The 144,179-nt window shown below is 39.3% G+C and overlaps 3 protein-coding genes across 3 annotated transcripts; 1 reads left to right on the top strand and 2 right to left on the bottom strand.

Moving 5' to 3' along the window:
* Positions 1-6,533: 6,533 nt before the first annotated feature.
* On the bottom strand, positions 6,534-70,502 carry ARSB (arylsulfatase B). Its single transcript, XM_064438653.1, has 8 exons — positions 70,190-70,502; positions 67,140-67,326; positions 65,501-65,691; positions 64,734-64,941; positions 42,121-42,364; positions 33,909-33,979; positions 7,503-7,631; positions 6,534-6,914 (listed from the first exon to the last, which is right to left on the bottom strand). Exons 1-8 carry the CDS (start codon positions 70,460-70,462, stop codon positions 6,649-6,651), a joined length of 1,569 nt encoding a protein of 522 aa, XP_064294723.1. The 5' UTR covers positions 70,463-70,502; the 3' UTR covers positions 6,534-6,648.
* Positions 70,503-74,739: 4,237 nt separating this feature from the next.
* On the bottom strand, positions 74,740-124,338 carry DMGDH (dimethylglycine dehydrogenase). Its single transcript, XM_064438658.1, has 16 exons — positions 124,079-124,338; positions 122,183-122,348; positions 115,056-115,154; positions 113,645-113,809; positions 112,993-113,197; positions 105,470-105,718; positions 104,078-104,276; positions 99,310-99,479; positions 98,988-99,141; positions 97,925-98,090; positions 95,240-95,370; positions 93,585-93,802; positions 92,682-92,839; positions 90,333-90,392; positions 76,972-77,106; positions 74,740-76,247 (listed from the first exon to the last, which is right to left on the bottom strand). The coding sequence occupies exons 1-16, from the start codon at positions 124,168-124,170 to the stop codon at positions 76,032-76,034; spliced, it is 2,583 nt and encodes an 860-aa protein (XP_064294728.1). The 5' UTR covers positions 124,171-124,338; the 3' UTR covers positions 74,740-76,031.
* Positions 124,339-124,473: 135 nt separating this feature from the next.
* LOC104052704 (betaine--homocysteine S-methyltransferase 1) lies at positions 124,474-143,506 on the top strand. Its single transcript, XM_064438664.1, has 8 exons — positions 124,474-124,584; positions 128,538-128,670; positions 132,773-132,891; positions 134,875-135,066; positions 135,667-135,814; positions 136,755-136,937; positions 141,850-142,078; positions 142,589-143,506. Exons 1-8 carry the CDS (start codon positions 124,546-124,548, stop codon positions 142,761-142,763), a joined length of 1,218 nt encoding a protein of 405 aa, XP_064294734.1. The 5' UTR covers positions 124,474-124,545; the 3' UTR covers positions 142,764-143,506.
* The last annotated feature ends 673 nt before the right edge of the window (positions 143,507-144,179 follow it).

Here is a 144,179-nt window from a genome sequence, read left to right as displayed (position 1 = left end):
ATGCTTGCATTTTTGAATGTTACTCAAGTAACCACAAAACATGTAAAGAATTCTTTATTTCCCAATTTGAAACAACTGAACAGTATACAACTCCTTGCAGATGCCAACCTAAACGTGTCAGCCAGATGTTTTTTTTTCCCGAACCCAGTTCAATTATAATATTTTATGAAGGACCACCCATGGAAAATAATTAGGAAATAAAATAAATAATGATGTGTACTGTAGCTGAGAAAATTAATCCTTGGATTTTAAAATATACCAAGAGGAAAAAGAGTTAATTTGATATCTACAAAAGACAGTGACATGCCACAGTCTCTTCCTAGTAGATGAATTGTATGAACTAGAATATCAGCAAGATATTAAAATGCAGATTGTAAGGCATGGAGAAAAGAGAACACATAAGAGCTCTGCTTACCTCTGAAATGAAACTGAGACATTCTTTAATCTTTTCTAACTTTAGCCAAAGAGCTGACATTGATGGGAGACTCAAATACAATCATTTGTATTTGAGCTTTTAAAATTGAGCTTTTACATGTTAGCTGATGTTTCTTTCTTTTCCATATCAGCATAAGAAGAACAGTACCTGTATTAAAAATATAATTAACAAAAGTTCCCACTTTTGTGGGTAAGCCAACGTCTTTCCTCATATAATACGAGTGCCAAATGCTAAGTGACGCACAGGAATGTAGGGCAGAAATACCCCCGCCCCTGAGACCAGTCCCTTGTTATTATGGCAACCACATCCTGTAATTGCAACTATAAACTAAAATGTTATATGTGGGTATTGACTGAGAACAGTTAGCTTTCTAGTCTTACATGTCTGCTTGTGTAGCCAGAATGCTAACTAAATATGCACTACGAAAAAAACAGCCAACTCTTTCCTGAGTGAGAATAATGTAAATTCATTGGATCTACTTGCCTCATATACTGGGGAATGGCTGTCAACTTCTCCATCTGCATTTTGATTGCAAGAATAAATTAACCAACACATTCTGAACAAATGAGGAATGGAGTACTAAACAGATGGAACTCTGATATCTGGAAGATTTATTTCAAAAAAAGCATTTGAAGGCCAGCCTCTATCATCAATGCATGACATACAGAAGCAGTAACTAAAAATTGCACAAGGTGATTTAACACCTTATTCTTTCAGAATCCCATATTCCAAACCATCTTACTAACTACATGCTACAGAAAATGATGAGACTTAGAGTTGCAGTACTAAATAGGTATGTTATAAACTAGCATAAATCATTGTATTGTTATAAAATAAACAAACTGCAATAGCTAGGAAAAGGAAATGCCAATGAAGGTTTTTCTAGACCTACTGAAGGAAGATGTGAGCTTTTTCAAGGTGATGCAATAGCTTATAAAAAGGTTTTGTTGCTTACATTTTCCATCCCTTGCTGTGGTCAGCAAACAACAGAGCCTGAGCCTCAGTTATCATAAAGAATCTCCAAAAGCTCAGAAGTGAAATGCTGCTGTGCTCTGAAGGCAAGATTATCACTGTCCATTTGGCTCTCTCAAATTTACAGGACAACATACTCTCTAAAATATTTTATGAGCTCATTAGGAAAGAAAACAAATACACATATCAAACAAGGGCTCAATCCCCTTCGTACAGACTAGTCTAACATGTTGTCGTGGTTTAGCCCTAGTCAGCAACCAAGCACCACGCAGCTGCTTGCTCACTCCCTCCTGGTGAGACGGGGGAGAGAATCAGGTGAGTAAAAGTGAGGTAACTCATGGTTTGAGATAAAGACAGCTTAATAGGTAAAGCAGAAACTGTGCGCAGAAGCACAGCAAAACAAGGAATTCTTTCAGTACTTCCCATGGGCAGGCAGGTGTTCAGAAATCTCCAGGAAAGCAGGGCTCCATCACACATAACAATTACTTGGGAAGACAAACACCATTCCTCCAAATGCCCCCCCTTCCTTCTTCTTCCCCCAGCTTTATATGCTGAGCATGATGTAATAGGGTATGGAACGTCCCGTTGGTCAGTTTAGGTCAGCTGTCCCAGCTGTGTCCCGTCGCAGCTTCTTGTGCACCTGGCAGAGCACGGGGAGCTGAAAAAGTCCTTGACCAGTGTAAGTGCTACTTAGCAACAACTAAAACATCTCCACGTTATCACCACTGTTTCCAGCAAAACTCCAAAACATAGTCACATACTAGCTACTACAAAGAAATTTAACTCTATCCCAGCTGAAACCAGGAAACATGTGAATTCACTAATTTAATTCTCACAAGTTGTCTGATCATAACTCACAACTTATGCACCTATAAGCAAAATACTTACCTAGCTGATGATGATAGTGCTCATCTTTCCTCCTCCATCATAGTGCAGGCTTCCCTTGTATCACACTGGGAAACACAAAAAGTTCAGCAGTCTGGCTGCTGTTGAATATGCTTCAAAAGCCTTTTGGGTATACTGATGTATTTATACCTTCCAGCTTGGAAGTTTGATCTATTCCATTTCCATAACTTAGTGGATTCTGAAGGAACTGCCAGACCATCAATAGGAAGGATTATGGCTTCAGGAGACTGCAAGCTGCAGGTGATAATGGTTGCATAATAACCTGTATCCCTGCCTGTGGGCTGCCTAAGTGTTGCTCTCACTTTGACTTAATGGTGCTGCTCCCAACACACATCAGGCCTTTACATGAGCTGTGTGTTAGCTGAAATCTGAGCAGGAGTTCAGTGAACAGTCCCAAATGATAGAAAGAAAAGCTTAAATGTGTTTCCTGAAATGGAAGGGGATATGATCAGGTATCAGTTTGGAGACTGCCTTTGCAGAACATATAAATTCTTTTTGATATTTTAAAGATATTGCTTAATAGAAAAGTTGATAAATATAGTACAGTAAGAGCTTCTGTCACAGCATATGTATTTTACCAGTGAAAATTCAAATTACCTGGAAGCAGGTCACAAACAAACAGATGATTCTTCACACAGTGTCTAGTTAAGCTGTGGAAATGTGTGATTGTGTGAATACCAACAGTTTACAGAGTATTGTAAGGCTGTGCACTATGCCCTAGGACCCCAGTGGAAAGGTTGCGCAACCTCACGGGAAAGAAAAAAATCACTGAACGCAACTAAATACATAGAAGTTAAATTTCTCAGGCTCTGAGCAATTGTTTAGAAGGTGAGGGACAATCTGAAGAGCTTATATATACTTGCCCTGGTCATATTCTACTGCAATTATTTTCTCCCAAACTATTTTTCCTCTTTCCCCGTCTTCAAGGCTAAAGAGACTAAATGAAATAGAATGGAAAAAATACTGAAATAAAGGAGCAGAGGTGACAAACAAGAGGAAGAAACATGAGGCTCATTGAGAAAAAGACAAACAGCTGAACAGGCTTCTGTAGAGCTTTGGCTTCACTTCTACTTGTAGACAAACATGAAAGGTGGAAAAGGCAAACTAGACTTAAGAGTAATAAAGAACCAGCTGTATCAGAAAGCAGGAACTTCTGTTCATTTTCAGTTGTCTTAAGTTTCAGCTTCTCCATGCTTTATCTTTCTATTTAAAAGAATCCACAAATTCTCTCAAGTCTGTGTCTTCATGAATCTGTTTGCTAACAATTAGCACAGGTCTCCTGAGGGAAAATTGGGAAAAGGTGTGCAAAATTTTAGTGCAATTTACAGGAGTTGGTCCTGGAGGCAGAAAATAGGCAATGAGATCCCTACTTTCTGGAGAGGGTGACAGCTAGAACTCTGCAGCCTGGGAACTTGGCTAAGGATACTGAGAAACAGTACCAGAATTCTGGCCAAACTCCAGAGGTCTGAGACATTAAGAGAGCTAGTGGGTTGATCTTGCATCAATTTGATGAGTGACCCAGAAATGTTGCTTGGCCTGGTTTCTTCATGGCTCAGAGCCCTCTTCAGGATGAAAACAGTCTCTACTATGGTAATAAAAAAACCCCAAAATCTGAAAAGAAAGGGTACTCACCAGGCAGGCAGTAAAAGTAAGGTTTTGTTCATCATAGACTCATTGATTCTATGTGATGGCGTGACTGGCTGGGTCGACAAAGGGCGAGCAGTGGACGTTGTCTTTATCAAGCTCAGTAAGGCATTCATTCAACACCGTCTCCCATAGCCTCCTCACAGGCAAGCTAAGGAAGTGTGGCTTGGATGAGAGAACAGTGAGGTGGACAGAGAACTGGCTGAACAACAGAACTCAGAGGGTCGTGATCAATGGGGCAGAGTCTGGGTGGAGCGCTGTCACTAGTGGTGTTCCCCAGGGGTCTGTGCTGGGCCCAGTCCTGTTCAACATATTCATCAACTACCTGGACAAAGGGACAGAGTGTACCCTCAGCAAGTTTGCAGGTGATACCAAGCTGGGAGGCGTGGCTGATACACCAGAAGGCTGTGCTGCCATCCAACGAGACCTGGACAGGCTGGAAAGCTGGGTCAAGGGTAACCTGATGAAATTCAACAGAAGTGAGTGTAAGGTCCTGCACCTGGGGAGGAACAATCCCATGCACCAATACAGGTAGGGGTCTGAACTGCTGGAAAGTGGCTCTGTGGATAAGGACCTGGGAGTGCTGGTGGACAACAAGCTGACCATGAGCCAGCACTGTGCCCTTGTGGCCAAGAAGGCCAATGGTATCCTGGGATGCATTAAAAGGAGTATGGCCAGCATGTCGAGGGAGGTTATCCTCCCCCTCTACTCTACCCTAGTGAGACCACATTTGGAGTCCTGTGTCCAGTTTTGGGTCCCCCAGTTTAAGGAGGACAGGGAACAGCTTGAGCAAGTCCAGCGGAGAGCTGCGAAGATGATCAGGGGGGCTGGAGCATCTCCCTTATGAGGAAAGGCTGAGAGACGTGGGTTTGTTTAGCCTGGAGAAGGCTGAGGGGGGATCTTATCAATGCTTATAAATATCTAAAGGGTGGGTGATCAGGACGATGGGACTAGACTTTTTTCAGTGGTGCCCAATGACAGGACAAGGGGGAATGGGCACAAGTTGGAACACAGGAAGTTCCACTTAAATATGAGAAAAAACTTCTTTCCTGTGAGGGTGACAGAGCAGTGGCACAGGCTGCCCAGGGAGGTTGTGGAGTCTCCTTCCCTGGAGACATTCAAGACCTGCCTGGATGCGTTCCTGTGCCCCCTGCTCTAGGTGTGCCTGCTCAAGCAGGGGGTTTGGACAAGGTGATCTCCAGAGATCCCTTCCAACCCCTACCATTCTGTGATTCTGTGATGGAATAATTAATGCAGAAAGGGCCCTTTGGAGGTCACCTGGTTGTTCCTTACCACTACCAACAAAGGGGGGCCAACTTCAAATTCAATCCAACTTCAGGGACAGATCACATTGCGCTGGGTCTTCTCCAACCAAGGACTGAAATTCTGCAAGGATAGGGATGCCATAGCCTCACAGTCCCCATATTTGACTAACCTCATGGTGTGATTTTTTCTTCTTTTCTTACATTGAATTGAAACTCTGTGTGTTCCTTGTCTGCTTCTCATCTTTGTGCACCTCTGAGAAGACTCTGGCTTCATCTTCTCTATGGCCTCTCAATAGATAGCTGAAGATAGCATTTTCTTCTTTCTCTTTCTTCTTCAGCATAACTAACTCATTTTTTTATCCCCTCCCCTCATTTTCCCTCCTCTCTGTGATCATCTTCATGGTGATCCACTGGACTCACTCCAATTTGTCAACACTTTTCTTGTATAGGGAAGACCAAAACATGGTGCTATGGTCCACTGCTGAATAGAGGGGAATAAATGCTCCCCCTAATGTGTGGGCCACATTCTTCCTTATGTGGACCAACATGTGGTTGGTCTTCTTCACCAAGAGAGCACATGGCAACTCTTGTTCTATTTACTGTCCAACAGGATGCCTAGATTTTTTCCCCACAAAAATGCTTTCTACCTGGTCATAGGCCAGCGTGTAGTCCTGCATGAGGTTACTCCACCCCAAGTGCAGGGCTCTGCCTTTGTTGAACTTCATTAAGTCTTTGATCACTCATTTCTTCAGCCTATCAAGATCACTCTGCCTGAGAGCCCTGCACTCCAGCTGACCACCACTCTCTACTCCAGTTTGATACATTAACGGTGAACAAGGATTAAAGATTTTGCTGTATTCTGGGAGGTTTTGGGTTTTGTTTTTTTTTACCATGGGATATTTCAGTCTGTTCCCTTTTCTGGACAGAGGTGCATGTTAAAGGCAAAAATTATGTCAACTGTTTTATTTTTCCTCTGTTTTTTACAGGTGTCTAACAGCTTTGAATAGAATTTGTCTTCTGGACAAACATGAAACCAAAAATCAGTTTATTCCACAAGATGAATGCATTCTGGATGTCCCTGCTGCCATGATTCACTGCAGCTTTTTAAGAAAAGTAGTCTCTTTCAATGAGGAAGGCAACGTTTTACCTTCTGCATCAAAAGCATATTCTGGACAAAGAATATTTGAACAACAGATTTATCACTTTATCAACATTTCACGCACAGTTGCTGGGATGGAGAGAGTGGAAAAAGACTGAAATAAGATTCCCAATGTATTTTAAGAGTAAGAAATACTGAATTACTCATGGAATGAGTTCACAATTAGTAATAGTTTAATGAACAAGGTAAGAAATATGTGACTAGGACCCTGAGTCCATAAACCAGACTCTGCTACAGGGTTGTTTTGCAGGATGCAGTGCTGTGCTCTATGCCCAAGGACCCCAAGCCCCAGTTTCTGCTGGATCACAGTGGGGATCCTCATCAGGGTAGAACACGGGCACTGAACGTTTATAATAATATTGAAGCCGTGAGAGCAGTTTTTCCACCACATGAGGATATTTTTCAGACAAATCATTTTTCTCTTCAGGATCACGAACAATATCAAATAGCCAAAGTCTCTTTGTTGGTGGATCAGATGATTGAATCTGTGACTCATTGAACAAAGATGGCGGAGGGAACCAATGACTGCAGCCTGCAGAAACAGGAACAAACCAAGGATTAATTCAGATACAGAGCAGGAATGTGGAGATGTAGAGTTATACTGTAATCGATGAATTCACTAGGTCCCTTGGCAAGCCACTGGTCAGTGACCGTTGCTGCGTTCCTTAACTCTAGCCCAGCACCAGAGTCTCTCTAGTCCAGAGCTACCTATACAGGAGTCCTATTTATACAAAAAAGCAGCACCACTGGGATTCAAACTACCATGTCACTTAATTTCACATCAATGAAATTCATGGACCTTCTTCTTGGATTTGATGATCCTTATGGGTCCCTTCCAACTTGATACATTCTATGATTCTATGATAATTTTTCCGCTACTTTTCCACTTCTTTTGGAAAATGAATTTTTCTAAAGTAATCTGTATACAAAATATTTGCAAAATGAAAGAATATATTGTTTGGATTTTAGAAGTGTCCCTTCTAGATTTTTCCATGTGATGAAAAACCTGAGAAATTAGCAGAATAACTAAAAGAAATGAAAATACATTAAACAGAATTAAACTGTGTTTGGGGCGGGTAGGAGATATGACACACTGTACAAAAAGGAGTTACTTTGTTACCTGGATATCCAGTTAGTAACTTCCATTTTCCATGTCGGATTGCTGCGTGCATGGATATATTGAAAAGGGTATCATCCCATGGAGAAGAATTGCTCTGTGGTAAAGATGTCCTGTTGTTAATGCCAAGACCTTAATGAAACAGTAAAATAAGTTAGATATGTTGCATGTGCATGAAATCATTATTAGAGTTCTGTTGGAAAACAAAGTTGTATCATCCACTTATTTTTACATATTAGATAAAAAATTTGTTATATATACATGCAAAGATCTGTGCTATGATTCACTGGATGTATTTAACTCAGAACTTGGACTGAAACCCAAAAAGTTACTGGTGGAAAATGTCATACCTCAGTCCAGATAACCGGACTCATTTCATATACAGATATTTTATGTGTTATCTCATATACCTATATTAAGAATGCTCATGACTGGAATTGCTAAATTTGCTCATACAAGGGCCTGTATCTTTTGATATCTCCTGAAACAATGCTACTTCTGTTAATTCTCTTAGATCGCTCCAGGCACCAAGTCCTAGGTCCTGACTGGTATTCATGCACAGACAGCTGTCTCTCTGGACCAAGCTGGCTCCATTCACACAGACCAGGAGCGCGGTGTCCAGGATGGGCAAACAGGGCGTGGTGCGGCAGAAGGGCGTGGCATGGCAGAAGGGCATGGCAGTTCGCACGGGCAGGGCGAGCAGGAGGGAAGCCACAGCCCGCTTGTACCGCTCAGGCAAGTGCTTTGGTCGCTGGTGAAATGGTGAGCACTCGCCTCAGAGCTAAAACCACTGTTCGTGCAGCAAAAGCCCCGGAGATGTCAGACGCATACACCCAGACAGATCTGGTGAGAAAGGAAACATCAGTACAGGCGGTGGGTTGCGGCAAATGCCCAAACCCCTCTCCTGACGGAAAGGTAAGTACCTGCATGAGGTGTGCACAGGTCGACAACCTGTTACAACCTGAACTGCAGGAAATGGTTAAGAGGCTGCGCAGCATTAGAGGAGCTGAGGCAGAGATAGACAGGTGGCTTCAGAATCATGCTCCTGTGGCAAACGCCACCGAGAATGAGGCACCGTGGACCCTGGTGACTCACAGAAGCAGGATTCCACATCAGCCTGCGCCCTCCACCATCACAATCAGAAACAGATATGAAGCCTTAACAACTGAGGATACCCAACAGCAAGGTCTGCAAAGACCCCCACAAGGGGAAACTGTACCAGCAACATACAGTGGACATCGTAAAAAGAAACAATGAGTGCTTGTGGTGGGTGACTCTCTGTTGAAGGGTACTGAGGCACCCATCTGCCAACCCGACAGGGAGTCATGAGAGGTATGCTGCCTTCCAGGAGCCAAGGTCTGAGACTTTGCCAACAGGGTGCCACAGCTCATCAGGAAAACAGACTACTATCCAATACTACTATTTCATGTAGGCATGAACGACACAGAGAGCCGTAACCTGGGCAAAATCAAGGAAGACTTCTGAGCCTTGGGGGAGCAAGTGAAAAACACTGGCACCCAGGTGATCTTCTCTTCCATTTTGCCAGTTTGAGGGAAGGGAGCAGGCAGAAACAGACGCATAATATATATCAACTCCTGGCTACATGGCTGGTACTACCGTGAAGGGTTTGGCTTTTATGACAATGGGGTGTTCTTCAACGATGACAACATGCTAGGGAGGGATGGAATCCATCTGTATAAAAGGGGTAAGGGAATCTTCAGCAGTAGGCTGGCTAATCTGGTGAGGTGGGCTTTAAACTGAAGGTCTTGGGGCGTGGGATCTGTTGCGAAAATGCTCACACGAGCACATCCAACAGGGGAGTAAGTCAGGCCAAGCAGTGTGGTGATAAAGGTTCCTTAGCTGTCTCCCAAGAGGTGAAACAGAAGAGTAAACACTTCAAGTGTATCTATACAAATGCACGCAGTCTAGGTAACAAACAGGAGGAACTGGAGCTCTGTGCCCACTCAGAAGGGTATGACATCATAGGAGTAACTGAAACATGGTGGGACAACTCAAATGACTGGGGGATCACAATGGACGGTTACAGGCTTTTTTGTAAGGACAAGCAGGGTAGAAGAGGTGGAGGAGTTGCACTCTAAGGAACCCCTTAAATGTATTGAAGTCAACTATGGTGATTGCAACTGCTCTATCGAATGCCTCTGGGTTAAAGTCAAAGGGGTTGTCTCCAAACAGGACCTCACAGTGGGCATCTGCTACCGACCTCCTAACCATGATGACGATGCCGACGAAGCAATATTTGGGGCACTAAAGCAAACATCTGGCCAACAGAACCTAGTCCTTATGGGTGACTTCAACTACCCAGACATCTGCTGGAAGAACAATACAGCAGCTCGCATGTCATCCACCATGTTCCTGGAATGTATCGAGGACTGTTTCCTGATACAAATGTTAGATGTGCCAACCAGGGACGAGGCACTGCTGGACTTGCTATTCACAAACTGAGAAAACCTGCTTTGTAATATCTCGGTTAGTGGTAGCCTTGGCTGCAGTGACCACAATATTGTGGAGTTTGGGATCCTGCTGACCGTGCTGAAGGTCAGCTCTAAAACAAGGGTTCTGGATTCTAGAAGAGCAAACTTCAGCTCACTCAGGGCTCAGCTGTGAGGGATTCAATGGGAAGATTCCATGGAAGACAAAAGAGCTGTTGAGTGTGGGGAGTTCTTCAAGAACTCTCTGTTAGAAGCACAAAGCCAATTTATCCTCTACAAAGGAAAGGGAAGTAAGCAGAGAAAGAGGCTCCCATGGCTCAACCATGACCTCCTGGGTCTACTCAAACCCAAAAGGGAAGCACACCAGAGATGGAGAAGTAGAGGATTATCTGCTGAGAACTACAAGGGCATTGCCAGAGTGTGCAGAGATGCAGTTAGAAAAGCAAAAGCCCAATTCGAATTGAAACTGGCTGTAGACGTGAAAAATAACAAGAAAGGTTTCTTCAGGTGTGTCAACCACAAGCAGAAAAAGAAGGAAAACATAGGCCCACTGTTAAACGGAAAAGGAGAGTCAGTCACCAACGATGCTGAAAAGGCAGAGGTCCTCAACACCTTCTTCACCTCTGTCTTTATGAACACTGTTGTGTCCCAGGCTTTGGGAATGAAATTGCCGATTGATCCGAACACCGACCCACCATCAGTGAAGGAAGAGTTAGTATATGACTTACTACAGGAGCTTGACCCCTACAAATCAATGGGCCCTGACGCCATCCACCCAAGGGTGTTGAAAGAGCTGGCTGACATCATCGGAAGGCCACTCTCCATAATCTTCAAGAAGTCATGGAGAACGGGGGATGTCCCAGAGGACTGGAGGAAGGCAAATGTTACCCCACCTACAAGAAGGGCTCGAGGGAGGATCCAGGTAACTATAGGCCCATCAGCCTTACTTCAATCCCTGGGAAAGTTATGGAACAAATCCTCCTGGGGGCCGTCACAAGTCAAATGAAGCACGTGATTGGGAAAAGCCAACATGGCTTCACTAAAGGCAGATCGTGCTTGACAAACCTGGTGGCCTTAAATGACAAAGTGACTTGCCTGGCTGATGTGGGGCGGGCAGTGGACATTGCCTACCTGGACTTCTCCAAGCCCTTTGATACGGTCCCCCACAGTCTCCTCCTGGAGAAATTGATGCGTTATGGCCTAGACAAGTGGTCTGTGCAGTGGGTGGGGAACTGGCTGACAGGCTGCACCCAAAGGGTGGTGGTAAATAGCTCCTTTTCAAACGGGCAACCTGTCACAAGTGGAGTCCCCCAGGGATCAATATCGGGCCCAATGTTATTCAACGTCTTCATAAGTGATCTGGATAATGGGATCAAGTGTAGCCTGATGAAGTTTGCTGATGACACCAAATTGAATGGGAAGTAGACGCTCCAGAAGGGAGAGCTGCTCTGCAGGAAGATCTGGATAGGCTGGAAGGGTGGGCCAGCAAGAACCTTATGAAGTTCAACAAGGACAAGTGTAAGGTCATACACCTGGGAAAAGATAACCCGGGAGTGCAGCACAGACTGGGATCCACCTGGCTGGAGAGCAGCTCTGTGGAAAGGCACCTGGGGGTCCTGGTGGACAGGAGGCTCAACATGAGCGGACAGTGTGCTGCTGCACCCCCTATAAAATGAAGCAAAACTTCATAAATACCCCCAGAAGAATCTGTTCTGGAAGATAAATCCCCACACAGCCATGTGTTGTCTGTAGCAGATACAAAACAGTTTAAAGATTAATACTGCTTACTTTTCAACATCATTATGTTATGTATTATTCTGTCATACTATTTGCTACTGGGAACACTCATCTTTGCCATCTATTTCTTAAAGAGCACAATTAAAGACATTCAGCAGATCAAAAAACACAACCATGTTTTGTAAATGTTATGTCTCAAAATTAAAATATTAACGCTTGATCTAAAGGAAAAAGGAAAAATTTTGTGAGTTTGCATTTCTGATTTTAAGGTTTAGCATGGAGAATATGCTTCTGATTGCTGAGCTACGGTATGTGAAACCATAGGATTACACAAGATAAATTATTTAAAATACTTCAAATAAACAGTATGAAAGATAGACTTCTTAGATATGCATTGCAAAATATTCTTAGAATGCCGTGCATGAAACTTAAAATCAGATTCAAGAAGATAAAGTAATTTTTAAAAACCCTTATTTGGTCCAGGTATCAAAACCAAACTCCTAAACTAAGAAATGCTTTTACCAGAGCTTGTAGTTGAAGTTGTTCAGTGGAATATTATCTTTCACCAAAATTTCTTGAAGAGAAAAAGATAAATTCTGTCATGTTGAGCTATTTTAAACAGAACTCTGTCACTCATGTTAACTCACCCATTGTAAGCACTTATCTTGTGACAAAGAAATGTACTGTCTATTATTCTGACAAGTGCATTGCTTCCCAGGCAGTACAGGTCAACTTTTATCAGACATATCAGCCACGGAAAAAAGACTGATGCTTGTTTGAATGCTCTCTACATAGGGTATTTATAGGACTGCCAGTTTATTACATTATATAAGCACCAGATACAGAGCTAAGATAAAAATATTGCTTAAGTTCTCTTCTTCCATCTTATGACTTTCACCTTAAGCTTGGGTATTCCTCCCCCAGCATTTACCTTACTTTCTCCTTCTCTTCAGCCCAGCTGTTAAGTTTCTACATCTGTCTTCATTCTTCAGCTTCTGCTAGTGCAGGTGAAATACAAAATACCTGGGCACTCTTCTCCCTTGCTGTATGAATTTTACAGGGGTTCCTTTTCCAATTTGGCAGACTAAAGGAGCCACATTCCTTTTGTTTCCTTCACAGGATAAAACTTTCATCCCCATAGCATCTAAGCAGTTTTCCTCTGCATCTGTTCTAGACTGTTGTGGCTTGTTTTCTTCTTTTTTTTCTATTATGGTTGACTAGGCAGTAACAACAGCCTTGTGGGCTAATTCAGCAGTCAGAGGGCAGATGCCTTTTATTGATCTGTGTAATCAAGTTTGCCTTCACATGCCCGCATACTCTCCTTATAGACTGATGTATAAAGAAAGTGATGCTTTTGCTTGTGCAAAGAAGCTAGACATTCTACTTTTCTGCCATTTGATCACCAGTGGATAATGAAGTACTAAAGCTTTTTTTTACCTTAATGAAATACTTTAGTAATGAAATACTAAAGCTTTTTTTGTTTTTTTAACCTTAAAATAAAATCAGCACTGGTGAGACTGCACCTTAAATACTGTGTTCAGTTTTGGGCCCCTCATACAAGAAGGACACTGAGTTGCTGGAGCATGTCCAGAGAAGGGCAACGAAGCCGGTGAATGGTCTGGAAAACAAGTCTTATGAGGAGTGTCCGAGAGAACTGGGGTTGCTTAGCCTGAAGAAAAGGAGCCTGAGGGGAGACCTTGTCGCTCTCTACAACTACCTGAAAGGAGGTTGTAGTGAGGTGGGGGTTGGTCTCTTCTTCCAAGTAGCAAGCAATAAGACAAGAGGAAAGAGCCTCAAGCTGTGCCCAGGCGAGGTTTAGATTGGTTATTGGGAAAATTTCCTTCACTGAAAGAGTGGTCAGGCATTGGAACAGGCTGCCCAGGGAGGTGGTGGAGTCACCATCCCTGGAGGTGTTCAGAAAACTTGTAGACATGGCACTTAAGGGCATGGTTTAGGAGACGTGCTAGTGTTGGGTTGATGGTTGGACTTGATGATCCTAGAGGTCTTTTCCAACCTTAATGATTCTATGATTCTAAAAAATTCTACAGCCTTTGCCATGAATTTTCTTATTTTCAAAGAGAAGCCACAGTTTCCTGAAGCCCAACTTCAAAGCCTCACCAGCTGCTGTAGTTGTCTCTTGGGAAATGATACAACTTTTATTAGTTAAGGAAGCAGTGAAATTTCATTCAGATATTTATTTTCAAATATTTAATACTACAACTAATTGATCTAAATATTTGAGTGTTTTGTTTGGATCGTAGATCACCAAAAAGTATTCAAATAGCTTTTATATCTCTACAGAAAAAACAGGCATGACAAGCTAAGTAAGGAACAACTGGTATTTCCTAATAGGGGCATCAAATAAATTATGAAGTCGCATATTCAAAATAAATGATAGTATATACTTCATAAATCCAACTCAAATGTGGAACTCCTTTCCATGGGATGCTGTGGATGCCAGAAATTTATGCAGGTTGAGTGATAAAAAGGGTTCCAAAAGCAGAAGAAAAACCCATTAAGGATTCTTATATCCAAAATCACAACCTAATGATCAGGAGCTCCATCAGCTGCAGGTTGTGGGGGCATGCAAGAAAAGTATGTTTATGTGCTTGCCCTCATACATTCTTTCCTACACAACTGCTACTCTCAGAAACAGAATGAGCTAGTCAGATTTTTGGCCTGATAATACACAAGATATGTTACCAAATTACTTTCAGTTCAGGACATGCCAAATATTTTGTTTACAAAAGAAAGCACTATGTCAAAGCAGATTCATGCAACCCTTTTTATAACATTAATCTCTGTATGTACTGAACCAAAAGGGTCAAAACTTTCACAAAAGGTAAGTATAGAATCATAGAATCATAGAATATCTTAAATTGGAAGGCACCCATAAGGATCATCAAGTCCAACTCCATGCTCCTCACAGGACTACCTAAAACTAAACCATATGACTAAGAGTTTCATCCAGATGCTCCTTGAACTCTGACAGGCTTGGTGCCGTGACCATATCCTGGGGAGCCTGTTCCAGTGACCAACCACCCTCTCAGTGAAGAACCTTTTCCTAATGCCCAATCTGAACTTCCTCTGACACAGCTTCATTCCATCTCCTTGTGTCCTATTGCTGGTCAATAGAGAGAGGAGATCAGCATGTCCCCTTCCACTGTCCCTTGTGAGGAAGTTGAAGGCTATGATGAGGTCACCTCTCAGCCTTCTCTTCTCCAAGCTGAGCAAACCAAGTGACCTCAGCCAATCCTTCCAAGTCTTGCCCTCGAGGCCCTTCACCATCTTGGTTGCCCTCCCCTATGAATATACATGTTTCAGATTCAGGTTTAACTGTAGTTTTACACATACATGAACACCATGAGTAATTTGTAGCATACCGTCTATTTTACTTTCAGTGCTACTCTTAAAAGGAGGGATAGCATACAGAAATGAGAAAATTAATTTGTATTAGCAATGGCTTCTAATGTACAGATTGGTCCGTATCAGTGCAGACAAGTCAGTTATTTGCTTAAGGCTTGTTTTTCACTTATACCAGAACATAAACCAAGAGTAAAGTCATTGAAATAATGAATTCACACCAGATTTATACAACTGGGATTGAGATCAGAATTTGATACCTACATTATTTCCTGCTTTAGTCATAAAATTTTAAATTTTAAAAAAGCCTCTACAATTTACAGATATGTTATGACAGTTTCGCCATACTGAAGAAGTTATTTGGTATGTTCTATCCAGCAGTGTGTCCCAAGAAGTAATTACTAGCTGATGATTCAAAGTAAAACAGAAAAGATAGATGAAAACTGCTTATTTTGCCCAGTAATCTGTTCTTTCACTTTGTAAGCATAGGGAAGATCATTAAAAATGTGCTTTAAACATTAAAAGATGTGCTTAGCCCTGTTTTTTTCCACCTAGCCTTTCAAAAAAGCTCTTCTGACCTCACTCAGTATCCCATATGTACTCCTGATTTAATGCATCATTTAGGTTAGGTGTGTAACTCTTCCAGAGAAAAAAAGCTGTCTTCCAATGTATTTCTGCATACACTTACAATAGACTTCTGCTTAGCTCATTAGTTCACCCATCCAACTGGGCAATGATTTCTGGGGGTGGAAAATAGGAGGAAACATTTCTTCACATTTCTTCCCTGGAGATCGACATATGCTTGACAATCAATCATCTATTCCTTAGCTCATACAATCCTAGTTACCTACCAGAAATATATCGAAAATAAAAAAATATTAATTTATCTGAGCACCATGAAAAAGACTAAACTGTCTGAAAATCCAGTTTTTGTCCGTGTAACTCAAAACCTTTTAAATTCTTCCACTACTGCTGTATACCAAATAACTTTGTGACCCTTTGATGCCTGCAATGCTACATGGTATTAAAAAAAAGAAGGGTTGATCCAGTTTTACTACATTTTATAGCTTTAGATGTCCTATCAGAAGCTCTCTACTCCTCTTCCTGTATGGGACCTATAAATCCAGCTTGGTTTTTTTCTAAGACTTGTGATGTTCCTGACAGGTTTCACTGATATTCTGTGAAATATTTAACATTCAGGCAACAGCAAATACTAAAAAGACCCCCCAACATTTTCCTTATGCAAACAGACTCAAAAAACAGCACAGACCACAACAAAAGGGCACTGCAACACAGTACTTGGTAGGTAGGCTGGAAAATTCAGATCTGTCAGCATCTTAGTAAAGATTTCCTATTATTTGTTTCAAGTACCATGTAACCATAATCTTTAAAAAAACACCCATATTGTGTAAATTTGCAAGGTTAAAAAGAAAAGGTACAATCTGAACTTTTTTTTAAAGAAAGGCTGATTTTTTAGATCAGTCTAAAAGATAAATTTGCGGGAACATTTTATTAAATGTAATAAATTTCTTAAAAGTATATTCTTTTAACCTTTGCTATCTAATTTTTAAGCATAAGAAGGAGGAAGATAAACTGTGCATTTTCAGCTGAGATTTAAAAATGGGAATATATATGAGAATACATATCCTATATCTCTATATATGATATTTGCACAGATCTAATAATCATAGATCAGTTACTCTTCTCATTCCTCTAGCGCTCTTTTCTTTCAATGAGACCAACTCAAGTAATTGGTAGAAACCTAAAATGTGGAGCTATAAATAGACAGTACATCTAAAATAAAATATTCTGCCTTCAGTCTATGTTTAGATGATCAAAATGATCCATGCTGAGAAGAAGTCTTCTTGGTTGGTAAGAGATCAAAGAGCACACAGTTCTCTCTAACATGTCATTTAGTGAGGTCCTGACCACAAAATTTAAAGGGTCCAAAACAATATTGCTTGAAGCATGCTATATTTCTGTACACTATGGTCTACAATACTAGTGTGCAGGGAGGCAATGTTCGGTACTGGAGAGCAATTTTGGAGAAAGACAAAAGAATGTTTATTTATTATTTATTTGGGAGACAGAGCCCTGCCCAAAGAGTAAATCTAAAAAGCCTAAGTCAGCGTCACATCTACAAATTTCCAATATTCTACACAGTAACAAAAACATTCTTTTATAAGCAGCTACATATAATCAGCACTGTTTAGGGACAACAGAAGCAAATGAAGCTTCTACCTCTGTTTCTTCATATGCAAAACAAGGATGTTAGAAGTTATCTACCTTTTGTAGTATATTCTCCAAAGGAAAAAGTGAAAAATATCACCATTCTCTATAGTTAAACTTCTATTTACGATAACATAACATAGCAGCAAATTCAGCTATATGACAGGGGCAAATATAATCACAAAAAACTCCAAGCTTAATTGCAACCTGTCTGATGGAAAAGACTGAAAAGCATGCATTAAGAAAAGCCACAAAACCCAGGGTGAATTAGGATTTTAGACGGCTCACTCTCTTTCCAGTGCAAATTAGAAACACATCTGAAACAAGTAATAAACAGGTGCCACTGCTTTGCAGGTGTAAAGTACATTTAAGAGCATTCAGGCAAAGAAGGAACATCCTGTAATGCAATTGTGTGTGCATATTACAGTACCTGATGTCTAAGTAGTTTGATACATGGTAGTTTACAATGTATGCCACACAAAAGGATTCCCTAGATATCCTCTTAATGACTAAAAATTATCTCTGTAGTTCTCAAGACTTCTATTTCGGTATAAATTTTGCCTGGTGATGCAACACACCCTATAATTTATTTGGTTACTCCACTCCAATATTCAAATAATACAGAGAGGATCCATATAGAACAAAAGTTTACTTCTTGTACCACATGGCCATCTAGGCCAAGAAAGTAAGCAACCATGGGACAAGAGGAAAGTTCCTCACATGGACAGAAAAGCATGTAATAAAATGAGAAACAAAAAAAGTTTTGATTTCACACTGGAGAGCCCGTCATTAGATTCCTAAAGGAATTTGTGCTGGGACCCATACCGTTGAACATATTCCAAATGATCTGGAAAAGGGACTGAACAATGAGATTACAAAGTCTGTGGATAATGATAAATTATTTAAAACTGACTATACAGAACGACAGAAAGCCCTTATGAGACTGGGTGAGTAGACATTAAAATAGGCCATGATATTTAACATAGATACAGGTAAGGTGATGCACCTGTGAAATAACAATCCTATATTCACACATAAAATGATGGCCTGAGTGTCACCCATAATTATCCAAGAGTGGAACCTTGGGATCATGACAGATTGAGCTGACACTTTCCCAGTATTATGTCAGCACTGGTCCAAAAAAAAAAACAACTGAGTGCAAGGAATTATTAGAAAAGAACTTGTGCTTTTGCCCTATGCAACTGGAAAGCTGTAGCACTTGTCCTCCTATCTCAAAAAGAATATACTGTGACTGAAAAGGTTCAGAAACCAGTTACAAAGTTGGGTGATATGTGCAATCCCTCATGAATTAAAATCCACTGCTAGATGTACATTCTGCTTAATTAAATTTGTATGTTCTATGGAACTCCAGGGACCAGGCTGCTTCCATCCCCTGCATGACCAAAAAAAGGTTCTTCCCATCTTGTGTGATGTTGACCCAAATGCAATCAAATAATCAAAACCTTATTGTTTTAATTGACAGGGGACATATCAATGTAACACACAGGCCAAATAATTTGAGTGCTTACTACTTGAACCTTATGAAGTAAGGTCTTGAATTAAACCACAATATCTTGGTAGTTGTTAGTATATTCAGTGCGACTACAGTCTCTACCTGTCCTGACTAGAGATCATCTACAATGTGGAACAGCACTACTACACAGCATGTACCCACAGTGAGACAAACTCAAACATTCTGAAGCACTGGATGAGACATAAATTCTTTACTCAGGAAATTAATTGTCTGCTTTTGCCAGTAAGTCACGTTCCAACTCAGCTAGGCTACATTCTCCGAACTAATATGATCTTGGCTACATCCTCAAGTTCAATTACGTGCCATTTTTTGTCAACCACTGAGAAAGCCTCCATGTTACTCTACTGCTTTGTAAAAGCTTCTTTTATAGCTTCTCAGCTTGTTGCTATCAGTATGGCCAGAACACCTCTCTGAGCTGCTGGTCCCCTGCCATCCTTACCCCTGTGTGATAAAAGAAATTTAATTTTGTCAGTAGGCACCACATAAGCCGCAACTGTCACTAAGACAGTGTTGCAATAAAATCCGGCTTATTTGCAAAGACTTTTTGGAGGATCACTAGGAATGCTCATGTTTTCAGACATATCTTTCCTAATGGAGGCTGGAGAGACACATACAGAGCTATAGTTGTGACAAGAGGCACCCATCACGGTATTCTGTAGTTATGCCCTCAGAGCAAGGAACACAGCCATAACAAGGTGCCATCCCATAGCCAGAAGGGAAGAACTACTGAACTGTGGACACTAGTGCTTGCAGTAAGGCAACTTTATGGAATGAAGTGGCACTTATGTGTATGTCAAAAAAAAGATACGGTGGTTAAAATAATTAAATCTTGTGCATACAGAGTGTCAACTCACTGAAGACTGTCAATCCAGGAAGACAAGTTTTCAAAAGGTAGTGTCACCTGGCAATGACAAGTCTCAAGGGGATAAATCAGATGTGGTTTTTTTTTTAACTCTGCTGAGATTGTACTCTAAAACATTATGAGTGATTCAAAAAAGTTTATTTGCTTTGTAAAAATGTAGGAGAGAATGATCATTAGAGAGGAATGAACAACTCTGTATGTTGCAGAGTAGAATTCTGCTTAATAGTTGAACCAACTGGGAAAAAACCACTCAGGCTACTTCCACTAGAACTTAAAAGCAAAAAACAATAATCAGTATTATTTTCGTAGTAGGGCAACGCATATGCCTCCCTGTCTCTTGTGATCTGATTAGTAGCCTCTAAAAACCACAGAGGAGATCCCTAGACAGAAGTCTGGGACTGGTGCACCAAAAACCACTTATATATGAAATCCAAACAGAAAGAGAGTATTTTCTAGTATGTTCATTATCATCTTTAAAATCAACATACTATTTTAATCATCCAAGAAATCCATATTGTATTCACCAGCTTCTATAAATTGTCAGAAAAATGACAATGGCATCATTCTCCTACTGCTTCCATTAAAATAAATTAAAGGTTTTGCACATCACAGCTTCTGTTCTAATGTAACTCATTTGACTCTATTATCAAGATTTAAACCATTTACTTACATGATGCCCACTAAATAGAAAAAAAGGGAACCCCAACCAGTTCAAAAATCACAGGTGATTATTCTTCTATCAGTAGACACTGCAGACTCCTTTGAAACACCTTAGCCTCTTCTTGTGCTACAACAGCAGAAGTGGTAGGTAAAAAAATCAGAGTTTCTTAAATGTTATGGAACACCACATAAAAATTACCCTCATGAAAGCAGTCTTCAACCTCCTAGAAATTTCACCACACACGTACACACAAAACCTGCATGACTGGCAGACTCACTGTCCCTTACTAATGCTCAACTGTGGAACAGTGGGAGGTCTTTTAGGGCTTGAAAAAGCCCACACTGAAATGAACGGGAACCCTTCCATTAATTCCAGTGGGCTCTGGTTCATGCTGGTTAAGCATCAGTAGTAACAAAGAAGGAATTTACACCCTACCAACTCCTCTTAATCACACAAATGAAGGTAAATTCCCCTTTATCCATACAGTTCAGTAGACACAGTGTATTTTCCATGAAACCTTTATATGAAAGGATTCCCCATTTGTATTCACAACAACCATTTCTGACAATAACACATATATGTTTTAACCACCCCCACAAATTATCCCCAAATGAAAGTGGTTCTGAAATCAAAACAAAAGTACCAATACACGGTTTACCAATTCTCAGAAGAAAAAGCTTAAGAAAATTAAAAAAAAAAAAAAATAATCAGTAACAGCACACAATCCTGTGGATGTTACCAAAAATTGAGGCTTATGGATGAGCAGAGAAAACTAAATTCCAGAGTAATTCTTCCTGCTGCAAAATCCACATCACTAAGCTCAGAAGTTAAGATCTAGGAACTGTTTACTTTAACATATTGCATGATCTTCCCTGCAGGACTGAAACAGCAGAATAAAGGCAGACTTCAGGTAACAGGCACCCAAACACTTGATTATAGCAGCATGCAGCTGGAAAGGGAAACACAAAGTCAAGAAATGAACCGTAACTTCACTGCACAAAACTCAGGAAGCCACCCTGTAACTTTTCTTTGTGGTCAGCACTGCTTCCTACAACCACAACTTCTGAACTTTCCTCCAACAGCATTTTTCCAACTGTCCAATAGTTTCCTCCCTAAAGGAGGAAATTCTCAGGTCACACCGAAAGCTCTAGCCAACTGCATGCTACATAAATTATTGTTTGTCCACTAAAGCAGTTAAAAACAGATGCCAATTAGATGCTGAACTTATTTAATTTTCAGTAAACTGAAAGTAAAGAAAAAGCTCAGGCCAATTAAATGTTTAACTTCCATACATTTTTAATAAAGAGAAAATTAAACTGAAAACTAAGGGTTAAATTCACATGAGGATTTACCTGACGAAACAAGAGGTTTTCTCCCCCTTCAAAAAAATCTAGCCCCACATGGGGGATATGTTTCTGGACTTCAGGGACCCAAATTCATGCCCTGAGTTACCCTGATTGTTACAAAGGGTTTTGAACTGCCACGCCCCATTTTTCAGGAGAGATTTCTTCCCAACAGACTGTCTGAAACTCTAGGATGGAGGTTTTCTCCATATTTTCCATTTCACATCATAGAATACACACAAATATTTTGAATGACAATGAAAGAAATAAGCCTTTAATTTGGTGATGCAAGATCTGGATGGGTTTGGGTAATTTCAATTTCTACTCACACCAAATTTGTACATAAAGCTTTGAATTTATATAAGAAAGTAAGCAAATTTAGTGAGTACACCATTTGGAACAGATTCTTTTTACTGTCTTCTAAATTTTAATTCAGTGATCTATGTGTTTTTCTAGCATCTATAGATGTGAAATATTCTGTAGGCACAGGGTAGTCTTCATTTGCAAGCTGTCTGGTCTATAGTTTGATTTGCAGGCAGTCTACAAATACATACAAATTAAGGACTGTACATTACACCATAAAAAGCCAGAATGGTACATGAAAAAAATATCCAGATTTGCTTCAGTATTTGCCAGTTTGGAAGTACCTGGATCTTGGGAGAACAGACAGAAGGTGGCAGAAAGGTTTAATGTGGGAACATAAGAACATATAAAAACCTTTCAGCATACAACATTTCTAGTGATGTCATTTTAGCAACTGGAAATCTGTACTCCTCACACTGTTCAACTGCACGCGTAATAAAAGTAGTACAAATCTATGGACTGGGTCAGAAACGACACTGGATTTCCATTCTGTTTTAATTTCTTAGCTTCATGTTTTTGGATTAAGCACCAACACGCTTTATCTTAACAAGAGATTTTTTTTTTTTCCGCCTAAATATCAGGAAATAATATATTTAACAAGGTTCAAGTTTTTAATATATACATTAGACCAAAGCGGTTATAGCATTGAGAGCAGTGAAAGTACTATATTTTTAATTTCCACTGACGAATATTAAATCAAGTCTCTTCCAAACACTCTGAAAATCACGACTGTCTAATGTAGTAATGTAATTTATACAGTCCCTAAAATCTTAAACCAGACAGATGAAACAACTACTCACCTGCAAAGTAAGAGCAAGACTACATTTTCAAAGAACAATTTTTATATAATGAGGTATTTTTAAATACTTCATTTGTTTGTAAACAGTATGGATACACATGGCTGTTCTCCATAAAATTATAAATTTCTCTCCCCTATAGCTACAGAAGCATAAAAACTCTTTGATACTAGTAGATGAGGATCCCCCAGGCAAAACTATCACTTGCCCATAAATAGAAAATTTTGCAGTGTTTCACATAGATGCATTAGAAACTTTGTAGATGGTGCTGTACTGGGAATTTATTTTTAGCATCTTTTACAATGGAAACTTCACGACAAAAATTATCTTTTGCTAGACTCAATTCTGTGAAGCAGCTTGTTGCTTAGTTTTGATTGAGAAATGCACAAGACAAAGCAAGCTCTAGAAGGAGTTTTAAGAATTTCTCTCTGTTGCTCTGGCAAAATGCGTATCTTGACATGAATGCAACTCATGTTCTTCCTGTTCTTTCTTCAGCTCTGGGATCCAGTGCATACCAGTCAGCTGGGGTATAATCAGTTCTGGCTAAGAGTGCCAATCTCACCAGGATCGGTTCAATCCTCTGTAAATTGTCTTAAAGTCTTTATTGATAACTGCTGAACTTCAGCAAACCTCAGTCAATGAATTGTCAAAATGAAATTAGAGGTATCTTCCACAAAATGCAGGAAATTTTTAAGGCTTCCTGGTTATAATGGATAATGCTATAAATGTCTAGTCTGTTTTTTCTTGGGATATATGGTTTGAAGTAACTTCATTGTGTTTTCTCTGAATAACTCCTACTTCCATGACTAGAATTTTGGGAAGAGATGGAGAAATGGGAAGAGATGAAGAAACAGGCAGGAGAAAATATTATGGATACTTGTTGTAACACTTAGTCACCATCATCCAGAATAAAGCCAAAATTTAGAGCTTACTGCATGTCTCAGAAAATACATATATTTGAAAGTCTTGATCAACACTTGCTTTATTAAATTTGTAGCTGGTTTACATCCACTGCAAATTTAGTCTTTCTGAGAGAAAATCTACAGGGAAATATAGAAAAAAATATTCTTCAAGTACAGGAAAAGTTAAATATCAAAGTTTTGGTGTCTGACTTCAACAAATGAACAACACTCTGAGCCAAACAGATTATTCGTACTGTTTTAAGGAAAGTCTATATAATTATCTTGTTTGTGAACAGACTGTTTTTGCATAGACATTGCTTGTTGCACATTAACAAACCTATAATCAGTAGGTTATTTAGTGCTTCTTAGTCTTATGCCTTCTTATGAAGCACCAAAGGGAAAAAATCTCATCCAAAGCTAAAAGTTAAAAGGCAGCTTTGAATAGCACTGTCTAATTAAGGAGCATTTTTCCCCTTCACAATAACAAACACCTTCAGTATGAGAGTCGAGCAAGTTCTTCATGGCTATTTCTAGGCCTATTGCAGTGCTATGGACTGCTGTTGTTACTGATGGTCAGTACTACAGAAGACAGACAACTCCTCTCCCCACTGAAGAGAAAATGTTGCTTATTTTTGAAAAGCCTCAAAGTCACATGATGCACCTTCCTCCACCTACACTTTTACCTCCTCACACAGATGAAGCCAATTAATTTTTGCTTTTCTTCTCAGTCTTTTAAAGCCAACAGTTTTTGCTTCATGTTTATAACGAATAAAATAAAATATCTACAGTGTTTCTAAATGATAGCTCAATAGTAGTGATGATTTTTCTACTTCATTTATGTCTGCATGACTCTGTCTTTGCTCATCCTCACTCATAAGGTATATTTTTGAAGGTGCCTATGCGTTTGTAGGTCTGATGCCTTAATTAATGTGAGGGTCCATTAAAATGGGACAGAAGGAAGAACAAACTTGCCATAACCACTTGGAAATGTGGATGACTCTGTGGGCTAACAAGGCCTTTGCATATATGTACTTTTAGCTGATTTCTCCTTTTTTGAACTGTGACATACAGTGCAATTATTTCACCTCAACAAGGAAACTCTGGAAATGTCAAGGGCTCTTCCTGCCTCTACTGTGACAATGAATTAGTGAAGAAATAAGGGGTTTTGCTACTTCACTGAGGGAAGACATTTTGTGACCTTTTGCTGCTTTATGGCAATAATGAGTTTTCTACAAAACTCTGAGTCTTTCTGTTACTTTATTAAAATAAAAATGTTTGAGGAATAGCCATGACCTTAACCTTGGAAGAATGAATAGAATACCAATCTTGAAGAAACAGATGAGTCCTGAGACACTATAACTTCCTACCATCGTGTTGACAAGGCATAGGGCTGTGCCGTAGAAAAACTCACCCAGCGAAGCTCACCTATCTTAATTCACTTAGTTGAACGCTCTTAACATATAGATCCAATATTATCCCTTCTAATTTCAGTTTTCTCATAGTAATGTTTGATTCCAAAGGAAATATTCATACTAGAATATCATGCTCAGTCTCTTACCTTTCAAAATGCATACTCTTCTTAACTTAATTTCAACAACAGTAAGCATATGAAAATACTCTTGTTCTTTTTTCAAAGTATTCACCTTGATTTTTACAACAGATTATATCTTTACATAAAAAGACACCACACAAACAATTTTGTGCAATCCAGAATTACTCATGGTAGCAAAACATCCCTGTGAACATCAACAGGGCAAAGCATTTATCCAGATTATTACATTCTTATACAATTACAGAATAAAACAAGTAAAGATATTCTGAATAAGAGCAAACTTATTAATACAGCCTACAAGGCCAAACACATCACAAAATGAGAGATTTTGTTAGCTAGGCTTTCACTTTTGACAGAAAAATAAGAAAAAAATAAAAATCTTATTTTTTCCTGGAAACAGATTTGAACTGAATGGAATAGTATTTACGAATTATTGAAGACATCAAAGGTCATGTTGAGATGGCCTTATATGTGGAACTCCCACACCCCACCAGCACCACTGTAAGGTGGCAGTGTTCAAAGTAAAGAGAACTGAGCAGTGTATAACCTGACTTTAACATCCTGGGCACAATTAAAATTTTACAGGTTTCTAGCTCAGAGATACTTTAGTTGAAAAAATGTAATCTAACATTTATGTCAAGACCTGCGTAAAAGTAGAAAATGTTAGTGTCACGTTCCAATAGGTATAGAATATAATGAAGCATAAAAAAGAAGCCGTGCTGAGGGATTTCCGAATTCTAGTCAGGATACTGGCATTAGACACTTTATCAAGTGACTTATATTTCTAAACTCTAAAGGAGATTATCTACATCCCAAAGGAAACATGGGTATTAGTATTTATGAGGCTCACCAAATGTGCAATCCCCACACACTTAGTATTGAATACTGCAGTGATGGATGGTTCGTTCACAATGAGATGCAGGTGGGCTAAGAAGCAAGGCAACATATAACCACAGGCCAAACTTGCCGACAGCAAGAGCTACACCCCAGAAACTTCATACAGCCAACAGCCAAAAGAAGACCACCACTTACCTCTGATGTTAGTGGCAGCAGAGCTGGCTGGAATGGCAGCCTCCCATTAGGGAGCGGGGCAGAGCTCTGCCCAAAACTGCCAGACTAACATGAAAGGCACCACGTGAAGTAACTGAGGGCCATGTACTACTCCAGGGTCACATGTTGGCAGCTCCTGCCTTATAAACTTACGGGGCATCATTGCAATTTATGATTTTTTTGTAATGAAAAGATAAGAGTCACTATAGTTAGCATGAATGCGTACAATTTTGCAGGGAAATGGAAGTTTGGAGAAGCAAAGGAAGTGTCTGCCTTCTTCCCCATTCTTGACCATTCTCCCTTTCCAGCTGTCATGATGTAAGCTCAGTCAGCAAACCATACTGGTCACTTTTCTGCACTTTTTGACTCTGAGAGTGGATTCTGGGTCTTAGCCTGGCACAGATCTGGAGACATGGAGTATATTTATCCCATCTGAAGCCCACAAAGCACACTCATCCGTGCATACCTACATCTTCTGTTGCTACTGAATTACTCCATTATCAGGGATTGTTTTCTCACTTTTTCACTTTTTTTTTTTTAATAATTCTAAACCAGCTAGATCATCAGTAATAAAACAGTAATAACAATTCTGGCCTGCAAAGTCTCAGGAATCATCTTTCACCTGTGCAAAACAAGTAATAAATGGGGCCTAAAGGAGCCTACAATGTCTATTCCTTATTCAAGATGACTAATTTTGGTATATGTATGGATATAATATATAATGCTACAGCCATTTTAATGCAATTTTAATGCCCATGAATGATACATCAGTCCCAGAACTGAAATGGTTTCTCTATTGTAATTTATCATATGTTCATTCTGAATAGAGCAGATCTAGTCCCTTATACGCAATCATTTATTTTGGCAATTAATAGCACAATATATGAGGTAATGCCTTTTTTCAAATGTCAAGAAAAGCCATCTAGAGTTTGATTAATTTTGCTCAAGGCAAATATAAGTTTGGAGAAAAATGTTTTTACAAGCTCTCTGTCTTGGATGTCTGCCTCTACGAATAGATATCTTCAAAATAAATTTACTACAATTACTAGCCTACAATTTTATTATGCCTTTGAAGTTTTAGTTTATGGTTAAGTCTGGAATTTTAAATGAAGGTAAAAGTTTTTTCAGCCTAAAACAGCCCCACCCACATATTTACTTTGAATACATCTTTCTAATTTAAAGAAATTCAAACTTTTTTTGAAGAGAAAATGATGTAGTAGTCTACAATGTATGTAGTCTACAAGATTTTGTGAAACTCACTGAATTCATTAATAAATTCAGCAAGTCAGATTAAAATATAATACCGTGTGTACCAACAGATTCTGATTAACAACTCTGAATTAAAAGGTGCATTTCCTTTCACCATGTCATTTAGTCCTTATTCTCAAAATAAAATTGCCTCTTGTGGGATATAAAGTTTCAATACTGCTTCAAGACAGGCCATCAAGCAATGTGTGGTCAGAAATACATTTGGTTTAGCAGTTAGGGGAATTTAGACTTAAATCCAGTTGGTTTTTAATTCAGCTGCATCACCAAAACTTGATGAAATGCCATAAGGCTGTCTAAAAGAAAGCAGATCTTTCACAGTGGAAGAGCTGATGTCACCCACACAGCTGCCAAACCACCAACTTGGCTTTTTTGTTTTTTAAAGACAAAGTTGCAAAAATTGGGCAAAACAATTTTGGGTTTTTTTCCTTCCAACACATGTAAATCAGATTTTTGATTTATGCAACTTTTAATTGCTTTATGCATTTTATTTGTGCTTTCTTAACCTATACATTACAGAGAAAATTATACTCTGTTTCAAATTATTTTAGCTTTCTGTTTTTAATTCTCTTATTTTTACTACCAAACTCTTAAAACTAACAGAAAATGTGAATGTTTCAGACCCAAACCTGGAAGACAGTGGATTTTTCATACCAATGTCCTGCTTTTACGCAATTGCAAACTCTCTAATAAATTACAAATCTGCACTGAGACCCAGTGATTGAGATATATATTCATCACCTTTGAAAATAATCAACAGGGTGATGAAGAAACAACCAGAAAGACAGGAGGGAAAGGAGCAACCACCTCTGAGGAGCCTGGGTCCAGATCCATCTGCAAAGCTCACCAGACTGGTTTAGTGCAGCAAGGAACCAGCAAGCGTAGTTCCCCACTCCTTTGCTCTGGGGCCCTGGCTGGCAGCCAGACAGCCCTAGGAGGGTTGACTCTCCCTCTGCCTCCACATTTCCAACTGCACAGCCCTCCTCACCCCCGCCTTGTGCTGCCTCTGGGATCCAGCAGACCCTTCAATGAGCAGATTCAACCTATCTGACAGACGAAAGCCAGGCTAGCAAGTTGGATCAGTCCATGGAAGTATCCATGGAGTGCCAGAATGGATGCAAAATAAGCATCAAGAGCATGCAGCTGGGAATGGGGAGGAAGGGAAGCACATCCCCATCAGAAACCTGCTGGATCACTTCATCACGTTTTATGAAACAGAAACCTCACAGTTTAATTTCAGAGCAAACAGAATCAGTCTCACCTGTCCCCCAAACTTCCTTCTAATCCTATCCTTTGTGCCAAAATGAATGCTTAGCTATATATCCAAGACACATCCAAAAAAACAAAAAAAAAGGGTGATTATTAACATCTGAACCAATATCCTGACCTGGTTCATAGCCTGGCTCTGTGAGAAGTTTTGGTGACCTGCAAGAGAGATGATCTGTGGTGAGGTGCTGTGGGAGGCAGGATTTCCTCTTTGGTAGCAGTAGTGACCCGCACTAGCTTAAACACCATGAAACTACTGCCTGCGGCTGAGGTTCCCTGGTGGCCTGAACTGATCTAGCTGCCGGCCCTGTGGCCAGTCCCTCCATCTGCCACGAACCACACATTCTGCCCCGCTCCCAGTCAAACAGCTACATGGCAAGTTGATTCAGCTGGCTGATGTGGTAGAAGCCTTTCCTCCTCTTTCCCCCTGACACCCAGAATAGTCTTAAGGCTGATCTGGCAGAAAACTCATCTTGTCGCCATGTGATTTCCAGATCCAAGTCAAGGGAAGGAAGAAAGGATGGGAGAAAAGGAGAGGACAGGCTGGCCATCTTGGCAATAGTTCACCATCAGACAGGCTTCAGTACGAAGACCGTAGCCCGCTCTCCTCCTCATCCTAGCTTTTGGACATCCCACCCTAGTTTTTCACTCCACCATCTCCTCCATTACACCACCACAATTGTAGGTCTGCCTTGCAAACCAGATCAGTTCATGGAGAGATAAGATTGTTTTTAACCCTGACCACTCCACTTGACTGCCACAGGTCAGAGGGAGCCTGCAGGCAAAGTCTGCAGTCAGGGACAGATCTCCCTTTATTAGCACTGAAGACAACAAGTGAGGAATTACAGACTAAAACACTGCAGTATGTTTCAGACTACTGGAAAGGTTTACACTTGAATGAAGAAAGTCTGCCCTCTGAGAGAGAGGACAATTACTTGAAAAGAGTCAGTGAAATAAGACTTATCATTCTTCTGTAAAATGGAACTGCAGACAAACGAGTTTATAGTGTTTTCCCTCTCATGCTATTTAGTATTAATAGGAGAGAAGTACAGTACTTTGATACAAGACTACTGTAGGGCTATAGTAATTACCATTGGATACAAGCTCCTCGAAAAAGGTAAGCAGATGCTGATCAGTAGACTCATCAGATCTGCTGGAGTAACTGTGGCTGATTCCCAGAGATTAGAAACCAGTGCTCAGTCTGAGAACCTGAAAAGTTGTATGATGTTACCCCAGGACTGGTAAACATGCAGGTCAGGGTCAGTTCTAACAGACCAGAGCAGCAAAGATGTAGTTAGCTCTGTAATCAAGATAGCATGTCCTACCTTTAACTTAGCATTCTGTTGATTACTTGGCTGTAACAGTTGAGTTGACACTGAATTAATTACATCTTTTGCACAAATTCTTCCCTGAAGGGATGCTTATTTTGGTGTAAAAATCTGAACAGAACAAAGCTCATTTTTCCTATTTCAAGTAAAAAAAAAATTAATCAATGAATTACATGAGACATCCCATCATTCTTGCTACTAAAAATATATAGTATCAGTTTATTCAGACATAGGTAAAGATAAATGCAACCATTAAATAAAAATATTATGCTGAAAGAATATATACGTTATATGCAAAAGCATTCAAAAGTTCAGGAGAACTGAACCTGCACTGAGTGCAGGTACAACAGTAACTTAATGCCCTACGTGTGCACAACTACAATAGTCCAGTGTCTTTCTTAATAGCATTATCATGAGAACTCGCCTGATTATCCACAACATCCTGAAAATTTTTTTTTGTTGTGTTTAACAGTATCTTGAGATTTAATTTCCTCTTTGCTCTTCTGCAGGACTCTGCAAACCTAAAGATCTGGTTAATCTGTATCTTCCAGCCATTATTTTACTTTCTAATTAAATTTCAACAAAAAATAAAGTATAATATGAATACTTCATCTGACACAAGATGACCTACGTGGTGTGATTTTTCAGCAGGACCAAACCAAGGGCAAGATGGGCATAAAGAAGGCCAAAGACTACACAGGAGGTGACAAAGAACCCAGCAAAACATACATGCATATATTTTAGCATCAGAGACAAAAAAGTACTCTGATCTTGAAACAGTAAGGACAAGGAAACAACAAACAGTGAAGGAAAGAGCAAGACTCCAGAGTGACACACAGTTCATCACCTTGGTGATAGAAAGATTATATGGGCTGTTTATTTTAAGGTGTGCTTTCTTTTTAAACACAAAGACAGCCATGATTGCTGAAAATATGAAAGTACTTATATATTCCAAGCTTCGTGTCTCTCTAATCTATCCATTATAGAGACACCAATATAGTTTACCTGGATCTTAACTGGATCTTAATTCTAAACTTATTCCTCAGTTTGCACAAATGAAAAGCAGACACTAAGCAGAAATTGGCAGAGTTACACATGTATATAGTTGCTCTTAATAATTCAGATTGTTAAATAGAAATTTTAATCCTTGTATGACTAACCATAATTTCACTAGCTGGGTCAAAACAGAATAAAAAATAATACAATGACTCATTCTGCAAAGAACAAAACCATTCCAACATCCAATTTATAAGAAATTGAGCACATTATAACAATAGATAAAGCACAAAGAAAACTGGATTTCTTGTCCCCAACAGTGGACTATAAATTAGCATGCTCTGTTGCATTAGAAACTGTACAACAATTGAAAGAACAGTGATCTGAAAAGGTATAGTTTAATGTATATTTTGTCATGTATAACAGTGATACATCTTGTCAAAACTACCAGAAATACAATTACTCTCAAACACTTTAAGAACAGTATCATAAAATCAAAACTAGGAAAAGTGTATGGTATACTAATTTGGAGGTGAACTCTACCTGTTCCTGACCAAAAGTGCTATTAAGGGAGAAAATATAAAACAGGTGGCACAAAGTAACTTGCCAAAATTATAGGCCTTTGCTGAGAAGAGACAGGGAAACCCTATATGGTGCAGAAAGACATGTGGGTGAAGAGTTATATTTTTGTTTTTAATGACTCCAGTTTTGAAAGGTACATAAAAACATTGTAAATTTACAAGCAAGCATACCCCTTCCTCTGTTCATGATGCTTAGAAGTCCAATCTCATCCAGCACAGAAGTTCCACTTACTACATCTTCTGCCCACAGACACAGAATCATATAGGTTGGAAAAGACCTCTAGGATCATCAAGTCCAATTGTAAACCTAACACTGCCATTTCATCACTAAACCATGTCCCTAAGCACCACATCCAAATGTCTTTTAAATACCTCCAGGGATGGTGACTCAACCACCTCCCTGGGCAGCCCGTTCCAGTGTTTGACAACCCCTTCAGTGAAGGAAATTTTCCCAATAACCAATCTAAACCTCCCCTGGCATGGCTTGAGGCCATTTCCTCTCATCCTATCGCTTGCTGCTTGGGAGAAGAGACTGACCCCCACCTCACTACAACCTCCTTTCAGGTAGTTGTAAAGAGCAATAAGGTCTCCCCTCAGCCTCCTTTTCTTCAGGCTAAGCAACCCCAGTTCCTTCAGATGCTCCTTATAAGACTTGCTTTCCAGACCATTCACCGGCTTCGTTGCCCTTCTCTGGACATGCTCCAGCAACTCAGTGTCCTTCTTGTAGTGAGGGGCCCAAAACTGAACACGGTATTCAAGGTGGGGCCTCACAGTGCCGAGTACAGGGGATGATCACTTTACTGCTCCCACTAGCCACACCATTTCTGATCCTGATGGCCTTCTTGGCCACCTGGGCACACCGCTGGCTCATATTCCGCCCGCCTGCCCCACTCCCTCCCCACATCTCACTCATTGCAAACAAAAAGCAAGGACACACTATATGTAGCAAACAGTGAAGGATCATTAGAGCATGACATCATGGAAACAATACAGGGAAGTGTTTCCTGAGCTTAGGCTCCTGAAAACCTCATTTGCTCACCCCCCTTCTATTTATACCAGGAATTTGTCTACTCAGACACCTCTGCTGAGCTCAGTCATGGCAGTTTCCACAAGGAAAAGATGGTTTCTGAAGTATGCCTGAGAATACCACATCAGGGCATAACATTGTACAGGAATGCTATGACTCACTGAGCATCCTTTGAAGGGAAATTGGAGTAGCTGCACCTTAATTCCATCAGCATGTAGAAATTATCTGCAGGCAATGCTGTCCAGCCAGCACTAGATAGGCACAGTGTTGTTCCTTCCAAGAAAAGCATCAAGAAAACAGATGTGCATTGCAGAAGGCTACCTTACCCCTTTCCATCCAATTACTACAGCACAACATGTATCTATTTTGTAGGCCACAGATTACTGTCCCCACTGCACTACTTTTCCTCTGCCTGATTTACTACTTTATTTAATTAAATACAGAAATGCTATAAAAACACTAGGGAAAGGACCTGTTCCAATGTTCTGCATGAAAAAAATCACTGCTTGAAATGTTTGTAGTCCTTAGCAAACTAATAATGTTGAATCATAAAAACAGATGGTACTTAAAGAGCTATAGAATTGGCAAACTCAAGCTCCAGTGCATGTGATTATGGCATTAAAGGTCCAACCCATGTGATTATGGAACAAAAGCAATCACAAGGCTTGGAAATTCTCAGCTTCCCACACTCAAGTTTCCCATTTGCAAGGTCATATTATATAGATATATCAAGATGTGCTAGGGCAAGCACTTCATTGGGAGCTACCTGCCAACCCGAAGCACTGAAGATCAGGTTTCATAGGGTTTTTTTGGCAGTGTGCCTCCCTGTGCACCTCAGGTACATGGCTACCCCTCAACATTTCCATGTCCCACAGTATTTTATTCATTACTCAGCAATGCTACAGAGCCCTCTGAAATAAGAACCAGGAATTGATCATGATTCAGTAAGTACTTACAGCACCTGGGGGATGACATCTCTGTATATTAATGCTATTTACTTAAAAGCAGAAGGCAGCCTAGTCTGTTTCGTTTCACCTAGCAGGAAATACTTAAGAATGATTCTTCAGAAGATATACTATATTTCAATCAGTAGCGTACTCACATGGGAAGTCATCCACAAACATGGGGTCTATGTTATGCAGCAGTTCCACTCTGGGGGAAGGTCTTCCTTCACTAGGAGATATTTCAAAAGGAAACGTTAATTTCCTTCTACAGCTCATTAGGATTCTGTATGTTTTATTATATATATATTATATATAGTCATGCTAATACAGAATGAGCTTATAACCATAAATTAATTGCTATCAACTTTAATCTGAATGCTCTCTTCCAGCCTAGTAGCAACAGCTTTTTCCCCTATCATTCTTCCCTGGCTTCACTGGTGTTTACTGGGATTATTCACAAGTTATAGAGTACAGAATTGGCCATACCAAATCAGGGTTTTACAATAATCAGCTTCAAAAATAATATTTTGGGGCATAAGATGGCATGGCACTTTCTATGCTCTCTGCAAACCTGAATGAGTGCTGAAAGCATTTTGGCTGGCTGTCTCAAGAAACATAGAGGCATTGGATACCCCTCAAAAAACCCACCTTCCATTTGTAACTGAGGTCACAGGATTATTTAAATACTCTGAATCTTTCTATGGGGGAAAAAAAACCAAACCTTTTTTTCTAGCCATTGACTACACAAGGATAGTGTGGAATGAGCCTCCAAATTTATCTGTAAATTTTCTGAGTTAAGAAAATCCCAGTCCTAAAAAACTGAGTAAAAGAAATTTACTCTTTATAAAGGGCAGCAGGAGTAGGAGGACATAAAGAACTTTGGCTACGTCACGACACAACCATATTTTATTATTTGACAGTGAACTTAAACACATATTTTAATAAACTTCCAAATAACTTAAATTGTTTTCTTCTTCATTGAAATTTTCATTGTAAAACTCAAAAATTCAACCAGGGCCCCTAAAACACTTGACATTAAGAATAAAAAAATCAGGTAATATAAAACTTAGTGGAAACCTCAAAAATGGCTGTTATTTTAATACATAAAATCCATAATTAAACAGTATTTACCTGTAATTTAAAATTTTCAGTAACAACTACCTAAAATTAATATTATTCTATTCCATTTCTAAAACCATTTCTGAATGCCACACATTTTGAATAAATACTAAATTAACAAGGATGATTGGATAGAAGATTAAATGTATGCAGATAATACAGCCTTGGAATTAATCCAGAGGAAGTAAATAATTAACCTACAGTGTTAGTAATTCAGTGTATAAAAACTGCCACAAAAACGTTTTTCCCAAAATGTGTGTGAAAGGTTGTACTCCCCTTCACTGCACTCCAGTATCTATAGTAGTCACACACCACTATAGTATAAAGTCAGGAATGCCTGACCTTATTTTACCAAATTTTATGTTAGATTTAATGGACTCTTACTCTCTCTAGGTGCTCCATCTACAGCTGTGGTCAAGTGTGCCTTTCACCATCTGTTTATAGGTAACAGTTACATGAACCAGTTAGCACGAGTTAAACTAGGATGTGAATTTATATGCATATGGATGACTCTGCAGTAACTGCTTGGGGATATACTCTTATTTTGCAGTTTCTGAGTGTATCTATGTTTTTTCAGTGTCCTTTTAAAAGAAAGCAGACACCCAAACTATGCAAAGTAATCTAGCATCTTCCACCAGGGTCAAATACAGAAGAAAGAAGTAACTGACTCCTATGTGCTTCTCCTGTTTATACATCTAATATTCGTACATGACCATGTTAAGTAGGAAGTCAGAACCGTGGATATTCATGCTGTTCAAGCAGACTAGTATTACTCTCATATCATTAAAGGTAATTTTCTTTATGGCTTTTAATCTGGAGGGTGGATACTGTACACTAAACATGGCTATGAATGTTATTGTACAGCACGTAGAACACAAAATCTAAATATTACACCTGCATTTATTTAAGTTTTTCATGCTGCAGTTGTCATTTTTGCTGAATCCATTTTTTCCTGGGATAGAATATTGGCATCAGTAACCTGGAAATGTGATTTGTGTATAATCATGAAATATATATACTCCCTGAAGCTTATGGCATTAATGTATTAAGCTCTTTAACGCTATCAACTGGTACTGAACTGCTTGTTCATTTTGGGTGTTACTCTGGTAATTCTGTTGCAAAAAAAAAAATATGGAGGTTTATAATCAGCCTATATTATTTGCAAAACAATAGCCAGAGAAAAGAAGATGGCATTGCACACTGAAGAAAGTGGCTGGATGACAGAAAAGGACATCAGGAATACAGAAGTGACATCCTGGGGACAAGTAGAGAATTTACACTTGTGGCAGAGTTTGCTTTCTCAGAGCCTAAACTCTGTTCTCCTTCCCATTTATGGAGCTCCAGGCTGACCTTAGCTCCCTCAAAACCACAACCTCAACAACAGATTCACCTTGGCAGATGTTCTGCATCAAGAATATAGCCAACAGAGCTAGAATAAGAAAGTAATAAGATTCTCTAGGGAATCCTTCCTTTGTATTTTAGTAGCTTCCAGTGTAACCATATCTTACAATACTCTAATTTTAGAATATTTATTTTTAGACTCCAATATTCTAATATGTTGCTCCTCTCCCTAAAAATAAGGAATTTTTCTTATGTCAGGTATTATTCTACCATGTCTGAATGACTATTTAATTAAGCAGTTAAAAGGTATCGTTTTCCAAAAAAAGCCATCCATGTAGGAAGATCTTCATGAAAACATGAACTAACTTCACAGTTGGTATGAGAATCACCTAGTTTATGCTGAGAACATTGCTCTGTCTTCTGCTTTGCCAATTTTCTAAAACACACAAAAAGATCTATTACTCCTTAGTGAATGTGAACAAACACGTACATGCGACCTTTCACTTTTGTTGTTGTTAAATAGGCAGAAGGTGTCCTCAGGAAGGAATCCAAGGTTTTCAGGGTAAATATGTTTATCTTGCACAAAAACATCCTCAGGGTCACTCAGCAAAATCTGAGCCTTTATAACCTTGCCATATATTGTACTTCTTTGGGTCATATCTGTACACGCTTTCCTGAAATAATTATATTTCATATATGCTTGAAATAAACATTACTGTCAGCTTTACTTTGCTCTTTCTTCAGCATTAATTTATACCGCAAAAATGAAAATTGGTGTTTAATTCCTAAAATGAATGTAACCATTTGGTACAAAAGAATTCAAACTGGTCTTGCTCCATTTACTTCATCTGGTCAATTCTGATATTACCAACATTACAAAAATATAAAACTGAAAATTGCCCTGCAAAATGTGTGAGTAAAACTTAAAAACCTATGCTTGCTAACAAGATTTGAAGAAACATTAGTATTTTGACTGCATTTTATCCTGAATCTCCCAGAGCTTATCACACTGCTTCATGTGCTCTGCCATTTGGTTTTCCATTTTCCTGCTAATGCAAAATAAAATGTTTTTCCTGAGAGTAGACATACTAGATATTCAGTTCTGAAAACCAAAGTATATAAAAAAAAAATGTATCAACCAGGACAAATTTCTACATAAGTAAAATTATTTTGTCTCATGTCTCTGTTTCAACAGAGTAGCAAGCATCTGGAGAACAGATGTTTCTTAGAAATGGAAGTGCCTTTTGAGATACTTGCTTGGAAACATGCAGTAGATTCCTTGACTAGTTGCATTTTAGTGTTGTTTTCCATTAATTTTTCTTGCTGTTCTCAGTTACTATTTTTGTAAAATATATTAGTGAAATTATCCTGTATTTCAAATTTCAAATACCTACAAGGTTTTAGAGGTGCCAGCTGTATTGTAATCTAAGGTAATCCATGGTAACCTAAGGTATTAGGAAAGTGTAATCTACTATGATTTATGTAGAAGGTTTATACCTGAGATTGGAATGGTCTGATAGATGTCCAAAAACGGGTTCATACAGTGACACTATCCTAAGTTATTCTCAAAAAGCAGTTGGGGGCATTAAAGGGAAAGTTACATCTAAATCCAAAGGTACTTGGAGGAAAACAAAGTTTAGGAACTACTGGTCTAAAGGTATGCTGCAACAAAATTTTGGATGGAAAAGTTTTTTTGGTGGCCTACTATCTTTTACAGTACGAAATTGTACTAGAAAGGCCAAGATTGGTATGAATGGACAAAGACTGGCAAGATCTGCATGCAGAGACAAGGCACGAACACCCAGCAGGGAAAGGACTCTCATAATGGCCTGCATTAACAACCCCCATATTAGCAGATCAGCAAGACCCCAACACATCTAAGCCAGTTTCACATGACAGGGAAATGGGGAGACAACACTGATGGCACCTGGTGACTCACAGAAGTGGAACAGGACAGAGAAGAAGCACCAAAAGGGTACAAAAAGGCATAACCAGAACGTGTGCATGGTCACCAACCTAAGAACACAGATTTTAGAAGGACTTCATAGCTGGAGTCCCTGGACCTCTGCATCATCGCGACAGACCCTGGGCCTAACATCTGGTCACAAGCATCTTGGTGCCTGGCTGCCAGATAGGTAGTCTGAAAACCCCTGCCCTCATGCCTGGCTGCTGGGCAGACTTCTTAGACACACACCTTTTGGTGAATGAGAGTGTCAGACTGTGAGAGTGTAAAACCTCCTTTATTTCAGTTTCTATTTTAAATAAAAGCATATTCCTCTTTTTTTAGGTCTCTCATTGACACAGTGTTGCAACAGTATTTCCTACAGTACTAAGGCAGCAGATCTATTTGGGAAGACAAGACAGGCTTTTGAGTTCAAAGTCCCTGTCAAAGATTAAGTAGCATGCAAATTTTCACCTAAGAAAAGAAGTTCAAACAATGGGAACAAGAACATTGTATTTCCTTAGTTTCATGCATTGTAGGAAAGAATCATAAATATAGCTAGCTAAAAAGAATGCAAAAGATAATTTTGTCTGCGAGAAAAATGTGCTCCTGAACTTTACCTTTTCATGACATTTGTTCCTAACCATTAACTTTCTTCTGGTTCTTCAAGTTAAAATTAAGTAGAGGAGGCATGAAATGAACAGTTGTATGCACGTGCGGTTTTTGGCACTTCTATTTACTATAAGAACTTACTATCAGTCAGTGTCATGTTAATGCAATTCCTAATTTGGACTGGACTACCAATCAGCTTCAAATCATTACAGAAAGTTCACTTTGGTCTAGGATTTTGGAATTTATATTTAGGATTTCAAAATTTATATATCTTTTCTACATTATTTATATAATGATCTATATTAAAAATTATATATATATATGTAGTTATTTTCAGAATTATATTATTTCTATTTATTACATAAATATCATTAAGAACACATCCTTTGAAAACTTACCATCTTTAGACAGAGATCAGGCACATACTGAAACAGATCCAATATTTTTTGGCTTCTGAGAGTATCTGCATTGTCTTATATATTCTTTTGAATCAAGATTCCAAATTTATAACTTTTTTCCCCTCTGATTACACACATATGAAACAGTAGGCTTAGGATTAAAGCCCACCAAGAAAAAAAACCCCAACCCACAAGAAGTATATGCAGCTACTTGTATTAAACTGGGCTGAAAAAAAACCCCAGGTGTAACACAGTGATTGGCTATTAATTTGCTTTTTTCAAATGAAGTAGAATCTTAGCAAAATTTAACTTCACTCATTATGAGCAACACATTTGAACTTTCCATCAGATGTCACCAAAAGGGCACTCTGCCTTCTTTGTTTGCCATCCAATATTCAAGTGACCTTTTGAGTTATGATCATGAAATTTAATACACTCATTTCTCTTGATTACATGGGAAAATCATGTGAAGTTTGACATTTCGGCTGCAAGGTCAGCCAAAGAGCTGCCTAACAGTTCACAAAAACGGACTTTTTTCTCCCCTCTGGACAGAGACCCTCCGGTTGGCACTACTGAAAGAACTGGAGGTCACCTACTCCCTAGCGTTGCCAGTAAACACTGCATTCAGTTCCTCCACAAAGAGGTAAGATCCAAGTGCCAGGAGCATGCAGGGGATGCACAGCTGTACCTATCCTTCCCCATGTATTATCTTCCTGCTGAAGTAGCCTGATCTGAGAAGATCAGTCCGTGACAAAGAATACCTGGTAGAAACTGAACCTGAATTAGGCAGGAATTCTGCTGGTAGCTGGAAGAGAAGTCTATGGTTTAGGAGTACCCCACAGTCTTGCTGAATCTAAGTTTTCCCACAGTAACATCAGCATATAAAACATTTTACTGTCTCTGGCTGGACAGGAGTCTCCATTCGTTCCTGGCAGTTAATGGTCCCTGGCCTCAATTATACATATCCTTATCTTCTTCCACTTGGAAAAGAGCCATTCAGTACACCTGGGCACAAGGCCATGAGCTCTCTGCAAACTCCAGCTAGTACAGACAACCACCCCACAGCTCCTCAGAAACTAGGCAGCACTAAGAAAGAAATCAAGCTTAGCAGTTTAAAAACTGGGGGTGGGTTTTGGGTTGGTGTTTTGTTCTTTTTTTAACTTCAAGGTCTGTAGACAGCTAACCAGGGACAGGTAGACGGGCTCAACTCTGCCTGCTCTAACTCTCAATTTCTCGTCTCAATCCCTAACTCAAACACTTGCTGCTCACACTTGTTTAGAAGCTAACTCCTGTAATCCACACTCTAGGACGCTAAGACACATAAAAATCAGTGTTTATCATAATGCGCTATGTAGAAAGCTGCAGAAAATAGCTACATTTCTCCTGCAAACTGGGGTGAGAACCCTGAGAAGGGGATAAAAGGATATAAAACACATAATATAATATTGTCCGACTGTTATAAAAACAGGACAAAGAGTATCAAAAGAAACAAAACACTAATTTTCAGATGAATGGCATGTAGGAAACAGATTTGCCAGTCCTTTTATTCTGCATTAGCAGTATTTAACTTTCCATCCTAAATGATTCTTATGTGAATTAAAACTATATTAAAAGACTGACTAAAATACATATAACTTCTCAGAACATAGACAATAGGATTTAGCTCCATTAATGAATACATTTCACACACCACAGATGAGGGAGAAACAAAGGAATTTAAACCAATGTCATCGTGCAATTTCTGCAAAACTAAGGGTTGGTCACAGAAGTCTAAAATTCTGCAGAATCTCAGGTTTTAGGGACTTTGTGATCCTTTTTAGTAGAATAAAAGAACATTAGAATAAAATAAAAGCTTTCAAAGATTAAGGACTGACTATGTCTCAACTGAAGATATTAAAAAGGGACAACACCAGAGTTTCTTCTGATAGTTTGTTCTAGTGAAAAAATAACCTTTCCCAGTTAATGCCTATTTAATTTATTCTTTTATATTCTGTTCTACTTACTCTGCTGAGCCCAATGCACCAGTAATAAGCACATACTCAGATGTGCCCAGAGCACCCTGTATCCAGCATTTGTGATACCATTTTTATTATTCTTTTCCAGATTTAACTAGTTTTCTCTTTTAATGTAGAGAAGACTCCGTTATCTGAACTAATGGGGTTTGGGATATCCCAGTTAATTCAGACAGCATGAGAAGTGCACAGTGTCAGAGAGAGCCCAGTAAAAATCACTAGCTTAGTCTCAGTGACAACCCAACGGAGCTAAGTTACCTCTTTTACCAGCCATCTAATCATGTCTGCACTGCACTCCTGAGTGCTCCAGCTTGCTTAAATCAGGCACAACATCATGACCTCTCAGGAACCAAGTCAGGCCTACTTTTGTACTCAACCTCATAGGCTTTCTGAGACAGTGGACTGCATCATACAGACCTATTCAAATGGTTACATTTGGAGCCAGCCTGTACTGGTGCTGTACTGAAGCTAACAAACCATCAAAGTGGAATCCATGCTCAGTAAGTCTAATGTCTGCATAGATTTCCCACATGTTCAATTCCAGATGCATACTGTAGAGACAGCCAACTGGGCTCTGTAGAGAGCAGGGCTGGGTCCATAAAATTTACTAACTTGTACTCCATGCTGTGCAGAAACAGTTAACGTACTTCAGGATCACAGAGCGTTCTTGAAAAACTGTTCCATGTTTGTGCATTGCTGTGTCCACACTGATAAATTCAACATACCATGTTAAGGCTCTGTGGAGGTTTTGCATCTGTGACCACGATTGATTTGCAACCTGGGTAATTCTCTCATGGATAGCAAAGTTAACTGCACTTACACCTTCCCTTTTTTAGGGAAAGGAACATGAAATATTCCCCCCTGACCAGTTCCAGTTCTGTTCTCTGTGCTGATAAAATTCTTGTCATACCAGAATGCTCAGTTGGCGATTTGACATGCACATTACCTGATAGCTTTCCAAACATCAAAGCCATCCAAAGGCTTAGTGCCTTTGGTATGTCCTCCAGCAAGGTGCACCAGCGTTGGCAGCCAGTCAGAGATATGGATGAGTTCATGACTTTCTACACCTTTTTGTTTCAGTAAAGGACTTGCAACAAAGCCTACTCCTCTCACTCCTCCTTCCCAGAGGGTCCATTTTCTTCCTCTCAGTGGCCAGTTATTCCCACCTGCCATAGTCTGTCCTCCATTATCTGAAAAAAAAGTAATTAAAGTGAATTATTGGTAAGAAAAAAACAGAACAATCCTCTCCACAACATTTATTCATCCATCTGAAAAAATATTTTCACAATATAGGTATGTCATGCAAGTACTTGCATGATGCTGTTAGTGCTCATACAATATGTTGCATGTTCAGAGCATGTCAAAAACATAAGTTAATTCTTGCCAGAGACTTACAAATTACTACAATGAAAAGTTATTGCTAGGCAGAAATTATACTGTACTACAAGCCAATGATTTAGAAAGACTTTAAGAGCAACCTCTGATGTTGATTCTAAATAGCAATAGACACCCAAAGCTTCCAGAATAAAAGACTTTTAAAATTTAGTCCCAGCTCCTTTACAGACCACAAGAAAAGCTGCTATCAATGACATCATTAGTACTCAGAATACACTGTTTTCCAAAGCAGTGAATTATACTTAAAATGGAAAACTGTTATTCCAGTGTCAGGATAATACCTGTACTCCTAGCTTTGAACCATTTTTTCCCTAGATTTTTAGGCAGCCACATTGATGTGTAATGTCACATAAAACAGGCATTTCCTCAGGCAGAAGATGAAAGCCCTAACAAAATGAGCTGAAACTAGTTAAAATAGTTGAAGCGATTCAGAAATATACTGAATTTATTGTGTGTGCTGAGAACAACATACAAGAAGGTTACAGATGAACTTGAGCTGTGACTACAGTAACTCATAAATATCTACAAAAATTAGAGATAGTTAATGTAATTCTTTTTTAACTCTCTCTGACCAAGCTTCCACACTTAAGATTAAAATCTGGATTCCTGAAGTTAACAGTACTAATGATTATTTGAGGTTACTTTTAGTACTGTTGGAGATGTTCTTGTTCAAACTTATTGTGATGATCTCAGAAGAGTCATTGATGGCAATTCTTTTAAGCATAGCTTTTCTGTATTTTAATAAAGTTAAAATTATTTGAAATAGTAGTTGTTGAACTGACATTCAGTGTAATTTGACATGTTTATAATGTATTTTCTGATTAAAAAGCAGGAATTTGAGGGAAGAAACAAGAAGTACATGTCCAACACCTTACAGAATAACTTTATTGTAATGACAACACAACAAAATTATCTCCCTTCTGTTTCCTTAATTAGGGATCAGTGTAACTGTGAACTTCTTTCTACTGCACACAGAAAACCATTTTTGTTCTACTAAGGAATAAACTAGTGCATTTCTCTGTGAAGACTTTAAAAGGTGGAAGCCTAGGCTAAATGAAGCACTTGGAAAAAACAGCATGGTTTGAGAAGTGTAAAGTGTTCCATGGCCCAATTAGCTTGCAGTAGGGCTGCTTGTGTGTCCAGCACTCTTGGGTTAAAAGTAAATAAATAAAGAGCTTTATTGTCTTCAATGTGAAATTCAGGCAACCACATACTTGCTACCAATATTTCCCACACAACAATGTTGAGCACTGAGATCTGAGAATTTAAGCAGTTGCCAGTTTAAAAAAAGAACAAACAAAAGAGTTTCAATGATTCCTACTACTCTTAGTGTAAACAGGAATTCCTGTCAGTGATACTTATGGGACAGAGCCTTCAGTAGTTTTTAAGCTTTGGTGGCCTTAGAATAAAAAGTATCTTATCTACACTGTATTAGAGCACAGTTCAGACATACAGTGGGATCAAATCTTAAGTATATAAAACACCTTCTTTGTATCACAAGCTACTTACTGTCCATATCAGTTTAATACTAGCACATGAGATTTTTTTAGTCCTAAATATCAGCAACAAAGTAGCAAGGAAATTACAGGAGTAGACTGTCTTTTTGAAGAACAGAAAGAGAAAAGTGCATTTCCTGGGTTACAGTCAAATCTTTATTATATTTTCTTTACTTTCGGTAGTTGAGTTGAAGACTCACATTGTGCCAGTTGTACTATACAATAAATTCCCTTAGAGAAGAAGTCTATCTAGCATATATCCTGTAAAAACTCATGAGTGATATCAGCATTCAGACATAGCACCCCATGTTAAAAAAGGGGAAAAAATCGTTTTGATAGCTTATCTGACATGTAAATGAAAAAACCCAACATAGGAAACAAGCTTCATCCCGCTCATTTTGGCTTCTCACTTTCACATGGCTAGAACTTTACAGTTGCCTTGTCCCTCAGGAATTAATGTTCAAGAGACCATGACTGCTTCATTTCTTGACTGAGTTATCAAGAATGTGTTGAAGAAGGGAAAAGAATGGTTTCTAGTTTGATTTCTGGAGCTTGTTTCCTTTCTAGGTAGGCAGAACAGGGCTGATGTTTCACTGGCATTTTATACGTAAGTGATACCATTGTTCAAAGGTACAGACAACTACTCCCATATGGTCTGAAATATTATCTAGGACTTCAATTATCAACAATTTATTACAGAAGAGCAACTTACATAATAATGAAAGATCATGACAGAGCTTGTAGTGATGAAATATTAAGCTAACCACTAAATAACAGAAGTGGGGGAGGGAATAAACAAGAAGCCACTGATTGCATGAGGTATAAACGTGACAGAAAGAAAGGCATGAACAACCACTACAGGACTGTAACTGGAGTTCTAGTTGGTCTTACCTATAAGGGTATATCTAGACAACAGGAGACAAAATGGGTACCTGCTGTGTGCGTGTTCAGATACCTTTCCCCTAAGACACCACTGTGGATGTATACAATTGATGCTAAAAGCTTGTGTGGGTTCAGCAAGCCACTGGAGAAGTTAAAGATGAAAAAATAACTGAAAGTTCTTACATGAAAAGACATCACTTCAGTCTCAGGAATTTCTTCAGCCACAAACTGCTGAAGATTTGAAAGTTTTCACAGAATTTTTGGTGAAAAGAACAAACAGTGAGTCCCAATACTCTTTCCTAGACGCATGCTACCAGGCATTGCTGTAGTGAGGGGATGCTTGGCTAGATAGATCATTTATCTGTGGATGTACAGCAATTCTCATGTTCTCCCAAATAAGCTATTCCTTACTCACTCCTCATGCTACTTTAGCGAAGTATCTTGAATATCGAACAAACTCCAAAGTCCACATGGAAACTCCCAGCAGTTTAAAATGCACACTTAATATCTACTTAGGTAAGCGACAAGTAGGATCATTGTTGCTTCATGTTCTACAATGGCTTCATATCCAATTCTAAATACACTTCAAAACAATATCTTCTGAATGATTTATCATCCATTTTTGAAACTGTTTCTCTCCATGACTCATCCTAATATCTAATCTCAGCAGACAGTCTCCAGAGCAAAGCTTTTGGAAGCAAGGTACTTACAGCTAGAGGCCCTGATTTATAGCATTTCGTATTATTAAAGCTTCAGCCTTGCTACTTCAGCTGAAAACACAAGCCTCCCCCAAGCATGATACTTCAATTATCTCTTTCCTGGAGACAAACATCAAATATGATTTTCATTAAAAATAATAGTGAAACAGTCTGGAAAATGTAGTGAGCATATTTTTCCTATCTGTAAGAATCATTTTTGTAATTACATCTGTATAATTTAGACTTCAGTAGTACCCACAACTTATTATGTGCATTAGAAAAATCATAAAACAAACCAGCTCTTGTCCCTGAAGAAAGGATGAAAGGGGAGAGAATAAGGCTATAGTTAGAAATTATGGTATTTGGCGTAAGGGTTACCTAGCTAATTTATTCTGTTTTGTTTGTTTTCTTAAATGGAAGCATCATACATTTTTAAACAGCTTTGTAGTTTGCTTGGATTGGCTTGCCTTGATAGGTGTTTAGCTACCTTTATTTTCTCACAGTATTTTATCACTCCCATCATTCTGTATTATTTTAAGGAGGGGGGTACTGACACACTTCTTTTCCATTCTGACAGAATTTTCTTCTACAAGCTGAAATTTGTGACAATGAAAGAGAACACTGGGGACAGACATTCTTGCTGATACAAGAATGGGCTAAAACAGTGTTCATAGAAGGCATCACCAACAACAGTGAAAAAACGCACAGAAGACACATGCAGGGTAAATGGCAAAACGACAGAATAAAGGAGAGAAACAGAAGTATCCTGGCTATCTTAAAAAATAGTTTCGATCAAAGTTGTACACCCTTGAATTAACATCAGCCTTGTTGGCTGTGGAGAAATCTGTATATTGTAGAAACTGTATCATAAACACTAATGATATGCTGCACTGCTTTGTGAAGAGGTGTCATTCCTGCTATGGAAAAGAAAGTAAAAATCCTAATGAGCAAAGGAAGAACACTGACAGTTGTAAGCATTGGGGAGGGAGCCTGCAAATGTTGTATCTGAAGGAACCACATGGTCATAGGCAGAACAGTTCTTAAGGCAATAAATATTTCTGGGGGTCAGGAATTGGTGAAAAGAGCGCCTATGTATAAAAGCCAGGCTCACCTCTAAAATTACCGTTCCCTGCCAATTTACATGACTCATGTGAGTAGCAAAATTCTCTTTTAAGTTTGTGTTGTCCTTCAGGGTCCAAGGAGTAGGAAACGTATAGGATCTGAATGTATCTTAAAAAAAATTGCCACACTGAATAATTTCATTGGGACTGATACTAACAAAATTAGTAGGTCTAACCACCCTCCCCCAACGCAGGCAGTGCTTCCAAACCCAAAACACCACCACATTTTGTGTTAGTTTCTCCACATGAATGTATCTGTGGGTCATGCATCCTGATTATATGAATCTATTTTAAGCTCTCCAGATGAAATAACTCTTGCCTTTAAAATAGTCATACACAGTACCCTACTGTCCTGGTTTCAGCTGGGATAGAGTTAAATTTCTTTGTAGTAGCTAGTATGGGGCTATGTTTTGGAGTTTTGCTGGAAACAGCGGTGATAACGTGGAGATGTTTTAGTTGTTGCTAAGTAGCACTTACACTGGTCAAGGACTTTTTCAGCTCCCCGTGCTCTGCCGGGTGCACAGGAAGCTGGGAGGGGGCACAGCCGGGACAGCTGACATCAACTGACCAACAGGACATTCCATACCATATGATGTCATGCTCAGCATATAAAGCTGGGGGAAGAAGAAGGAAGGGGGGACGTTTGGAGGGATGGTGTTTGTCTTCCCAAGCAACCGTTATGTGTGATGGAGCCCTGCTTTCCTGGAGATTTCTGAACACCTGCCTGCCCATGGGAAGTGGTGAATGAATTCCTTGTTTTGCTTTGCTTCCACGCCCAGCTTTTGCTTTACCTGTTAAACTGTCTTCATCTCAGCCCATGAGTTGCCTCACTTTTACTCTTCCAATTCTCTCCCCCGTCCCACCAGGGGGGAGTGAGCGAGCAGCTGCGTGGTGCTTGGTTGCTGACTGGGGCTAAACCCCTAGAATACTTTTCAAAGTACTGGCAAAGCTGATCCTCAGTAAATACCACGCATTGCTATAGCAAAAATAAATTATTGAAGTGAGAACTTGTCTTCTGTTTTGACTAAAACATCTGAAAAAAAAAATCAAATATTTTTCTTCTAACTCTGGCAACTACCCAAATATGTCTTCAAGAAATAAATAATTTCTTATCAGACTATTTCTACATTCTTTCACTCTCATATACCTGTTTACATCTCATCACTTTCACACCCATTTTAAAGTCCATACAATGCTGTTCACATAAAGATACTTTCATGAAGTCATCTGAAACAACAAAAATCTATAATATCTCCATGCCAAAATATTTTGCATTAAAATAGGACACATTTCCCACACAGAAAATCAGAGCATATAATCTATTTTCAAAAAAATCTTGGTACAACAGAACATTACTGTCTTTCAAACTACTGTGGGTTTTTTGTTAAAGGTAATGAAGAGGAATTTAATCTAATAAAAACATTTCAACACAAGCAAAATAAAAGCAAAGCTTGTGCATCTTGAATATACCTTTAAAAATGAAGGCCAATGTCTTCTTCTCACAAACATCTGCTTTTGTAATTAATATTCGTTGTCATATACATGAGAGTTTAATTTGTTAAATCTGTAATTTGTAAACTGTCAAAGATGTTTTGCAGGAGTTCTTAAAGGAATCAATAAACAAAACTAAACAGAGAGGCCCTTCTGTTTCTCCCAAACACTCCTCTGAAGAGTTGCCAGCTGCCAAACATTTTGACTAGGGCAGTATATATATGCAGTGGTGTAGGATGTATGTAACTAGTAAACTGTTTAATGACTAAAACCTCTTTGAAGAGCAACTGGAAAATAAAACACAGCAATAAAACAATTTTGAGAGCAATAACTAATGAAGCATGTATGGATTCAAGCCTTCAGATGGACTCATTTTTTTATTGAATTACCCTGGAACTGAAGCAACAACCTGTTTCATACTATGAAGATAACCCATGTCGGCAATAGATACTCACAACTATGGGAAAAGCTTCATTTGGGATTTATACTTCATTTGACAACAGAAACCCAAAAATGGCAGAAGTGTAGACTTAAGAATGAATCCTGACAAATATCCTTCCCAGGATCATAAATATCTCTCACCTGTGCACATTCCTTGCTAAGACAAATCCACAGTGGTTACTGAACTCAGGGGCAATATTAATAGCACTAACAGATTTGTCAAAACTTCATGTGTCAGAGCTCACGCCTCTGAAAAATTCAGTTTAAATTCATCAATGGGCTCAAAAGTTACTGTTGGGAGAAAAAATTAAATGGAAACAAGTCCTGCAATACTGTATAATGTCAGTTTTCTAAGAAAGTAAGCTTAATCTCCCAGTTGTGCCCACAAAAGTCATGTAGTGGAATTAAAAACTTATTTTAAAAGCTATAAAAAGACCTTTGTGTTTTATTTTTTGGATGGTGGGAAAAAAGAAGAGTTTCCAAAGAAGACTTAAGTATAGAATGACCAACGTGCTAACTTTCTTCACCATGTGGACAAGTGGCCCAAGCGACTTCCTTTCTGCAACTTCTAATACCTGCACACACCACCTTAGCAGCTTCTGCTCATGGTGTTGCCTGACAATAATGCTCTAGCATCAAAAATTGTGAATACAGAAAATAATTTTGCATTTTTAATATTATTCAAAAGCAACAGTGTGCCTTGTTGTATAGCTACTTATTTTCTTCTAATAGACTAGATCTTGTTTCAAGCATAACATAGCAAGTAAGTTTTTCTAAAAAAAAAACAACGCAGTATCGTTTCTTTGTCTCCCTTGTGACCACTCAGGTTGCTGAATTCTTCTTATGACCTCAGTTGAGCTACATCCCCTAGTCCTGTTGACGTGCCTCACAAATTGTTCTAGGCAAGCTCCCTGGACAGGGCTTCCTGGAATTTCTCCACAGATTCATCCAGGACTGTATTTGGTGCTGTTATTAAGCAGTTTTAACTCCACTACTTCTTTTCTGTCTGTCTTTTCATAGTCCAAATAAGGAACTACACATAAGTCTCCTTGGAAAAAACAAAACAAAACAAAACCATCACCCTCACTGACTACATTTAGTGTGCAAATTGTTTTAGACAGTGAGAATACCTCATTAAAATATGCAGGGTTTACATAAACTGTCCTTAACTTCTATTTATTCTAAAACTTCTGTTCTCGCTCTTCGGAGGTCTAGGTTTGTGATACATATTACACAACCTCAATTACAATGGCAGAACTGTAAACCTAAGTATGTGTCCTAGTAATCCTAATTATCACAGTAAGTTTAACAATTGTTTTTGGTATTTGTAGAACAAATTGTAATCCAAGAGTATGGAAAAATATTTTCAGCAATAACTCTGGAAAATACAGCAGTAATTAATTATTTCCTGTAAGAAAAATAACAGCCTTAACAGAAAATTCAAAAGATCTCTTTCAGCACAACAATCCAATAGGATAAGTATTTCTGGACTATTTTGCATTGTATATCTACAGCACAATGAATTCTGCATAAATACATTCTATCAATAAGTAACGAAAGACCAAAACTGCCTGATATGACAAAAAAAATCAACTTGCAAAATATTTTATGATAATGTTAATAAATTTAAATACATAACTTCTTTTGAATACCTAGGTTCATTTTTTAACACAGCCATCGAAAAGTTTAACAGATCTGTATACATATAACTTGTATATCCACAGAGCAAGAAATAACCAACCAACCCTTAAAGGAAGTATACAGTAAAAAAAAAAAAAAAAATAAAAAAAATCAAGTGCGTTGTGCCAAGAAAGTCTTTGACTATGCACCCACTTTTTTATCCTATTCAGAACACAGCACAAAGAAAGCATTAGAAGTCATAAATCTGCAAGGGCAAAGTAAGAACAAACTTAATTTAAGCATCTAGGAGCACATAAACACAGTTAGATATCACAACTCAATTCACTAATCATTTATCATGTACTGGTGCTTAATAACTTTAACCAACCACTAGAGTCCTTAAAGATCTAGCCTAACACTTCTGGCTCCTGGCTCCAAACACTTAGATCTCTTAGATTTTTTCCTGAACACTTAGATTTTTTCCTGAAAATAGTTACAAAATACTTGCCAAATACTCTTACTGTATCTACAGTACTTTTCAAATCCAACATTGGCATGCCCCAGCCTTTTTCTTCTGTTTTCCACCTGTGCTAAAGCTCTTACTTTTTTGAATTGATAATTTTTCTGAAGCTGCAAGAGAAAACTCCCATACCCTGTAATTTCTCCTCTTGGGCCCCTGCAGTAAGCTGATCTAGTGCACATCTGTCTCACACATAAACCATGCCAAGCTCTGTTTGAAAGGCTTCTCTAAAGCCACACGGTATTTTAAAAGTGAGTACAGACCAGAAAAAAAAATATCTCTGTTTTATTTTATAATGCAGATTGGGCATTTCAATGTATTATCAAACTAAAGCATCTTCAAAATAATGAGAAAAATTAACCTTTTAAGTTCCTGATACCCCTGAAACTAAAGGCTACTGCCATACTAAAGCAATCAACAGCATGTAATCTAGCATGAAATATGTGCAAAAATGTTTGAAGGGGAAAAATGGTCCATAATAATTCCCGGTACTTTTTCCAGTTTCTTGCTTCTGAATAATAAATTAATTCCTTTGTGAAGATGAGAGTGGAAGTAAGGTACCTTCTCTTTGCTAAAAGGAACAATTGAGTCACTCCCACATGCTCCCTCTTTCCTTTTAAAATAAATAAGTGTTGTAACTCTGAGAAATGTTTAGTTTCCAAGTGCATCCCCCCTCTCTCCCTACCACACAGAAAGGGACATGTCCATATGGTAGACAGACTCTCAATAAAAGGCGGACTGGATAGGACTGACAAATGATCGCAAGTATGCTGGGAAGCACTGAATTTCAAGCATTACATTTTCTAAGTGCAGAGACTGTCCAATAGCTGGAAACATCTAGGTGTTTTTATTCAGTAAAAGCATTCGGAAGTTTATTTTTAATACATTTGGGCTTCTTCCTCTGCTTCTGGAATCAGCGTGACTCTCTTAGAACAAATCTAGTGCTGTTATCCAAACAAGGTTATGGATCTAATTAGGAGGCATATTTATAGCAGGTTTTGGAGGAAAAAAAGCAGGAAGTCGCGCCACTGTTACTGTGCTTATGGACACCCTGTATAAGCAGCAATCAGCCAAAACTAATGCACCCATACTTCCAGATGTATGGAAAATACCTGACCTCAGGCCTGATGGTTTTGTGCTTTAGGCTGCAGCTGTAAGGTAAGAAAATAGGATCCAATTCCAACACATGAGGACAGAAGCTGGCAGAAAACTAGTTTTAGATCTATTGCTGATCAGAGTTGTGTACAAGAAAAGATGTCCCTGACTTCAGATACAGCAGAAGCGTTAAAGTGTGCGTGGCCTGCGGGGAAGGCTGCCAGCCTTAGGGGACCATTATTTCACTTTTCTCCAGTTTCGTATTCTGAAGGGGAGGGAAGAAATTACTTTGACCCAACGCTTTTTTTTTTTTCCTTTTAAAAGAAAAAAAAAAAACTCAAAACATTTCCAGGGATATGAAGCTGCCAAAACTTAGAATTACATGCAAACAGCAGAAACAAATAAAGTAATATACAGGCATTAAAGCCTCAGGGTTGTGCCCAGAACCTACATTTTCCATCTAATATCCTGTACCCCCTCTTTCTTGGTGTTTACTTGAGGGGGGGCTGTTCCGATTGCCTTCTGTCACTTCTCTGGCACACAATAAACAGAGCAATGCGGAGCTAATTTAAGTGGTTTAGCACATCAGGATACAGCTGTGAAAGGTTTTGGGAGAAAAGCTGGGGAGGAAGAAGAGGGCTGTGTGCGGTCCAGTCAAGCCTGCACACAAGAAGGTGGTTCAGTTGGGCACCTTCCAACACCACTGCCTGAAGCCAGGGAAGACTGCCCTGTGTTTAATGCTCCAACCAGCCCAGGAACAGCAGCAACCTCAACACAGGGAATTAAAAAGTCCACTCCTAGCAGCAGGAGAGACAGGGCCACTCTTCAGTGTCAGGAACTTTTCAGCTGATCCTTGCTCATCCATCAGTAGACCACCTCCTCCTGTGTGCCTACAACTTTTATATTTAATCGCTATAAGACAGAGGTCTTTTCTTCTCCTTAATATTAAGTTTAGGCACATGCATTGGCTTTACACAGCGCAAACTATGACTTGATTCCGGCAACTGGACAGATTGACATCTGTTTTTCACATCACTTTTGTTTGAGAGGAGTGGTTCAAGTTTTTAATCATTTGGGGCCCCAGCTATACCCAGAATATATTGGCTCAATTCACTAGCAGAAAGAAACACACGTCCACTGGCATCAAGACATAAAAATGAAACAAAACGCTTTAGTTATTACTTACTACACCGGACATTTGAAAAAACAGCAGCATGCACCTTAGTAAGAAGTATCTGCCCCTAAGCTAACTCTCTCACCAAGCATATAAACCACAAAAATTGAAATTCCATCCAACAATTCCCTAAACCAAATACACCAATAAAAGAGTAAAGAAAATAATACTCTTTATAACAGTAGTCTTAAAATTCTGGGGGAGCAAGAGGGGAGGTTGATTACTTTGTGATATGCTGCAACTATTCAGTCTCCTGTACACCTAGGTTTATTCAGCATGCATGGACAAGACAAAAAATGCATGTCTTGTATAGGTACATTCAGCAATGTCCAAGCCTCTCACAACAGGTACCTCAGCTTTTGCTAAACACAATCAAGCTTACAGGGAAGGAAAGGGATTATTTGATAAGGTAACATAGTGACATAGAAACACAGGTAATTAAGAGAAATGGATGTTTAGATTAAAAATTTTCTTTCCCTTTAATCATCTAAGCAGCATTTTTAACCGGTTGCTATGAATGCCTTTTTCAGCAATGGACTGTGAAATCTCTTTTCTTGGTAACTACTTAGCTTTGCAGACCACATTCAGTGCTCAGATATATAACTGTCAGCCATTTTTAAGGGGATCTGTTCATATGCACAACAGAAATAACTATAAACTTCAAAACAATAGTCAAACTGTGCATTCTGTTTTGGTGGGAATTTTGGTTTTTATGTTTATATGCTTAATGATCATTCCTGAGAAAGTTTATCGTGGAAACTCAGTCCTTAAAGGATTAACTTTTTTCCTGTTCCATTCCTGATACTAGAATGAAGCAGAAAAACAAAAAAAAATCATAGAACAATTAAGGTTGGAAAAGACCTCTAAGATCATCAAGTCCAACCATCAACCCAACACCCCCAGGCCTCCTAAACACACATATACATGCCACATCTACATGTTTTGTGAACACCTCCAGGGATGGTGACTCAACCACTTCCCTGGGCAGCCCGTTCCAATGTTTGACAACGTTTTCTGTGAAGAAATTTTTCCTAATATCCAATATAAACCTCCCCGGGCACAGCTTGAGGCCATTTCCTCTCATCCTACTGCTTGCTACTTGGAAGAAGAGACCAACACCCGCCTCACTACAACCTCCTTTCAGGTAGCTGTAGAGAGCGATAAGGTCTCCCCTCAGCCTCCTTTTCTCCAGGCTAAACAACCCCAGTTCCCTCAGCTGCTCCTCATAACACTTGTGCTCTTGACCCTTCACCAGCTTCACTGTTCTTTGGACACAATCCAGGACCTCAATGGCTGCCTTCTTCTGATGGGTCCAAAACTGAACACAGTATTTGAGGTGCAGCCTCACCAGTGCCAAGGGGCACAATCACTTCCCTACTCCTGCTGGCCACACCATTCCTGATACAAGCCAGGATGCTGTTGGCCTTCTTGGCCACCTGGGCATGCTGACGGCTCATGTTCAGCCGGCTGTCGACCAGTACCCCCAGGTCCTTTTCCGCTGGACAGCTTTCCAGACACTCTTCCCCAGGTCTGTAATGTTGCACGGGCTGTTGTGACCCAAGTGCAGGACCAGACACTCACCTTTTTTGAACCTCATACAGCTGGCCTTAGCCCATCGATCCACCCTGTCCAGGTCCCTCTGCAGAGCCTTCCTACCCTCAGGCAGATCAACACTCCAACCCAATTTGGTGTTGTCTGCAAACTTACTGTGAGGGTGCACTTAATTTCCTCATCCAGATCATTAAGAAAAAGATATTAAATAAGACTGGCCCCAAAAATGAGCCCTGGGGAACACCACTTGTGACAAGCTGCCAACTGGATTTAGCTCCATTCACCACAACTCTCTGGGCTTGGCCATCCAGCCAGTTTTATACCCAGCAAAGAGTACACCTCTCTAGGCCATGGGCCTCCAGCTTGTCTAGGAGAATGCTGTGGGAGACAGTGTCAAAGGTTTTACGGAAGTCCAGGCACACAGCATTTACACCCTTACCCTCACCCATTACGTGGGTCAACTCATCACATATCAACTTAGTTAAGCAGGACCTGCCTTTCATAAACTCATGCTGACTGTGCCTGACACCTGGTTGTCCCGTACATGCTGCGTGATGGTACTCAAGATGATCAGCTCCATAACCCTTCCTGGCACTGAGGCCAGATTGACAGGCCTGTAGTTCCCCAGATCCCCCTTCCGCCCTTTCTGTAGGTGGGTGTCACACTTGCTGACTTCCAGACAACTGGGACCTGCCTGGTTTGCTAGGACTTCTGAGAAATGATTGGAAGTGGCTTGGTGAATACTTTTGCTGTTCCCTCAGTACCCTTGGATGGATCCCACCCAGCCCCATAGACTTGCATGTTTTTAAGTGCTGTAGCAGGTTGTGAACCATTTCCCCTTGGATTATAGGGTCTTAATCCTGTTCACCGTCTTTCAGGTCAGGGGACTGGGTACTCAGAGAACAGGTGGTCTTAATGTTAATGTCTTTGCCTCAGTCTTTATGTACCTCAGCCTTTTCCTCATCCTTTGTCATTAAGTTTTGCTCCGCATCCAGTAAAGGATGGAGATTCACCTTTGCCCACCTTTTGGTGCAAACATATTTGTAGAAACACTTTTTTATTGCCTTTTATGACAGTAGTCAGATTAAGATGTAGTTGGGCTTTGGCCCTTCTAATTTTCTCCCTGCATAATCTCTTGGCATCTTTGTAGTCCTCAAGTTGCCTGACTCTTCTTCCAAAGATCATAAACTCTCCTTTTTTTCCTCAGTTCCAGACAGATAATACCAGATATTAAAAAATATTAGTGCTCTTTGTGATAGATTTAGTACACATCCACTCCGTTGAGTGATTTCTAGTGATACTAAGAGCAGTATTTCTCTTTTCCTTGCATATTCAATGTTCAAAAGGTGGTTATAGCAGAAATTTAGATTCTGAAAGAACAATGGCAATATACAAAAGTGATGTTGTAGCGATCTCCTTTGTTAATGTTGGTTAAGAAACTAGTTCACCAGTAAATGGCATGTATTTGGCTGTATCTTAATATTTAGTACCTTTAATAGTATTTGGTAATTTAGTAGTACCTTATACATATGTAAACTCATGGCAGCAGACTAAAACGATGTACAGAGCGAGGAAGATATACTGAAAGTCATGCAAGAAATAGCTGTGAGGAAAAACAAAGAAAGCTTATTTACTCAAATTTTTCCTAAGCTTTTTTGAAATCACCTGTGGTGTTACATTAGAAGACAGTCTCCCACGAGAAAATGCGAGACATTTCACCATTTGGCTACCTAAGACGGGCAACCAGGGAAATGGACAGAAACCCATACCCACCGGGTCCTAGAAAATAAGGAAGGAGCAAATTCCTTCCCTCTGCTCAACGTTCTGATACATTTCCATTGTGCAACACCTGAGCTTAGAATGATGAAAGCGTAAAAAGCAGCTCAAATTCACATGGTTTTGGGACTTTTTTACTCTCTTCTTTTTGTGCTACTGCATTAGGAGATTTTACAAGTTGTAAGAAGCAAAATAGAAACACACTTCTAATACTGAATCTCACAACATCTAAGGTGATCCTACCACTGTGCCACCATGAGCCAGGCAGCACAATTTCCTTAACAGAGTATGAATTACAGGGGATGATGGATTAAGGAGAGATTTTCAACCACCTTTGTCTCTCTGAGCCAAAACAGTACAAACCACTAAACTGGATGTCAGATGATGTTGCTTCTTTCTATCCTTTGTGTAATTCTGGCTTTGTTTTCCAATATGGATTTTTAAATTTTTCTCTCTGATACTGTAATATTGCATTTTAAAAATCAAATGCAATTCAATCTTGAATACTAGTGAACACATATGTTCCTTTAATCCACAACAACTAAACAATAATCAGTATAACAAGTATAGAAAAAAGATGGCAGAACTAAGATGCCATATCCAATTCATCCACAGTTCAATTCAGTAAATGTTTGTTACATGTTGTGTATCTAGTGTTCCTCCGAAGGGCTGGGGCTTTATGAGCAATAATGCTCTTCTACTTAATCAGAACCATATGGAGGTCAGTGTGAGGGTCCATCCAACTGAAGCAGAACTGGAAAGTATATTAAAAGTTAACTGTGAAATTATTTCATATGTATCTTACAGAGTTTAAGAAGCAAATTTAACAATGTTAGTGTCTCGGTATTGTTGAAAAGAGAGCATGTCAATGAAGTGACTCACGCTACCTACGATATTTCTACAAAGCAGATTTCTGAAGTTTGCAACTAAAAGTAAATAAAAGGAGTAACATGCAACATGCAAACAAACTCAGACAAAGATAAACAAAATACAGAAGGTGGGACAAATCCCATATCCCTATACCTTTCTTGCTGTTGCCTGTTTCTGATGGGGAGACTACAGGAAAGCTGAACCCCAGCAGTTTTGTTTACCTGAAGTGCCAACATCTCCTTTCCATAATGCAAAAATGGGCTTCATATGATTTTGTTTTAAATACTATTGAAATTACGGAGGCAGTCAGTAGTTCATAGTAATAAAAAGCAATAAAGGGGAAATATAAGCAACATTGATACAATAGTTACCCACCCCATGCCCTCAGTTATTTAGCAGACATGATACCACTATGTACCATTTAATATGTACTTATTTTAAAATGAAGTGATGGATATAAGCAGGAGACAAGTCTACATGCAAAATTCTTGTACACAGAAGTTTGGATGTAACACTACAATCAGTTGCCAATATCAACAAAACAAGCAGCCAGTTAGCTGTTGCTTTTTTTTTTTAATTTTCTGTGTGAATTTCATATATATGAAAGGGAATTAAATAGCACTTACTAGTGCCAGACATAATACGAGCAAGCACCAGACAGCTTCAATGCACAGCTCTGTAAATGCATCTCATTTTTGACCTCCAACATTCTTGCTGAAAGTCTAGGTCACAGAACAGGACTTCAGAGCCCTTCCTTTGTGTGATTTAAGCTCATGGTTGTGACTCACAGTTAAACAGAGCGCACTGTCGATAATAGCAGTAAAGGATCACATTTGGGGAAAATTTCTCCCCTCTGATCTTCACAGCATGAATAATGCTTATTCTGTAAGTGTTCCAAGTGCAGAACTCCCATTGAGGTTTCATTAAAAAAAAAAAAAAGTACAGAATACACAGCAGAGATCTACACTACGGATAAGAGACTCACAGCATGAATTAGAGAATAACTTTGCCCTTAATTTGAACTCAAGTTCTTCCCTACTTCCCCATATTGTGTCTGAAAGATTCATTTGTTGCTGCATTTTTCAATCATGCTGCAAGTGTGACAGAAATGCAAGCACACTTCCTCTGATGTCTAACACAAAACATATTTCCAGTGAAACAAACCAAAATAATTTGGTTAAGATCAGTTGGTGAAAAAACATTTTGTATACTGCTGTGTGATGCTGTGTACTTTCAGTGGAAAGAGTAACTTTGAAGGTTCAATATAAGCAGCAGAAAAGCCACTAAAAAAAGTGTCTTCAGAGTGCTGATGCATTGATATTTTCAGTGCTTAATACAGACTTTTATGCGTGTGTGATGGAAGAACTACTGAAAGCCTTTCCATTAGATGGAAAAAAGAAGCAGAAAACTACACCTTCTACTATAAAATTCTGCTAATGTAATTCTTGTTGTGCTTTAAATACACCCACAGGGCTTTTACTTTCCATCAAGGGAACATAATACCCCTCCTGCATGAGAGCACCATTTACTGAGCAACTTTACTGACCATTTACAGAACAACTTTTACTGAGTCGTGCTCAGATAAATCAACCTCTACGGTTTTTTGTAACTCACCAGAACTGTCTCTTTATTCTCCCAATAGGGCAGAGGGGCGAGAAATTGATGTCATGGAAAAAAAATGCATTTGATGTACACAAGATTCCTATAGTTACAAATTTAACCCTACAAAAGCTGCATGAACAATGCCCTTTTTCATCCTGTAGAATTATTTTTTTTTCCTCACAGTACAGCTTTCATGATAGGAGCAATCCTAGCACAGACAGTTGCAGACGACTGCTTTCATTGTAAGCGGTCTCAGTAATTAAACAGGTCTCAGTGGCTACAGACCCTGCTGCGTCAGGTCTATGCTAGTATTTGCCATCGCTAAACACAAGAGAAACACAGAGAGAAATTTTAACCTAAAACCAATGGGAATAACCTGACGACCTGTTGATATGTCTGCAGTAAGCAAGTTAAACGAGACATAGTTGAAAAAACTTCGGCCTTGTCCCAGTGACAGAGCACTGAACCTGACCTCTGCTTTAGATGTAGAAGATTCTGACACAAAGAATAATGGCTTCTTAAACACTGTTATGGAGAACATAGTAGTATAGTCTAATAGTAATCATAGTTCAAGACAACCATTGGAGAGCTGTGGGAAATTATTAAACATTAACAAGTAAAATGAGTTGCTTCAACACTCATCTCAGTCTGAAAAAAGATTTGCTAGGATAATTATTAGCATGCTTATGTCAAAACTTTATGCAAAAATGGCCAGCTTGCAGCTCTGGGCAAAATTCACTTCTGAGTTTCATTGAATTTCACTTTAAGCGCTGGCATTTGCTAAAGATAGGAAGAAAAATTCAAGGTTCCACCTATGCTGGAATTTTTAAACACAGAGGAAATAAAGAAGCAAGGGCCTCTGGCAGAAGGTCACTGTCTGTTCAGGAACTCGGTTTTGGAGTGTTAACGTTTTGGCTGGAAAAAGCAGGGTGATGGGGAAGGGTTAATGCTAGAAAGAAGGGAAGAATAATAAACATTGCCTTCAAAACATTTTGGGTTTCCATAGGATTTTAAAACGGGGGAAAAATTGTAATATATTGACTAGCAACATCTTCTCGGTTTTCATTTTGAAATTAATTCCCATCATAAGGTAACATTTCTGCCTTTGATAATATATTCTTACAAATCAGTATAGATGTCTTACTACTATTATCTCCATCATATGGCAGAAAATATATTCTTTTAGTTCTAAAAGATTTATTCTTACCATCCTCACTTTAATGTGGAAAAGGCTAAAAAAAGAACAAAAGCAAACACTGGAGTATAAAATACCAACTACATGCACCTTTCACTATTTATCATTGACATGCAACAACTCTGACCCATTCAAGTACACTGATTAATCACAACTTTTGCCTGTATAATAACAAGCTTAAATAATCAAGAAATAGAAAACTAGTATTTGGGAATATATGGACTCAAATAACTAGTTTGATTGAAGGTGCTTGCAGCTAAGCGCCTGTTACGAAGCAGCAAACGCTATGGCAGTAGATGCCCCAGCATCTTCCTCACTGGCAATGCACCGAACCTCTCAGAACCTCCTGACAAGACCAATTAAAGCAGGTCTTCAGATCTGTAATTAAGCAGGTTTACTAAAACAATCTGACAACACAACCTTCAAAATTAGCATCTCTGACACCACAGCCAGAAAGTAACTGCTCTAACCAATCTGTCCTTCAGTTGGCTTGGAACAATCTGCAATTAAAAGTCTCTCTGAAGTCCTCTACCAGCAAAAGAGAAAGAACAGTTCATTCAGGAACAAAGACATCATGGAGAAGATAAAAAACTGCCCATAGGGAACCAGTGAAAGTCAGATCCCTGGTTTCTACCAAAGTAGGAGCTGGAAATAAGTAAAAATAAATCCTGACATTTTATTAGACAAAAGCCACAATATGCTGGGGGGGGGGGGGGGGGGATGGGGGGGAGGCGGCAGGGAAAGAAAAATAAAAGAGACAGAGAAATAGCCTTTATATATGAAATTTTGGGGGAAAACATACCAAGGGGGGTGAGAGAGGGAGAGACGGTATAAACATCAGTAAGTATGTCCTAAACAATCTGTGCTCTTATTAATCACAATTCTAAAATGATAAAAAGACCCTCTTTTGGAGTGAAAACAGTCATCACTGTCACATGCCTCATTATGGAAAGGATTTATGTGGTTTCCTCTTAGCAATGTAAACCAAGGCTTGAAAAGTTCCACATATTTTACTGTTCGAAGCCCTCTTACGACAACTCCCAGAAACTGCAGTGCTAATCCACATTTAGGAATGAACAGACACATGGGAAGAAAAAGCAGTCAGGAGTTTTGCTCCAAAGTTATTTAGTATATTAAAAAGCTGAAATGTAAATAAAGCAAAGGAAAGTAACTTTAACACAGAACTGAAATTAAGATGTCAGAGTCCTTTGCTCTAATGTTGGCAAGTTTTCACCAAAATTACTTGTGATACGTTACAGAAAGTATAAACGCATGGTATTTATAGCAAACCCCCACTTCTTACCTCAAATCATAGGTCTATATCTGAAGCAAAATTTGGACTCTAAGCCAGTGTTAATAGTGCTGAGTTAAATTTGTACCACTTGAATGCTTTTTATGACCTTTATTTATGTTAAATCAAGGCCTTCTCCAGGCAAGTTGGTAGTTATAGTCTCTTATGTTTCCTAAAAAGAAAACTAAATATTATGTCTCATTCTTTTTTATTTCAAGTGGAAAAAAGGCCATGAGTACCCAAGCCAGTGATGCATCCATTTTTGTCTGTTTTGCTTGAACAATGACTTCATTTTCAATACTGATCTCATTAGCATAGATTTACTTGTGTCTGCAGAATAAAAGGTGCTCCATAAAAGCAAATTCTATTTCATATCACACCAGTCAAGACTTTTCAAGCTACTCATTGATACACAAATGTAACATCACGTACCACTGAACTAGTTTATCCTTTTTTTTCTTATTTACCTGTAGAACTAGCTTGTGTATCTGTTCAGAAAGACACCAGAGATGTTGATTTACTTGATATACGGATGGACTCAGGCTTTACTAAAGACCAGATTACTTAATTTTTGGCCCAGTGTCCCCATCAGGTCACTTTGAAGGGGAACTGGAGTTCTACACATTTTACAAGGGCCTTTTAAAATATGCAGTATTTCCATTTGCCAACCAGCATGTTTTCAGGCAATCCTGGTTGAGCCGTAACATATTCAAATAGGAAGAAACATAGAAGAGTTTAATAATAGGAAATCTACCATGAGAACAAAGATTATACCATGTTCTAGAGTATTTCAATGAACACCCACTAAAGAGATCTTTCGTTCACTTCACAGTGAAGGAATCAACCAGAAGACTGAATGTTTGTTGCAATGCTACTTGCTATAGCACACAATAGCAAATGATCATTTGTAAATTATTTTGAGGGGAGAATTTTGAAGCAGTGAGAGATGCAAACATCCAAGTGTGAATTTTGGTCACAGTTAAACAAGGAATAAATAATAATGATTATAGTAAAATCTAGCATAAAGTAGGGTCTTAGCTTCTTTGTCCTCTACAGGTTTCCAGCACTACAGTCGTCAAACCACACAGGTTTGTCACAAAACAGAGTGTGCTTTAATGATCCTGCATCTTTAACTACTATGCTGAGGAGACACATAGATACTGCTCATTAAAACTATGGATTCACTTTATTCTTCCCTAGATTCTCCCTTGCAGACTTCACTGAAAGCCTTAAACTGGTTCTTAAGTCCACCACATGGGAAGAACTTCCTTGGAGAGAATTCCTGATCATAGAGGAAAATGTGTCTCTCCTGGTGTACTGAGCAAGAGGAGGGTCTCCCAGTCCCAGAAAAGCAGTTGGGGCAGGGAGGGGGGCCACAGCTTCCTTGGGCAGGCATGCCCTCAAGAGCTGAAGGTAACACAACACTAGAAGTAGAATCATAGAATGTAGTATGCAGCCATATTACAGCTACCAGTGCACACTAAGACTCCCAGTTACAAAGGACTTGAAAGCTGTGTGGAGATCTCATGTAAAACAACCCTCTGCACAAGATGCTCAATTACAGACTCTCTCATGTTCCTTTTCAACCACATTCTAATGCCCATTTTAAAACATACCATCTGCAAAAGCAATAAACATAGAAAAGCTGAATAGACTTCATACTTTATTTTTTGCCTTTTTTTTAATGCTTAATGGTTTCAACATTTGGTTGTGGTTGGTTGGGTTTTTTTTTGGAAACTGGGTCTTTAATGAATGCAGTATTTTATGGCTGTAAAGAATAATTGTTTGAAGAAAAGAAAGGACACTGAAAAAACCCAGAACACTGCCCCCCAGCCTGCCTGATCTAGGCCCAATTTCCCCGCATTTTAATCATATTAAATTCCATTCTCCGCAGTTTAAAAAGTCAATTAACGCAAAATAAGTCCTGTTAGATAGGGCAGACACCGGATTCACCTGCCTGTTTGACTCTTGTTGAAAAGTACCTGTAATTGATTGCAAGATAACTACTGTTAAAAGCAGGGTATACTGTCATTGTTCAGAAAAAATGTTTTATAAACAAAAAAAAATTTGTCTTCTTAATTCAGTCATATCCAGTAATTCCAACGCAGACTTCTTTAATTTTATTCCACAACATACTGAACAAACATTACTGAAATAACTCTACCAGGACCCCATCAGCAAAGACTGGATTTTTTCCACATGGAATAAATATTGGTATCATTTTCCATATGGCTTTGCTTATTTTCAGTTCTGAATATGAAAACAGCACAAACAGAAACAGGCATAAAAGAGTTATCAAATCCTGTTAGAGCCAAAACCTGGACACAAATGGAACACCATAAGGCAAACAGGTTTGGATTAAAAATGAAATTCCAAGTGCTATAGGAAGCAGCAGCTAAACTCAAAACACATCACTGCTTTTTCATCAGACCTTGGGGTTTGGGGTTTTTTTTTTGTTCTTGTTGTTGTTTTTAAAGTGTTCACAGAAGAATTATTTGCCATTTTGAGAGCCCTAATATGTAAAGCCTGGGCAAAATAGCAACTGTAAGCATTGAAAGGCTATTTCCCACTCCCAGACAAACAAGAACAACTATGTTCCTGAAACCCAGCCAAGCAGCTGTATTTCAAAAAGGTTTTATTCCTAATTTGGAAACAAAGGAGACTGCTTTGTAATGTATTATTTGCATTACCCTAATAATCTAGAAACCAGATCGTGTGCTAGTACATACAAAAAACATAGCCTGTAATTTGGCAGCCTAGACTGTATGGTCACATATTAAGCCTTTTTATTAACAGACCTTTGCTTCATGCAAGTAAGGTGCCAGTGAAATATTTCCAGCAAGACAAAAATTATGTGTTACATAAAAGTAAGGGAAAGAAGGAGTTCTGGGTTCAAACTGCTTCCTGTCTGGCTGTTCATGCTTCATGCAACATGTGACAATTTATAGACTGATCAGACAGCAACCTATAGTCCAGGACAAATGAATCTGGTAGATCGCTCTCAGTAAGGATTAAATTCTGACAGATACTCAGTAACTGCAGTGGCAAGTAAGATGCCTCCAACTTCACTGCACTCCTCAGTTTTTACAATGCTGTTTTCACTTCTATAGCACTGTCCCCTATTTGCAGAGACACTTCCTCAGGGTTTATTTTTGTCATGCTTGAGAAAGCGCTAGAAGTGGGGAGAGAAACTTGCTCCTTCTGGTATAAAGCCCTGTTTCACTTTCATTGCTCTTCTGTAGTTAGAAAATATATGAGGAAGGTCAGTGGGGCCAGATGTCTCTGCAGTCAGCCTGTTAGACACTGTATCAAAGTTATTACTGAAAGAATAATTAACTTACCAGTAGAGAAAACAAGAACTGTGTTGTCCCAAAGACCGTATCTTTTCAGAGCATCAGTAAGATTTCCTACAGCTTCATCCATAAGAGTCACCATCCCTGCATAACGACGCCTCTTTGCATCTTTAATGGAAGAATATGGTTTCATGTATTCTTCAGGGACCTCAAGAGGTTCATGGACAGACTGAAAAGCAAGGTAGAGAAAGAGGGGCTGGGGTGGAAGGGATAGAATGGAAATTAGTTGAACACGAAGTATTAAATGCAAAAGTTACTGCAGCAAAGCAGCCCTAATTCATCAACAGCTGCAGGCACTGTGTTTTGATTTCTTCTACACTTCTCTCTTCTAATCTCTAAATATAAACTAATAAAACATTGATATAGGACTTTTGTGAAGCTGTGGAAAAAATACCAGGTTTATCTTTTCTTCATAACTCAGTTGTGAACAGTTTCATTCTGTGAAACTTCTCCCACTAAACTTTCTGTTCTCATTTTAGAAGAGCTAAATACATGCTAAATCATTTCTATAAATTCATGACTTGATTATAAAAGAAATGGAGAAAGGTAACTGACCAGCGTGTGCAGCCAAAGCCGCTTCTGACAGCAGACAAGGCAAATCTTACCAGCACTACTTCTCATATTTAGCAATAAATATCCTGCTGAAAAGCACCCAACGACAGCTCATATGCAGGTCTCCCCATTAATATATCATTAATATTTTTTAAAACATTCTTTAGTGCTAAAATTATCAAACTAACAGCTGCTGACTGTACCTTCTCAGTTTTATGATTGGCTATAAGATCTATAGCTCTTTCTGTGAATATATTAGTAGAGTACATGTTTTTAAAACCAGTTGCAACTTCTTCTCCATCTCGGAAGTCCAGAGCACAGCGTGTTATATTCTTTGCTTTGATGAGGACGCAATGGTCATGAGAATAATAATCCTCACTCCCCAGAAGATAGCCTAGAACAGGAAAAGGTGTCAGCATAATGCCATATGAACAGATACATCAGGGGGAAAAGTAAAAAAAAAAAAAAAAAGGTCAAAATTTTAGTGGTTCTGAGCTGAAACACTCAACCAACATTTGATCATCTGTAGTGACATTCCCTGACAGGTTTAATTAGCTCAACATTTAATACTTCATGGAGTTTTTATTGCTAATGTAAGTAGTGATTTCAAAACACAAAACATTTTGAAAGCAGTTCAATGACTTTATATTAATAACCTATTGTCAAATACATTAGCATTAAACTAATGCACTGATACCAAAGGCAGTGTATCCAGGTACCACTCTGATTTTTAGTTGGCATGATTTTCTGTATTTCTATTTTCACATAAGACTTCTCCCTCTATTAGAAAGTTCCGGGGTTTTTTTTATTCAAACACATCCAAATATGAAGCATTTTTTGTCAGCTGTGAAGCAACTTCTGATCCACTGCTGACACCAACTGGTGAAAAAGAGACACTATTATTTAAAGATACCCAAATGATACTACGCAAAAATTCTGGAGGTATAGATTTGCTCCTATCAAGGGCTATCCTGTAAGCATTGAGTGCCTTTGCTTTTTATCAACCAGAAACAAATCTCTCAAACTTTTTTGAATCTCAGTAATTATTACTTTGGAAATTAGATTTCAGATTTATTCCCTAATACCCTGAAAAAGATGAATCTGCAAAAATATATTCTTAAGTTCTGAAAAACCAAACTAAAATTGGGGACAAAACCCCAAAAACGGAGGAACTTCACTTGAATTTTTTTCAGCAGCTTCAAGTATACTTGTGCAAACAAGTATGTACAGCAAGAATGAGGTTCTGTTGTAAATACAATATAAACTTCTAATACATTTTTTAGGAGGAAAAATGGCTTTTGTCCATATGCATAAGGAGAGATTTTGTGGGCAGGCTGCCTACATCAACATGCTCAAGAGCCGCAAGTTGCATTCTTCCATTTTGAGTGCCCAGTGGGGCAGACACCACATCAAGTTTGCTGAAGAATCCAACGCCCCTTAACTGCAATCAACACCTACTGGAATTACATGAACATTACAGGATATCAAACTGCTACATTCTCTGAAAAATAATGTCATGCTGGGCACCCAATGACCATGCCCAGAGCCAGCCTGTGTTAAGGCCCCTGCATTAAGAGACTGCTCGGTCCCTGGGTGAGATGTCAAGAGGCACACCAGCCTATCTACATCTATGCGGTCAAAAAGATCAAAGCTCCTGTGAAGGGATGGGAGGAGGCACGTATGTTTAAGCAACTGGATTACAACTGATATACATTAGCTTAATTCAGTTGTGAAACCACAGCCCCAGGGTCCCTAAAGAGTCAAAAGAGACAATCTAAATAGCGCAGTTTCTCATCATTTTTTAACACCACATTTATTGCCCATGTTAAGTCCAACCATTACCAAAGTAAGTATCAAATCCTCTGCGGGTTGGAAGGCATTCTTTTCTGTACATCCCTAAATGCCACTTCCCCACCATGTGAGTAACATATCCCGCCTCTTGAAGTAGCTCTGGGAGGAGTTTCTCATCCAGTGGCAAACAGCTGGGCTGGCATGGCCAAATTATCTGGTGTTGTAAACCTGTGTGGATCTAGCAGAGAAAAGAAGGATGCAAGATTAGTTACAACACATCAACACATTCCTGTAGGCTACTTTATAAGCAGATACAAAAAGAAATAAAGCTACACCAGAGGCTAGCATTAGTTTTAGGCCCTCCTGTCTTCACCTATGTAGCACCAAGGAAGATGAGGAAGCTGCAGGGGGAGGCCATAGGCAATATGGGGGAAGACAAGGAAATAGCACCACAGGGGGTTTAAAAGATCTTCCCAGGCATAAATCGAGTCCAACAAAACAAAACAAAAAAAAGTCAAGCCAAACCTTTTGCAGATTCATCTAAAAACCTCACAGGTAACAATTACCTTTATGCTCTCCTTGAAGGGTAGGGACAACATCTCAACATGGAGCGAAAGATTTTAAATGCGATGGAGATGGGCAAAAAGGCCCACGGCAGGGGAAGCTATCAAGCTTTTGCCTGCATAGAGCAGTCACCGCGGGAAAGGGTGATGAAGGCCAAGACAGCACTTTTTGCATTATTCTTCTAAATGTACGTCATATACACATTTATATATTTATTTACATACTCAAAGTGAATGTGAGCACTTTCACAAAAAAACACATTTGGACACTGGGGATAACACAAGTTTTAGACACTGCCCAAATCTGATGTTGAATAGTTCCACGAGTTTCCAGTCTTAACAAATGGTGAATTTTGCACCTCTTCACAAAAGCATAACTGATAACGATACTCTGAGTGCTACACTTTGCTTCATGAAAGAAGCCTCCGCAGTTATCATGTACTACTATAAGCTGACTTCTGTCAACTCCCCTATCTCCTCCAGAAAAAAACCCACACTACCCTAAAGTTAGGCCAGCAAGCACACACATACAAGTATAAATACCTTGTTTATTTGCTAAATATTTCTAGCAATCTGCCTCTGTCAAAGCAAAAAATCTCCTAGACCCCCTAGAGCACAAGACATCGGATTTTATAACTCCACTAAGCACTCCAGTGTAGTAAGCTGCATGATTAATTTTTAAAGCATCACTTTAGCAACACTTTGAACTAACTTTTAAATCAAATAAGCCCTGATCTTAGGCAAGTGGGTAAGTAGACTCTTACAAAAGGCCTACCAGTAACTAATTTTCTTTGAGAAAGGAGCTAGAAAAAAACCAGGTTTTTTAAATGCAGTATTACAAAAAAATATTATTAATACAGTGAAAGACACAAGCTAGCAAAGCATTGCAATTTCTTCCACTGTCTCCAGAAAACATAAAAGGGAGAGGAAAATAATAATGAGTTTTAAAACCCCATCATTTTCATAAACCAATACCTTTGCTCTTCTTTCTTTATGGACTGCAAGATGACTATCAAAATTTCAGGTCCAGACAGGACCAGATTTAGGTTGCTTTTTCAAATCTCTGAGCAATTTTTAGTCATTCAATGGGTAAAAGAAAACTCCTGTATATTTGTTACGTAACTATTTCCTGCACACAATGTCTCTTCGACTTTATAGAAAAATTGCTTCAATTTTCTAATATTCTTTTACTCATTTATAACAAGGTCAGCATGAAGATGATTAAATTAGCAAGTCAGATTCAATACGATGGATTTAAATCAGGACTGAACTATGAGCATTTCCAGTTTCCACTTTAAAGATCAGATACAGCACTGTCCAGTTAACCCTGAGCCATTTCTAGATAAGCACCTTCAGAGTATAAACTGTATTCTAGAAATAGTCAAAATGAAAAAACGCTTTAGGTTATTTAAACAAAACAATTTAAAGAGTTGTTAAAAAAATCAATTACATCTTCCTGTTCTTTATTATTGACTCCTGGAGTTTCCAGGAACAGAACAAACGTTGCTTGGAAAGAATAAGTATCACCTAGAACAACCTTCCTGCGACAGCAAGAGACAACATCCACTAATACAGGATAACATTTGCTTTAATTCTGAACAGTTTCTTCCACAAACCACTATGGGTAACATGAATGTGCAGGACTTTTTGAGAAAGAGGGGAGTTTTGTCAAATACACTTAACCCTTTGTGAGTTTCTCCTTTCCATCTGTGCTGTATTCTCCCCCCCCCCCCCCCCCCCCCCACTTTTTTTCCAAAGTTGTTATAAAAAGAAGGGGGATGGGAGGAGTATAGCAGTATGATGAAGTCCAATTCTTATACCTGTGCAACAGGAAAAAATCGGAAAAATCACGACTAGGACTATGAAGCAGCTAAACACCCTAAGGATCAGTCTGTGCACTCCGCCAAGGGATGCACAAACGTCGACACCTATGCTACCATATGAGGGAGAACACACAGGTTAGGATGCATTTAAACGCTGCATTGGAAAACATGCTGCATAAACCGAGCACGTAGCGCCCATCTGCTTCTGTCCGCGCCTTGACTGTGTGCCTGCCCAGTTCAGAAGCACCTAACAGACGATGACTACGAGAGGAGTGTTTTTCATGGGACGCTGCCCTGCCTGTTCAATACAGCTGAAGCGCAGAGAGCACTTCAGCTTTCCTGAAGCAGGACAACTTGCACTGGACTCACGCTTAGTTTCTTGCCGGGCCACCGAGCCGAAAGCGAGCGATATAAGTTTGCCTGCACGTCAACGCAACCGGTTTTCGTACAGCAGCCTTCCCCCAAGCGCACCTTTTCATACCAGGAGGCGGAACTACAGCCAGCGATGCTGAAATGAAGCGGGAGCGAAGCGGCCCCGGCAGCTACCTGCTGACACGCCGCGACGGGCGGCGGGAAGGCGGGGAAGGAGGGAGCGGGGAAGGAGCGAGGGAGGGACGAGGCGGGAGGCGGCAGGCCCGGCGGCTCTCCCGCGGGCACGGCCGCGCCGGGGCAGCGGCCCCGGCAGCAGCCGGCGCCCCCTCGCCCGGCGCCCTACCTGGTAGCGGCCGCTGAGGAGCTGGCTGCGGGAGGGGGTGCAGAGCGGCTGGGTGTAGTACCGCTCCAGCCGCACGCCGCCCGCGCCCAGCGCGTCCAGCCGCGGCGTGCGGATGGCCGAGCCGTGCCAGCCCACGTCCCCCCAGCCCAGGTCGTCGGCCAGCACCAGCACCAGGTGCGGGGCGGGCGGCTGCGCCGCCGCCGGCCGCGGCAGGCAGAGCGGCAGGCAGAGGAGCAGCCGCAGCGGCGGCGGGACGCACCACCGCCGCGCCATCCCCGCCACCAGGAACTGGGCCGCACCGCGGGGACCGCCCCGGGGACGGGACGGGGCGGCGGGGCGGGGCGGGGCGGAGGCGGGCGGCTCCTCCCGCCGGGCGGGACGGGGCGGTGGCGGCGGGCGGGGCCGGCCGAGGGCGGCGGCACGGACGGGGCCGGGGGCGGGGCCGGGGACCGGGGCCGGGGGCGGGGGCGGGGGCGGGGGCGGGGCCGGGGACAGGGGCCGGGGGCGGGGGCGGGGGCGGGGGCGGGGCCGGGGACAGGGGCCGGGGGCGGGGCCGGGGCCCGGGGCTTTCTCCGAGCTCCTGCAGCGGCAAGAATAGCGAGGCCCCGCAAGCAGTACCTGTCGTGGGCTAAGGCGGTGCAGCTTTAGGCCGATTAGTTTAGGAAATGAGTCGAAAAAAAGAGGTTGTGAAGTTCTTGCCCGTGTTAGCAGAGTATCCCGCTGGGTGATGCTGGAGTCCATCTCCAATTCCTAGAGGAAACGCCCACTTAAAGCCATGGACCCATTCCTAGGGGAACCAGGAAAGGTTCCCCTTGCAAGTTTGTGTTTCGGGTCAGCTGTGTTTCAAAGGAAGTCAAGAGTTTGAGGACACTGTCCATTCTGGTATAAGCACAGTAACAGCTGGACTGTTGCTTCTGTCTTCATACGCAACACCATGGCGGCTCATCCAGATTTAGTACTGCCAGCAGAGTTTATTCTGTGCACAAGCAAAGTAGGGCAGCTGCAAAACAGCCGTGGCCTTGCTGCTTACCAACCCGTGCTACGGCCTGGGAAAGACAAATTGCCACTGCCACTGAAGAAGCAGCAGTGCCGTGCGGGATGGCAGTCAGTCCTGTAGGAGAAAAGTGTGTGGCCTTTCTCCTGCCACCACCAGCTGCTGCTCTCATCCCCTCCCCTGCCTGCCCCTTCTGCAAAAGCTTGAGCGACCCCGTGCTTTTTTCTCCTCATTTTGTTCATACAGATGAGAAGCTGTGATCTAGGTCTGGCTTGTGACTGTTATTGAGTAGGAAGGAAGTGAAGCAACCCAGAAGTAGAAATAACAGCTATGACAACAGGGCTGTTTCTTCAAACCATGAAATCTTCTAAAGCAATAGCATAAACGACCACTACATTAGTGATAGTCTTGATGAAATATCTAAGACTGTGAAAGGATAGAAATAGCTGTCAATCCTGATCCATTTTGTTAACCCCTGGAATACATATAAATTTCAGTGTCCACTTAAATATCAAACAAGCATGTGTTTCATGTTTAGCTGGAATGGTACAGATGTGCATCTCCAAATTTATATAGCCATTTGGTAATAGGTGAAAGAACAATCCACTTTAAAAATGGTATTTCTTGTTAAGAAAGGCAAATACTGAGTATGGCAGATTCCTGCCTACTTTCTTTTTGATTGGCAAGTGTCCGTAGAAAGTTCCTGCTGCTATGAATGAAGTCTAGTGGATAAGCCTATGGATTTATCTGATATTGTTTTACAAATCCAAGAGAATTCCCTGCTGGTTTGAAAACAACAGTAACACTTTTTTTTTTTTTTTCCTACAATAAGAATGTCTGTGTCCACAGCTGGTGTTGGAATAACAAGAAGCAATACTGTCCTGAAGTCCGTTTTCCCTGAAGTAAATTCCAGGATTGCTGACAAGCTGCTGTGTGACTATGAGTTATATTTTCTTTGTTGAGATGTTATTCGTACTGTTCAAAACGCGGTAAAGTCCCAATTTATCTTGATTTTGGTTCTGATCCCATGACCAGTCACAGTGGTTTCACCGAATTGTATATTTTACTAACTTCTTCCATGTCCTTATTATAGGTAGTTCTACTGAAATGTTTCCATTCCCATGGAAACTATTCCTGTTAATTCAAAATAATTACTTTAAAAATCTACACAATGCTGATGAAATCAGAAATGTTGGATACAAATTTTGGAATAAAACTCAAAATAGCTATTCATCTGATGTGTTTCCAAAGGTATCACAGTGTTCAAGTGCAGCTGAACTCATATTCCCTTGTAGAGGAGTGTCAAGATTTATTTGCTGGTTATCCTGCTCCACCAGAACTGGATAACCCAGTTGCCTGAGCTGCCAGAGTTAAAACATTAAGTTGTACCATCTAAAATAGGCACAGCAGATACTGCACAGTCACAGTCTGGATGTTGCTGCGTGTCACATTTTCTTAGTGGTTTTTTTCGGGTGGTTTTTTGTTTGGTTGGTTTGTTTTGTTTTTTATTACTACTTGAGGGATTTGGAATCTCAATCAGAAGATACTATTTCTATCGGAGAGTATTCTCTTGAATCAAAAGAATAAATCCTGGAAGTGATCTATGTTCAGCCCCCTGTGTTTCAGTGTACCTTTTCTGAATTTGGGATTGAATAATTTGCATGCTGTTTTGAGGTCAATGATTAATGCAGTCATTAGAGTGACACACAAGATTATGGTATCCGTGTTAATTTATCATTCCACACAAAGTATGAACATGGCACATCTTGCCATAGCATGTGGGAACTTGGAACAAAAATTCAAACGGTAGTAGTAACATCTACTCCGGTGTACCAAAACTCTCTGGAGATGGGGGGGGGGGGGGGGGGGGGAAAGGAAAATGACAAAAAAATGTGGCTGAGAAAACTGTCTTTTGACATGTCCTAATCTCTCCACACACAGAAATTTGAATATTTCACAAAATTTCCTAGATGACCAACTGTCATTTTTTCACCTCATTACAGAGGTGTCTCCTCTGTTAGCTAATGGGGTTGTGGAAGACACGAAAGGCATCCCTGCCAGTCTTCTACCTTGGTGTTTCTGTTTGGTTAGAAGCCCTCTTAAAACATGGATGTACTACTTAAACATTCTTGCTCCTATTCACTTCCTCTTGCTGTATCATGACACCACAAGTTTATGCAACAACATATCACAACCTATAATGAAAAGTAGCAGTGACAGGAAACCACAAAAGCTGCTGAACACTCCTCTGCCCCCTCATCTCTTCAGGGTCACCATTTCCATTTTGTAACTATGAAAGATCGACTTAAATATTTGAACCTTTCTGTGGGCATGATTTGTAAAGCTTCATCCCCTTACAGTTTAGTTTATTGTAACTAAACTATTGTAACTGTGCAAAGTGCTGCAATGTTGAGCTATCCTAATAAATACTCAGTAAGCTCACTTGGGTACCAGAGCAGTAAAAAAAGAAACTACATCTACTAAGAAGCCCTGTCAGACATAGGACTATCATAGATACAGTGTTTCTAATAGTCAGCCGTGCTTGCTTAAAACTACTTCAAGTACCTCTGCGCCAGAATGCATTGTTAAACAGAAAGCATAGCCGTTCTTAAGAAGTAACAGAGTGCAACAAGCTCTCAGCTACTCCATTTGTCTAATTTATGGTCAGTGATGAACGGAGAGTTGTTTTGGGCTTTCAAATTGGCCATAGGAAAGCAACTTTACTTTGCATTGCCTTGTCCCAGCAGCAGCATGTTACGGTTTTTGTCTGCTTCCCTAAATCTTGAAACTAAATGAAAATTAACTGGCCAAGGCTCAATCTTCATGAGACTTGCGTGACAACAGCTGTCAGTGACAAGGCCACAAGGAAATCAGTGTTTGGTTTGGGCCTCTGTAACTACACAGTAAAATGAGACAGGTAGCTGGCTGCATCGGCTACAAGGAGAAATAAGTATTTGGGAGGTTACAGCTGGGGATGCAGTACAAGCCCATGGGAGGTACAGTTTCTGATCTTACTTGACTGTAGGAATTACATTTGTGATTCTTTAACTTTTGCTCAGGCTGCAGAGAGCCTGCCCTTCTGCACAGTCAGACTGATCTGGTTGACATGTTAATGAATAGCACTTCTTTCTACCAAGCTGGAAACGGAGTTACAAACCCAATTCTAACTTCCAGACTGGGATGTGGAAGGTATCGTTGAAACAGAGTTTTGGCATAGCAACACTTATTAGGAGTGTATATTTGAAAGCTTGTCTCAGGACAACTGTTACTGTACAGTCCAGGACATGGTCTCTAGTGAATTTGCATGTTCTTGGGAAATACCAAAATTCAAAACTATGTCCCTAAATAAAAGATTATTGTCTTGCGTTGTAGTTTAAATTTCTTAAATTCTCAAGGAAACAGTGGCTAACTACCTCATGACAGATGATGTCACCTTTAGAAGAGGTAACATCTCTCATTGGTTCAGCAAATGAACTGAACAGAACTGAATCACTTATGAAAGCATAACTGAGAATAATTTCTGAATAGATTTTTCACTCAGAATAGTACTATACACAAACTTGCCAAAGATTGTATATTTTATTTTTATCCTCTTTGTAAAATATATTCAGAAGAGCACAATGCAATTTCAGCTAACTTTAGCAGGAGTGTTCATTATTCAAATTGTGTTTCTCCTGGTATATTCAATGTATACATTTGCTTCTTTGCTGAAGATTTAGAGGCACCAACTCCTTTGCAGAAAGTACATTTTGGACATTATTCATATTCATATGTACTTCAAAAAGGTTTATCTATAGCTTAAAGAAGAGTCTTAACTCTTTGTAAGTTGGAAATTGCTACACTGTTCTTATTCAAAAGAATTGTTTTAGCATGTTATGGAATTCAGAAGATTGTTTTAATAATTTAGTGTGTTCCAATCATTTACATTATCCCAATCCTGCTTATTCAGGTTATCAAATATTTAACACTCAATAAAGCTCCTCTGCTGTGGATTTAACTGTATTTTTTTTTTAAACATATGGCTCTTACTGCAATTCAATCTATAATTAACAGGAAAATTAAGAACAGTTCTCTAGTGCCACTCTAGCTCTTCAGATTTAGAACAGTAAATATACGATACAGTACTTCAATTTCTGTTCAAAACTGAGCAATAATACCCTGTGTGTTGTAGAACATTACATGTAATCTACCAGATGGTTCATATAAAATAATGATGAATGGGCTTCCTGTTACTGTTTCATCAAGAACAACTAGATTTTGATCTTCTGTGAGAATTTCTGCCAGGGTGACACTTTGGGAAAAAAATGTTGACAATTCAGTTTGCCTTTAATATTGCCTTTATTGTTTTTAATGATTGTTGGGGTGTATTTCAATTCCTTAGGAAGCATTCTGGTGCAGTGCAAGTGGTATTATTTTAATGATGTTTGCAATGTCATGTTGTAAGAAGCCAGGATAAACTACCCTGAGGACAGGCAAAGGAGGAACTGTTGATCATCAAGGAGGAGGAAGAATTTGCTACTGGCCAATACCAAAGGCAACTTTCTCCTCTGCATTAATTCAGACCTGCCAGCCAATGCGGGAGCAAGCTGAATCAAGGATCTGCTCATTCCCTGTCACTTTCTGCTCACAATTGCTAATGAGAAGGAGGAATGCATGCATACTGGTTCATGAACTGTGCTCAGATCTCTAAAGTGAATAGCCCATGCAAGGAAGCAAGAGGGTAACACCATCAAATTTCTCACTGTTGTATGGCAATTTAGCAAATCTGAGTGGTTTGCTTCTCTTAATTTCATGCACATTAATGGAACTATTTCCTACTGCACAGTTTGCTGTACCCTCATCATGTGTTTATATTTTGGGACTTTCACCCTTTCTCTGAAGGCGCATTCTCGTTGGTTCAGTCAGCACCAGTGGCTCTTGTATAATGGTTGCCGGATAATTTTTTCCTAAAAGTTCAACCTCCAATTTCTGTCCAACTTTGCTGAGTTCTGTGGGAACATATGCAAAAGCCAGACTCTGCTGAGCACTGTAACTGAAACTTCCCGAAGTGGTGTTGCCAACAACCTGAAAAAAAACCACAAACATTTATCTTTATTTTCAAGATGCAGTGAGGTTTTCTTAAAAAAAAAAAAAAAAAAAAAGGGAAAAAAAACAATACAAAAAACCCCAAACAAACCAAACAAATACATCTCATATACTATTTTTGGTATACACACTTCAGACATCAAGCAAGTTTCAAGTGTGTCGTGCAGTTCATCATATTCTCTTATTGTGGGTGACATTACCTTAAACAGGGAATTTTTTGCTCCGTGAAAAACCAGTCTATTCCTATTGTGTTCAATTAAGTTTTCACTGGAAGAAACACTATACACCTGCATATGTTGTTATATACAATAATTTAACTGCTAGTGAGTGTTTCAACATGTAAGCTGTGTTAAAGTGTGGAGGTCTAAACTTTGCTGTTGTTTTGTTTCTTCTAAGTGAATAGCAAAAGTGTTGTCAGTACAATGGTGAACTTGCAGGAGAAGACAATGGATGAGTTAATACTTTATTCTGTTCCAGATCTAGTGGACTGTGTAATTCTGTGACTTCATGGTATTTCACATTTTTTTTGTAGATATTTAGTTAGTCTTTGTTACCTGCTTGAAGATTAAAAATGGTTATCGTAGCTTCACATTGTTCTGTACCAGTAAAACAAAAATAATGCGTCCACACTTGAACTACAAAATTAGACTCTGTTCACGGAGAACTAATGTTAGTTTCTTGTAACATGGTCTACAGTCCTCACCTTGCCATTATGCCACACACTTTCATTTCCCTCTGGATCAACGTTATCTGTTTCCAGGGTGAGATATACCAGTCGTCGTTTGAGCCCCTTTTCTTTAATCTGCTTCAGTGCTTGCTTTCCTGTAAAGTTTGCTGGCTGAAAGAAAAGAGAAGATAATGATGCTACATGGTTACTTGGGTTCTGCAAAAAGTTTAGAGATACCAGTGTTTAAATTCGTCTTCAGTAGCTTTCCTTCTCACTTCAGTATTCTGTATGAAATACAGGTTAAATTAAATCTTTCACAGATCTTGTATCTCGGTGTTTTTATATTGATACATTATATCTTGGTACCTTTATTGAGTATATTAGTTTTCCTAGATCTCAGTCCCTTAATATCCATAATTCCAAGAAATACGTATGTAGCGACATGTGTGTTATGAGACTGCCCAGTTAAGGTTGTGAGCCAGAAGAGTGTGCTTCATCTCAGTTTCTATTAAAAAAACTGGAATACCAATGCCCAAATCCTAAAGCCCTGGTCTCCCTGTATGGACACACACCCTTTTTGATGCCATCAGCAACCACGATAGTAAGTTGTTACTATTCCACTTTGGTGTCCCTGCCAGTCTGCAGAGTTGGCAGTTTGCTCCATATTCTTGTTTTATGGTATGTATAGTTTTTTTCCCACGCCTACCATTTTATGGGATAATACAGTATGTTAGTTAAAGAATAACACTATCATTTGGAGTTCCCTTTTCTAGCTTGCCTGAAAAGGTCAAGCAGATTCTTCTATTTCTAGAATTAGACTGCATAAATGTGTGACAATTATGGGGCAGATCCATCAGTAAGTCTCTGAATGCTAAAGGGTATATAAAACAGTATTTATTGTATGTTGAGCTGATTCCAATGAGCTAGCCTGATTCCATGGCCAGGTTCACAGATATAAGTTCATTTTGCCTACCAGTAACTGTGAACCTGACTTGTCTTACACTATTATCTCCTAAGTCTTAAACGTAACTCAGACAATTTGCTTATTTAGTTGGGTGAGTAGAGAACAACTGAAAAAAAAAAGCCATAGAAAGAAGATTTGTTGTGAACTTTGTGGTCCTGGGCAGGATGCCTCAAGAACGAAGAGAAATCCTTTTTCAAAGATGGATATCATTATTGCTAATTACTGTGCAGTAAATATTAGGAACGGTGGCTTACAAATTCTGCCTATTCATTTCTTCTTTAAGGGCATAGATCAGAAAGAACAAAAGATTTATATTCAACTAATTTGCCAGATCCACACCAGCCTGCCCCCACAGGCAAGAAACGTGATAGCAGTTACAAGGTCCTGTAGCTTTCCAGCCTTTGCTGGGAAGATGAGAACAGAGAAAGCTGTTTTAAGACACTTGATCTTAGGGCACGGTGACAGGTCTAGTAGGTCTGAAGCAGGAATTATATTAATTTGATGAGTGTTTAAGAGAAGGGAAATATTGTTGAAGTTGTTGAAAAATACTGTTACTGGTAATGTTTAATTTCTGTAGAGAATCATTGCACTGTCAGAATTACAAGCAACAGATATTGTACTGGTACTTGGAACAGATTATTATGCAGATCATTCATGAGTTTCTGTAGTTCTTTTTCAGGATCACATACGTCTATGCATAGGCTCAACTCAAAAGAAATTACTAAAGCGAAGAGGAGTTTTTGAACTTTTAAAGATTAGACTTTGTAAGCAGTTGTGGAAAACAGCTTATGAACCAGTTACGGAGCAGATAGATAGGCTGAAAAATCAAGGTGGACCAACTGAGGATAAGGCAGATATTGCACATAAGTAGTGCTGATGGTCCCCTTTGGGAAAAGACACCATGAAATAGAGCCCAGATTAGAAAAAGAAGGGACTGTGAGGATTGTTTTTGCACTATAACTTTCAAGATGCTGCTGGAAAAGATAAAGCAAAGATCTCAGACCAGACAATAACCAGTTACTGGTAGTTCCTTCTCACTTTTAATGGAATTACATTTCTATTACACAGGAACATTTATGAAAGGAAACAAAATACACAAATCACAGAATCATAGAACAGTTTGGGTTGGAAGAGACCTTTAAAGGTCATCTAGTCCAACTCCCCTGCAATGAGCAAGGCCATCTTCAACTAAGGTCACGTTGCTCAGAGCCCCGTCCAGCCTGACCTTGAATGTCTCCAGGGATGGGGCATCTACCACCCCTCTGGGCAACCTGTTCCCATGTTTCACCACCCTCACTGTAAAAAATTTCTTCCCTATATCTAGTGTGAATCTACCCTTTTTTAGTTTAAAACCATTACCCCTTGTCCTGTCACTCTAGGCCCTACAAAAAGGTCTGTCCAATCTTTCTTATAAGTCCCCTTTAAGTATTGAAAGGCTGCAATAAGATCTCCCCGCAACCTTCTCTTCTCCAGGCCAAACAACCCCAACTCTCTCAGCCTGTCCTCACAGGAGAGGTGTTCCAGCCCTCTGGTCATTTTTGTGGCCCCCCTCTGGACCTGCTCCAACAGGTCCATGGCTTTCCTGTGCTGAGGGCTCCAGAGCTGGACGCAGCACTGCAGGTGGGGTCTCACCAGAGTGGAGTAGAGCGGCAGAGTCATCTCCCTCAACCTGCTGGCCACGCTTCTTTTGATGCAGCCGAGGTTGTTGTTGGCTTTCTGGGCTGTGAGCATGCATTGCCAGCTCATGCCCAGTTTTTCATCCACTAGTACCCCCAAGTCCTTCTCAGCATGGCAGCTCTCAATCCCTTCATCCCCCACCCTGTATTGATATCAGAGGTTGCCCCAATCCAGGTGCAGAACCTTGCACTTGGTCTTGCTGAACCTCATAAGCTTCTCACAGGCCCACTTCTCCAGCTAGTCCAGGTCACTCTGGATGGCATCCTGTCCCTCAGGCATGTCAACCGCACCACTCAGCTTGGTGTCGTCTGAAAATTTGCTGAGTGTGCACACAATCTTGCTATGTTGTTGATGAAGATATTAAACAGTACTGGTCCCAATACAGACCCCCGAGGGACACCACTTATCACTGATCTCCACCTGGACATTGAGCCATTGACCACTATTCTTTGGATGTGACCATCTGGCCAATTTCTTTTCTACCAAACAGTCCATCCATCAAATCCACTTATCTCCAATTTAGAGAGAAGGATGTTGTTGGGGACTGTGTCACAGGCCTTATGGAAGTCCAAATAGATGACATCCATAGCTCTTCCATCGTCCTGGGCAAGTAAGACTGTATACCACAGCATGTCACACAGACTAAAATGCTTTGTATGACAAACAGAAGTAGCAAGGAAGTAAATATTCTACAGGTACACTTAGCACTGAATCAACTCCTTCCTATACATGCTAAGGTAGCATCTGGTATTTAGTCTCAAGGAATATAACTGTGGAACTGAACACAAGTATTCAAATACAATGCCATCTACCCTGGGGCCTTCTGTCTTCCAGCTGCCACTCTGGAAGGGGTTAGGTCTCCCTTCAGTCCTGTGCCATATTTGCCAACCTAATGTGGATATTACTGATACAATAAGGCATCTAAAACAGACTATGAATGCCTGTGAATTCCCATTTTTAGGTCTCTTAGTAATACATGAGTGGCAACAGACAGGACTGTCTCAGAACCAGCTCCTGACAGTATTCTTCTACTGTGCCCTTTTCCTCATCTGAGTCACCATCAAGTTTTCTAGAGGAACGAATTGTAATCGGTAACTTTGGGAAAGCCATGTCACACAGCACTGATGTAGCTACTGCTGTACTGGGAGCACAGTTTCTGTTTTCTGGAGTATTCAGATACTTGTAAGCGCATAGACATAAAGAGAGATGAAAGCCTTATAAAAAGTTATCATTTTCATGTTTGGGGTGGTTGTGGGTTTCTTTTAAATTAAAAATTTCTGGTTAATTTATACCTCTTTGACTTCCTCATTTAGAAATGGAAAAACAGTTTCCATAAAGGTTAATGCAGCAATCATAATCAGAGCCTTGAGTTCAACCTGGTAACAGATGTGTACTGGTTTTATAGGTCACTTCCAGATTAACAGTATAGATGACAGTTAACTCGTGTTAATATACTGATTACTGGAACCTTGAGGTTGACAGCAAAAACAATTTTGACTTCCACTTCTTAATTACCTTTTAGATGTGGAAACCACTAGAGCAAGCAGCTAGCAGGCTTTAGAATCTACGTATCTCTGGATCATTCTTTGCTTATTGGTTACAGATGAAAAATTAAATTTTTACCCAATTAATTCCAACTGGGACAGTCTTTTGGCCACCTGGCATAAATCACTACATAATTCTTATGCTAACTGGAGATGAAATCTGCCAAATCCATGTAATGGGTTTGTTCTTTCTTATTTTATGTTCCTTAAAAGTTAAGAATATTCTTGTCTTTTTAGAATCATGGCCTGGAAAAATAACTAAGAGGGAACCTAGAATTCAAACTCTGCAAAATATATACAAATATATAAAAATATATTTATACACACACACCCCCTCTGCAAAAATGTGTGTATATACATGTATCTGGACATATATAAACACACACATACATACATGTACACTATATGAACATGTATAAAAATGTATGTGAAAAATATGTGTATATATACATTTTTTTAAACATTTAAAGCAATGTCGTAAATTCTAACCATATGAATCTCACTAGGTCAGTCGTCTTATTTTACAGTTCTAGAGTATCCATGTCAGTCGTACACTAAGCAGATTTTCACCACCATTCATTTTTTTATTTATGAGTGTATGCGCATGAGGTTGTTCATTCCTGTCAAAACAGCACTGTCAAAACTGATTTATTCAAACTCAGTACGGCTGTTCTTAGTAACAGCTGCTTCCTGTTTCTAGGAGAAAAGTAGCCATTTTGGGCATGCTTCTGTTTGTTTTAGCTTCTCACACTAAATATAATAATGCAAGAAAAAAATCCCATTCAAACAGTGTAACTGAATAAAAGAATATTAAAAAAAACCAACAAAACAACAACAACAACAAAAAACCCACAAACAAAATTAAAAATCCAACCAAAAACCAAACAAAAACCAGAAAAGAAAGAACAGAAATTAAGGAAAACCCTAAATAATTCCAACCTCAAGCACATATAAAATTTAAAGCTGCCCCTATCGCCTCTTAGTTTAAAAAAAATTATCACTTGACATGTAGTAACAATGTAAAACTTTCACTACTTAGAGTAAGGAGAGTCCTAATAAGCTAAACCTAAAATACAGGAGACTTTCCATTATCTTGGCATGAGCTCCCAAAGCATTAAGCTTAGGCAGATGTAATGTATTTCACATAAAATAAAAACACTTCTTAGATACAAGATAAGGACAGTATCTACTGCTTAGCTTCATATTCTTTAATTTGAGTGCAGTTCATCAGATAAAACCAAAAAAAGATGGGTTGTGCTTTTTACTTCTTTAACCTAGCATACAGATTACAATGGAAAATCATATCACAAAGATAAATCAATTAAGATTTTCAAACAGCATGTAGCTAAAGGGAACCCATTATCTCATCTATTAACATATTGAACATATATATTTGCCTTGCTCTTGTTGTCATCAGGCTTTTACCTTGTATAAGTTACCATGTGTTTGCTAGCATAAGATAAAACCACTTTTTTTTTTAAAGAGTCAGGAGACATAAACCAACGAGGTGATTTTTCAGGCACAGTGATATAGCCTGAAATATTTAACTTACTGTGTTTCAAGTGTGTTTGCCTTTCATGGCATACAGACCCTAATTCTGATCGTCTCTAAAAATCTTTTGTGACTTAAGGGAAGGAAAGGAATAGAAATTCTCTATAAAACTTCCAGATTATTTTGGTTTTGATTGTGCAGTTTAGCAGAATAAAGTCTAGGTATCTGGGAAGAAAAATGTCATATCCATTCAACAATAACTGGCAGCAAAGTTATGCATATCTCTTCATAATGAAATGTTGTCATTTATTTCATATGCTACTTACAACTGTGGGCATTCAGCCAAATTATGTACACAAAGCCACCCAACTGAGTAAGGCAGCACCAACAGCTGCCTGTGATCACATTATAACACACTGGAGACAACATCAATGCAATATGTTGAAATTAATTATTCTTAGTTGGATGGTCTTGAATAATTTCAGGGTAATACTGCAAATGATACCCCTCTTACCAGGGCAAAAACTGAAGATTATTTTCCTCTGCAAGCAACAAATATTTGACAAGTTTCTTTTTTTTGCAGCAAACCAAAGCTACAGTTTACACCACACAAAATGGTTTTCTAAGGGCATTGTGGCCAGTCAGTATGTATGGCACCTGCCTCACTGCACCTTTCATTCAATCTGCCTAAGACCTTCTTGCATGCAAACAGCCATCTTTAAGAAATTTATATGATACAGACAACTGATGAATTATTGAATTATTTTGGCTCAAAATTCCTAGCTCAGTGGGTGCTTTCTCCTTTACATGGTCCAACAAACACACTGGGAGTGACCCAAGTGTTCATTTTCTACAGAGAACAAAATCATAGCAGAATCTTTCTAATGTGCTTCATCCTCTGTATAAATTTATGGAATAAATCCTCTATTTTATGACCCTCTGGACATCAAATGAAGTAACGATAGAATATGGTTCCACTCATAAATTTTAATTTGGATGGGTACAGGATTTAGGTGGAAAAGTACGCTGAATAAATATGTTATCGGCATAATAAATGGGAGTGAAATAAAGAGGGGGGGGAAGTACCCTTCCCCCCTCTTAAATACCTAGTACCTTTCCATCACTCCATCCTTTTTCAGATCCCTCTGCTTTCCCCCAGGCTCCTTATCTCTTCTTCAGTAAAGTCCATGCTCTTTCTTCTCCCTCCTCCACCCTTTCTTTCATGGAGTAGAGATGGCACAAAACACAACCTCACACCAGTTTGTGGAGTGGAGTCAGTGACCACTACTGTAGTAGTTCCTGTCAGAACAGGAGGGATGCAAGCTAGAGAAAGTGAAAGAAGGGCGGACAATAGCAATAAGGGGGAGTTACAGAACCTCTTGTGAGTCAGCCTGTCCAGCATTAAATTGGACTAGTGCTCCCAGCAGACCTGGATAGCAAGTGCCAGGCATTCCACCCACTATGCCTGCCCTATACACCCTAGAATTCAGAAATTATAAGAGAAAAATGAATCACTTGCTATGGTACTGCAAACACAGCTCCCATTTTGAAGTCAGTGATTGCTTAAGAAAAAAACAAAACAAACCAACCAAGGACATCAAAAACAACAAACACCACCCCCCAAAAAAAACAAAACACAAAACACCAAGAAACAAACAAAACAAACACCAAACAATTAAGAAGTGGAAAACATAAGCAAATGGTTACAGGTGGTTGCTTCCATGGTTACCGCTACTCACCGTGACTCTACTGGGGGTGAAAAGTTTTGATTTCATACCGCTGCTTATCAGCACTACAGACCACATCATCAAAGCATAGAGTCACCAGATCAGGACAGGATCGTTTTACACAGATGATGATATAAATGACTACATATGCTACAACGCAGCAGAGATCCAGAGCCAGCATGTACATCTTTCTGCAACTTACCCCTCCCTCTTCACCTAGTGCTCAGTAGTGTTTGTGACTAGAGCCCTAGAGGACTGATAACGCTGCTACTACCCGCTTTTGCAATTAGAATCACAGAATCATTTAGGTTGGACAAGACCCTTAAGATCATCAAGTCCAACTGTTACCCAGCGCTGCCAAGTCCACCACTAAACCATGTCCTGATGTGCCACATCTACACATATTTTAAATACCTCCAGGGATGGTGATTCAACCACTTCCCTGGGCAGCCTGTTCCAATGCTTGACAACACTTTCCATGAGGAAATTTTTCATAATATCCAGTCTAAATCTGCCCTGGCACAGCTTGAAGCTCTTTCCTCTTGTCTTATTGCTTGCTACTTCAGAAAAGAGACCAATACCCACCTCACTACAACCTCCTTTCAGGTAGCTGTAGAGAGCGATAAGGTCTCCCCTCAGCCTCCTTTTCTCCAGGCTAAACAACCCCAGTTCCCTCAGCCGCTCCTCATAAGACCTGCTCTCCAGACCCTTCACCAGCTTTGTTGCCCTTCTCTGGACACAGTCCAGCACCTCAATGGCTGCCTTCTTCTGAGGGGTCCAAAACTGAACACAGTATTTGAGGTGCAGCCTCACCAGTGCCAAGGGGCACAATCACTTCCCTACTCCTGCCGGCCACACCATTCCTGATACAAGCCAGGATGCTGTTGGCCTTCTTGGCCACCTGGGCATGCTGACGGCTCATGTTCAGCCGGCTGTCGACCAGTACCCCCAGGTCCTTTTCCGCTGGACAGCTTTCCAGACACTCTTCCCCAGGTCTGTAATGTTGCACGGGCTGTTGTGACCCAAGTGCAGGACCAGACACTCACCTTTTTTGAACCTCATACAGCTGGCCTTAGCCCATCGATCCACCCTGTCCAGGTCCCTCTGCAGAGCCTTCCTACCCTCAGGCAGATCAACACTCCAGCCCAATTTGGTGTTATCTGCAACCTTACTGTGAGGGTGCATTCAATCATAAAGATATTAAACACGTCAGGTCAAACTTTTTTGGTGCTCTTTCTCCAAAGTGCAAGTGTGAAATGATGGATAAAAGACTTTTCCCTAAAAAGATTTATCACTTTGTGCTTTCATAAATCAGGGCATATCACTTTAGATCATGGTAACACCATAAGTTGGACTGACACAACTGAGGGGCCTTTCTGGCAAAGTGAACAGGAGGGAAATAAATGTTTGGAAGGAGAAGGGCATGAAAATATAAGATAAAACTGCTACCAAAGGAATAAAAGGATGGAGACACAGTCTTACAACTTCTCACCTATTTTCCCATTTATAACTTATGTGTAGTTATGGTGGAGGTTAGGTCAATACACAAGGCTGTATCTTTGATTTACAGTCATACATCCATCTGTGTGAAGTTGCTGGGCATGACACAACCTTTATTCACAATTAATAAGGAAGTCATTAAATGCTTATGTGTCTAATAGGTACAACAGTAAAAGACACTTCAGAAATTCAATGTCAAAGTCAGAAAGTGATGTAGGGCTCGTAGTCTAAAAGGCTTTTTTTTTACATTGAAATACAGGCAGCCACTGAATAGGATTGGTGGAGATAAAACATAAATAGTGAGAAGCAGACAGGGAAAGGAGCAGAAAACAAAACAAGTGCTGGTAGAGTATGCCTAAGAAAAAGTGAAGGAAGAGAGATTCTGGCTATTGTACCACCTGGAAAAAAAGCTTGGAATGGGGAACAAAGAAACTGTCCCAGTAAATAAACAGGGCTGCAACAAAGGAACATTGTTTCTGATAAGGGTATTTTCTCCTAGTGGAAACAAACAGTAAATCTTCGCTATGCACTCAGATCCCACCCTGGAAGAGCGCACTAGAGCAGAGTCCCAAAGGGTTTCCATCATCTACTGCATTCTCTTCCCAGATCGCAGTGAGTTGTTGCTGCAGTGGGAGTGTCCAGGAGATGGCAGTCTTGGACACAGCAAAAGAAGTCAGAAGCCTACAAATTGTTTACAGGATTTTGTAGCTGTATGCTCTTGATGACTGCTGTCACGATTGGGTTCACATGGAAACCCCTTCTGAAAGAGTTAATTTCTGTGAGCTACCCAAATTGTCATGGAGGTGTCTAACGTCGAGTTTTATTGGGACTTATGATCCATTATGCTCAGGAGAAAAATAGGCTGTTTTAAGAATATTGAATTAGCTAAAAACAATCAACCACTTCAGAACACCAAAAAGGCACATTTTAGCAGGTTTTGAAGACACAAGCATCTTCAGAAATAAGGAAATATTTTTTCATATATGTCAGTAGTAAACATGATAATCAGTGATAAATGTGAAGCATAGCAAGAAAACATTTTCTAACATAAGGATAGTGTATCATTAGAATGGACTGCCCAGGGAGACTGTGGGATCTTCAGGACTGAGATGTGTCTGTAATTTCACACATGAAATTTTTATACATATGGTAAGGTAAACACACATGTAGTTGGTTCTGCCATAGAACAACGGTCTGGAGTAAATTCATATCTCGTGATTGCTTATCTTTTTGTATTGTAATATTTGAAAAAACCCTTAAATTTAAACCAGGATTTTGAAAAATAGGAAGCATTCATAGTATATCTTTGTATATACTATATATAGGATATATATACTTTGTATATAGTATATCTTTGACCACTTGAAGCTGAGAAAGTTCAAATATGCAGCAGAACTAAAACAATATTCTGGGATATGGAGAAAAAAGAACTTAGACTTTTTGTTCTTTATTCTGTGAATTTCCTGCCACAAAGACTATTAGAACTCTATTGAATATTTAGCAGCAGAGTGCTTATTCATGAGATGAAAGTATTAGTAAATGAGGCTATCTAACAACTTATCTAACTTACTAAATATAAGACCAACGAACAGAAGAAAGACAACAGGTATTAAAAAACCCTCACCTCTAAACCAGACACATTTTGTTGTGAAATTATGAAGACAATGTATGCTCTAAATTAGAAATTACTTCTGTTACTGTCCCTCCACTTTGGTTTAATCACAGTCCATCCTGCTCGTCTGTGCAACACCAACATTAGAGAAAAAAGGAATATCAGGCAGAGTCTAGAGGAAGCCACCTAAAACAACACCATCTCTTCAGCCCTACTGTAAAACGGAAGTTGCCACAGAAATCCTGACGATTAACTGAACAGTGAGTGCATTTTGGTTTTAACTTAACACAGAAGTCAGCACTTTCCCCAGTTGGGGGCGCACGCTTAAAGGAACAATCCCTGCCAGTAACTACAGACTAAGATGTCAAACAGATTTAAGCATCTGTTGCGTAGTAGTTTGCGTCCTGTTTGCCCTTTTTTTTTGCAGAAAGTTTCCTTAAAAATAAAGTGGATGATATCAGAGTATTTTGCTTGCCTTCAGTCACGGTGACCACTTAGGAATGCTGAGGTCTATGCCATGCCCAACAGACACCAAAAACAGAGGCATGAAATTGGGACTTAGAGCCCCAAGCTGCCAAGAGGCAGAATAAATAATCTCACACCGCACTTCATGCTACAGTGTTTAGACCAATTCCAATATCTGAGTTAGCTCAGGTACTTCTGCAGTGTCAACGTACACTCACAACTGCCCTCATTTGAATAAATAAATAAACATTGATTATTTCCTTTTTCACATTAATTCAGAAAGACTGGCAAATGTTTTAGGCTGACATCCTCCATGTATGCTGGAGATTCATCCATCCATGTACAGTGTGAACATCTGCTCTAGAGAGCTGCTGCAACCCTGCATTTCAACCATGCAGAGAAGTGTGTGGAGCAATAAAGAATCAAGTGCTTCATGCACGTTAGCACCTTTGCGTGTTCTGCATGGGCATCTTGGCAAGCAACAGCTTGCCCTGCTTACGGCTGCTTTCTTGCTAATATTAAAAGAAACACACCCACACACACCCCAGAAAAACAAAAACACACACAAAAAAATAACCAAAAGAAGAAAACAAACAGATCTATCAAACAGAAGTGGAAAGAAAAACTAGTAACAGTAACATTTTTCATTTATTTCTCCCACAATTCTGCTAATGGTATCCTCAAGATGGGAAAGTCCTTGATGAGTAAACCCAATAAAACCCTGTTCCATAAGATTCTGTATTTCCCTTGTATGTGTCATTTTCTCTGAATAGGGCAAAATTACAGTACCCAGTGGAGACAGCTGTAACTCCTCTACATGTAGGAACTGCCATTTGACATCCCTGGGAGCATCTTGCCTTCCAGTGGATGAGCTCCATAGTTGGACAAGAACAAGTTTAGAACTTGTATTTCATGCTAGAGCACACACGGATGTTAGATTAAGACAAAATTGAATGTTTTATCAATCCTGCTCAGGTTGAAGAACTTTAACATCTATAAACGGGCTCATCAGTTGGAGAGGAAAAGCATCTTCCTGGGTTCATCCCTCTTACTGTTTGTGAAATTGTCTCATAGAGATAAAAGCACCTTTTTAGGTTTAACATGCCTCCACAATTCTTGCCTACCCAAAGTTTAAGGTTTGTTGTTTATTTGGAGCTGTAACTTAAAGTTTGGGATTCCTTTTATCAGTTCCATGGTGCCTCCACACAACATGGCAAAAAATATCAAGGGTCATTTATTATCTGATTTATTACCCTTTCAGGTATAAAGGGAGTATAAATAAAAAGGGAATTTGTCCCTGTATCACATTACATCATTGTAAAGATGAAATGTCTCACAAACATTACTTTTTATTCTTGATCTTCCTTATGTAAAATTGTTGGCACTTTCTCAATTTTACAGTTTAAAAACTGAAGCAAAACATTAAGTCATAAATATCCCCTCATTTAGGACACATAACTTGAAATGTATAGGACCTGTTTTTTCACATTAAAAACTTCACATCCGCTGTGCAAGCAACTGCTGTTCCAGTTGATGGGCTAATTGGTAGCAACTGGAGACACTGGAGCTGCACAGGAAAATATTTCACTAGGTTTCATTGAAAGGTCCTCTATTTGAGGAGTTAGGACAGTTGGTTTGGGTTTCATTTGAATGAGAGAAGAGACTGACAAGCAATTTCTGTGTCTATTAGACTGTAACAGAATTTCATTTGCTAAAATATGAATGTGAGAAAATGGGGATAAAAGGAAATAGAATAACATATTTTTATTTTTACTGCATATTTAAATTTAACTAGTCCCATTCTCTAAAATTCAAATCAGGCAGGAATAAGATATGAACAGAGGATCTCTTTAGAAATTGTTTGAACAACTAATTGTTATTATTTTTTAACAAAGATATTAATTTAACTTATATTTGACTCATATCCAAGTTGTCAGTCAGTAATTCTTCTAAAAAAATCTATTGTTTTTTTTCGGTAATTGGTGTACCAGAGCAGTAGCCAGAGAAAATGATCCTACAGACAACTCCATTAACAAAAATAAGCAGGTAAAGTGTTTTCACAATATGAACAGACTTGTTCAGCTTGTATATAGATAATATATGCTTACAAAAGCACACGACTCAAATTTCTTTTGGAAAATAAATCACAAAGAGTTATTTTTCATGTAGACCACACTGAGTATTTGCAAATTCCTGACCTAATTTATAATTTTGTTAGCAAAAACATGGAAAAATATGAAACTTTTTTTAAACAAATCACTACTTATAAAGAAATTATTCATATATACAATGAAAAAAAGTTGCTCAATTGACTTTCTAAATCTATTTTATTTTACAGATAATTACATTTTTCTCTTCAAACAGTTAAAGGAATAATCTTGGGCATAAAAGAACACTTTGAAATTAGTAAGACATACCTTGTTTAGCTTTACAAAGTACTCCAGTCCAGCTTCTAAGGGATTAGTGTCGCAGTTCATCTGTTTAAAAAAACAAACAAACACCATCCATACATGATGGACTATTATAGCTTTTAAGTTGGGGTGTGGTAGGTATTTATTTAGGTACTTCATACAGTTTTCTATTTACTCTAGGGTCGTTGTCTTCCATGTTGCATATGTGCAACTTCCATTTGAATACACTGTATGCTTCCTATATATGATTTCAACAGAGTATCTACTACAAACCTGGTGGCCTTAAATGACAAAGTGACTTGCCTGGTTGACATGGGGCAGGCAGTGGACATTGTCTACCTGGACTTCTCCAAGCCCTTTGATACGGTCCCCCACAGTCTCCTCCTGGAGAAATTGATGCGTTACGGCCTAGACAAGTGGTCTGTGCAGCGGCTGGGAAACTGGCTGACAGGCCGCACCCAAAGGGTGGTGGTAAATAGCTCCTTTTCAAACTGGCAACCTGTCACAAGTGCAGTCCCCCAGGGATCAATATCGGGCCCAACGTTATTCAACGTCTTCATAAGGGATCTGGATACCGGCATCAAGTGTAGCCTGATGAAGTTTGCTGATGACACCAAGTTGAGTGGGGAAATAGACACTCCAGAAGGGAGAGCTGCTCTGCAGGAAGATCTGGATAGGCTGGAAGGGTGGGCCAGCAAGAACCTTATGAAGTTCAACAAGGACAAGTGTAAGGTCATGCACCTGGGAAAACATAACCCGGGAGTGCAGCACAGACTGGGATCCACCTGGCTGGGGAGCAGCTCTGTTGAAAGGGACCTGGGGGTCCTGGTGGACAGGAGGCTCAACATGAGCGAACAGTGTGCTGCTACAGCCAAGAAGGCCAACAGGATGCTGGGTGGCATCAAAAAGGGCATCACCAGCAGAGAGAAAGAAGTCATTATCCCGCTCTGCTCAGTGCTGGTCAGGCCACACCTGGAGTACTGTGTACAGTTCTGGTCCCCGCTATACAAAAAGGATGTGGACAGGCTGGAAGGGGTCCAGAGAAGGGCCCCAAGATAATGAAAGGGTTGGGAAGCCTGCCATATGAGGATAGGCTGGGAGAACTGGGTTTGTTCAGCCTTGAGAAAAGGAGGCTCAGAGGGGATCTCATCACCGTGTACCAGTACTTAAGGGGTAGCTACAAAGAAGGTGGAGACTCCCTTTTTACAAGGAGTCACATGGAGAGGACAAGGGGGAATGGACACAAGTTGCTCTTGGGGAGATTCTGATTGGACACCAGAGGGAAATTTTTCACAGTGAGGACAGTCAACCATTGGAATAATCTCCCCAGGGAAGTGGTTGACTCGGCCACATTGGACACCTTCAAGATTTGGCTGGACAGGGTGCTGGGGCATCTTGTCTAGCCTGCACTTTTCCTGGAACAGTTGGGCTAGATGATCCCTGAGGTCCCTTCCAACCTGGGATTCTGTGATTCTGTGTGATTCTGCGATATGACTAATATAAAGTATAGATACATAAATAATTCATCTAATTTCAATATGCAAGGTAAGCACACATTTCAGTACGAGATAAAAGTTTTCATCAAAGTAGAATGGAACCAGCAGCAGACTGAATAACTGAGGCACGCACATTAATTGCAACACAGCAGAATGCCTTAGCTGGAGAGGAAAATAAAACACAGAGCCAATTTTATTCACTACCTTTCCCTTAGGTGGAGGGGGAATGATTTGTTAGGCAGCATTTGAAACAAGAATGAAAATAACTATCACTGGGCAAATGAAAAGGACCCCCAAATGCCCACCATTTCACCTTCCTGAGTTCTTTCCTTTCCAAAGGAATTAGGAAAAATTTCAGGTAAGCAGAAATTATACTGATTTTACCCAAATTCCCTAGGCCCCCCGAATAGTTCTATATTGTGAGTTAGCAAATTCAGCACAAACAACCTAATGGGAAATGAAAAAGTTCCAAATACAGCAAGAATAATTGGCCTCTCATGACACACTTATTACAGAAATAAAACATTTTCAGAATCTATCAACCAAACCTCTGATTTCAAAACACTGGGACTCAGCAAAACCCTCATAATTTTGTTATACACAAGAGGGAAAAACATCAGCAAATCAAAATAAGTGTATCTTTTCCAGCAGTGTAATGGAGTATACTAGTTATTTTTATTTAGTAAAGACACTGTTCAGAATTATAGCAGCTCTTCCTGCTCAAGGTAAATTTTCTTTTCATGCCAAACTGAGAACGGGAACAAACACTCTCCGAGCTGGCTTTGACTAAAAGCTGTATAGTCATAACAAAACAAAGGAAATAAACAGAAAGAATAATAAATAAGTTATATTTCCTGACCTCTGCCCCCCAGGCTCGGAAACCCTTTTCCAGCCGTAAAGCATTCAGAGCATATGTTCCAAAGTTGTCGATTCCCTCTTTTTGGCCAGCTTCCATGATTGCACTGTAAAGGGCTACAGAATCTTCTTTTCTGTGATAGAGTTCCCAGCCCAATTCACCTGTTACACAAACAAGATTAACGGTTAAGAACCACCAGGCGATTTATGCCCTATATCTTAAGCAGTGGTACTATTGCTCTAATTTAAAGTGTTAACTGAAATCTGGGGGCAGAAATGATTGAAATAATTGAAAGAAAAAGTCATGTAGCAAAGTCACGATGACACATGAAGCTTAAGGGCATTATAAACAGATGATGACTTGGCAAGTGAACAACAAATGTAACTGAGTGCAAATAAGCATAAAACAAGTATATTGTATCATATTTAGTACAACAGAAATAGAAGGACTTCAGCTGCTTCAGAGTGATCTGAATTCATTCCATTGCAGTGGAGACAGACGTAAAAATACAAAATAAAAGTAACTGAGAAAAATACTCAGCATTACAGCATTACATGTTCAAGGCACTTGACAAACACTAATATGCAGTAATCAAAAAACAATTCTTGACGTTGGTTTCGCAGCAAATACCACAGAGGTTATCAGAACTGGCCTTTTGTTCTGTAAAATAAATATTTACACTATAGGGTATTCTAGATTAAAAGGTCTTGGAGAACTCAGCACAGACTCTGACCAGATCACATTTGAAAAATCAATGTACTGCATTTCCTCACACATTTATATATAAAATGTGATTAACCTATTGCTTATGAATACATGATGAGATTTATTTTTCAACATAATTTTAGTTACATTTATTTTATTTATTGCCTCTTTCCTTAAGAGTCTGTTTTCTCTATTGCTTACCTGTGTATGATATCCTAATGGCAGTAACAGCAATATCAGAAAGTTTCAAATGTCTAGACTGGAGAAACTTAAACGAATCATCACTCAGATGCTCACTTGTCAACTTCTGGAGGATCTGTCGGGCATATGGACCTGCTATACCGAGTACTCCCATCTCATCTGTCATGTTTTCTATTTTAACTTTATATCCACCTCTCATTACTTCCTCTTCTATCCACCTGCATGTAAAACACAACAGTGATGTTAATTTTTTAATGAAAAGTAACTGACTTAGATAAAGATTAAAAAGGCATAATTTTTGATAGTGTTCAGCTTCCCAGCAGCTCCCAGTCCCACACCTTCTTAAAACCAATGGAAGTATGTGCTACATTAGATAGTCAAATCTGTCACTTATGTTAAACAGTGTTTTTTGGTGAGATACTTGTATACAAGCATGGGCATCTGGGATACAGTCAGGAAAGGAGAGAATTTAAATGGGTGGAACAGTATTTTTAAGATAAGAGAAAGAAGTGATCTCATGGAACTGAACACAGATTTGCCTCTGGATCCAGAATGTGTTAATTAGAAGTCAACATACAAAAGAGTAAGCAATAAACACAATGAGCATAAGAAATCTCAAAATAAATTCCTCTTTCGACTGAAATGTACAACCAGGCTTGTTCCTTCCTGAATACAGTATTAAAGCATTGGCAGGAAGTTCAGTTTTGAGTTTTGATTTAATGAAAAACATCAGCTGGGTATTGTCTTTCAGGAAGCTCATGAAATAAATGAAAGGAATATATCTAAAAATCTTATAAAGTACTACTTTGTTAAGCAGTGCTAAAAGATCTCAGGCATAGGGAAGTACCAAACAGGACTGCTGAAATTCTGTGGAATTAGGTCTGGTTCTGCCATTTGGTTCCTGAATGTGCCAATAGTCCTATTGATTCCCACAGGACTGTTATGAAACAGTACATTATTCATCGTCTGTTGCAGTAGCAAATTTCAGTCTATTATGTGTTGATTCATTTTTAATAACTGATTTGTCAGCAATCTCCAGTAAGAAAAATTCTTTTTCTTAGTATGGGTGTACAGCCCCTTATAGCACTAGAAATGTCACTTCCAATGCTCATCTATGAAAAGCATCTTAATGAAGTCATCCTGCAACTGCTTCTACCTCCTTTATTTCTGTTGTTTCGCTTTGTGACCCCAGAGCCAAAGCAGAAGACATTAGCACAGTATCAGGAAGACTGGGCTACCCATCTGTATTTGCCAGGTCAGTGCCTGTGGGGTCATCCATGTCTAAAGCCAATTTTTTGTGTGTGTGTGTAAAATAAAACACTAGAAAGGAACAACTGTGCTGTGGTCCATCATATCGTGCCAAACACAAAGAAGTTCAACAACAAAACAAGAACTACCTCTGTTAAAGTATATTACATAACTATCAGTAAATTCTCCATCTTTTTACACAACAATAATCCAATATGCAACTGTTTATACTTCAATATTCAACACAGCCAAGTTTCTAAGAAACCAAAATCAGTAAATGAGTAGAATTCTCTTGAACCTAGCAAAAAGTTTGTTAAGTGGTAAAACTGAGTAAAGTTAGTAAAAAGGTTTCTATATTGATCAGACTATATAGCACTGAGTAGTTACTGTATCAGAAATAAGCTCACCTCAGATCATGGAGTTCTGACCCCGAGCCAGTTACAAGCATAAATTCTCCAGGATACAGTTGAGAAACCGTTAGCTCAGCGTAAACTTTTCCTCTTGGCGTTAACATATGGCTTATATTTGTGGAACCCACCTACAAAATAAAACTTGCTATCACTAAGAATGCAAAATAGAGCCTTTGAATTCTTAAGCATTATGAAATATATGGAAATATATCTTTAGTTGAAAGAACATTTTTATGCATGTTTCACTATAGCATAATAGGAGCAGACAGATACACAGTTGGCCAAGCTTAAGATTTACACTGGAAATTTCACATTTTTCTTCATAGAAAATTTTGAAATTTTTGAAATGAGATATATCAAAATCTTTATAAATATCTGTTAACTGTGTATTACACAAGGTGTTCTTAAGCTAAATTTGATTTAAGAATGCATTTTCAATGAAAATCCAATCAATTTTAGTTTGTTCCCTGATCATCAGAATAAAAAATTCTACACATTATTGACATAAATATTCTTTTTCAATCATGTGAATAAGGCTTTCAGATCCCAAAAGGATAATATTACTTTGCCCCTTTAAAGAAAGAAATACCGAGCTGGCTTGTGCTTTTGTGACCCTGATTTATGTATGCTGACTATGAATTTACCTCCGTACATTTGGATCAGGTTCTGTGTAGAAATGATGTTTAGAGGTAAAATTTCAAATGACAGTTACTTAGCTGTGACCATAAAACAGACACATTCATACAGATATCTTCCATAGAAACAGAAATATGAATGTGCCGTAGCTGTTGTGCTGGTCTGATTCCAGAGGCAGAATTTAATGTCTCTTATTTTATTCTGCTTTCATAAGCATCTTGTCAATCACCCAGTCAGTGCCCATATTCCAGACAATTAATGGAAAAAAGGAAAATATTGCAGATATTTACATTCTTATGCAAGGTCATATTATATTAATATAGTTACTGGCATATTACAGGCACATAACTGAATTTTCAGGACCTGATGGTAGCCACACTCAACCTGGTTGTGATACATGTTTATCTCCGGTAACTTCACTGAATTATTTTATGATCCAGACAAGCATGAGTGGTACCAGAAATCAGACATCTTAAATAATCAACTGTTGTGAATGCTGGATTTTTAAGTGGACTCATAAACTGTTCATTTTATTTTGCCATCTGCCTTTCTTTTTCCCCTTAGTGACACTGATTAAACTCCATTGAAATAATTCATTTTGTTCCCATAATTTCCTGTTTAATCTTGCTTTCCTCCCACACCACATATTCAGTAAGTGTTATCTACGGCTGCTGATGACAAAGTTGCCCCACCTCTACCCCAAGATAGAAAGAAGGCAAACTTAATCTATATTGCTATCACAAAATTGATACAGTAAAAACAAATACGACTATGTGGCAATTCAGGTCCTTCTTTCTCCTAAACATATAGGATACCATTCTTGTGTACAGCCTTCCCATTCAGAGTCAGTTGGCTCTGACCTGTGAAAGAAAGTCCTCTACCTTCGTAACTACAGTCTTAGTGTACCTACTGTTTCTCAATACTTCCTCCCTCTGGTGTCTGAAGCACCTAAAACCATCACCTACAGCAAAAACTTAAATTCTGTGCTGAAATGAGCAAACTTCATGGCTGTAGCACTTTGGAAAGGAACAATCTGCTTGCTGGAAGTGCATCTGTGAAGTTGAAAACACTAGAGGAGAGTGGTTGACAAAGCAGAAAGATAAAGGGACTTAAGGAGCACTACCATAAACTGAGAACGATGAATAAGAAACCTGGGGCAGCTTGTCATGGCATGCCATTTTTGAAAACAGGGTTGTGTTCTGAGGATCTGTGAGCAGCCACACTTGTGGAGAAAGGAGAAGTGTGAGCTGAAAGCTGAATATTGTGAATATTTGCAACCCTGCCTGCTTCAGGCAACCAGCTGTAAAACAGAGTCATACGAGGGGTGTGGAACATAAGCATGGGTTACATTTTAAAAAAACCAAACCAACAAACAATAAAAAAAAACCCCAACAAAACTGTTCTCTTGGGCATCCAGGATGAATACTACATCCAGCTATGGTCAGGCAAGAGCACCTTCCACTGCTCTTCTCTGCTGCCTGAAGCTGCCACAGTACAACGCAGTTTTAGGCAGGAAGCTGCCAAGCTCTTCTAGTACTTCTGTAAAAGAATTCCAGGTGAGATCTACTTGGGCTTCTTTAAACAAAGATTTGAAACCCAGAAGGTTCCATGTTTCAAGAAAACACTTTTTTACTGTAAAGATGACTGAGCACAGGAACAGGTTGCCCAGAGAGCTGGTGGAATATCCACCTTTGGAGACATTTAAAAGCCATCTGGACATAGTCCTGGGCAATAAGCTGCAGGTGACCTGTTTGAACAGAGTGTTGGTCAAGGTGACCTCCAGAAGTCCCTTCCAACTTCAGCCATTCTATGATTCAATGATTTGTGCCAAAAGGTATATCTACATGGGGCTACTCTAGTATAAACTCCACTGGCTGTGCTCTTAACTGAGCGAAATACATTTCTTGACACAGCAATTTCTCCAAAGGATCCAAGTATTTGGTATCTGAAAGATATGGCAATAACATTATGCTTCATTTTCCATTTCTGAAACAGATCTTGTTTGTCTAAATCCTACATCAAAACAGTTATCACTGTCCCTTTTACCTTTGGAACAACATTTGCAAAGAGATGATCCAGCAGCTTAACAGAATCTGTGCCTTTTACTTTAAACTTGCCAAATGGTGACAGGTCAATCACACCGACTTTTTCCATAACCTGTTTATACTCACGACCCACAGGGTCAAACCAATTTGTGCGCCGAAAACTGGGTCTGAAACAGAGCATTTACACACATAAAACACAATTTGGAAATTTTGTGCTCTTTTCAGTGAAACATAGCGTTCAGTTTCTTCAGTTTAATACTTATTCAAAACAGAAAGTCTTTCCTAATTGTTTGGTAGCTTACCCAATATTTTCCTTGATCTAACATAGCTTAATTATTACAATTCTTTAATGACAGAGCAAGATATGGGTTGATATTTTATCAGCCATTTTGTATAAGGAACTATGAACTGTTCAAATGTTAGAAGTAGCAGTAATCTGTTGTGTACATTTACAGCATATTTTGTTGCTGAATCATTTATTTGAGCCTGATGTGTCAAAGCCTTTATTTCTGAACAGCAGAGTGTATCTCTTTATTCCTTTATGAGCCTTACTTATATTGGGACTCCAGTATCCCTGTGGAAAACATTTATTTGCCGGATGCTCCCTGATGCAAAGAGGTAACTAGGTAGGCAGGCACACAAAAAAAAAAAACAAACCCCAAAAGGGAGAATTGGGCTTCTCCTTTCCTGAGAATTATACAGAGAGGAATCAGCTTTTTCATTAAAACATTATACTGTGCTGCTGATCAAATAATAAGAAAGTAAGAAAAATACAAATTTATAATGAACAAACTGTTCTCTAATGTTCTCCTTGAGCTAGGCTATTCCCTGACACCCCATGCCTAGACGAGTTACAGGATACTTCGATGTGTGTCTTGAAATGTCTGCATTATCAGAATGAAATGGATTCTAAACTATAGAAAAAACAATGGAAGATATACCTAATAGATACCTCTAGCTGAAATGAATGACAAATGTATGCTTCTTATTAAATTTAACTCAGCTGGCCCTAGTTGTCATGACAATTTATCAGGGGGTGAGGGGGAAGGTAATCTTTTATTTACTTGTATCCAGTCTCATCTCCAGGCTTGTAGAACCAATGAGGTTGCTCCCATCCTGCATGAAAGCCCATTGAACATTTTGATTTCAGCAAATCATACAGACCACTGGTTCTCTCTGTTGGTCTCCCAGCAAATCTTTCTTCTTTAGGGTAGCCAACTAGAGGGGAGAAAAAAAAACAAACCAAAAACCATGGCATACTAAATACTGTACATCACCAAGATAGAATATATATTAATACACATATATAAACAGAGAAATCTAGAGGCAGGCTGCATTGGAATCAATTATCAGGATATAAATGTATTTTTAAAAATACCTTCTTACCAATGTTATTAAAACCGTAAGATTCTCTTGCTTTTGCTGCTGTGTATTCTGTGGTGGTCCACTTTCCATACCGGTTAGGATCTAATTCTATCAGGTCAAATGGTGGTTCCCCCTCAAGGATCCAGTCACTGAGGTACTTTCCTATGCCACCAGCATGTATAATGCCGTACCTTAAAAACAGGAAAAAGTCCTGTAGTGCCAAGCCTTTTTTTTTGTTTGTTTTTAAAAATCACTACTAGCATATACTACTAATACACTCCCTAAAGTAATCTAAAATTTTCTGAGGGTTTTGTTTGTTTGTTTGTTCTATTTTGCCTTGCTTTGCAAGATTACATGATTTATTGACAGATATTTCTACCACCCCACTGTCAGCAGTGAAACTCCATTGCTAACATAGAGCATTTGCAGTATTTGAGATTACAGCAAACTCCTCCTTTCTCTAAAGTTCAGAATTTAACAATCTTTTCCAGGGACATTAGAACTCTTCCACAATTACTACTAAAGAAAGTTCTAAAAATTCTGATACCCATTAAATACATTTTCTAATAATAGAACACCTCTTCTTTTTCAATCAGATTTTATTAAATGAGGCTCAGATTTTAAAATGAGACTGAGACATTGTAGAAGCTACAGTGAATATTTACATTACAGCGACAAGAGCAACAGCAGCAAAAGTCAGGAGACAACACTACCGAGACAGCTTTAAAGAATCAGGAAATGTAGAGGAACTGCAGATGAAACTAGACTTGCTTGCAGTGGTGCTAGAGTTGAAAGCGGCTTTTTCTCACCTGATTTACCTTCTCTATTTGCTACTACAACTACAGAGAGAACTGGTTCCAGAAAGCTTATGCTAACAAAATAAACATGTAAAAATTTTATGCTACCATTCTGTAGCAAAAGCCTGTCCTGTTTCTGCATTAATGAGTGTGTGAAGGATCAGGCTGTAGAGCACATCTTTTGTTAGAAACCTGCGTTAAAGGAACCACACCACACAGCAGAGGTAGATGCTCAAAAGTTATGATGTGGTAGATGTAAGGTTTCCTTACATAAACATTTTGTACATAATTCTAACTTTCAAAATGCTTGAAATCCATAGGGAAAAAGCTGTGTGTGAGATGTGCTCCAGTGAGGTAGTTAAGTGGACAACTAAGGGACAAGGATCTTTGTTCTGCTGCAATATGTGTATGTTGCTACTCAGTCTACATATGACTAAACAGCACTACATAATTCTGAATTACAAGCACCTCAGATTTGACACCAAAACATTTAATGACAATTATTAATATTGATTGATTTAAAACTTTTTTTCCTAATACCTCTGTGAATTAATTTGCCGTATCTAAAATAAAAGTGTCAAAATAGCCTCCCATCTAAGGAAGATGTGAAAATAAATTCTTAGTGAAATGCTCTTATTGAGCACAAAAGAAAAATCCTTGAAGAAACAGTAAACCTGTCCAAAACCAAGTTTAGATTAGCATGCAGCAATTAAAATCACAGACACTTACACTGAATAGTGAAGCTACAACAAAGTTTAATTGCTGTTCATCATGCATTCATGAATTCTACAGCCCCACTTTAGCAGACAAGTATCTTGTGGGGGAAAAAAAGGATGTAATAATTTAATTCTAATGCATATGCATAAGAAGAATGAATTCAGATTACACAGACAACTTAGTTCTGGCACTTCCTAACTGTACAATCCTTGACTTCGTAATATTCATGAGATTACTTTTATATAGTGGGATTTTATCTATAAGTTATTTACTTATTTAAATAAAACAGAAATATCACACAGTTGAGTACATGAAATAATTCTGACAAACACGCTCCTTTAGGGTGTTCAGCATAAATATTGAGATTCTCAGCACAAGCTTGTATCACTACAGACGATGGAGTAAGGATGAGGGCTTGTAAATTTCCACGCTGCAAGTACTACAGAAGAGCTAGTCATTGCTGGAGTTAATTTAATTAAGCAACTCCTAGTTATTCATGGGTATAAGTTTTGTGACCATGGCACCAGTACCTTCAAGAACAGCTCCAGTAGAACTTCTAGACAGCTTAAGTCTCCTTGGACCATTCACTGGAGCCAAAAGCACAGGGGAACACAGCACAGAGACCATTGCATGACTGTGGGTGGCAATAGACCAATTACAATGAAGTTTTTACCCTGGTGGCAAGGTAACCCTGGGGTCAAGACAGCCCTGCGTTGAGGAGTTGCTTCTACAGGTAGAGCACTGCATGTTGGCTGGCTGGTCTTTGCACTGTGTAGAGCTTTGCAGCACTGATTCTGTACAGTCAGTTGATTTTGGTGCTCCTAGCTGGGCCTACCTTATCAGAGGTTTTAAGTTATGCAGGGTGCCCAAATCCCTTATTGCCACAGATAATGGGGAGCTGATCATACTAATATAGCAATGCAGTTCTGCTACACAAGGATGAAACACATACTTTGCAGGGTCTCAGTCTTCCAATGAGGATTTAGAGAAAATTTCCTTAATGAACACAAACTGCCCTTCTCTGTTTTTCTTCGCTCCTTCCAATTCCTGCCAGATTATCTTCCCCATTATCCCTGTCTTATTCTTGTGTCTTACTCATTTATTTGTCCTTGCTCCTCACTGATTTTCCACTAATTCCACTCCTTTTTCCTAGGAAATCTGAGTCCTTGCATACCATGGTCCCTTTTCTAGTGTCTCTATCCCAGGTTTAGGCATTTGTCTATCCCATTTCTACAGGAAAGCTCCTGTTCAGTCTCTGTCTGTGGAATACTACTATAGATAGAATGCAGGAATCTTAGTGCAAGATTTAGTGAGTCTCTGTTAAGTGTTTATGAGCTGTAATATTTATAAAAGCTTGTGAATGGGCCTCATGGATAGATTTTGTGAAGAATGGCAGAAGGGCACATCTTTAGGAGAAAGGTGGCTTCTGCCAAATGTGAAGATTTTCAGAAAATGGGGAAATTACAGGTTTTCAAAAGAAAGACTGCACCCCAAAAACCTTAACACAGCAAAACAACATACCTTCCAAAAATCTCATTCTTTGGAATGGTTACACTGCTTTGATTTAAACTGTTCTAAATAAAATTCTAGTCTAATCTTGTCAACACTTTCAAAGTTATAAGTAACTGAAAACAGTCTTAAATTGGAAGCATTGAGCAACCTTAATAATAAACAGTGCTACAAGCTCTGCTAAATATACTTAACTTCTTTGCACATTAAAGTGCCTAGCAAGCTGCTAATTTTAGATTATAAAAACCCTCTAAACTAACTGCACTAAGTACTCTGTTACAATGTCCCTGCTAGTTGACTATGAGATAAGGATTTGCTAATGCACACAAAAAGTTACAACACTGTTAGAAATACTGCAGTGACCCAGAGGTGTAGAACAGAGAGTCAAAAGTCCCTGAAAAGCAGACAAAGCAATCCAATGACAGCAACACAATTGCGACCTGTGTCTAAATGTTTAGAGATTAATCAAATTCCTGAAATAAGTAAGTTGTTTAAAGGAACTTAAACATGTAACACTGGTCTTCAGTTATTCCTATATGGAACTTTGATTCTGCTCCCAAATGACACCAAAGAAGGAAAACAGGCTCCAAAGTCTGGTAGCACAGTAATGAACTTAAACAGTCTTTTTTGGGAACAAGGACTAGGCAAACCACTTTTGTAACTATAAGTTCTGCAAATGTTACTAAAAGATAACAATATTTTTTTAAAAATCCAAGCGGCAAAGGTGAATACCTTTCACAATGAATCATTGCAAAATTACCAAACCTTTTTATTTTGAGGGACTCGGAAAGCATGTTAGTGGTACTTCTTTATCTTATGATCTAAGGGTTTGTTTGGTTTGGACTGAAAGAAAACTGGAAAAAGCTGAGCTGGATTTTGAACAGCAAGTTAGGCAATTAGAAAAACAATTTAAACAGAACATGTTCAATAACATGTGCCTGGAATTGTATTCATTTAATTCTATCCATTTTTAATCAATGGTCAGACTAAGACAATTAAAGAGAACTCAGTAAGAGTTTTACCACTGACTTCAGTGGGACAAGAGTATATAAGATATAAGTCACATTCCAAAAAAACCCCCCAAAAAACATAATAAGCAGGAGATAATAAATTACACCAGTAAAATATCCATTCCTATTGGGACACTGCCCTCATTTGCTTTTCTCCAACATCCAGCAACATTATTTCTCAGCTCAACCTTCAACACTCAGAACCATTACTATGTTCATAACCCTAGAGCAGTCCATCACCCAGTATGCTGGCAGTACCAGCTGCTTAGTATGCCTTCCACTCTTCACCTGTAAGATAATTCCTCATATTAGAAGTTCTCCCTCTACCAATCATCCTACCTGTAATTTCAGTGACACTGGTTTCTGCATACGCCAAACAATAGTTGAACACAATGTAATTCAAAGTGATACATAAAATGAATCTGAAAGTGTATTGTAAAGCCCAGCACTTCTATGACTTTAACTTGCTGCACAGACAGTACCAAGTACTACCCATTTCTTGCTGCTTCATAAAGTGTCAAAGATATTGACAGAATAAAAGGAGGAAACAAATTGAAAAAATAGTGAGAGTTATGAAGAAGTAAGCAAGAGCTTGCATTATGTAGGTAGTGGTAATTAAGACTATTTCCAATTACATTCTGCATACATACAAAATACATGCAAAACAGCCCCAAACCCATAAAATTTTGCAAAGCTTGAGCTGAGTGTCATTTTAAAATTATGACAGACAAAAGTTGTCATGACGAATTTACTCACCCAAAACCAATAGCTACCCAGTAATTTCTGACACCCTGATGTGGTCCCACCATAGGAAGAATGTCTGGAGAATAGGTGATAGGACCCGCAATTGTGTTTACGATGTCTGCATTTTTCAGAACTGGGACCATTTCCATGGCAGCCTCAATATGCTCCATTATTCTGTCTAAATCAGACTCAAAAAGTTCTTTTCCAAAACCTGCACAAACATTTGACTCTCATTAGATGCTTAATTACACTGAAAATACTTACGTTTTAAATAGAGTTATACAACCTACATATATAAGAGTTATATGGAATTAATCAGTGAGTATGTTCAAGCCTTTGCCACCCAACACACAAAAATGGTGTGCACAAATCCCTAGTAACCTGCAGGATCAAGTTTATTGTCACTGCAGTTACACTGTCCTTTATACATATTTGTTTAACCCTAAGGTCATGCAAATTCAACAATGAAGTAGAAAGGAAGTGGAGAAACACAGAAACTTCCTTCTGTGTTAATAAGACCCACTTATTTTTCTCAATATGCAACAATTTGGGGAGGGGAAGAAAGGTATTGCCTGTGTCAGCCTATGATATCCATGGTGTTTAGTGAATTCCTGGATATACTTCAGCCATCAGTGTGGGCTCTAAGCATTACTGAAGGCCACTCTGAAGAGGGACTTGACATTACTGGAGACAATAAGTTTGGGAAGCTGTCACAGTGCAATCCAAAGGCCAACAATGCTGATTGTTCTTCCTTAGGAAACACGTGTTTTTTTAAAACACCAACCTTATTGACTGAATATAACTTTCTGTCTAGAAGTAAATGGAAATCTGGAACCTAGATATAACAGTAATCTTTTTTTAATAAGCAGCTGTATGCCATTGTCGGGATGTTTTGTACAAAAATTCTATACAAATCTACAGCTCTCTTGCACTTGTATCTGAGTTCAGCATTTTGTCTAAGACATCCCTTTGCTACTCCTGCGTTCCTATTTGACAACCACATTATCTCTGGGAACAGCAAAAATACAAAGCCCCTGTCAGTATGCTGGAAAGAACTGTAGTTTAGAAAGATTCCTATTCTGTTGCACTAGGCTACATAACACAGATTTGGTGACCGCACCTAATCACAACACACAGGCACCTGTTCAGAGAGCAAGATAAGATTATGTTGTAGATGTGTACTGTGTGTCTATTTCAAGTCAGATTTTTTATGTTACATATTTTCCTCTATTCACTCTTATCGTTAGAGTTCCATTCATTGAAAGAAAGTTTCTGCATTACAATCACACATTGCAAATATTTTCTATTTGCCACCCCATAAGGCAGCATGGCATGCTGGGATTTATACACATTAAAACATGTGCTAGTGCTTATCAAGTTTAAAGATTTCATGTTCTTGATTACCTGGTGGGACTCCATTTGTTACCCATGAATCCTGCAGCTTCATCTTCTCCTCACTTTCATAAGGACCAAATAAAAGACCATCCCTTTCTTGCCTTAGATAATATGATCCTTCTAAGTCACGAATCACAGGCAATTCTGCATTTAGGGCTTTTACTTCAGGGATACTTGATGTCACAACATATTGATGATGAACTGGAATGAGAGGGTGCTGCAAGCCAATCATCTTGCCTATTTCACGGGCCCAGAAGCCTAGAGAAGATTAAAAACAAAACAGAAGTATTCAGAGACTAATTTCAATGAATGGAAAATAACAGTAAAGCAATGCACTTTATAGAATTGAATTTTTTTCCATACTTTCATTTTCAAATTATTTTTCATATTATCAAGGATAATTTTCTCTCTATAATTCCATGTCCTTGTTCCTGATTGTACTGCCATATATTATTCTAGTATACAGTTATTAAAAAATAATTGGAAAAATACAAATTAGAATCATAGAATTATTATGATCGGAAAAGACCTCTAAGATCATCAGGTCCAACCATCAACCCAACACCCCCAGGCCTCCACTAAACCATGTTCCGAAGTGCCACACCTACATGTTTTTTGAACACCTCCAGGGATGGTGACTCCACCACTTCCCTGGGCAGCCTGTTCCAATGCTTGACCATCCTTTCCATGAAGAAATTTGTCATAATATCCAGTCTAAATCTGCCCTGGCACAGCTTGAAGCTCTTTCCTCTGTCCTATTGCTACTTGAGAAAAGGGACCAAACCCCACATTGCTACAACCTCCTTTCAGGTAGTTGTAGAGAGCGATAAAGTCTCCCCTCAGCCTCCTTTTCTCCAGGCTAAACAACCTCAGTTCCCTCAGCCGCTCCTCATAACACACATGCTCTAGACCCTTCACCAGCTTCATTGCCCTTGTCTGGACACATGGCATTAACTCAATGTCGTTCTTGTAGTGAGGGGCCCAAAACTGTACACAGCATTTGAGGTGTAGCCTCATCAGTGCCAACTACGGGGCACGATCACTTCCCTAGTGCTGTTGGCCACACTATTCTGGATACAAGCCAGGATGCTGCTGGCCTTCTTGGCTACCTGGGTTTCTAAAAGTTCAGAAGAGAGCTTAACTAACAGTCCTACAAACGCCACAGTTCATTTCAGTAAAGTACAGCTGCAATGCAGTCTTAGCAAAGTCAAAGACACTTATAAATCAGACTAAATTAGCTCACACTACAGGTGTTAACCTAGCCTCTTACTATCAACCAAATGATCTAGTGTTTTCCCAAGACAATAGTCAAGCCCTAACACCCCAAAAGAGCAAAGCAGTACTTCCAGACAGCTAACATAAAGAATTTAAGTTTCTCTCCTCTTTCACGTGCACAACGTGGCTCATACTAATTCTGTCTCTCATGCAGCAATCAGTTCATGATGATGTTCATATTGGTAAGTCATCAGTATGCTCTTCCACCATTGTCCAATTAAAAGTTCTGAAACAGACCATGACCAGAAAAAGCAAACAACAATTCTCCTGCCCTTGAAGCCTATACAGGCTCTTCATGTATACTACTAGGCATAAGTCAAAGAAGACCTAATTATTCTCTGTTAAGGTCTCTCCAGACTAGCTGTTTCCAGCTGGTAAGACATATTCACTTAGTGAGACACATGTGTCAAAGTCAAGGAGTGGAAGCCACCTAACTGCCAAACCTACTAGTTTGGGGTAGGCATCATGGTCACATCCACTGTGAGGCTGGAATACATAGACACAAGAATCAGTCAGATATAATTGACTGGGATAGCAGCTGCTCTGAGAAGCCTGGAATATCCTTCAACCCCACGCTCCTGATTCTTTGGATCAAGGAGTGGAGGTCTCAGAAGTGGGAATGCAGGGGGAAAATCCAACAAAGCAGGAGTTCCAGGGAAGTCTAGGAGTGAGGGCTGGGGGAAGGTGAAATGGAAGAGGAAGACGAGGTAGCAGGGCTTTCCAAATAAAAGGCTACATGTTATATGGCACCCAGGAAAAGAAGGCAGGTCAGCCTGGTTCCTGTGTAACCAGCTGATTCCAAACTGTTTATGAAAAACTACTTCTAGAGAGATTCGCTACCTAACACAGCTGCCCCTTCTCCTGGGACATACACTCAATGATGTCCACCTTAACATACAAGTTTTCTTCCTTTTTGCTGCTTACTTGTTTTACCCAGATGCTCCTACCTCTCTCTTCAATTCCAGTCTCTCCAAGATCTAGCCAAAATTTAGTTCTATGGGCCCTGAGGACACTTTAATGATCCTGAGCAGCCTCACTGGGACTTCTACCCACACCCCTGCCTATGCGCCCAGGAGCTGCATTTCAGGTAAGCTCAGGGCCTTCAGAACCTGTCTGAGCTGGATTGATTGATTGATTGTAGGTGTGCCTGTTTACAGCTCTGTCACAACCATGCCCGTGCCTGGCCATGGACCTCATTGATCCAGACCCTGATCCGTGGACTACTTCCCAGTCTGAGTTCAGCCCAGTCTCGCCTCTATCGTCCTGTCTGTTGATCACTGGGCAGCATCTGACCCTTGTTACTGTCACTGACCTGTTCCTGACCTGTGGATTGAGTTCTTGGCTTGGCCTCAGTCTAGCTTCATCACTATGGCTCTGCCTGTGCCTTTTCCCCACAAACTTGTCTGGATGCCTGGACATCTTGACTGTAGGCTGACCCAGCTGCTGGTCCTGGGCCTGGCCTGCTCTGTCCCTTGTGCCTTCTAAGAGTCAGCCCTTGCTGACTCGGCCGCTGACCTGCCAGCCTTGTTACCATGCTTGGCTCCCTGTCCCACAGGGAGCAGACGGTCTGCACTGCTTGATGACATTAACTTGGGAACACATCCTCTCATCTCTGGCATGGCTTAATGCCAGAGCAATTAGGAAAGTTGAGTTGGGCTGTGCTGGCCTTGTGCCATTCCCCCATGCCAAGACGGCTGTCAATCTCTTATTTAATATTGCAAACCAGCCTCAAAGTCTAACACCCATAGTTTTTAACAATGCAAAGTTTCTGAGGAAAATGTTTTCTGTGGTGACTCACTTGACAATTGCTGACAGGCAGGTAAAGCAAGGGAGTGGGAAATCCAGAATGACAGTAGAGAGGTCTGTTCAGTTAAAAGCCCCTGCCCAGTAAATACTAAAACCAGTGTCTGTTGTTCTGCATTAATCATATGTAAGAATTTTGCTTCTTAATGGCATCCTCACCACTTGGAGGAGACTCACTGACAGAACGCTTGCTAAGTCAGTTAAATTAGCTCACGTCATAGTCATACAGTCATAGCCAAAACACCCTTTAAGGCTACTGAAACCTGGTTTATGCTCCCTTATACAAAAAGAGGAAAAGAAAAAAATCTAATAAATTTTACTTGCAAGGGTTTCCTCTGTTATACATGACAAATACAAATGTGGATTTAAGCAGAGGCTAGCAATCTTCAGGGAACTTCTTTTGATTTGGGCATTGCCATGTCACCTACAAAGAAAACTACTTTAAGGTAAGGGCAGCTAATGATCCATAATGGAGAAAGAAAAGTGAAATAGCAGAAAATTCCATCTCTAGTATGATGCACTGTTTTCCTGCCAAAATTTCTTGGACTTAAAGAGATATTCAAAAAAGAATGCTTTGGGAATATGCCTCTAATAAATTCACTATTTTGCTTACTTGTTAAAACAGAATGAGTGGGAAAATATAGAGAGCAAATATATTCAAGCTCCCCAAAGAAAATAAAAATGGTAGACATGGTAGACTTAATTTTAGGTCTTTTAAACTTTGTTTCTTTCAAAATAATATTAAATTTCTTAGCCATTAAGTTTGCGGAAGTACAAACACAGCTGATTTTAAATTGCTTTTGAATTAAAAGAAAATAGTTTTGGTTTGCTCAAAATAAAATTCTAAATATTGTACTTCTAAAAAAATCACAATTTTGATAAATGCTTATTTAATTGCTTAGAATAACAAGAGCTGACATTTACTAAGTGAAAACTATTACAGTTTTCATTTTTTAATAGCAAAAGCTATTACAAACACAAAAATGGTAAAAGAAATAGTATGTTTTCTGAAATAAAATTCCAACTGGAAGCAGATGTCAGGTCCTATCACACATAGTAGAGATAACGAAGGCATAAATTATGTCTCAAGGACATTTGTGAAGATTAAATTGTAGCGATTGCAAACATCTGATGCTGAAATATTTAGTGGTGGTAGTACTTAGCATATGTGTTGAACTATGTAACTATCTCTTCTTTTTAAAAAAGACAAAATCTTCCATCACTATGTATGTATAAATGGTTGTATATACAATGTCTACATGTCTGCAAATGTGTGCTTATATACATACATGCATACTTTATATAAAAACTAAATTAACTGTTTTTGCAGACTTTAATCAAACATTCCATTATAAATAGGCTGCATACCACTTCAGTAGGCTCAATACCAGTTAGTTCATGTCAGGGATTATTAGGCATCTGCTGTCTTCCAAAATGGAAATCGCACATAAGGAGCAGCTAAATATTGGTTGAAACTAGTTTGTTCCAGTTCCACAGCAGATGTCCACTGGGGGTTGAGAGGGGAGAGAGAATGTAGAGAGCCTTCTGATACATTTTTCTCCGCTGCTGTTGCAACACGAGCCTAAAGTATGAGCTCTGAATTATACCAGTCATGATTGGTAGTGGAATGAGGCAAGGCGGAGAAGAAAAATGAATGTTAGCTAAGAGAACATTTATAAAACATATGTGTTACACAGTATTGATTTCACATTCTTAGCCACAATGTTAAGCAATATGTGCTCCAGATGTTCATTTTCACGGAATAGTTAACTACACAAGAGACTTAACTACATATATTGGTGGTTTAATAACTTATTAAATTAAAAAAAACCCTGAAAATTTCCCAAGGGCGCATTCTGATTTTTGCAAATAAACTTTGAAAAGCATGTACTAGAAAACTCTGCCTAATGTCAACTTGATACATAAGCCAAAGAAAGATAACCATACTACAAAAATATCAGGGAATTACTACATCTGTGATACTTCATCCATATGATGCAGAGCCAATGGTTAGGAATAATGAGTGTGTAGATTTTTGTGGCCTAAATAAGAAGTCTGATTGCCAAAAGAGCTGCTTTTCCATTCCATGATCTTGGATCATTCCCAGACCAATATATCCATACTGTGTAACAAATGACATAAGGATCCTATTAGAAAGAGAGCTTGTGATTTTGTAACTGAATGCTGTCCCATAATTCATACCTGAAAGCCATGAACTGACAGTCCAAAGGCAATCAAATATCGATGCCTCTCATTTTCAAAGTGCTTGACTTTGTGGTCTAAATAAAATTATTTTAATTTGGTTTCCCTGTTTCTGTGGTTCCTTGCTTTCTAAAATGCACATGAACTCTTCCAGCCCTGTTTCTCTCCAAAATGTCATTATGTGGACCACTATGGAGATCATGACAGTTCATCATCATGCTTAGAACCTCAAGGTGAACTTTTTCAGATCCCTGCTATTTTAGCTAGGCTTCTAGCAATAGCAGGTGATCACCTACGTTTGGGAAGCACATGACCAGAAAGCACATTTTACAATGGGGTTTCCAGTTAGCCTTTACTGAAAGCCTGAAATGATCTAACATGGGGCTGTCTACACCCCAGACATTGAAAGAAAGGTCACTCAGTAAAGCTCATCCTCTGAGTTCAGCCCTTTTATTCCATTCTCTCCAAATTTCTCTCTATCCCAATCTTCTCTCTTCCCCATCCCTGCTTGTCCCTTACCTGCTCTTCTTGTCTGCTCAGTCTCATACCCTACTCTTCTTACTCCAGTCCTTACATCCTTCTTCAGCTATTTTGTCTCCCTGTGCAAGGCAGTCTCCCCTGTTAGTCATATCCTGACCCACCTGCCTTCGCTTCCTTCCAGTCTACTCCTATCTACGTCTCTCTTGCTACTCCACCAGTCTTTCATGCTTGGACAGCTCAGGCAGTCTCAATTTTCCAGTGTCAGTTTCACACAAAACCGGTCCTCAAGTATCCTTCCTAATCTTTTTGTCCAAAAACTCCAGCTCCAGTTCCATTAATGAAACAGGTCAGATCCCTTTCTGCTATCTCCCATATTGGTGTCATCCTCACTGTTGCAATCCCCACAGTCCCTCCTGGTTTGAGTTTCCTTATTCAGCAAGTCCTCTAGCACACAAGTGTTCTGCCTGCTGCCAGTGCTCCCAACCACCTCCAGGAACCTTTCCCAAGTATTTCACTCTCCCAGTCTATTCCCTAGTTCAACTCACTCATAATTCCAATTGTCAAACATGTTTATTCTACCCATCAAAAAGAAGAGTCCATGTCTCAGCTTCTTAATTTTATCTGCTTTGCTGTAGAAATAGATGCTTTTTTCTTTCCCATTGCACAGATCTAAAAAGTAATTATAAAGACATATCCTTGCTTGCAGTTCATTTGTCCCATCTGGGCAAGAATTGAAAGTCCTCTTGAGCATCACAGCTTCCTACTGAAGTCTGACTATTCACTGAGATGGGATGTATGAAAGACTCATGCCCTAAAAATGCAGATATTATTCCATTTGAGACAGGGAGAGTCTGCAAAAATTTCATCCAAATGGCAAATATTCCGGATGTTTTCAAACAATTGAAAACAGAAAGTCTTCCCCTAGGAAGTAGAAGGTACATAGGAGGTAGGATGTGCCAATGGTTTCACCAATAACATATTTTTCTCTAACTTGCATAAAGTTTCTGTAACTTCTGAAGTTTAGATTGAATGCAGGTTTTTAGACCTATCAACTTGTTTAGGAAAAAAACCCACAAATCCAAAGGACTGTTGCTGAAAAGCTTTTTGAAGTAGAAACATTAGTTTGGCTTCTGTAACACAATGAAGAATAAAAATTGCAGATGTAAAAACAAGCTCCTTTGTGCTAGGAAATATTTATTACATGAAAAAATGTATTGTTAAGCCAAGTGCATGTTTAAAATACTACTCAAAGGGCAACAGAAATCTCTGTTTCAAAGATAAGTGGATAGAGTTAAATCTTAAAGAGATAATACTGAAATAGACAGGGTTATCTTACTTGCTGCAAATCCTCAGTCTGTGAAAAAACAGTGAAGACATTTCTACTTCACTTGTACATCCCTTTTCCCTTCCAAAGTTGCTTTCATTAGATCTTAGAGGACAATATGCATAGACAGTAGCCTGTCTCTTCTACACAACTTACTGTAGACCAGTAAAGGTCTCTTCTGCTACTAATATCTGAAAAGGCAGTCTTGACGGGTAACTGCTGGAGGCAAACCAGAAGGAAATATTATTAATGTCTAGTCAAGGACAATTAACATAAGAGCTAAATTTTCACAATCCTGTAAAGTAATATGTCCAAAGTACATTTTACCACAAACCTACTGAATAGTCAAAAACATAGATTATTGATTCCTGTAATCCACACAATTCAGTATAGATGCTCTACGCCTGCTAGTTTGTAAATCTGAAGAGTATACAAATGCTGATGTTACCTGCAGTATTCACAATTCTCTTTGCTTGAATTATTCCAAGTGGAGTTTCAACTTCCCATGTCCCATCTGACCGGGCATTCAGATTAGTCACTTGGACAGGGTAATTTAATTGGGCACCATATTTTCTGGCTCCTGCAGCCAAGGCCATAGTGAGAGAATAGGGATCAATATGACCATCTCCAGGGTTATACAGGCCAGCTAAAACCTAAGTAGAGGTAAAATCCCACAAAATGAAAGAAATTAAAATCCATCAAAATTAACTATTTTTTAAAAACCTCTTTGTTTCTTGAATGCAGTAAACCTTAGGGAGTCAAATCAAAACAAATTTTCAAAACATGTAATAGTATCAGGTCTTCAGCTAGCTGACAACAATGGTGTAAGGAAGTAAAATTACTCAGTTCTCCCATGCAATCAAGGGCTACAATGCTTTAATATTATAATATTATATACAGTATAATTAATAGTATACATACTGGCATACAGTATGCACTAAAATGCATGTGAGTCTGGTTTTTGTTTATAATGCATATTTTTTCACTGAAAACCAAGAATTCAGCATACAATTTGTATAAACAGACCCTATATCTATATATCTGATAAACCAATATTTAAGTGCAATGGAAGTTATTTTTCATAAAATTAGGTTCTTTACCATATCCATGTTCAATAAAGGAAATAGCTCTTGTACTTTCTCAGGTGTGATTAGGTACTGCTCTATTGGGTGCCAACCAGAACGAGTCATTTGGTATTTGAATTCATCCACCCTAGTGGGGGTTGAAGCAATTCTGATGCTGCCAGGCTGATGAAACCCCACAGCCTAAAAAAAAGAGCAAAAGTGAATTACTGAAAGAACCTTTACTTGCCTTCATAAATGCATGTTCCTATGCTATGGCAAGTCTACAGGAATTTTGCCACTAACATCACTGAAAAGAGACTCAAAGAAGTTAGGTGCCCTTGAAGCAACAGGACTTAGATGTAAACTCCTAGAGAAAACATTATGTAAATAAAAAGTTATCAAATTAACTTCCTATGTTAATATAAACTATCTTCAAAACAGTTGTAAAAAGCTTTTAGAGATTTGATAAATATTTGAATTTATGGCCTCATACACTTTCAAAAATAGAATCAGGTACATCTCAAATTAAATAGTTTATATTGAAATCTATGATCTGCATAATTTTCTGTTGAGATGCTGCAGAATAAATTTAACTGACTAAGCACCTTTATCAGTAAAATGAATAACCACCTACCTTTTATTGTCTTTTTAACAAAGTAGAAATCTTTATAGAGCTGTACACTGAATGCTCACTTTCTGGTATACACTATTTACTTCACCTTTTCTGTGTTACCTCACAGGACAGTAATATGGCTGAATAAGTCTTTTTGTAGAACTCACAATGATAATTTGCTGTAGTATCTTATCCAGCTGACCAGTAGAACGAAGAAAAAAAGTACTTTACTACAATTATCAAGTTTGCAGACTTGTGCAGTGAGGATCATGACATTTCCGCTGCTGTCTGAAGCAAGCATGAGTTTAGTAAATGAAATCTATACGGCTGAATGATGCCAGATAAAAAAGACAACCCGTGTTTCTCTGTATACCCATTCCTTAAATCACTAAATAAAATAACACATCACTGGAAGGGACGGGAAGAATTGCAGCAATCTTCTCAAGTACAGACAGCATCATATCATATGAATTTTTAAGTGGACATGATTAAAGCAGGAATGTATCATAATCAATCCATTCATTCCAGATCCTTGATGCTATTTTAACTCCTATACCAACCTAAATGTGCAGACTCTCAGTCTGCTGAGCTTCTGAGATGTTTGATGAAAACTGTTTTCTTAAACTTTAGAGGGATCTGGGAAAACATCTGAAATATTTAGTGACTAAGCATGAGACTATATCTAGGCAGGAGAATATATTTCAATAAAATGGGAGCTTTATGATAATAATGAACACACACATAATCAATTTATCTACTTCAAACTTTTTTGTAGGACCATTCATGAGGTTAACACTGATCTGAATTAATAATTTAAAAGGTTAAGGAGATTACCTGTCCAGTCTCCTCTTCCAGCTTTTCATAAAGTTTGATGCTGTAAGAATGGATTTTCTTCAGGTTTATTCCAGGATGAAAGTAAGTAGTTAAACCAGCCTCAAATAAGAAATAGGAACACCATAGAGACATTATTAGAAACACAGTGTTTTCTTTCCCTCCTTCCAACTGTCATTCAAAATGAAACTGACAAGATACTGTAAAGAAAACAACATGTGGATAGAGCCAACTGCTACAAAAGTAAAAATAAAATCCTCTCCCTACTTGTGGCATTCTTGTTCTCTGCACATGTGTTTTTCCACCTGTTTTTTCTCATCAGATTTGTCAACTCACGATACTGTTGCAGTTGTTCTCTCTTATGGTTTTCTTTCTTCCTTAAATTATTCAGTTGTCAGTTTCAAATCTTTTGGAAGAGACATACAACTCTTCCTGATCAGCTAAATAAACTGATTGTCCTGCTATATGTCCTGTAGAAAGATCTTTTCTTTCTTGCAGATGGAGATGGGAGAGAAACCAAACTTTCACAACAACCAGATCTCAACAAAAGTTATTACTTTCCTGGGGTGTGAACAGTGGGGCAGTGGAAGTCAATGTTCTTCTGTTCTCAACAGCTGTCTCGGGGCAGTTGAAGAGCCACATTTCAGAAGTAGCTTAAGAAATTATTATACATATTTTGCACATCATTTTACTAAGTCTGACTTTAGAAAGCTGTCAAGCCTTTTGGGTTCATGAAAAGGTTCAGATCAAGAAGTTACTACAGCCTCTTCTATATTTAAGGAAACTATTCACCTGCCCACAAGAGTCAGATGCATCAATCTAATGACATCTGCAACTGCAGACATTTAGCACTTAAAAAAAGCAGAATTAAAGTGTTACTGAAGTTAAGCATATGTCTTTGTATCTCCTGAATTTGACATCTCACCAAAACCCTTCTTCCAAGTGAGACAAGAGAAAGGCAAAATTACCTTAGGTTTTCAAGCTAAGTAACTAAATCTATTTAAATGCTTTATATATATCTGTAGCGCATATTTTGATAACTAAAATAGAGCTTATTCTTAAATGAAGGTTGCTTCAGTTAAGGGAGCTGGGCACCAGAGTCCACCTTTGAGTTCACTGCCATTCTGAGAAAAAAACAGCAGGAAAACTAACAGTGAAATGTAACACATATAGTAGAGTTTTGATAGTTTCCTTCTAAGTACCCTAATATGGACACACGTTAACTACTCTTGATTTTAGCTTAACAGCTCTGTTCTGTGATACATATTTTAAGGCTTTAACTTTTAAAGCTAGTGGAATAACTGTAGAATTATGAATAACAAAAGCAAGATTTAATGGTCTTTAAAAACATAATTTAAATGAATTTAATTATGCTAGGAACCTATTAAATGTTACACTTCTCTACAATTAACATCAACATATATTGCATGAATTACATCACACATTCTCATTTTCTGAAACCATAGCCTCTTCTGGCACATCTTTATTGGTGCAGCTTCATATTTCAGAAACAATTAGCTTCAAATTGCTCTTAGAAAATGCCTTACACTCAGATACCATGTCCCTCAAAAAACATAAATCATACTCACTGCCTGAGATAGCAGGTACTCAGTCACTTCAGAGCAAGAGTATGACAAGTGTCTGGCATTACTGAACATATGTCTTTACACTAGCCATGGTGTTAAAAGTTTTTCCTACCTTTCTTTGTGAGGATTTTATCTTTCTCATATCTTAAAGTTTATATATGGCATCATAGTGTACTGCATGTGTGAAATGCCAAAATAAACCAATAGAAAAATGTGCAAAATTAATCATCTACCAGTTTTATATTTTTCAGTTGTGCCTGTATTTTATTCATAAATTGGCTCTTGTTCCCTAAGTATGTTTGGTATTGTTCATTTCCTCAACAATCTGAGTTTAAAAAGTGTTCACACAGACCTGTAGGAGGAAGAAAAATCTACTAAGGGCCACATTAAGCACAAAGCAGGCATGTTAGATCAGGAAGTCCCTAGGCTAGACTAATAGTCTAGAAAAATATTACTTGTCTTTTTCTTATTATCATATCGGATCATCATCATACTGGACACTAGGTATTTGACTAAATGCAGTTTTGATCTCATTTTTACAGGTGGTTTTACGTTGTTGTGAACACATCTATTTTAGCTACCTCAGACTAACCTCAGGGTTGTAAGAATTTGTAATTGCAGAATTTGTAATTAAAACTTGCTTGTTTCTTAAAAAATAAGTCCCAAAGCCCTTTTTTTCTGTGTATACAGAATAAATAAAAAAATTAGGCATTGAATTATTTACACTTCATTATCCATTTACAATAAACTATGAGTAATTAATTTACTTGTACCTACGAATTGTGTCATCTCATATTATTTTTACCGTCTTCTTTTATTTATGTAAACATTTTCTGGTCTTCTGTTATTTTTCAAAATGTAGTAATATATTTTCCAGATGTAGGGAAATTCCATTTCAGTGATCATGATTAGTAATTTTGAACCAAATGAACCACAAATCACTGGCAAGTTAGCTATAACTATGTCTAGTCATCTATACATTATATACTTATATTTTATATTTATCTACATGCACATTATATAGATAATATGTATACTTTATACTTAAATTGTAACTCCAACATTTTTAAGTTAATAAAAGAATTTTAAACACATTTTATGCCTTTTGGATTCAGCTAAGGAATGATTCTGATTTCAGGAGTGCAGTTGGGAGACAACTATAACCTGACTAGACTATATAAAAATTAAGATCATAGAGTCATAAAATAATGATAATAAAATAAACATATTGAATAGGACCTCAGGAGGTCTCTGTCCAACCTCCTACTCAAAGCAGGGTCAGCTACGACATCAGACAAGGTTGCCCAAGATTTTTTTCAGCCTGGTCTTGAAAATCTCCAAGGACAGAGACTGCACTACTTCCCTGGCCAAGTACAGGAATTTGCACTTGTCCTTGTTAAATTTCATTAAGTTCCTTCCCTCCAGCCTGTCTAGGTCCGTCAGCATTGTTGCTGTGCCCTTGAGTGCATTGCCTGGTCCCCCCAGTTTGGTGTCAGCTGCAAACTTGATGAGCATGTACTTTGTCACTCTGGATCATTGATAAATATATTAAACAGGATGGGTCCCAGGACAGACCCCTGTGACACTCCACTTGTTTCTGGCCTTTGGGTAGAGTACAACCAATTAATCACTACTCTCTGAGCCCAACCATCCAAATGCTCTTTTAACTATCTAGTTGTCCAACCATACAGAACATAACATCTTCTCTTGAATACATTAACTATGTACATTAATACATGAACACATGACTTATGGGAGAGTGTCTAAAATCTTGCTATAATCCAGATAAGTGACGTGAACTACTCTCCCCTTGTCTACAGATTCAGTCATTTTATCACAGAGGCAATCAGGTCTGGTCAGACCTGATTTATGCTTGGCAAATCTATGCTGCCAGTTCCAAATCACCTTTTTTCTCCTTTATGGGCCCAGAAATATGATCTGAGACTCACTCCATAATTTTCCCAAGAACAAAGTATGGCTAGCTGGCCTTTAGCTCCCTTGCTCGTCCCTTAGACTTTTTGAAAAGATGCATACATATGCCCTTCTCCAAATGTTGGGCACCTCCCCCAGTCTCCACAGTCTTTCAGAGGTGATACATGTCCACCCTTGCAATGCCATCAGCAGCATTCTCACATCCAGCCCATCTGTTCCAATATATGTGCATGAGTCAAGTTCTCCCAGTAATCCTCGTCTTGATCTTCACCTACTGCTAGCAGTTCCTCTTCTCCTCGAACCCTGCTCAGAGCATAGAGGCCTGAAAACCTTGTCAGTGAAAACTCAGGCAAAGAAGGCATTGAGTACTTGAGCCTTATCAGTGTACACTCTGTGACTAAATTACCCACCTCATTCAGCAATGGTCCTGCATTTTTCTTGTTCAGATTTTTACTACTAATGCAGCAGTAGAAGCTCTTCTTGTTGCCTTTAATGTTACTTAAAATTCTCATTAATTCTCACTGAGCTTTGGCTTTCCTAAAGTCCCCTGCACATGCCCAGGCAATTTTTCTAAATCACCCCTTCATATCCTTCTCCTGATTCCCCCTGCTGAACACCACATTTGGCTCCGAAACTCAGTCATGAGCTCCCTGTCTGGCCCAGCTGGCCTCCCAATATATGTTTCAGGATGGACCATTCTTGTATTTGAAGGAGATTTGCTCTAGGTTTTGCTCTATTAACAAAACAGAGATTTTATTATTGTAGGTGAACATGATCTGGGAAAATAATTTTAAGAATGGATACTTTGCTATGAGAATTGACAGAGCAATTTTAAGGCATTTTTACAGATGAAATTTTCTTTGTTGAAATGTTCATTTTTCAGTGTTATTCTATCCTAATCTGTTTCAGATTTTATACTACATTTATTAAATTAGCATTCTGGGGGAAAATGGCATTATCACCTATACTCTCTCTTCTTGCAAGTTTGACCAAGTCATACAAGTTTTTATTTGTCTTGTGCTGTGCTTTGTTAACTCTCAGCAGCAAAATCAATTGCACATTGCAAGAAAAAGTGTCACAGAACGATATGTTAAAACATTTTCTTAGAAAATACCTTTCAAAAAAGTAACAAAAACATTTATTTGGTGAGTTATATATCCCTTGTTCAGTCCTTAGGGCTTCACTGAGATTGCAAATGATCTGACCTGCAGAATAGTACAACTTCAAGAGTTCTTAAAGCCTAAGTCCTGACCTAATTTACACACATATAATTAATTATTAATGACTACTTTGTCATGATTAGATAGGTGTAAAAATGAGCAGCACTTGCTCTGTTATTTATATCTTATTACTGATAATATAAACATGTGAACACTCTCTGTGCTGTTATAATTTAAATAAAATGAAAGTTGGCCAAATTTATCTCAGACCTGAAAAGTGGAAGAAAGTTTTGGCAGCAACACTAGCAGGAATATGATCTCTATGAAATATGATCCTGAGCTCTGGCAGGACCTACTGGACTGTGAAAGAGAGAAAAAGTGGTATAGTACAGCAACATCTGAACCAGACTTTCAACATTTGAGGCTGCAGGCAATATACTATGTGCCACTTCATATGCTGACTGTATGTGTAATTTCATCTGTATCTAGTATCATATTGCTGTGAGGAAACCACTGATACATGCACAGTATGTAGTATAACAAAGAACTCACACTCACAGTTTTCATCTTTGAACGCAGCATTCTACGACTCACTTCAATGAAGAAAGACAGTAGTTTACCTAATTGTAATCCATTTTTAACCTGTCCTATAATTGTTTTACTGCATTAATCACATGAAATTCCGTTGCAGCAGGTGCCACAAAGCAGCCCTCTCAGTAGCCCAGTGCAAGCATTTTCTCTGCTGTGCTCCAGGTCTCTGCCTACTTTTGAAACAGGGTTCCTCACTCGGTGCTCCATCGCTGCATTCACTGAGAAGTGGCAGCAAAAATACTGAAGGAGAGGTGGCTTTTACACAGTTCTGAGCAATAAGCTAGAGTGAGCAAGTATAACAACAAGAACAAAGGGAACATTTAGTAACAGCCCCCCCCTCATTTTGGTTTCTTTTCCAGTGAGGGGATTTATTTTTTACACACTTATTGTTCTGTATATCCATTGGGTAAATAGAATTCAGTCTGTTCCTCACTCATATACTTAAGTCACAGCATTTCTCTGAGCATTTCATAGTTAGGATTCAATACACAAGATGCATGATCTGACACTATTCATGGTGTTGCTCTGTTCACTGGACTGCACCACCTGTGGTATCATTCTTCCTAAAAGAGACGTAATTACTGAATTTTGGTTCTCCTACTTCCATACAGTGTGTTTTATTTTGCTTTGTCTGTTGAAAAGCAAGTAAAATGAAGTATATACCTACTTATACATTTCAGGCAGAGATTTTGTTTTATTTTTATTTTTTACTACTGTTCTCTCATAAGGCTCCATACACACCAAATATCTGCACCAAGATGAAGTATTTCAAACTTCAGACTTCCTCTCCTGGGAGAGTTATGAGAATACAAATCAAATATAATCCATATGAGTCATCCTTCCCAATTTCTTCCGAAGGCATTCTGATACTGTAGTTATAAGTATTGCATAAATGCTCTATTCTATTAATAGAGTAGTTCTAGAGACAGCAAACTATTGGTTTTTTACTCTTTTGTATTGCTACACACAGGGATAACATTCTCCCAGTTTCAGCTGAGCATAGCTGGAAATGAATAGAAAAAGCATCTATTATTGTGGCAAGCTTTATTTCATTTTGTTACACTCCCTACTCCAGACATTGACACAGAAAATATGTAATTACATACATACATGTTGTGCACCAGTACGTCCATGTGATTAGCATTATTATAGGTGTCCCCACCCTGTCATTACATGCATGTCTTTTTAATTCTGTTACTTAGGAGTACAGACAAACATAAAGCCTTAAAAAGACCCCACAGTGTACAGCTGTTAGCTTTGCTCCTCCAAAATTTTGTGTAATGTCAGCAGTGGCAGGATAGAAAGCTCTTATCCCTAACAAGAATCAGTTTCTGGGACAGTGATATTCTCTGAGAACTGGACACTGATGCTGCTTCTTGGTTACTTCTTTCTCTGGGTGGCACATATATAAAAAATAATTACACATACAACAATGCCAAAATTCACATTTCTGGTCTATGCATGACAGTGCAACCACTTCAAATGATAAAGTCTGCAGTATAAATTAGACTACCTTTGAAGTAAAACCTTAAATTTAAAAAAGTCTAAGCTAAACTAAAGTTTAAAGTCTAAATCCAGTGAACTGCTAAAAATTTATACTAACAGTTAACTTCCAGTAATTTCAAAATACAGTATTTGTCCCAGTTTTTACAAATGAGAAAAGTGTACTACAGATAGCTGAACCAACTTTTCAAAACTCATATAGCAAATCTATGAAGAACTCAGTGCTAAATCTGTAGCTATAGAATACCCACAATAGTTAATCTCTGGAAAGCCAGGGAATATAAGGATAATGAAATGTCCACCACCATTAGATACATAAACCATTGTTAATCTGAGAGATTAACAAAATGTTTCTTACTGCATGCCAAGTAGATCCTGCAGTGAGCTCAGATTTTTCTAGCAGAACAACATTCTTCAAGCCAGCCTTAGCCAAGTGATAGGCTAGACTCACACCAACGCAACCACCTCCGATGATGACTGTATCTGCACTATCTTTCCCCAAGGAAGGAGCCTGGGTTTCTTTTCTGGGGAAAAAAAATTACTGACAGTTACAAAAAGACAACTGCATTTTTGTCCATCTCTTTTGTTTACGGCTCCAATCACAATTCACCTTGGTGCCTGCTAGACAGTTTAAGTCACACACCTGACGTCAAACCTAACCTGTTCACTCTTATCTTCTTTTGAAGTAAATGCTCTTAAAGCCTCACCACATACGTAAACAGCAGTAATACAAAATGCGAAGCAAGTTTGCTTCCACTCACAACTTTAAATCTTTATTTGTCAAATATACCCTTACACGTAGACCCTATTTTTCAATGAGAAACTGTACCCCCAAAAAGACAGTGTCAAAATCTGACTTTTCAAAGGTGCTATAGTTTATGCAACATGAAGTCTTTATAAAAAAAGTCTACTTAGTAAACTCCCTAATAAATTTCTAAAGCCAATGTCAGCAGACTACATCAGTGTTTGTGTTTGTGAACAATTAAACTTCATCTTTAATTTCATGTTCTGTCTATTTTGACATGTTCTACTTTGCTGAAGTTAAAACATTATAGAAACAGGTTTTTGTCAATGGCTCCCACCTGCTATTACACCACGCTGCGTTTTCACAACCGCTTTAAGTCAGCAAAAGCCAGAATTGCTCCAACAGGCAGCTCTGTTCTTCTCCGTCTGATCTGATCCTCCTCTCTGCTGCCCTAGACCATCCCTTGCCAAGCAGTAAGCCAGTTCAGGAAACTTATCCAAATTTTAAAATTTTTTAGATGTGACCTTTTAGTGTGGTAGCAGTACAGACTACTGTAAAACCACAGTATCCCTCTCTTCAGGACAGTTAATCAATACTCAGTTTCACCTCCTCCCTCCTTGTACATTAGCTTTTGCAACTTCTTTGGCAAAAGGCTTTCTAATGTGTAACTAGTCTTCCATCCATTCTCCACTCAGACATGAAAGCTATCAGTTGTATGTATTATGAATGGATATCTTATAAAATAATATGGTGTTTAAAACGCAAAGGCCAGAGGAATTTGCACCATGCTTATTCACTATGTGGCAATGAATGAAAAGTAAAATAAATGGGAGCACTGGACACCACAGGTTTTCTGCACTTGGTGCACCACACACTTCCATGTGTTCTTCTTTGAGATTACACATTAATTTTTGCAAGTTAGCAGTAAGCTGTTTAACAGCCAGATGCGAGACACTTACACCATCTCCTCTACTGAATTCTGAGGCACATGGTAATCCAGGTAAAGCATGGAGGCTTCTCTCATGCTTCTTTTACGCCGTGAATTTGGGAATTCCTCACCTGGCTTTCAGCTCTTTTCAGACCTTTTCTCTCAAACCCGGGAACCCGGTAAGAGCCCGGTGGGGTGCCTTCCCTGCGAACCACGCGTTTGCTCTTGCCAGTTAAACCGGGCCGTTGCTCACCCGTCGCAATAGCAGACGACATCCGGAGGGATCTCCCTCTGCCCGGTCAGCCACCCGTCCCGGGCTGGGTCCTGCGCCCTTGCCGCAGAACTGCGAGGCGCAGGGGCACCACCTTCTGCCCGAGGAGGGAGAGGCCTCGGCGGCCCGCTGCCCCGGCCGGCAGCCGCTGGAGCCGCGCGGGCCGCCAGAAGGAGCCCGCTCCCCGTCCCGCCTTCCCCGGCAGCCCCCGCCGGGCAGCTTCACCCTGGGCAGCTGCTCTCAGGCTGACAGCCGCGACCGTTAACGGCTCCTTCGCCCGCGCCTCCCCACCGGCCCGGCCCGCACTCACCGCCCCTGCGCGCCCGCACCGCCGCCGAGGGGCCGCAGGGCCGGGGGGGGTGGCCGTAGCCGCCGCAGGGCTCCCCGCAGCACCGCGCTCATCCCGCACACAGCCCGCCCGCCGGCAGCGGAGATGGAGAGCGCTGGCTCCGCGCCCCGCCGGCGGCGTCCCCTCCTGTCCAAGCTCTCGCTGAGGCCAGCCCTCACTGAGGAGGTCGCCGGACCGCCCCTTGGCTGAGGGGGCAGCACCGGGGGAGCAACCGGGCGGGGGGCGGCAGCGGGAGGGCGCTGGGCTGCCTCGGGGGCTGGCAGGGCGCCCCGCAGGGTGAGGGGCCGGCCCGGCTGGGTGTGTTGCCTGCAGCGCCGCCCGCCTCTTCCGTGGGCTATAAAAGCGCGGGCCGAGGCCGGGGGCTTATCTTGTGCTTGGTGCTGAGCCGCCGGGCAGCCGCGGGCAACCGGCGTCCCTGGGCGAGGAAGATGCTGCCGATCGGGAAGACCGCGAAACAGGGCAAAAGGGTAATTCCCCCCACCTCCCTGCCCCGCTCCCCGCCGGCCCGGCCCGAACCCGCTCTCCGCTGCCCAGCGTGGGGACGGCGGCGGGCGCTGGGAGCGGTGACCCCGCCGCCCTCCCCTGGGCCGCCCGCTGGGCTGCGGGCGCTGCCCCGGCGAGGCCGGGCGGCCGCGGCGCCGTAGCCCCGCACCGGTGCCGCGGGGAGCAGCGGCAGCCCCGCTGCGGCACAGGGCACGGCTCTGCGCCCGCCCCCTCGGGGTCCTGCCCGCGGGTTCCCGAGGGAGCTGCTGCCAACGCGGCGTAGCCCGCGAACGGCACTTCCTAGTCTCCCGGTAAGGGACTCGGCGTCTCTGCAGGTAAGGTCATCTTGTTACAAGCTAAAGTAAAGCCATGATAGTAACCATACCGATTCAGCATTTGGCCATTAAAGGCGTCTGGATGCAGTTACGAGGTAGATAAATTAGATAGAACTTAACGCAGTAACTGCTGATAGAATTTTGACTTCTCTGATGACATAGGTTGGAGCCACCAAAGTCCAAAACCATTTTGCTTTGAATTATTTGATATGCAAACTAAGCAGCACTCGCAACACACTGAAGTTGTAGATATTTTAAGCATAAACAGTCATTGGATGGGATTTCTGTCTCCAGCATCCTGCCACCTCTATTTACAAGCCCCAAATTGCTCTTCCCTTGATTTATATGACTGAATACCAACAGTGTTTGTAATATGAGCACAGCCTCCAATATGTGTGCCCTTTCCACCCTCATTTAGCTGAGGAAATAAGCCAGTATAAAAAGTTACCCAAGCATCAGCCGTTCTGGCCATTAACACAAACATATGAGCAATGTCTAAATCAAACTTTCTGACCTATACCAGTACTGCCACCCTGCACAGCTGCTTGGGCAGGTCAGTGGAATCATGTGTTTTGGCTTCCATTCAGAAAGACAGTATAATCATTAAGAGGACACTTCTTACTCAGAAGTGGGTTTACTAGAGTTTATGTGTAGCATATAAGTCTAGAGTAAGAGAACAGAAGGATATGCGAAGAAGTCTCTGAGCCCTAAGCCTTTCAGGTAGATCAGTTATAAAGGAAGAAGGTGGGAAGGTATGTGTTCTGCTTTTCATTTTTCAGCACATACTCATGCCACCTAACTTCAGACACCTAGCAGAAAGCAATTGCCCTAAGTTCCCTCTGCAGGCAGTGGACAGAGATAAGCTTCTCTCGAGGGCTCACTTAAGATCTGAATAGTTGTTTTGAGGTGCTTTTTTCTCTCCACTGATGGAAAGGTAGGATATAGGTAAAGCAAGCAGGCTTTTCACTTATATGGTTCCATTACATTCCTAAAGGTGATTGAGGGAATATATTCAGACATTTGCACTCTTTCCATGGATAGAGGTATGGACTATGTGGTACAATTTCATTCGTGGTAGCAAAAGTAAAGCAGTGAAAAGATGGCTCAAAAAAGCCTTTTTACAAATACTCTTTCTTGTTATTTAATACCAGATCTGTGTACTGCAGGATCACGTGAAAGTACAATTTTGATCTGGATTGGGCATGACCTTACAGCTGTAGGTCTCTGGGGCAGAACAAAACAATATTGATGATAAACTTATGCTAGCTATATGCTAGCTATATGCTGGTTGAACCAATGGTATTTTACCAAGAATAGGTAAAGTAGAAATGGTGCAAAGAGATTATATCAGACCTGTAATAAAGTTTGCAAAAAAAGTTATTTCCATTTTAATCCAATCTGAACTGAGAAAGTAAGTTTGTATTAAGTACTTTGTGCTTTATAATTATGTCACTTGCTATTAGATGCCCCAGAGCCAGGTTTAATATATCACAGTATATAATGTATTAAGATGCCATGGTCTATTCAGTCATGGCTTATGTTGCTTCTGTGTGTCAAAAGTGAAGATTATTTTAAAAGGCAGTTTAAAAAAAAATCTAGAACTGTGAAGGAAAACTGCTGTTAAATCCTAGAAGTGACTTGTTGAAAGAAAAAAACTTATAGTGCATTTAAATATAATACCTATATATGATGTCAACATGTATCTATTACTTAACATTCAGTTAACAAGTTAAGCAATGACTAAGGCTGCTTGTATGTTAGATTTCTTTCCTCCACACTCCTGTTCTGCATATTAAGCTGCTGAAGCAGGCTCCATCTATAAAAGATTCCTTGTCAGGCAGAGGAAGCAGGGACTCAACCGGTGATCCCTTGGGTGCCTTGCTCTGGCCCCATTTGAGGCATTGTGTTACAACTGCAAATTAGTTAATAGTAAACACAATCTTTACAAAGCCTCCTGACCTTTACACTTAGAACAGAATTGCCGTAATAGACAAGCATGACTGGTAGACTCATTGAAAATTACTGAGTTTTGGAGACTGAGTATTACAGACTGAGTTTGGCCCTGGTCCTGCTGAAACAAAGATGAAAGCTTGCACACTTTATTAATCAGGTCAATATTTTGGCAAGTCTAGAATGTGCAATGGAATGTGATGCAGAGATTTGCAAGCCAACACTCGGCCAAGCTCATGTACAGCAGTGCTGTACACAGAAACCTTGTCACCTTCCTACCATGTCAGTGCCTAAGCCAAAAACGCCCACCCTCTCAGCCAGGCTTTGTAGCCTCCAAGTAGCCTTGGACAGCAATGACTGGTACTGGAACAGGCATAGTTGGCACAGTGCTCCTTCTTGTTGGAAAGGCATACTCCCATCCTGCCTAAAGGGCAATGCTGAGACATCACAAGTGACTTTCCTGGATATAGGGTGTGAGGTAACTGAAGTAATGAAGGAAAAATTATCAATAAAGGTAATCTACTAAAGGTTGGAGACTAATTGTTTAAAAAATGCTTCCTCTTAGCATAAAACCCACACTCAGCTCTGTCCACAAGGCTGTTCTTTTTCCTACTCCCTCAAATTTAATCATCTACTGAAATGCTAGTGTGCCATTGAGAAAGATAACTATGGAGGGAAATTTAAGTCTTACCTTTGACTAATTCTTTTCCTGTACCCACTACCTTTGTTAATGTGATGGGTCTGCATTCATCATCTTTTTAAAGTAAATTGAACTATGGTTGTAATCCAATTGCAGAAATTAGTACTATTTAGTATAATAAGTACTTTTTGGGAAACTTGAACAAGCCAATGAAACAATTAAAGGAATACAAAAAATAATATATATTAGGCGCAACTAATGTATGCTTTTCTCATATTTTTCTACTTCCATTGCATTAGCACGGCGTTCAAGGCAGGAGCAAGGTTAATCACAGGGTGCTGTAAGGTTTGTAAATTGACATCTTAAAACATTTCAGGACTGTGCCAAACAAGCAGGATTTTCTTTCATTTTGTAAGTCTAGGTAAGCAAACCCAGGCTAGTAAAGCGCCTGTCAGAAAAATGGAGGCCAACATTTTGAGACATGTCCTAATTTGGTAAGGAAATGTTACATGCTCACTTTTCTATGATGCCTATTGTGCCATCTTGTGTCACAAGCTACTTGTGCTAAGGCTCTGTCAAGATGGCATTCATAGTTAAAGAGTAAATGAGTTAATAAAAAGGTCAGTGATACTACTGTTTCATTTTAAGAAGTTTCTCCTATATTTTACAGGAGAATTTAAGATGGTGTTTTACTTTCATAGGAATGGAATTGGACCAGTGACTTCTAGTTCTGGGGACTATATCTCTGGACTACAAAAAAACTCACTGATGAAAAGTCTTACATAATATATGCACATATTAAAGCTTTATGTTGCAAAGCAGACCATCTACTATTCTTTAAAGGGAATTTCAAGATGGAAATCAATTACTTTTTACTGTTATGGCAAAGATATTTCTGGTAGCCCACAAATATTTCTGCCTGTTTTGTAAATACAAGAAATGGCAATAGAGACAAAGGGGGCCCACAAAACTGAAGAACTGTAATGTTAACCTTTTCTCCTGGTTTCTTCAGGGTATTCTAGAGCGCTTAAATGCTGGGGAAATTGTGATTGGAGATGGAGGATTTGTCTTTGCTCTTGAAAAGCGGGGATATGTAAAAGCTGGACCTTGGACTCCTGAAGCAACAGTAGAGCACCCAGAAGCAGGTCAGTTTTACTGGGAAATACTAATCCTGTAGTGAATGTAAGCACGATTGGATAAATAAGTATATAGGAACTTGTAGTAGGATTTTAAATAGAAGTGTTCCTTGACACTGTAGAGTTACACTGTTAAAACAGTCTAAGAATCTATAGACCAAATGTTCATCTTACCCCTTTTTCTTGCACTTAACACTGGCCAAAAGCAGATGGCTGAGTAAGAATACAAGTAGTGCAAACATAGTGATACCTCTCCAGAATGCTCTCCCAGTCTTCAATAATTTGTAGCCCAGGGACATTTTGGCCTAGATATGGTATCTTTGCATTTAGTAGCATTCAGTGATTTCTCTCTCATGGATTTGTCCAGTCTGCCCTTGAGCTGATATAAAGCTTGTCATTTAAAACATCTTGTAAAAAAGAATTCTGCAGTTAACTATCTGTTTTGTTGTGTTCTACCCATTCTAGGCCTTTTATATTGTTATAAATTACTATAGGTTTTTTTATTAATTCTTTCAGGAAAATAGCAACTTTTAATAAACAATGGAATGGAAGAGGAGTATTGTATGTATCTGGCTCCACTGTGAAATGGGGAATGATAACCTGAGATTTGTAATAAACATTTAAGGGAGTAACTCTCTTAAAGTGGATGGAGACAAAACGAGCGATCATTCTATGCCTTTCCACATAATGCTTATAATGTTTAACATAAATAGTGTAAAAGCAGATGCTATTATCTATTTATGTATGCTATATTATAAGAAAGCATTTGCCCTAGTAATATGATACGGAGTTAATCCTACAAGCCAATTCAGAATATCCTGGGGAAAAGATTTTTAAGTGTTTGCCCTTCCAAATTAGCCTTCTTCGTCTATACAGGGCAAAGGAGGAAGAAGGAGAGCTATCTTAGCCCTCTCTAGTACATTGCTTTGTACACCTTACCTATCTATCCTAATCCTTCTCAGCCTTCAAGTGTCACCTTACATGTAGCATGCCTAACTTAGGGTCATGGACAGCCTTAGATAATGCAGAGCTCCAGCAAATGTTTGAAGGGTGATGACCTAATTTGCTGAATCTCATGTTTCCAAAAGACATCCCATCACCTCTCTCTATTTCTCTCCATCTCTGTTTTTCTGCCCCTACACATTCCATCTTAAATCATAGCACTTACCCTATGCTCTTTATTTCCCCTTTGCTTACTTATTTTGCACCTCAAAAGCCCTTGACCCTCTCCACATGTCCTTTTGGGAAGTGCACATCTCAGTCCATGGGAAATGCAAGTTTTTTTCTTACACAGAGGCAGCTGCAGATGGCTTAAATTAGCTAAATTGGCACACAGATTTGCTTGACTACCTTGATCAGTAATCATAGGTTAGAATCCAGCATTCTAAGAATTGCTACTGATTTGCTAGAACATATTGTTTATTTCTGTAACATAGTTATATAATTTTTATAAGCCCTTGATAAGCTATTTATAAATACACCCTTCACTGGAAATTAGTTCATTTCTTTTAGTGCAGTGTGCTGCCTCTCCTCCATTCCTGCTTTTTGCTCCTGCGTGCTCAAGGGTCATGTTACTTTGAAAGCAGGTGTAAAGGACAGAAGGAGCAACTGGCTGAGCCAGCTGGTGTAAAAAACATACAACTTCCAGACCATCTTGTCTTTGTAAGGAAGGAGGGAGGTTCTGAGAACGCAGTGAGGAATTGCTGGTGGGGGGAGGGGGTGTGTGTGAGTTCAAGGCCACTATCTCCATTACGAGAGAGGAGAAGTTTTGCCAGGCTGACAAGTTTAGAAATGGGATCTAAATAATTCTTCTAAGCCAGGTCAGGTGTTGCTCTGTAGTGAGCAATATCCATAGGTACTTCCTGCCCCCATCTGCTGTTAGCTTAAGTCTGTCTTTTGTGAAATGTCCAACTCATGGTGGATTGAAATGAAAACTCAGTGTTATACATCTGACTCCTAAAATGTATCAAATTGTTAACAATTGTTTACCCTCATATGTGGCTGTTACCCCATTTCTTAAATAGTGGAGGAAAACACAGCTTCAGTAGCATGTTGGAAGTAGCACAAGAAGTATATTACAGAGTGGTTTGGGTTTTTGATAGTGCAGACTGCTCTGGGCTTGATGATAGTAACAGTATAGTCTGCTGGTAGAAATTATTTGCCTGGGGTTGAATGAGATTCAGGCTGATACCTATAACACTATTCTTTCCCTCAAAATTTAGACCCATTCTAGAGCCTCCTGTGACAGTTTGGGATATGAAGTTCCTTATTCATATGTGTGAGATTGTTTCATTTGCCTACCTATGTGACCATCTTTATTCACACAAATACCAGGCACTCTTCTAGGAACACAAGAACTATATTTAGAGAGTGCTAATCATGGGGGTAAACAAATCTGGTTTATTATGGAAATGTGGAATTTGTGGAAAATATTTCTAGATTCTTTTTTCCTTTTCCCATTTCTAGACTATTTTTTATCAATCAATTCTCATGGGGTAGAATAGGAAAACAAACTACAGAACACTGGAAACGTACAAAGACAGCCCTTTCAGTGGGATTGAGTAGCCTATTTTAATGCTTTGGGAAAAAGAATACTCCCTGCAGTAGGAATGTTTTGACTTTGAATAAAGGTTGTAAGACAGAAATTTGATCCTGGTAGTTAAGGCAGATTCCAGGGTCTTTTTGAACGTAACTCTGCTATATTCCATGTGCCTGGGTCTTTGACTGCTGGGAAAAGAAGCATTGTGTTAAATCACACTGTGGTTATCAGAGACTGTAACTAGAAATTAAATACTGTACTAGTAGAGAAAAACAAGGGACACTACAATGTTTCTTCACTGAAAGCAGACATGCTTGCGTTTATGCAGATTGACTTTCGCGACTCAAACTGCTGTTTGAGCTTCTCTGGCGTAGAAGGCTGTGTTTGTTGCAACTGAAGGGAGTAATTTTGTTCTTGTGACACATCCACACATTTTCCTAATGACAAAATTGTCTGTGGATAATGAGGTCTGATAAACTAGGACTTCAGGAAAACTCTTCCGAGCATCTGCCTCAAACTGCAGTGTTCTTGTGTCTGTGTACAGTATCTAGGGAAATAAACTATTCCTGTATTTGCTATAAACTGTTGAGCATTTTAACTCTGTTTTACATTATCAGTAATGTTTGAGAAATTATTATAATTACTGTTCTGAGGGTACACATATAAAATCAATTGACGACAACTGTTCTGTTCCGGCTGTGGCAATTGCAGTGAATTGCTTACAGTGACGAAGGCAGAACTACTGTTCTGAGTAGACAGACTACATAGAGCCTGCTCCCAAAGTCCTAATGCAGGAAATTTGTCCATTAAAAGTAATGCCAACCTTACTACAAAAGAATTGTTGGCTCTGTAGTAAAATCATCATGTGCTGACTTATGAGAAGAATTAAGTCTGTGTTGCAAGTCACTCTTCTGGAGCAACAAATAATCTCTTAATTAAGGGTGTATGTAGCAAAATAGAGCTTTGGTTTTTGCTGACTAGACTCAGCTAGAGTTTTTTACAGGGAGAAAACTAGAAAATATAAACTAGAGAAGGTAATGGAACAATGTATTCTTCCATATAAATATAATCTTTTCCCTTAATTTGTTGCCACGATACTTTTTCCTGTTTTCTTCTTCATAGTCTAGAAGATAAGAAAATATGGCTGTTTCATTTGATGATCTTTTTGTCTGGTATTCCTTGTTATGCCTTCATGTTCTTTTGTCAGATGTCTGCTTTACCTTCCTAAACCAAAGTGCAGTTCTATAAAGTGAAATTCAGAGGTCTGAAGGACTGCAGAAAGTAGAAGACAGGCAAGGTGGCATGCAAAACTGAATCTACTTAGAAATCTTCAGTCATTCTTAGCAGAGAATAACTAAGGAGAAGCTTTTCTACCTAATGTTCTGAGAGTGAGAAGAAAGGATTTCTATGCAGACTGTAGGTACTGCTTCTAATCTCTCATAATGGCTCTTCCAGTAAACACAGTATCACTTATTTTACAGTAACATTACTTCAGTAAACATTTAATTTTGGGGTAACAACAGTGACAACTGTACCAAACATATCTTCTTTGTCTCTTTGAATTCCTCGCAGTTCGTCAGCTTCACCGGGAATTCCTCAGAGCTGGATCCAATGTTCTGCAGACATTCACTTTTTATGCCAGCGAGGACAAACTAGAGAACAGGGGCAATTATGTAGCTGAGAAAATAAGTGTGAGTAAAACTCTGTTTTGATGGAGATATGAAATAAATGGATTCATTTCAAAAGGTTTAGTAGAGAGATTATCAAGTATATTCACAGTTTGTCATAACAGTTTTGGCTATATTTGAGGACCTAAGAATGAGATGATACAATTTCAGAGTTTGGAATAGCAAGAAAGACAAGATTAAAAGACAAAAAAAAAAGGCAAAATGGGACCAAGATTAATTGAGGGAAGAGGATACCCACATTGTATTTTTCCCATGTGAGGAGACTAGTTCATTGGAGTTTTGATACAAAGAATATTGGGACTACTAAATGCACAGAGAGTGAAATCAGTTGAAAAAAAGATATTCTTTAACATCTAGAGAAACAGATTGACTGCAAAAATGGTGAGGAATCCTAGAGAATAATGAGTGGCTAATGAGAACGGAATGTTTTTTAGAACCATGCCTTCAATGAAGTAACAGCTGAAAAAATCAAGGTATACACTGTAGTGAATATTCCCGTTCTCATGTGTAAGGGCAATCTGTTACAGCAACAGGAGTATCATGTTGGTGTTTTCTTGCCCCCTGCACAAAAAAGTTATAGGATGTTGGGTGTGTTCACTAGATGCAGGCCCCAGCTCTGCTGGGACTTCTGGCACAAACATTTCTAGATAGTTCCTCTGAGACTAGAAGGTTTGCCATTGAGTGTTTTCTCTGATCCTTTCACCTTTGGTCCTATTGTCTATTTCAACCTCTGCAAAACAGAGAAGATTCTCCAGTGGGCAGGGAGGAGGGAATATCTTTGTATCTGTGAATATAACCTAAGTCAGAAATTAGAGCAGTCTGGACACTAGGGAAACACTTGAGTCTTAAGAGGTCATACCAAAAGGTCATATGACCAAATTCATCTGAAATGCTGTACCTTTACAGTCAATAGATGCAACATCGGAATGTCTGAAGTGATAGCCCCAGAAACACAGTGCCTCTGGAACAAGCCATGCTGCAACTGTTGCTGCCGTGCAAAATTATAAGAAGGGCTGGGAGAGCACCTGGTATTGGGAAAGCACTGCAGCAAAGCTTTTAAGATTGATTTGCTGCCCGTTCTAGAAGCAGGTTCCTCCAGGCTTTAACTGGTTTATGGCTCCACCTCCTGGAGTTCCCAAACATGGACCTGAGCACAAACGCAAATGCAAGACAATCTGTCAGCAACAGCCTTAAAAATCTGCTGGATCTTTTGAGGCAGCCATGGAAAACTTCAGGTGGGAGGAACCTGTGTAGATTCTAAGTAGTCCATGGGCTGCAGAGAAACCTCCTCTAATTGGTATGTGTTATCTCTCCCCAATAATGATTCTTTTCCCATAATCATTCTTTCCCAGCTTAACCTCTTTTTCACAAGCTGTTCTTGTCATCCTGATTTAGGTATAGAGGGAATGCGTCTTTCAGACTAGGTAATAAATTAGTCATATATAGTGATAAGTTTCCCTTTACTATTCTAAAATTGGCAACTTTAACATGAGACTATTAATGATATTTTTTAATGCCTTAAATAAATAAATTGTATCTTAAATTTGAAAATTATCAAAATACTAAAATACATTTTTTAAAAAAGGAAAAATCAATTGAAATTACTACATATTCTGTTTTCCACCCACAAAACATCAGAAGAAAAGCATACACTTAAGTGTAACTAACTCATTTTCTAAGAGGCAAAGAAAATTCCACTTCACACCAAATATTTGCTTTTAGAGACTATTTGTGTAAGATGTATTAAAAGTAATATGCTTTTATAATTTATAATATGATAACATAGAGGTGTCCAGAAATCTGTTTCTTAACATTATTTTTTCAAAGATCCTCGTCTTCCTTATCGTTATTATTTAAAAATCCATTTAATTTCAAAGGGATATGAAGAAACCATTATAGATTTTGACTCTTTTTGTCCTTTTTGTACTCTGAAATTACATGCATATCTCTGAGCAGGTAAAACTGATATAATCGATATTCATACAGTGCCAGAAAGTGAATGAAGCTGCTTGTGACATTGCAAGAGAAGTGGCTAATGAAGGTGATGCTTTAGTGGCTGGAGGAGTCAGTCAAACACCATCATACTTAAGCTGCAAGGACAAAGCAGAGGTTAAAGCAGCCTTTCGAAAGCAACTAGATGTCTTTATGAAGAAGAACGTGGACTTCCTAATTGCTGAGGTAAATGTGTAAAGAAGGTACATGCCTTCACCTGGTACAGTGTTAACTTTAAGATGTCAAGTCTGCTTTAGGGAGTACAAGTATATATTGTTTCCTCCTTCAAAATTTTCTGTTATGCTTTTATTCCAGTAGTATCAGGTATTTTTCTAAATGCACAGCAGCATCTGCAAGCATTCTAGACTAGGACCTTGAAACCTAAATTTCTACCTCATTCAAGCCAAGTTCTGTACTGGTACAAGGAGGATAGATTAATGTGATCTTAACTAGTTCCTATTTCCTCCCATACACCATAAGCAGCCCCACGCACCCACTGGCTGCTTTTCTAGATTAAAATAGTTCTTTGGAGATAAATCCCTGATTAACCTCCCATATAGGAATTCTTACTCTGAAACAAGAGTATCATTATTTTTCATTTAGTTTTACTTACTGACTTTTTAAAATCCTTTTTTAGCTTTGTGGTCAGTGAACTCCATTGAATTCTGTCAGTTTAAATCGGAAAAGAATCAAGTCATTGTATCGCTGGTGAATTTGGGGTCTGGACTAATGTGTTTATGCTTCATCTCCAAGAAAGAAAAGTAGTCCAATTGTATTTTCTTTCAGTATTTTGAACATGTTGAAGAGGCTGTCTGGGCAGTTGAAGTTCTAAAAGAATCTGGGAAGCCAGTTGCAGCTACAATGTGCATTGGTCCGGAAGGAGACATGCATGGCGTGCCCCCTGGACACTGTGCTGTCCAGCTGGTAAAGGCTGGTAAGAATCCATTCTAATATGCCCTTTAGAAGTACGGGACAAAGTAAAGTCCTTAATTATTGAGATAAATGGATGTGTATCCATTATATCTGATGATATATTATATCTTATATCTGATGATCTGATTATATGTGTATCCTCATTATATCTGATAAAAGTTTTGACCCTATAGAAAAGTTTTTGTGTACTTCACTAGAGTACTCTCTTAAAAAACATATGAAAATGCAGCTATGAAATCCTTGTTAACCAGGACAGTATTGGGAGCAATAGCCACAGGCAGCTGATACTGTATAGAGCAAAATCCTAAACCTACTCAAATTTTGTTAAAGCCACCCCCAAATTCTGGGCTTACAATTATGAAGCATATGCAGAATCCAAAGCCACCTTTGATTCTCTGCTCATGTTTTTAGACATGTATGGAGCACAGCTCAAACCCAGGATGAGAGAATAAGAGGATGAAAAAAATAATCTTTCTGCCTATCAAAGGCTGTGTTTTCTGCAGGACAAGGAGAAGGGCAGAAGAAATTAATCAAGGGCATGGAGAATGATGATATAGGGGCTTATTATATCTTTTCTGAACTACTCTTTTCCTTTGGAGTTAGAGTTGAAATCCAAAGGCAGAACCTGTGTTAGGAACCTGCTACCTATTTGCACATGTGGCTGTACATAATCAGTCTTCATTGATTAAGCACTGATAAGAAAAGCAACTCTCTGAGGGTGGGAGATGTGATTCATCATCAGCAAGGCAAAGAGGAGTGCAACTGCCACGTGGATGGAATGATCAACCTCAGGAGAGCTGAGGCTGGCTCTAACCCAACTGCCTTGTTTTCATAATGCTGGTGCAAAGATAGACTGCTGTGCTTCTGGAGTGGTGTGGCTAAGGACTTTCACCTCCCACTTCCTGGGGAGATGTGACCTGAAGTTATTTTCCTCCTCCTAGGTGCTTCTATTGTTGGAGTCAACTGCCATTTTGATCCAGATACTTGCCTGGAAACTGTGAAACTGATGAAAGAGGGCTTGCAGGCTGCTAAACTGAAAGCACACCTGATGTCCCAACCACTTGCTTTCCATACACCTGACTGTGGAAAGCAGGGTTTTATTGATCTTCCAGAATTTCCCTTTGGTAAGACAAGGGTATCTTCCTCCTCCTTTTTTTTTTTTCTTTTTTTTTTTCCTTTTCCCCCATTGTCTCTTCCTTTTTTTTCCCCAGCCTTTAGTAAAGCTGAAGCTGCAATGTGTCCTCCTTTACAACTCCTCTACAATAGGATCAGTCCCAGTCATCCTGTCCGGTATTTTCCACAGAGGGATTGCAATGTAATATTGGATTAAAAATCATCCACATAGTGAGAGTATTTCAGTAGTATCACAGCGTGTGACTGAAAATGAAATAATGAAAACCGCTGAACTGCCACAACCTAAACTCAGTTAAACATAGTTCTTCCTTGTGCTGTAGAACCTTGTTCAGGACAGCTGTAAACGTTCAAAGAAATTAACAAGAACAAATATGCTAAAAATCCCCAGACTTAAATGCTTGGGAGCATTTGAACTTGCATTGGAGCTCCCCAGCATTCTGGATTGCAACATCTATCCCACAAGCCCTGTTGTTTACCTGCATGTACAATGTATATGCAGAACTGGATATAGGTGCATGATTACTGCGTTCATAATGGTTCAGTCTTGCAAGTGTAACTGTAATATAAGTGAGGTTAGAGAGAAACCAGAAGAGGGAATATGTTCTTTGATGTTGCTGACAAATGGATTAGCAGTTTGGAGAAGGTATTAATCACATATATGCTCAGGAGAAATTCTACAAAGACTGTAAGATTCAGCCACTTTGAGTATTAAGGCTTGTGTACTTAGGGCTTATTTCCACCTGGGATGAGAAGACCACACCCATTTAAGATAAGAGGTCAAAATCAGCATAAACATTCTAAAATTTATTAGAAAAATGCTTTCATTTTCAGGTACCATACACTCTTCTTTTCACGATCAGACTATGAAACAGGGCATTAAAACACCTGAAACTTAAATTTTAGCGAAAAATTTGAGGGCTAGATGTGATTTCCAGGAAGTTGGGTTTTTTAATTCCTCCATTTATATAAACAAGTGGAAGAGAATAAAGCATGAGCTTGAGGCATTCATTAAATGATTATAACATGTCTGAGTTCTGACAATATTGTAGTATGTTTAAAAGTGTTAGGAACTCATTTTTCCTATTCATTCCTTCATATAACTCCTCTGATAGCAAGCAAAAAAAGAACAGATGCAGTAACTAATCAAGTGAATTGAAGGTTTCACTCTTTGGTTTGTTACAGTTCTTGGCTTGCATGTTATAAGCAATCCGTATGAGATCTCAGTTTTCAAAAATTCCATTAGTCTATTGGAGAAGGGTGGTTCTATGACTGTTTTCAAGAGCCAAAAGGAGCACCAGATCACTTGACAGCAGATAAGCAGTGTGATAAATCATTGTTAAACTGACCCAGTTAACTCTGGTTTTTGTGGAAGGCAATATGCACAAAGAGGTATTTAGTTATCGGAAGTGTACTTAACCTCTGTGCAGGCCAGCAAGATCTCAGTTTCTAGAAAAGCGCTGGCTGTATTGTATTGGCAAACTCAGCACCTAAATGCCAGCAGTCTTTATTTATCTGTAGAAATTTTCCCAGTTTTCTGTGTTTTCCCTTCTGTGTTACTGCAATTGCTCTGAAATGTCACCAGCTAAGCAAGGACAATGTTTTAGAAAGAAATGTCCCAATCAGTCAAAGCATACCCAATTATCTCAAGGGTAGGTATATTGAGGTGCTGAATCCAGGAGCAGGTTATAATCTTTTCATCAAAACTTGATGAAAATTGCAATCTCTTTTTACTATAAATATTAACTTAAACTTTTAAGCTATAGATATTTAATTCTGAATAAAGCCAAGGGAAGAAATGCATTGACAGGCATGGAAAATAGAATATTAGTCAGTTTTGGGAAGTGGAAGATGCCACAAAATGTGATCTATGTGGCAACTTCTTTTCATAGAATACTGCTTGTTTTCAATCACTATATTTCACCACATGTAGTTTGTTCTTATGGCAGGACCTACCCCTATTTCTTCAGAGATGTAGGTTGTTGCTGCCCTTACACTCCTGAAGCACAAGGACTAATTCATAGAATCACAGAATGGTTTGGAAGGGACCTTAAAGATCTCGCTACAGTCAGAGTAAATAATTCCTTCCTAATATCTGATGTAAATCTACCCTCTTTCAGTTTAAAATTGTTACCCCATATCCTGTCATTACAGTCCCTGATAAAGAGTCCCTCCTCATTTTCCCTGTAGGCCCCCTTGAAGTATTAAAAGGCTGCTGTAAGGTCTTCCTGGAGCTTTCTTTTCTCCAGGCTGAACAACCCCAGCGCTCTCAGCCTGTCCTCATAGCAGAACTGCTCCTTCCCTCTGATCATCTTTGTGGCCCTCCTCTGGACCTGCTCCAACAGGTCCATGGCTTTCTTGTACTGGGACCCCAGAGCTGAACACAGTACTCAGGTGAGGTCTCACAAGAGCTGTGTAGAGGGGAAGAATCATTTCACTTGACCTGCTGGGCACATCTCTTTTGATGCAGCACAGGATGCAGTTGGCTTTCTGGGCTGCAAGTGCACGTTGTCAGCTCATAATCAGTTTTTCATCCACCAGTACCCCAATGTCCTTCTCTGCAGGACTGTTCTCAACCCACCCATCACTGCTCTTGTATGCATGTTTGGGATTGCCCTGACCCAGGTGCAGGACCCTGCACTTGGCCTTGTTGAACTTCATGGGGTTTGCATAGGCCCACCTCTCCAGCCTGTCAAGGTCCCTCTGGATAGCATCCTTTCCCTCTAGAGTGTCAACCACACCACTCAGCTTGGTGTCATCTGCAAAGTTGCTGAGGGTGCACTTGATCCCACTGTCCATGTCCTTGACAAAGAGGTCAAATGATACTGGTCCCAGTATGGACCCCTGAGGGACACCACTCATCACTGGTCTTCACCTGGACGTTGAGCTGTTGACCACAGCTCTTGAGTGCCACCATCCAGCCAATTCCTTATCCACTGAGGGGTCCATCTGTCAAATCCATGTCTCTGCATTTTAGAGGCAAGGATGTTGTGCAGGACAATACCAAATGCTTTGCACAACTCCAGGAAGATGACACCAATTGCTCTTCCCTTATCCACTAGTGCTGTAACCCTGTTAAAGAAGGCCAGAAAACTTGTCAGACACAATTTGCCCTTAGTGAAGCCATGTTTGTTGTCACCAATCACCTCTCTGTTTTCCATGTGCCTTAGCATAGTTTGCAGGAGGATCCCCTCTATGATCTTGCTGGGCGCAGAGTTGAGACTGACCAGCCAGTAGTTCCCCGGGTCTTCCTTTTTTCCCTTTTTAATAATGGGTGTTAAATTTCCCCTTTTCCAGTCACTGGGAACTTCATCAGTTTGCAACAACTTTTCAAATATGATGGATAGTGGCTTAGCAACTTCATCTGCCCATTCCCTCAGAAGCCTTCTATGCATCTCATCAGGTCCCATGGATTGTGACTTTTTGGTGATGGAGAAGACAGGGAAAAACTCTATACTGTTCCCCTGGAGTTTAGTTGCTTATGCACATATAAACTGAGTGCAAGATGCTGCATTCTTACTGTTGATCATTCTGTATCAATTTTGCATTAGCTTTTTAATGATACATGAAAGCCAAGGAAAAAATTAGTTTGTGCTTCTGATACTTTCTCTCACTTTTGCAGTACTGTACACAAGCTTACTTTTATTTAAACAGCTTTCTAAGAGAGTTTCATCTGGTTTTCCTTCTGGTATTAGACCATCTAGTTTTGCTTTGTCCAGTCTTCCCCTCTGAGACCAATAATATTCTGTTTAAGAACACTTCATTTTTTTCCTTCTGCCTTTTATTTTCTGAACCTGTCTCTTAACTACCCTTTGGACTTAGAGTAGCTCTGCTTTGCATCACTTTCTTGCATGTTAGGCATTTCTGGGAAAGGATGTAGGGAGAGGAATCCTACCTCTCTGCTGGGTTGCTGGAGCCTTACTACCTCACCACAGCTTCTTTGCTCAGTGGAGTGTTCAGTGCAGAAACATCATGCTGCATTCACATGATAACCATGCTGGTTCACCTCCTGCAGATGTGAATAAAGTAGTGTTGGATTTTTATTCCTTTATTCCTGTATTTTTATTCCTTAAAAGTTTCTTCTTCAGTCCGTGGTCTCTTCTTTCCAGTTCTGTTACTCTTGTGCCTCCTTCCCTTTAAGGTGTGCTTTTCCTTCTTCTTTTCACTTTCTATTCCTTTCCTTCTACAAGTCTTTCCTCTCAGCTCTGTTACTGCCTCACTCTGCTCACCACAACCTGCAACAGGGTGAAGGGTTCAAAATAAAGATTGCATCCTAACTTACCTACACACAGAAATTTCCACAAGGAATGAAGTGGTTGAATGCAGCAAGCTGTTTATGGCTGGGGTTATAACTAAGGGATGGACAAAGAAATGACTACAGATCCCAGCTGCAGAGAAACAACTGCCTGCTGCTAGCTGATCGTGGAAAAAGGTTTAGTAAGCATTCCTCAGGAATACTGAGCAGTCTTATTCCTGTTGCAGGTAGGTTGATACCTTCTCCTTTCACAGATTAGAGTACTACAATGAGGTTTCCCAGATATTGATCGTTATTTAGGAACTCTCTGGAAATGCAGGCATAACATTGAAAGTATGCCAGTACTCCAGCTAGGAACCCTGGCAGAGCAGCAAGCATGTGACCTAGGGCCTGATCAGTCTCAGAAGATATTAGGTGTTGTTTTGCAAGGCCAAAAAAGCTTACAAGAAGCATAGCTCAGCAGACCATAGCCAAATCTAAGAGATAGACTTCTGAAAGTCCACATCATTAATTCTAGCTCAGTTCAAACATATCTACACCTACAACCAGTTTTGCAAACAATGTGCAAATATGGCAACAGTGTGATTTCTTACCAAAAAATGTGCTGAAATGGAGCATGGTGAAAACTTAAAATACAAATATCTTTGCAGGTCTGGAGCCAAGAATTGTAACCAGATGGGATATTCAAAAATATGCAAGAAAGGCCTATGACTTAGGAATTCGTTACATTGGAGGTTGCTGTGGATTTGAGCCATATCACATCCGAGCAATAGCTGAGGAGCTGGCTCCTGAAAGAGGATTTTTGCCAGAAGCTTCTGAGAAACATGGTAGCTGGGGCGATTGCCTGAGCATGCATACCAAACCCTGGGTCAGAGCAAGGTATGTATATCTGAACTGGAAAGCACACCAGCATACTACTTGCAAAAGCTTATATTTGTCCATGCAGCAGACTGGCTTAACTGATATGGAGGTATAAATATCACTGAATATCCTTTTATGTGTTAATAATTTTGAAGAATTAAATCTGATCTGGGAGCAGGGCAACGGGTGAAGGGGCAGTAGGAGAACTCCAGAAATTCTCATTCCTTTTTAAAATGAAGATTTGTTCTGAATTAATGTGAAGTATTTCATGAAAGTTAAGATCAAAAACTACCAGACTGCTGTAAAACGGCTCCTAATGGTGTGTGGCTTAGTGTTACTTTCAAGAACAAAAAGATACTTTTTAAGCATGTAGCATCTCATCACGTGTTTTCATTCACACTTCTGTATCTAAATACAAAGTCAGTCTGTGCAAATTAGATGACCCTTTGCAATGGTCATTTAAGCCACATTTCCTTTAGTATTGTTGAGGTGCTGGAAAAAACACTAAATTTCCTTTTCTGTCTTTAGGGCAAGAAAAGAATACTGGGAAAATCTGAAGCCTGCTTCAGGCAGGCCATATTGTCCTTCAATGTCAAAGCCAGATGATTGGGGAGTGACCAAAGGAGCCAGGGAGCTGATGCAACAGAAAGAAGCAACAAGTGAACAACAGCTGAAGGAGCTCTTCCAGAAACAGAAGTTCTAATCCACTGCAGTTATGTCAATGTTAGAATGATTTATCAACAGTCCACCTCGTGCTTCCTGAGAAAACCTGTGAAGATGAGTACCCTGATGATTTATCAGTTAACATGAAATGAAAAAGACAAAATGCAGGAAGAATGTGATTATAAATCAAATATGTCAAATTTTGATAATAAAATTTTTCTCTGGGCAAATAGTTTAGAGAATATGCAGTCAGAAGGAGGTTTGGATGCTCACAATGAGTTTCTGTTAGCTAGGTGCCATTAATTGGGTAGATACATGGAAAGTAATAATTGGCTCAAGTCGCCTGTGAAAAGAAAAAAAGCTACCTATAAATACCTTATCAGTGGACTTCCACTCCTGAGTCTGTTTTCAGTTTGGGATTACATAGGAACTTCCTCAGACCTCAAGATTCATTGAGGGTTCCTTCAGGGACACACAACCTGCCAATGCTTCAGATACACAGTTAATCTGTAGTCACTTTCTTGACTTCAAGAGAACACAAGGAAACTGACAAATACATCTTATAACTGGAATCAAAAGATAAGGAGAATGAGATCTAGTAGGAATTTCTTATATGCAGGAGAAAAGATCAGGGAACTTTTAGGAAAGAAAAATGACAGGTAAATAACCCACTGTTTTGTCTCAAGGTACCATGTACACAAGATTTACTCCTCTGGGCACTAAAAGGCTTAAGAGATTATTCAGAAATTTTTTTAAAAAATCAAATAAAGTAATATGATGCAATAGTATTGTATTATTTTCACATCTTAAATCATAAGAGCTCAAACAGACTTGCATACCTCCAATAAACAACTAATTTTCAAATGGTCCAGCGGGTTTCTGGATCTTTGGAAGCACTTGGCTATCTCAAAACAGCATTTAAAAACTGAAGCTTCCTAAAATATAACTCTTGTTTATAAGAGTAGTAGAACACACTGTGGATTTGTTTTAAGCTAATTGATTCAGTCTAGAATTGTAGCTAAGAAGATGTGAAAAACCCTGTTATGAAATAGATCAATACACCTAAGTTACAAAAACCCATGGACATTTGTACACTAAATTTGTTGAGAAGGGTTTTCTTAGGAAGGGTATCACAGCACTTGGAACCCATAAAAGACACATTTCCATAGTTTATTTTTGTGAAATACCACACAACTTAGATTTCTTTCTAGAATCTCATTTCCACCCATTCTACATGAAAACCACTACCTTTATGAAAACATCATTTTCAAAGTTAGTGTTGAAAGCTTTTGTTGGGCTACTTTTTATGTTTAAGCTTATTTCATTATTCTATCCATGTTGATACTCTGCAGTTCAGGAAACATTTAAATATGCAACACTTTAATGGGAAATTTCAGGTATCCTTTCCAGACTGTTACTGCCAGAGAGGTTTTAGAAATAGCTATCTGCCTTCACC

This window comes from Phalacrocorax carbo, chromosome Z (genome assembly GCF_963921805.1).
Source record: "Phalacrocorax carbo chromosome Z, bPhaCar2.1, whole genome shotgun sequence".
NCBI classification, from domain to species: Eukaryota; Metazoa; Chordata; class Aves; order Suliformes; family Phalacrocoracidae; genus Phalacrocorax; species Phalacrocorax carbo.
Note: the sequence above shows the minus strand (reverse complement) of the source record. Positions and strands in the feature narration are given on the sequence as shown.

Excerpts from the sequence above, each read along its gene's own strand:
- LOC104052704 (XM_064438664.1), top strand. The coding sequence starts at position 124,546 with ATGCTGCCGATCGGGAAGACCGCGAAACAGGGCAAAAGG. Across the intron at positions 135,067-135,666 it reads TGGACTTCCTAATTGCTGAG|TATTTTGAACATGTTGAAGA; the intron begins GTAAATGTGTAA and ends ATTTTCTTTCAG. Across the intron at positions 135,815-136,754 it reads TGTCCAGCTGGTAAAGGCTG|GTGCTTCTATTGTTGGAGTC; the intron begins GTAAGAATCCAT and ends TCCTCCTCCTAG.
- ARSB (XM_064438653.1), bottom strand. The coding sequence starts at position 70,462 with ATGGCGCGGCGGTGGTGCGTCCCGCCGCCGCTGCGGCTGCTCCTCTGC. Across the intron at positions 42,365-64,733 it reads AGTTCTTGTTTTCTCTACTG|ATAATGGAGGACAGACTATG; the intron begins GTAAGTTAATTA and ends CTTTTTTTTCAG. Across the intron at positions 6,915-7,502 it reads GTTACTAACTGGATATCCAG|GCTGCAGTCATTGGTTCCCT; the intron begins GTAACAAAGTAA and ends CTGTTTCTGCAG.
- DMGDH (XM_064438658.1), bottom strand. The coding sequence starts at position 124,170 with ATGAGCGCGGTGCTGCGGGGAGCCCTGCGGCGGCTACGGCCACCCCCC. Across the intron at positions 115,155-122,182 it reads CAGGATCTACTTGGCATGCA|GCTGGTTTAACTACTTACTT; the intron begins GTAAGAAACATT and ends TTCTTATTTGAG. Across the intron at positions 113,198-113,644 it reads CTTTATTGAACATGGATATG|GTTTTAGCTGGCCTGTATAA; the intron begins GTAAAGAACCTA and ends ACCTCTACTTAG.